The sequence below is a fragment of the Elaeis guineensis genome, chromosome 16 (assembly GCF_000442705.2).
Source record: "Elaeis guineensis isolate ETL-2024a chromosome 16, EG11, whole genome shotgun sequence".
Classification (NCBI taxonomy): domain Eukaryota; kingdom Viridiplantae; phylum Streptophyta; class Magnoliopsida; order Arecales; family Arecaceae; genus Elaeis; species Elaeis guineensis.
This window is the reverse complement of record NC_026008.2, coordinates 32938053-33082231: the sequence shown is the minus strand read 5'-3', so window position 1 is coordinate 33082231 and position 144179 is coordinate 32938053. Positions and strand designations below refer to the sequence as shown.

General features: G+C 37.2%; 6 protein-coding genes, 1 long non-coding RNA gene and 1 other non-coding gene across 22 annotated transcripts; 4 read left to right on the top strand and 4 right to left on the bottom strand.

Moving 5' to 3' along the window:
* The first annotated feature begins 29516 nt into the window (after positions 1 to 29516).
* LOC105059411 (protein IQ-DOMAIN 32) lies at positions 29517 to 36090 on the top strand. 5 transcript variants are annotated; one of them, XM_010942698.4, is made up of 7 exons: positions 29519 to 29790; positions 31102 to 31440; positions 31527 to 31745; positions 32365 to 32445; positions 32553 to 32856; positions 33148 to 34263; positions 35745 to 36090. In XM_010942698.4, exons 1-7 carry the CDS (start codon positions 29698 to 29700, stop codon positions 35762 to 35764), a joined length of 2172 nt encoding a protein of 723 aa, XP_010941000.1. In that variant the 5' UTR covers positions 29519 to 29697; the 3' UTR covers positions 35765 to 36090. The 5 variants fall into 5 exon arrangements, with proteins under 5 accessions (XP_010940994.1, XP_010941000.1, XP_010940999.1 ...); XM_010942697.4 differs by having other exon boundaries at positions 33145 to 34263; XM_010942696.4 differs by having other exon boundaries at positions 32553 to 33810; positions 33925 to 34263.
* Positions 36091 to 46967: 10877 nt separating this feature from the next.
* LOC105059412 (GDP-mannose 4,6 dehydratase 1) lies at positions 46968 to 48519 on the bottom strand. Its single transcript, XM_010942699.4, has one exon. It carries the CDS (start codon positions 48321 to 48323, stop codon positions 47193 to 47195), a length of 1131 nt encoding a protein of 376 aa, XP_010941001.1. The 5' UTR covers positions 48324 to 48519; the 3' UTR covers positions 46968 to 47192.
* Positions 48520 to 56423: 7904 nt separating this feature from the next.
* LOC105059413 (DNA-directed RNA polymerases II, IV and V subunit 6A) lies at positions 56424 to 64451 on the top strand. 3 transcript variants are annotated; one of them, XR_003798352.2, is made up of 7 exons: positions 56424 to 56579; positions 62082 to 62115; positions 62204 to 62382; positions 62478 to 62529; positions 63477 to 63637; positions 63773 to 63840; positions 63936 to 63995. XR_003798352.2 is itself a non-coding variant. In XM_010942700.4 (6 exons), exons 1-6 carry the CDS (start codon positions 56545 to 56547, stop codon positions 64003 to 64005), a joined length of 438 nt encoding a protein of 145 aa, XP_010941002.1. In that variant the 5' UTR covers positions 56424 to 56544; the 3' UTR covers positions 64006 to 64451. The 3 variants fall into 3 exon arrangements, 2 of the variants coding, with proteins under 2 accessions (XP_010941002.1, XP_010941003.1); XM_010942700.4 differs by lacking the exon at positions 63477 to 63637 and having other exon boundaries at positions 63936 to 64451; XM_010942701.4 differs by lacking the exon at positions 63477 to 63637 and having other exon boundaries at positions 56503 to 56731; positions 63936 to 64451.
* Positions 64452 to 67912: 3461 nt separating this feature from the next.
* Positions 67913 to 71769, top strand: LOC140854304 (uncharacterized). The gene is made up of 3 exons (XR_012137460.1): positions 67913 to 68126; positions 68207 to 68272; positions 71465 to 71769. It is a non-coding gene; the product is annotated as an uncharacterized lncRNA (long non-coding RNA).
* A 1805-nt stretch (positions 71770 to 73574) lies between these two features.
* On the bottom strand, positions 73575 to 82571 carry LOC105059414 (peptide methionine sulfoxide reductase A5). Of its 2 annotated transcripts, XM_073250033.1 has the most exons (6): positions 82045 to 82571; positions 78273 to 78385; positions 77624 to 77768; positions 74247 to 74297; positions 74127 to 74143; positions 73821 to 74015 (listed from the first exon to the last, which is right to left on the bottom strand). In XM_073250033.1, exons 1-6 carry the CDS (start codon positions 82330 to 82332, stop codon positions 74003 to 74005), a joined length of 627 nt encoding a protein of 208 aa, XP_073106134.1. In that variant the 5' UTR covers positions 82333 to 82571; the 3' UTR covers positions 73821 to 74002. The 2 variants fall into 2 exon arrangements, with proteins under 2 accessions (XP_010941004.1, XP_073106134.1); XM_010942702.4 differs by lacking the exons at positions 74127 to 74143; positions 74247 to 74297 and having other exon boundaries at positions 73575 to 74015; positions 82045 to 82563.
* A 4740-nt stretch (positions 82572 to 87311) lies between these two features.
* On the bottom strand, positions 87312 to 90651 carry LOC105059441 (COBRA-like protein 1). The gene is made up of 6 exons (XM_010942735.4): positions 90469 to 90651; positions 90288 to 90367; positions 89192 to 89645; positions 88907 to 89066; positions 88401 to 88654; positions 87312 to 87770 (listed from the first exon to the last, which is right to left on the bottom strand). Exons 1-6 carry the CDS (start codon positions 90566 to 90568, stop codon positions 87484 to 87486), a joined length of 1335 nt encoding a protein of 444 aa, XP_010941037.2. The 5' UTR covers positions 90569 to 90651; the 3' UTR covers positions 87312 to 87483.
* Positions 90652 to 96252: 5601 nt separating this feature from the next.
* Positions 96253 to 105648, top strand: LOC105059416 (WEB family protein At3g51220). Of its 8 annotated transcripts, none has more exons than XM_019855332.3 (5): positions 96253 to 96603; positions 99346 to 99710; positions 100132 to 100182; positions 103634 to 103803; positions 104913 to 105648. In XM_019855332.3, exons 2-5 carry the CDS (start codon positions 99683 to 99685, stop codon positions 105420 to 105422), a joined length of 759 nt encoding a protein of 252 aa, XP_019710891.1. In that variant the 5' UTR covers positions 96253 to 96603; positions 99346 to 99682; the 3' UTR covers positions 105423 to 105648. The 8 variants fall into 8 exon arrangements, with proteins under 8 accessions (XP_019710891.1, XP_073106363.1, XP_019710894.1 ...); XM_073250262.1 differs by having other exon boundaries at positions 99326 to 99710; XM_019855335.3 differs by having other exon boundaries at positions 96256 to 99671; positions 104913 to 105645.
* A 19835-nt stretch (positions 105649 to 125483) lies between these two features.
* On the bottom strand, positions 125484 to 125590 carry LOC140854421 (small nucleolar RNA R71). The gene has a single exon (XR_012137636.1). It is a non-coding gene; the product is annotated as a small nucleolar RNA R71 (small nucleolar RNA).
* Between the last annotated feature and the right edge of the window lie 18589 nt (positions 125591 to 144179).

Below are 144179 nucleotides of genomic sequence, written 5' to 3'. Positions count from 1 at the left end.
TCCACCGACCTTCCTCCCTCACCTTCTCCTCGATTTCGGCCGTTAAAGCTGTGGCCTCTCCGTAATCGTGCTCATTGGAAATTGAAACCGACGATGCTGCTGAAGCTTGAGATAAGTTCTTCTCCTTCTTCCTCTCTTCCTTTTCCTACTTTCCATGGCCTTGCACACCCTCGTCGACTGATAAGTGGTATATTTTTATATTTATTGTAGATATTTTTGATAATTTATGATGTTAACATCTTCTTAAAAACCTAATTTCATGAATTTATTAAATTTTTTTAAAAAATAAGTAATTTTTTAAAAAAATATGAAATTAGATATATTTATGAAAAATAATATATTAATTTAATTGAGTAATTTAAGCATTAAAATGAAGAAAGATTTTTAAAAAATTTAATACATATATTTTTTTAATTTTTCAGACAAAAATCGGAGCAAAAATGGAGTCAAATATCCTAAAAAATTTTAAAAATAGCCTCCGATGCATGGTGGACCGGTCGGTCGGTCCACAGAGTCAGGGTGTGGTCCACCAAAAATAATACGTGATCCACAGGCATGGTTTACAGGCAGTGGAAGCCTCTTTTACACGATCCAACGACTGACATCCATCTCGACCCAGATCCGACGGTCCACATTTGCTGTTGGTTTATAAGAGAAGATATATGGTGCGATTCGATGGCCCAGAATCAATCTGAACCTAGATTGGATGGTTGTGGTTGAATCTGACCCTAATAAAGATTAAAACATTGATTTTTGATCAAATCTGGGCGGTCCAAGCCTGATCCGACGGTCAAAAAAAATTTTAAAGATTTTTATATGATTTCTAAGTGTTTTAGGACTTCTTTTCCTACCAAAAAATTATGAAAAATTTATCTATAAATAGGCGGTCTGGGAATAAACTTTGAAAGGAGAAAAAAATTAGAGAAAAAGCAAAAAAAAATAAAAAAAAAATTCTAAGAGCTTTAGGGATCAATTATTGGGAGATTATGGAGCTAGAGAGCTTGATGCGTGGCTAAATCCCTTCAATCTAGGAATATGATGAAGCCTGTAAATAGATTTTTATTTTTTTTTTTATATTTAATTTTTATACAATAAAATTTTATTTTTATTTCATATCTTTTTATTTTTTTTTGAGAAATTGATCCAGCCTACACGGTCTATACCTTTTCTTGACGTGCCGTGATCTCTGGATACGGTACGTACTTAGAAAAGATAGATCATGGTATGCTAGATTAAATCTTATATCTTATAATTAAATTTAGATAGTTTATACTCCAACAAGACGAGCTGTGATCTACTGATACAGTCCGTACCCCTTAGAGATAAGCTCTGCTAATATCTTAATCACAAGAAATAATATTACAACATAAAAAAATAAATAAATAAATTTAATTTGCATAATGGATTTAAAATTTTTGGATTATTTTTCTGACTTATTTTCTTTCATTGATTACACTTTTAATTAAATTCTTGCTATTTTATTCCTTTTAATCCTTCTACAATCAATTCTCTTTTATTTTTTCTTAAAAAAAAAGAGGTAATCGTCCTAGATCTCCATGGAAACGATCCTTACTCACCCTATCTATATAGTTTAAGTTGGTTTTTATTTTTGACCGCCTACGACAGCAATCAAATTTTGACATCGTTGTCGGAGATCTAGGCATGATTTTTTTTTTTAATTTTTTTTAATTTTTTTTAGTTTCTTTCTAACTTGCTTAGTTCCTTAATCAAACTTATTTTCTTTAAAAAAAAACTCTACATTGACATCTCATAATCTACTTAAGAAATTAGATACTTAATCACAAAATCTAAAAAGTGAAACAAATTAATTTACTCTTGACTAACTACCAAATCTGATCACTTTTTCTTCTTGCATTGCATAATTTCATAAAACATCTTAAAGGCATAAATCCTAAACAAGATAAGGTGGAGATTTCATTACCCTTTCTTGGCCCACAAACCACCATCCTGCATATTGCATTGACCTAAACCTTAACTTAAAATCAATTAGACGTTGGCCCCTAAGGACTTTCGAGCTCAATAGGACAAAGGATCCTAAGAGTAAGATCAGGTTAGGGTTAGTCAGTTTGACTGATGTCTAGAAAAGTGGTTCAATGACTGCATCTTGAAGGAAGATGGTTATTTAATTAGTTCCGTTCGCTTACCTGACCAACTCAGTTGGTGTCTAAGAAAAGCAACAGGAGGACCCCCACCGACCTTACACTTACCTAGCCAGTTGAGTGGCTAGTCTTTTACCTGGAGTGCTCAAAGACAACCTTAAAAAATTAGGAGCTGTCTAGATCTAGGGTTACCCTTAGCTAGGATTTATTGTATAACGTGACTACTAACCTACAAATATTAACCCTAATTAAAATGCTCTTCTCTATCATCTCTAGATTTAGGACTCCTTAGGCCTCCATCTTTAGAATTCTTTTCTCATCTATTTCCTCTTCTTTTAAAAAAAATAAAAAAAATTACAAAAATAACTAAAAATTCTCAAATTTGTTCGTAGACAAAGTTATCTGGTCGATTAGTGAGAATAGATCCAAACTTTACATCGAGTCCAGTAGACCTTAAGCCCACTATGGGTGAACCCGAATATGAACCTAGGGTCTTGAAAGACCTTTGCTATCCAGTTGAGATAGCCCAACCCTCATGCATCCGACTGTCACAAACTGATGCCAATTTTGAAATCAAACCTCAGATCATAAACATGCTTCCCAAATTCATCGAAATTGAGGATGCATACATTTTTATGAGAGAATTTGAGGAAGTATGCACCACGATACGGCTTCAACAGCTCACTGAGGATGCTGTAAAACTTAGGTTGATCAACTTTGCCCTCAAAGATAGTGTCAAAAAGTGAGTATACAATCTTCCTAATCAATCCATCGCATCATGGGAGGGTTTTGTTAGAGTATTCCTGAAAAAAAAATTTCATACCATAAGACTGCCAAATTTAGGAATAAAATTAATCAATTTTATCAATTACTAGGTGAGTCTTTTTGAAAGTGATTTGATCGTTTTAAGAACCTTTTGAGTCAATGTCCACACCATGGAATAGAAACTTGGAGGCTGTGCCAAATCATTTATGAAGGACTAGACCCAAACTCAAGAACCATGTTAGAATCAATATGTCAGGGTCAATTCATGAATAAAGAACCCATAGAAGTCTGACAATTTCTAGAGAACCTAGCAGAAAAGAGCCTATAATGAAAGATTACTAGAGAACCTGACAGACAAACACCTTTAAGAGGGGGTGTATATCAAGTTCAACCTTTCCTAACTGAAGAGGCTAAATTCGCATCTTTGATCCGTAGGATAAAGGCTCTAGAACTCAAGAAACACACCCAAGTGAACCAAGTTGCAACAATAACTTGCAATGGGTGTAATGTCACAGACCACACGATGGAAGGATGTCCTTTCTTGATGGGTCCAATCGAGAACGAAGTAGCACAGATGAACGCAGCCTATTAAAGACCCATAAATGACCCCTACGCACCAACATACAATCCAGGATGGAAGAACCACCCCAATTTTTTTTGGTCACAAGGGTCCAACTCAATTAGACCTGCTTTTACTCAACCCAATCCCAGACCCACTCAATCATCAAATACCCCATCAGGTTTCAGCAATGATCAAAGGCTTAACTTGCTAGAAAAGAGTCTGAAAATCTTAGCAAAATCATCTGCTAGCTCCAACACTACATTGAACAACTTCATGCAGACCACAGGCCAGCTTTTAACTTCCAATACCCAGGCTATTGCCCGTTTAGAGATGCAATTAGGTCAATTAGCCACGACTGTAAGTGAAAGAGAAAAAGATAAACTACCGAGTCAATCCGAGGCTAATCCTAGGACCTAGAACAATCAAAGACCACAACAAGGAGTCCAGATCAACTAATTAAATGTAATTCATACTTTAAAATCTGAAAAATAAGTAGACAACTATGTCGGTACATCTGAAGATCAAGATAAACCATTATCTAAACTACCTCATGAGTAAGTGATCGATCAGATCGAGTTTGAGGATCCAAATAAGTCTAAGGAGTCAACAGAGATTAACAAACCACCCAAGCTACTTGAAAAATCCACATCAAGGATTAAGCAATTCGAGACATCACCCACCAATTCTGTAGCTCCTTTTTCAAATAAACTTAGGCCCAACAAATACTCAGCCCATATGGATCAAATCTTAGAGTTGTTTAAACAAGTGAAAGTGAATATCCCTCTATTAGATATGATCCAATAAGTTCTCACATATGTCAAATTTTTCAAAGACCTATGCACAAAGAAGAAGACCATCAATGTTCCCAAGAAAGCCTTCTTGGCTGCTAGTGTAAGCTCATATCTATCAAGCCACATGCCTGTCAAGTACAAAGATCCAGGATCTTCTACAATCTCTTGTGTTATTGGGGAAACCATCATTGACAGGGCCTTATTAGACTTAGGGGCTAGTGTGAATATCCTACCGTATTCAATCTATGAAAAATTAGGGATAGAAGAATTAAAGCCTATAGAAATTACATTGCAATTGGCAGATCGATCAGTGAGGATCTCCAAAAGAGTTATGAAAGATGGGTTAATCAAAGTAAGTAATTTCATTTATCCTGTGGATTTTGTGATCCTCAAGACTGAACCGGTGATTAATCCAAAAGGTCACATTCCAGTAATCTTAAGAAGATCATTCTTAGCGACCACCAACACCCTAATCAATTATCGCAAAAGACTCATGAAACTCTCATTTGGAAATATGACCATTGATCTTAATATTTTCAATCTTGAAAAAAAAAGGATCAATTCCTTGATGTAAATCTGATTCAGGATGAGATCTATGAGACTATTGATCTAAGGAAAGAAGATTTTGACTGTAATCTCTGGTCAGATCAAGAATTTGAAATAGCTTATGAAATATCTCTATCTAGTGATCAGAGAGTTCATCCACAATGACACCACCTGTCGAGCAACTTGTGAGGATAGATGAACCTATACACAAGCCATCGATTGAGAAAGCATCTAAACTAGAACTCAAAACACTCTCTCAGCATCTCAAATACGCATATCTAGGTCCATCAAAAATTCTATTCGTAATTATCGCATCAGACCTAGATCAAACCCAAGAGAAAAAACTTTTAGCTGTCCTCAAAGAGAATACGAAAGTCATAGACTGGACCATGGCTGACATCAAAGGGATCAGCCCTTCAATTATCCAACATCGAATTTATTTAGAGGAGGAAGCCAAGCCAATCGAGACTTTCAAAGAAGACTTAATCCAGCTATGAAAGAGGTAGTGAAGAAAGAGATTCTCAAGTTACTATACAATGAAATTATCTATCCTATTTCAGATAATTCATGGGTTAGCCCAATTCAAGTAGTGCCTAAAAAGTCTGAGGTAATAGTGATCCAAAATGAAGCAAATGAGTTAGTATCGACTAGAGTCCAAACTGGATGGAGAGTTTGTATTGATTATAGAAAATTAAATGCGGCCACGAGAAAGGATCATTTTTTCCTACCATTCATTGATCAAATGTTGGAAAGGCTAGCCGGACATGAGTTCTATTATTTTTTTGATAGATATTCCAGCTATAATCAAATTTCTATAGTATCAGAGGATCAAGAGAAGACCATATTTCTATAGTATCAGAGGTTCTACCTTCTCTGAGTGCCTACATCACTTAAGATTGGTCTTAGAAAGGTGTAAGAAGAAACACTTAGTGCTTAATTGGGAAAAATATCAATTTATGGTCAAAGAAGGTGTAGTACTTGGCCATGTTATCTCAAAGAAGAGAATTGAAGTAGATAAAGCCAAAGTAGATTTGATTGCAAATCTGTCACCACCCAAATCAGTCAAAGAAATTCTCTCATTCTTAGGACATGCTGGCTTTTATAGGAGGTTCATCAAAAATTTTACCAAAATAGCTCGACTACTGACCAATCTTCTTGCTAAAGACATCAAATTTAATTTCACTTCTGAGTGCCTCGAGTCTTTTGAGCATCTTAAAAAGGCACTGACATCTGCACCCATCATTCATCCACCTGATTGGACTCAATCCTTTGAACTCATGTGTGATGCATCTGATCATGCCATCAAGCTATTTTAGGACAAAGAATTGATAAACTGTCACGAGTTATTTATTATACTAGTAGAACCCTTAATGATGCACAGCTTAACTATTCAACCACTGAAAAAGAATTTTTGGCTATTATCTTTGTCCTAAAAAAGTTTAGATCTTATTTGGTTGGATCATATGTCATTGTATATACTAATCACTCAGCCATTAAATATCTCTTAACAAAAAAATATGCAAAAGCATGTTTGATCCAATGAATTTTACTTCTTCAAGAATTTGATCTAGAAATCAGGGATAAGAAAAGAACAAAAAATGTAGTGGCTGATTATCTGTCCCGATTGACTGATGCACCCTCTAACGAACTATCAATAGAAGAGTCTTTTCCTGATGAACAACTCATATCCGTGACTAAAGAACTATGGTACGCTGATATTGTCAATTACTTGGCCAGTGGTAGGATTCTTTCTTATTGAAATACTCAGGACAAACATAAATTCTTTGCCCAAGTAAAGTATTTTATTTGGGATAATCCATATATGTTTAAACAATATCCTGATCAAATCATTAGAAGATGTATCTCGGACCACGAGATCAACAGTATCTTATCATTTTGTCATGACCAAGCTTGTGGTGGCCACTTTGGAGCCAAAAAAACTGCTGTAAAAGTTCTTTAATGTGAATTTTAATGGCCTAATTTGTTTAAAGATGCACATGAGTACTGTAAAAGCTGCACTAGATGTCAACAGATAGGATGAATCACAAAAAAAGATATGATGCCATTAAATCCGATCTTAGTTGTTGAGATTTTTGATGTATGAAAAATCGATTTCATGGGACCACTTCCAAACTCTTTCAAAAATGAATATATCTTAGTGACTGTCGATTATATGTCCAAATGGATAGAAACTATGTCGTGTAGATTGAATGATAGTAAAATTATTATCAAATTTAAAAAAAAAAATATTCTCTCTCATTTTGAAATCCCTAGAGCCATTATAAGTGATCAGAAAATATATTTTTGTAATCGAACCTTTGCAACCCTGATGAAGAAATATAACATCACCCATAAATTAGCCACATCCTATCACCCCCAGACTAGTGGACAAGTTAAAGTTTCAAATCGTCAAATCAAACAAATCCTAGAGAAGACTGTAAGCACCAATAGAAAAGATTGATCATTGAAGCTAGTAGATGCTCTTTGGGCATATCGCACTGCCTTCAAAACTAACTTAGGAATGTCTCCTTACAGGCTTGTATTTGGTAAAGTATGTCACTTGCCAGTAGAGCTTGAATATAGGGCTATGTAGGCCATAAAAAAGTTAAACATGGATCTATATGAGGCTGGACAAAATAGAAAGTTACAAATTGATGAACTTGAGGAAATCAAGAATGAGGCATACGACAATGCTAAGATATACAAAGAACGAACTAAGGTGTTTCATGATCGAGCAATCTTTAAAAAATTATTTTCATCTGGTCAAAAAGTTCTTTTGTATAACTCTAGGCTACATTTATTTTCTGAAAAACTTAGATCTAGATGGACAAGGCCCTATATTGTAAAAGAGATTTTTTCTCATGGAGCTGTAGAAATCAAAAACCCAAGCAATGGTGCTACTTTTAAAGTAAATGGATAATGATTGAAACCATTCTTGGAATTGCCTACTAAAATTGAGGAGGAGGCCATAGTTCTCCATAAGCCTATTTATTCTAATTGATTCTGTATCTCATGTTCATTCTGACTGAAGACTTAAAACTTAGTACTTTCTAGAAGGCAACCCAATTTTCAATTTTTGCTTTTACTTTCTTTTGCATTATGTTCAGATTAATCAAGGTTTGTTTTGTATGGATTTGAAGGCAATATTGGCTAAGATAGAAAAAGCACTAATTTTGAAAAAAAATTTTGGATCTGGTGATGTCTCTCTTTTTTCTTTCTCTTTTTATGCATCCTTCATTTTTTCTACTTTATTGAGGACAATATCGATTAAGTTGGGAGCAAAGAATAAAAAAAAATTTAAAAGTCCTCAAGTAAGTTAGTATTTAGCATTTAAGCACCAGATTATATTTAAGAATTAAGTTAAACTAAATATTTTTTAAAAAAAATTGATGCACAGACTAGAGAGTTTGTGAGATATTGAAAGATCAAGTATTAAAAAAATTCAATAAGGAGTTAAATTTAGAATTTAAATAGTTTTTTTGAGTATTTATAAATTTTTCTACAGACATCAAAGAAGAGTTTACTTCTTATAGACTTGTGTAGGATAACTATACATTTCTTCATATATTCAAAAAAAAAATTTCAAGTACTTCATGCTGAGTAACCGAGCTTCTTTGCCTAAGCAAGTATTGAGTTTCGCATCAAAAGGTATGAAGGGCAAAGAAGCTTTGTTGTAAAGCTAGTTTTAACTCATAGCCTGTTTGATTCGAGCAAGTAGATCCGAATGGTATTCTACACCTAGTACCCTAAAGCCATCTGGTTTAGGAGTCATTGACTGAAAACTCACTATATGGATCAAACAGAAAGCTTAAGGGGTTAAGACACTCAATAACGGTACAACGTTAAAAAAAATAAAAAGAAAAAGAGTTCAATAAATGAAGGACGGAAGTAACAATATACTTGTCCATAAGATGGTTAATGATTTAGAGATAAAGGTAGAAATAATTTAGAAAAAGTTCAGAAAAAATTTAGTATTCTTAGTTTAACTCTTATATTGATTAGTATCAATACTCCAATGACATATCTCACTCATGCCCTACTGTATATCAGTGGCCTTTTCAAAACTGTTTAGTGAAATTTGAGACTTTAAGTTAAATGATACTTAATTCTATATTCTTTCTTTATTCGAGGACGAGCAAAGTTCAAGTTAAAGAATGTGATAAGTGGTATATTTTTATATTTATTGTAGATATTTTTGATAATTTATGGTGTTAACATCTTCTTAAAAACCTAATTTTATGAATTTATTAAATTTTTTTAAAAAATAAGTAATTTTAAAAAAATATGAAATTAGATATATTTATGAAAAATAAGATATTAATTTAATTGAGTAATTTAAGCACCAAAATGAAGAGAAATTTTTAAAAAATTTAATGCATATTTTTTTCAATTTTTCAGACAAAAATCAGAGCAAAAATGGAGCCAAAATACCTAAAAAATCTTTAAAATAACCTCCGATGCATGGTGGACCAGTCGGTCGATCTACAGAGCTAGGGTACGGTCCATATAAAATAATACATGGTCTACAGGCATGGTCTACAGGTGATGGAAGCCTCTTTTGCACGATCCAACGGCTGACATCCATCCTGATCTAGATCCGACGATCCATGTTTGCTGTGGATTTATAAAAGAAGATATATGGCACGATCTGATGGTCCAGAATCAATCCGAACCTAGATCGAATGGCTGTGGTTGAATTCGACCCTGATAAAGATTAAAATGTTGATTTTTGATCAAATCTGGGTGGTCCAAGCCTGATCCGACAGCCAGAAAAATTCTTAAAAATTTTTATACGATTTTTAAGGATTTTAGAACTCTTTTTTCTATCAAAAAATTTATTTATAAATAGAAGATCTGGGAATAAGCTTTGGGAGGAGAAAAAATTAGAGAAAAAGTAAGAAAAAATAGAAAAAAAAATTCAAAGAGCTTTAGGGATCAATTATTGGGAGATTATGGAGCTAGAGAGCTTGATGCGTGGCTAAATCTCTTCAATCCAAGAATATGATGAAGCCTGTAAATAAATTTTTATTTTTTTTTGTATTTAATTTTTATGTAATAAAATTTTATTTTTATTTTATATCTTTTTATTTTTTTTAAGATATTGATCCAGCCTACACGGTCTATACCTTCTCTTGACGTGTCGTAATCTTAAGATACGGTACGTACTTAGGAAAGATAGATCGTAGTATGCTAGATTAAATCTTATATCTTATAATTAAATTTAGATAGTTTATACTCCAACAGGACGAGCTGTGATCTACTGATATAGTCCGTACCCCTTAAAGATAAGCTATGCTAATATCTTAATCACAAGAAATAATATTATAATATAAAAAAATAAAATAAAATAAATCTAATTTGCATGGTGGATTCAAAATTTTTGAATTATTTTTTTAACTTATTTTCTTTCATTGATTACACTTTTAATTTAATTCTTGCTATTTTATTTTTTTTTAATCCTTCTACAATCAATTCTTTTTTATTTTTTCTTAAAAAAAATAGGTAATCACCCTAGATCTCTATGAAAATGATTTCTACTCATCCTATCTATATAGTTTGAGTTAATTTTTATTTTTGACTACCTACGACAGTGATCACCGACCATCGAGATCGATGAAAAACTTATGAAAATGGGTGGCCCTGTTCTTTCCTTGTTCGGTCAAGCCTTTCTTCCTCTTTTTTGGCCACCGACGCCACCGCCCGTGGTGCCACACAGATGTAGCATGACCACAATCTTCCTATCTTGCTTTTTCAAGAGGCCTTGGCTGCCGGCAATCGGCCAATGATCAGAAAACAAGAGGAAAAGGGGCGGGTCTCCTATTTTTCGTTTGCTTTCTGATCTCTGCCGATCAAACCTCATCACCGGCCATCTTTGGCTACACCACCACCTTCTCCTATCATCGGACCTTCGATCGTGCCGCCACCCTCCATCGGAGCTCGAGCCATCGAGCCCCCTCCCCTCGGTCCCTCCTCTGTTTGGCTGGGAAGAGAAAGAAGAAAAGAAAAGAAGGAAGAAGAAAAAAAAAGGAAAAGAAAAAGAAAAAAAGAAAGAAAAGAAAAAAAAGAGAGAGTGAATTTTCTCTCTCCTCTCTCCCCCTCTTTCTCCCTCATTCTCTCTCTAAAATTTCTCTCACTTTCTCTCTCCAAAATTCCTCTCTTCTACTCTCTCTAACTGTATCGTTGATCTTAGGACAAATTTGAGATGAAAATAAGATGATTTGGAATCGCTTCGAAAGTCATACAGTAGGTTGGATCTCAGTCTGGTCGTTATTCAAAATTTATAGCATCTGATCACAGTTAATGCATATTGAGTTACCTTGATATGATCTCTTCTGATGATCTCGATCATGATTGCCTCTTCTGAAGGATACGAAGATTCTCTCTCCACTTTTTCTCTCTACTTTCTCTCTCATGATCGACTTTCTCCCTCTAAGAAGATGTATGAATCCTGTACCGAGTCATGCCTTCATCTTCTAGAGACTCATGTTGATTCCAATAAGATGACCCGAAGCTGCTTTGATATCCGTGCTGTATATCAATCTTATTTGGCCATATCAAGTATCTTTCAAATCTATTATTAATAAATCTTATTGATTGATCTTGACTTTAATCTAATCTGTGCTCTACGATTTTTTGATCAAGTCACTTAAATCTGACCCTCAGATCAGAGACCCTGAATTATCCTGATATTTGGATGGTCCGACACATCTGGTCAACAGTCCTCTTTCTTTATAATTTAATCTTATTATATTTATCAAATAAAAATTGATGATGATTTGATATTTTAAATAGGATTAGCTGATTCTTCTAATGAAATCTGAAGATCTAAGATAAATGAGGTAAGTGGATCTTGCGCTCTTTATTTATTTTTAAATCTCCATGATTTTCATGTACATAACCTTTTATTGATGAAATCATATTTTTTATAAAATAAGGATCAGCATATATGAAGTCAAAAAGTATGTTTTATTATGAGCATTGAGTTCATGAATATGTTTTATAAAAATAGCATGATTATGAAGCATGAATTTTATTATTTTTTTATTTATATATATGTATATTTTAAGAAAAAAAATATAAAGATTTCAAAGGCTCGTAGATAGCAATGAACGAATCCTTTCGGAAAAGTCGACATCTGGAGCTAGCATCCACACGAAACATGATCCTGCCAGTGGATATAAAGTTGGCACATGAAATAAGAACTCTATCGATTAAGAAATATGGCCTTGTCACGGGTATAATAGTGATCTTAGCACAAATATCTGTGAGTAATGCTTTGAAACATGATATGAATACATGACAAGAGTGATTTACGAAGCATGTTTATGAAATATTCATGATTTATGCATGCATGATTGATTTATGACTTGTTTTATTATATATTCTATGAAATACTTTATTTTGTATTATCTGTTATTTTCTAAATAATGCATTATAATGAAAAATTTATGCTTGATCCGATAAGGAAGCGCAAGTTCTACTTACTGGGTTAGTGTAGCTCATATTCTTTTTATTTTTTTTTCTTATATAGAGATATAGGGCTAGGACTGATGAAAGAAATTCAGGCTTTGAAGATCTGCATAGCAAGCTTGAAAATTTAGTAGCGGAAGTTAGTTTATTTTATAATCACAAATTTATAGTAAATAATTATAAATTTTGAGATATAAATTTGTATTTACTTTCGAATTTAGATATTCTAAACCAATATTGGTTTAATTATCTGATGAATAAAGAAATTGAATCTTTTTATTTGATAGATTTTAGATGATTATGATAGATTGGCTTCGTGTTATCGTGGGCTCCATCCCTCAATAGCATGGCGTGTTATGTCCCAGATTTGGGACGTGACATTTAATGATATCAGAGCCTAGGTTATGATTATTTGAGACTGTAGATTAAGTGATTAGGGCATGATATAAGTAATATCGGAGCTTAGGTTATGATCAATAGGGACTATGACTTAAGTGGGATTTAAGTATAAAGGTTATGATCACAAGAAATATGATAGAAGTAGCAAAAAGAATTCAAAATCTGAATTTCAGATCAATAGGTATTATAATAAAATTTTTGCATAAAGTGGTATACAAAGTGTATTAAAGAATTGGATGAGTTATGCTTTGGATTTTAATAAATAAGGCTTGACTTATGTATGAGAGATGTTAACTCTAGAATAAAATAGGATATATTGATATGTTGTATTGAGTATACTTATTCAATTATTATTTAAATAATTTTAAGGTTTTAAACTTAAAATGGATGAAGATTATAATGGCTTTTCAAATTTTGATGTTAATTATTTGATCATTACAATTTTGGATTTATTAGAATAAATTTGTTTATGATATGGCTTAAGAAAGAATTACATCATACAAGAAATAAGTATTTTTCGAGCATTGAAACTATAAGAGAATTATGTATAAAATTTGTAGGTAAATAAAAAAATACATATATATTTAGTTTATTTGAGGATTGGATGATATGTACATATTAGTGAAATCTTTAACAATTTGTATTGCCATCTTTTATATTAGATTACTTGATCTTTCTGTTGAAGGTAATGGAGTACATTGATTATTTCAAGTCAAAGTTTAGGTTTGAGAGGTGATCTAAGGTATCTTGCTATAATCAAATTTTTGAAAGACTTATATGAATTTTTAATAAATAAATGATAAGATTTTATGTCGATTTATTTATTGATGTAAGAGTCATGATGAAAGAAACTGTCTATAAAAGATAACCAAATTAATTCTACTTACAATAGTATTGACTTGAGACCTTCTAATTTGTTGGAGGTTTGGGTTAATCATTTTATAAAGAAAGGTTAGTTTGAAATTGTCTCAATTATCAAGAAATCTAGAGTTAACTTATCCCAAATTAATTCTAGATATATTTAATTCTAGATGAGTGGTGAAAGCTTATGCAATGATTTCAAATATAAAAAGTAGATCCAGATTTAATTTTAATGTGGCATGCTCAAAAAATAGTAAAGATAAAAAACTTAAAATTTTATTCTAGTTTTATTAAAAAAAAAAAAGAAGATTAGATCTTTTGCTAGGATTCATTCGATAGTCTTAGAGAATTCGAGGGATTTATATCAAAGTGCATAATAAAAGTATAGTGGTTGAATTATACTAAAATTAGTTAGAAATACTAATGTAGTAATAGATATAAACAGAAATTTAATTTTTGTAAAAGAGACCATCATTAATAAATGAAAGGACAAAATTATTGATTCTTTGGCTTATTTAGATGTTGCAATATTGTCTTTGATAATTGATTCTTTTATTACAGCAATGGTTAGAAGAATTTTGAGCATCTAATGCTTTAGATTTTTCTATATTTATGAAGAATAGATAGGATCAATTATGATTCTCATATAAAATTAATCAAAAGCAAATAACTTCATAAAAACAAAATTATGAAATGTCAATCTAAGATTAAGAGATCAAAGAAATTCATTATCTTGCAACTAGAAATAATCTAGTTTCAAAATACTGTATAATTATTTATGGAACAAGTACTTTGAGATGTAAATAATTTGAAAACTTAAGGACAATACGAGGGTTATGTATTTTAATATTCGAAATATCAAGTATGCTAAGTTTCGAAGATGAAATTTTTTTTTAGGAGGGTAGAATGTGATACCCTGTTCCTAAAAAAATCAAGCCCACCTGATTGGCCCACTAAGCCCAAAACAAAACCAAAAAAAAAGGAAAAATGGGAATAAGACTCCCGATAGGAGTCTTCTTCTCTGGCGAATCTCGATTGGAATGAGAGTTCTAGGACCACCGGGGCCCTAAGGCTCTCTATAAATAGTTCTCCCCCCTCTCTAAGAACCTCTACTGGCCTTCCTCCCTCACCTTCTCCTCGATTTCGACCAGTTAAAGTTGTGGCCTCTCCGTAATCATGCTCGTCGGAAATTGAAGCTGACGACGCTGCTGAAGCTTGAGATAAGCTCTTCTCCTTCTTTCTCTCTTCTTTTCCCTTCTTTTCATGGCCTTGCATACCCTCACCAGCCGTCGGGATCGACAAAAAACTTATGAAAAGGGGTGGCCCTGTTCTTCCCCTGTTCGACCGAGCCTTTCTTCCTCTTTTTCGACCACCAGCGCCACTGCCTATGGTGCCACACCAATGTAGCATGACCACGATCTTTCTATCTTGCTTTCTCGAGAGGCCTTGGTCGCCGACGATCGGCCAATAATCGAAAAACAAGAGGAAAAGGGGTGGGTCCCCTATTTTTCGTTTGCTTTCTGATCTCTACCGATCGAACCTCATCACCGGCCATCTTTGGCTCCACCACCACCTTCTCCTGTCGTCGGACCTCCGGTCGTGCCACCACCCTCCGTCGGAGCTCGAGCCATCGAGCCCCCTCCCCTCGGTCCCTCCTCTGTTCGGCTGGGAAGAGAAAGAAGAAAAGAAAAGAAAGAAGAAGAAGCAGAGAAGAAAAGAAAAGAAAGAAGAAGAAGAAGAAAAGAAAAGGAAAAGGAAAAGAAAAAAAAAAAGAGAGAGAAAATTTTTTCTCTCCTCTCTCCCCCTCTTTCTCTCTCTTTCTCTCTCTCTTTCTCTCTCTAAAATTTCTCTCACTTTCTCTCTCCAGAATTCCTCTCTTTTACTCTCTCTAACTGCATCGCTGATCTTAGGACAAATTTGAGATGAAAATAAGATGATCTGGAATCGCTTCGAAAGTCATGCAGTAGGTTAGATCCCAGTCTGGTCTTTATTCGAAATTTATAGCATCTGATCACAGTTAATCCATATTGAGTTACCTTGATATGATCTCTTCTGATGATCTCGATTATGATTGCCTCTTCTAAAGGATATGAAGATTCTCTCTCCACTTTCTCTCTCTACTTTCTCTCTCATGACTGACTTTCTCTCTCTAAGAAGATTTATGAATCCTGTACTGAGTCATGCCTTCATCTTCCAGGGACTCATGTTGACTCCAATAAGATGATCCGAAGCTGATTTGATATCCGTGCTGTATGTTAATCTTATTTGGCCATATCAAGTATCTTTCAAATATATTATTAATGAATCCTATTGATTGATCTTGACTTTAATTTGATCTGTGCTCTACGATTTTTTGATCAAGTTACTTAAATCTGACCCTCAGGTTAGAGACCCTGAATTGCTCTGGTATCTGGATGGTCTGACATATCCGATCAACAGTCCTCTTTCTTTATGATTTAATCTTATTATATTCATCAATTAGAAATTGATGATGATTTGATATTTTAAATAGGATTAGCTGATTCTTCTAATGAAGTCTGAAGATCTAAGATGAACGAGGTAAGTGGATCTTGCGTTCTTTATTTATTTTTAAATCTCCATAATTTTCATGCACATAATCTTTTATTGATAAAATCATATTTTTTATAAAATAAGGATCAGCATATGTGAAGTCAAAAAGCATGTTTTATTATGAGTATTAATTTCATGAATATGTCTTATGAAAATAGCATGATTATGAAGCATAAATTTTATTATTTTTTCATCTATGTATATATATATTTTAAGAAAAAAAAATATAAGGATTTCAAAGACTCGCAGATAGCTATGAACGAATCTCTTCGGGAAGGTCGACATCTGGAGCTAGCATCCACATGAAACATATTCCTGCCAGTGGATATAAAGTTGGCACATGAAACAAGAACTCTGTCGATTAAGAAATATGACCTTATCACTGGTATAATAGTGACCTTGGCATGAATATCTGTGAGCAATACTTTGAAACATGATATGAATATATGAAAAGAGTGATTTACGAAACATGTTTATGAAATGTTCATGATTTATGCATGCATGATTGGTTTATGACTTGTTTTATTATATGTTCTATGAAATACTTTATTTTGTATTATCTGTTATTTTCTAAATAATGCATTATCATGAAAAACTTATGCTTAATCCGATAAGAAAGCGCAAGTTCTACTTACTAGACTAGTGTAGCTCATATTCTTTTTATTTTTATTTTTCTTATACAGAGATATAGGGCTAGGATCGATGAAGGAAATCCAGGCTTTGAAGATCTGCGTAACAAGCTTGAAAATTTGGTAGCGGAAGTTAGTTTATTTTATGATCACGAACTTATAGTAAATAATTATGAATTTTGATATATGAATTTGTATTTATTTTCAGATTTAGATGCTCTGAACCAATATTGGTTTAATTATCTGATGAATAAAGAAATTGAATCTTTTTATTTGATGGATTTTAGATGATTATGATAGATTGGCTTCGTGTTATCGTGGGCTCCATCCCTCAGTAGCATAGTCGTGTTATGTCTCGGATTTGGGGCGTGACATTCTCTGCCTCCTTATTTGGTTTTCTTTTTTCGATATGCACTAAGATCGGATAGTATAGTACCATATCATATCATACCACCAGCTACCAGCACAAGTGCCGGTTCCAGTACTATGAATCTTGATCTCAATTATAGCTCCTTGCATGTTAGCTCCAACGGTGGGTTGTCTAATTTTAATCAAGTTGTAAAGAAAATAAGAGCTTTAGGTGAAGAGGAACAATGCAGAATAAAATGCTTTGGATATTAGACTTACTCCACAGAGAGTGTTATGGATCAATCCAATCATGGTCATGAACTTCTAAACCTATCCTACCATCATTAGAGTGATGCATGTAGTCGTTTGTTGATCAATCCGCATATTTGTGCTCCGTAGAATGTAATTCAGAGTAAACTTGTTTTGTTTCAGCAACCTAGGCATTTATTTTTCATGGCAAGGTCTTGCTGATGCAGATTAAATCAAATGATACATTGTACACTTCAGTAGTATTGCATCTTTCATGATTTGATTTTAGCTGCTTTTGAAAATATAGTTTATAATATCATCTTCCCTCTTCATCCCCCCATTTTTTGTCCCCTTGGGTAGTTGAGCCTAGAAGTAAACTAGCAGCAATTTTGCACAATCAAATGGTAGTTAAGCCTTTTCTCCATAATAATATGTAAAATGATGTTCCAGGAGGTGATGGGATGGTGAAGCAAATTGCGGTCTTCTACTATGAGTCTCATCTTTTTTAAGAGAAGGACAAGAGCAAACAATCATTTTGCACATTTTATTTTCTGATTCTCACGGATGTATTTATACTCGATTGATTTAATTTAACTGATTTATATAATAAAAAAAAGTTACTTGTTTGTAGCGGAGCAACCACTGCCCAAAATTTTCTTAGCATGTCCATTTGAATCAAACAGTCAATGCCTCCATGATAAAAGGTCTTTTTCACTTAGATGGCTTCAGTTTTATCATAGATAAGATGACCCTCAAATCTGCCAGCTGAAGGATTTGTTGGTTTTCATCTGCCCATGTTTTCAATGGGTCCATTGATCATGAGTCTGTTGCTTCAGTTGTCTTCCTGACCCTGGTCTGGAAAGGGTGATCTCATCTTTGCAAAAGCTGGAGCTAACTTCATGATACAATGTGGCTGATATCCACCTACTATTTTCTCAATTTTTATTTGTATATACAATCAATATATATAGGAAAATAATTTTTTCTAAAAAAAAAAGAAACCTTTTTACTTCCAGGACAATTGATTTAGGTCATGAAGTATTTGGACTTGCTTATTTTTTTACTCTATACATAATGGATTTATCTAGACCAGTACATGACATTCTTGTAGTATCATTCTTGTAGTATTTCTAGGACTGCCTTTTATATTAGGCACCAGAAAAGTATTACTTAACAATCCCAATTTTTTTCTGTCCTTTGATTGTGATTGCTTCTTGTTTGTATATTTTGACTATATACTCCATCAAATTCTTGTTTCATAGAAGTCAACCTGCCGTCACAAACAAAATGTCTACATTCCTTTGATGGCAGTCCAAGGGTACAAATGATTACATTTTACATGGTTTGTGACTTCAGGATGCAATAGCCGTTCTCTGTCACCAAGCCCCTAAAAACAACCCAAGAGTCCGTGCAATCCAAAAATTTCTTACTGACCTCTTGAGAGCAAGATACCCTCCGATTTTCCTTTTTCTTCATTCACATTTTGTAAATAAAAACTGGATGATCATTCACCTTTTTTACTCATAAAACTTCTACCGTTAGATTGAGAGCTCTTTTATTCTTTGGTCTGATTCAATAATTGATTTTTTTTTTTTTTTTTTTGGAGGGGACAATAACTAATTCAGTTAAATGACCTGTGTCGCGGCCAATCGCCTCGTCGCCCGATCGCCGGGAAGCGTGCACCTGCAAAAGGAAGTCCGCACTGACCGGAGGCGGCTCCGGCGGGGACCCTCCGACGGTCAAGTCAGAGAGGTGACGGGCAACAGTGAAATGCAGACAGAGAGCTCTGAGAAAGAGAGGAGGAGAGAGAGAGGAGCGAGCCTGCGTATGTGGGAGAGACGGGCGGATCGATCCCTTGCACTGTTGCCTTCCCCGGTTTATATAGTGGAGCACGGTATGGCGCCGTCATTAATGGCGCGGACAAGTGAGGAACTGTCAACTCACTGTAGACTGTCAGAGCCGCCGTGAAAACGTCATGTCGCCGTGTAGCCGTCTAATCGCCAGGGTTGACCCGACCCCGGGCGGGACAATGCCCCTAGGTAACTGTGCCGCATGTCCGTGTCAGAGCTGACAACGTCTGACGGCTGTACGGCGATTGGAGGAGCCGACCGACCCAACGTCGGTAGCCAGCGAAGTGGTGTCGGGCCCCTCCATTGGTCGGCGAGCGTCATGTAAGTCGGCCATCGAACCTCGGGGTTCGGTCGGTCGGGATGGGTACGCCCGACATACCCCCAGTCGGCGATGGGCCGTTGGATGGACGGTTATTAGTCGCTGATGGTTCCCGTCAGTCGGTCGACCGACGATCGGTCGGCCTTTCGGCCAGTCAGAGTCGTCCAACGGGGGCGGTCGGACGGTCGGGCCGTCCAGTTGGTCGGGCCCTCCGGTCGGTCGGGCCCTCCGGCAGTCGGTCGGGCCCTCCGGCAGTCGGTCGGTCGGCCAGTCGGTCGGTCGGCCAGTCGGTCGGTCGGCCAGTCGGCCCCTTCGACCGTAAGTCGGTCGGTGGGGATTCCCCAACAGTTGCCCCCCTCCACTCCTGAGCCCGATGTCGTGTTGGCTCGCGTGAACACGTGGGCGACGGCTTCGGACGAAAGGAGTGGTGTTCCTTCTTTTCCTGCCCTGACTCTGGCGATCACATCAACGAACGATCCAATATCGGTCGTCCCGACTGTAGGTCGAGCATGCACGTCGGGTCGGAGGTCGGCCAACCTCCGAACGTTGCTCGTCGACACGATCATTCTGCAGAATCTGATAGTCGAGTAGCATCCGACGTATTCGGATAGGATGACGATGGAAAGTCGAATATCCATTGTCCAGCCCTTGGTCGGACGTATGCATCGGGATGTATGATAAACGGTGGCAAGCCGAATATCCTTCGATCGGTCGTGACCAGATCGGTATGTCGCGAATGCGACTGCGGTCGTCTTGGCATTTTGCCTTTCTTAGTCGAAGCTAAGTCGGCAAGTTAGCCAGCCGCATTAGTCGAAGCCCTTTGCCTTCAGAGGCCGAGGCCGTCGGTTCGGCGATCGGTGATCGAGCCGTTGAAACGGCGATCGACGATCGGCCATGTCGGTCGGAGCCTTTTGCCTTCAGAGACCGAGGCCGTCGGTTCGGCGATCGGTGATCGAGCCGTTGATTCGGCGATCGACGATCGGCCGTGTCGGTCGGAGCCTTTTGCCTTCAAAGGCCGAGGCCGTCGGTTCGACGATCGATGATCGAGCCGTTGATTCGGCGATCGACAATCGGCCGTGTTGGTCGGAGCCTTTTGCCTTCAGAGGCCGAGGCCGTCGATTTCGGCGATCGATGATCGAGCCGTTGATTCGGCGATCGACGATCGGCCATGTTGGTCGGAGCCTTTTGCCTTCAGAGGCCGAGGCCGTCGATTTCGGCGATCGATGATCGAGCCGTTGATTCGGCGATCGACGATCGGCCGTGTCGGTCGGAGCCTTTTGCCTTCAGAGGCCGAGGCCGTCGGTTCGGCGATCGGTGATCGAGCCGTTGATTCGGCGATCGACGATCGGCCGTGTTGGTCGGAGCCTTTTGCCTTCAGAGGCCGAGGCCGTCGGTTTCGGCGATCGATGATCGAACCGTTGATTCAGCGATCGACGATCGGCCATGTTGGTCGAAGCCTTTTGCCTTCAGAGGTCGAGGCCGTCGGTTTCGGCAATCGATGATCGAGCCGTTGATTCGGCGATCGACGATCGGCCATGTTGGTCTGAGCCTTTTGCCTTCAGAGGCCGAGGCCGTCGATTTTGGCGATCGATGATCGAGCCGTTGATTCGACGATCGACGATCGGCCATGTTGGTCGGAGCCTTTTGCCTTCAGAGGCCGAGGCCGTCGGTTCGGCGATCGGTGATCGAGCCGTTGATTCGGCGATCGACGATCGGCCGTGTTGGTCGGAGCCTTTTGCCTTCAGAGGTCGAGGCCGTCGGTTTCGGCGATCGATGATCGAACCGTTGATTCGGCGATCGACGATCGGCCATGTTGGTCGAAGCCTTTTGCCTTCAGAGGCCGAGGCCGTCGGTTTCGGCGATCGATGATCGAGCCGTTGATTCGGCGATCGACGATCGGCCATGTTGGTCGGAGCCTTTTGCCTTCAGAGGCCGAGGCCGTCGGTTCGGCGATCGATGATCGAGCCGTTGATTCGGCGATCGACGATCGGCCATGTTGGTCGGAGCCTTTTGCCTTCAGAGGCCGAGGCCGTCGATTTCGGCGATCGATGATCGAGCCGTTGATTCGACGATTGACGATCGGCCATGTTGGTCGGAGCCTTTTGCCTTCAGAGGCCGAGGCCGTCGTAGATTCTCCGCTCCTTCGATCTCTATCAGGATCTGCGCACGAGGAGCGGGGAGAGGGGTGTAGGAGTCATACCTGCGATGCGTCAGTCTCGGACTCCATCGTCAGGGTGACTTTTGGATTCGTCGGGGTGGCGAGACCCGACTATCTGTCGGGAGCCTGCTTGGTTCGGCGGGTTCCCGACCTTTCCTCTGCTTCTCCTTCGGGCCTCTGGGTTCGGCCAAACGTTGGTCGGATGCCCCTTCATCCGCGCGCATATACTTATATGCGCGCTCCAGCAGTTCGGCGTATGTTCGGGGGAGGGTTTTGTCCAGGGAGTAGGTGAATCGGGATGCCCTCAGCCCCCGCTTCGTGGCTGAGATTGCCATGTCTTCGTTGAGGTCCCGGACCTCGAGCGTGGCCGCATTGAATCGCGCCACGAAGTGTCGGAGCGTCTCGTTTTCCCCCTGCTTGAGGGAAAAAAGGCTGTCCGACGTTCGCGACGGCTTTCGGCTGGTGCTGAAATGGGCCACGAACGAGTGCTCGAGCTGTCCGAAGGAGTGGATACTTCCCGATCGGAGGCCGGAGTACCAGGCCCTGGCAGCCTTGCGGAGTGTGGCGGGGAAGCCGATGCAAAGGAGAGCGTCGGTTGCCCCTTGAATCGTCATGAGAGCTTTGTAGCTTTCCAGATGGTCGATTGGGTCGGTGGAGCCGTCGTAAGACTCCGCGTGCGGCATCTTGAACCGACTGGGGATCGGTTCGTCGAGGATGAGTCGGGAGAGAGGTTGGGCGGTTTGGAAGTCGACGTCGTTTGAAGACTTCTGGCCGTCCATCTGCAACTGAGCGAGTCGGCGGTCGATTTCCTCGAACCGGCGCTCGTAGTCATCCGCTCGTCGATGCTGGGAGACCCCAGGGGTGGAGCCTCCGGAAGATTCTGAGAGAGAGGCCGACGGCGTGCGCGGCCGTTTCTCCTTCCTTGCCCGTTCCAACGGGGAAGGGGAGGGCCGTTGAGACCGTCGGTCGTCGCGCCGTGGTCGCCCCTCCTCCTCTCCGTGGGAGCGCTGTTGGGAGCGCTCGCATGGAGGCGACAGGGGTCGGCGTGGCCGTCGGCGGCTGCTCCTGGAAGGCATAGGTCGGGCCGCCGGTTGCTGCTGGAGGCTTTTGACTGCGTCGGTCAGTACGGTCATCTGCCGTACGATGGCCGCAATCTGTGCCTCCGTGGTCACTGCAGGGCGCGGAGAGCTAGGCTCCGCCGCCGGTGGGGGCGGGGAGGCCTCTTCCCGACGGGAAGAGCGCCTGGCCGACCCAGTGACTCTCGATCGTTGAGCTCTTGTCTTTGTCATGCTGTACCCCTTCCTGGCGCGCCAATCTGTTGCGGCCAATCGCCTCGTCGCCCGATCGCCGGGAAGCGTGCACCTGCAAAAGAAAGTCCGCACTGACCGGAGGCGGCTCCGGCAGGGACCCTCCGACGGTCAAGTCAGAGAGGTGACTGGGCAACAGTGAAATGCAGACAGAGAGCTCTGAGAAAGAGAGGAGGAGAGAGAGAGGAGCGAGCCTGCGTATGTGGGAGAGACGGGCGGATCGATCCCTTGCACTGTTGCCTTCCCCGGTTTATATAGTGGAGCACGGTATGGCGCCGTCATTAATGGCACGGACAAGTGAAGAACTGTCAACTCACTGTAGACTGTCAGAGCCGCCGTGAAAACGTCATGTCGCCGTGTAGCCGTCTAATCGCCAGGGTTGACCCGGCCCCGGGCGGGACAATGCCCCTAGGTAACTGTGCCGCATGTCCGTGTCAGAGCTGACAACGTCTGACGGCTGTACGACGATTGGAGGAGCCGACCGACCCAACGTCGGTAGCCAGCGAAGTGGTGTCGGGCCCCTCCATTGGTCGGCGAGCGTCATGTAAGTCGGCCATCGAACCTCGGGGTTCGGTCGGTCGGGATGGGTACGCCCGACATACCCCCAGTCGGCGATGGGCCGTTGGATGGACGGTTATTAGTCGCTGATGGTTCCCGTCAGTCGGTCGACCGACGATCGGTCGGCCTTTCGGCCAGTCAGAGTCGTCCAACGGGGGCGGTCGGGCCGTACGGCGGTCGGACGGTCGGGCCGTCCAGTTGGTCGGGCCCTCCGGTCGGTCGGGCCCTCCGGCAGTCGGTCGGTCGGCCAGTCGGTCGGTCGGCCAGTCGGCCCCTTCGACCGTAAGTCGGTCGGTGGGGATTCCCCAACAACCTGCATCATCTCCAAGCACTTGGGCCAATGAGGACATAGGTATAAAAACTGTTTCAAAGTTACATTGGTTAAATAAGTAACTGAGAAACTCCATATCTTCAGCATTGCTCATTTGGTAGAAAGGCATTGCAAGTCCACTTGTTTGTGGCATTTTCCTGCAGATTTGAGTTCTGATAATTGCATCAGATGTAATTTGTAGGAATCCAGATCAAGTTGGTAAAAAGAAAGAAGAAAGACAACTCTATTCATTTCTAATGAACCAACCAATAGTTGATAAGTTGATGCCTTTAGCTATGACTGCGCCATGCCATGCCATCTTCACTTTTGAGAGCTTCCTGATAAAATGATCAGTCCTTACAGGGAGATCCAGGTGGACTATCAAGAAATAATTTGCTGGATCACTACCTATACTAGTGTTGGGCAATCTGATGATGATAGACATAGAGGCAAGCAGGGAGAAAAGTGGTGCTCTTAGAAATGACAGCGGCAATTAGCGTGCTTGTGCTCTCGGAGATGGCTTCTCATGTCATTCATCTTTATTCATCTTCTCCACTGTCGTGACAAACTGTGGAGACATAAAACATGAAGGCATCAAATTAATGAATCTAAACATTAGTTCATGATCAACCAGAGGTTTTTAACCTCATAACATTAAGACCATGGCTAGTGCCAAAGAATATAGACAGAGGAAACACAGTTAAATGTGTTAAAGAGCTAGCATCTAGGATTAGCTCGAGTCGCATCTGATGACACTGCTTTCCACGTTTCAACTAATGGCTGAGATAGAATGAGAAACTCAGCCTTTTAATCGTACATAGATTCTAAATCAAAGTGTTTTACTTCAATTTGATTTATATTTGGTTGAACATTTACTTTTCTGAAAAAATTGTATAAAATATCCATTTCATCCTTTATATGAGGAAAAAGCTTATCCTATTCTATATATTATTATGGTTTGTAAATAAAAAAATTATGATGGTTAAAGATATTGTTGGTGGTAGATTGTTGTGGAGGAGGGTTTGAAGTGTTGTGATGGAAAAAATACTCATATCAACGGTAGATTTTTGTTGACGATATTTTTAAATAAAAGGATGCCTCAAATTTTCATCCTATAGAAATTCTAAAAATTCATATCCTATATGAATTTTTTTTCATAAAATATAAAAATTATATTTTTATATAAATATTTTATTTTAATTTCTCTTCTTTAAATATTGTAATTAAACAAGAAGAAATTTTTTTTCATTTTTTCATTGATCATATTTTTTAATTTTTTTTAGTAAAAAAAATAGAAGGAGAGGAGCTTTCAGCGTAACAATCCCTTCTGGGCGTGACCATGAGGGTCCTCTTCCATTGAGGAATGTTCGATGCAGATAAATTTTTATCGGGGATTAGATCCATCCGAGTCACAAAAAATCCCACCACAGAGCAGTCAAAGTGATCCGATCTTTCCCACCAGATCAGAGAGATTTTTATTCTTCATATGAGTACGTCATCTCGGTGCCAATCGGGTTGCCAATTGGATCAGATGGCGATTCACACATGTCCGATCGAGGCATAGGGCATCGGCTCCCGACCATATTTTCCACCGTTCACTTCATGCAAACCAAACGAGTCCTGAGTCTTGAACTGGGACCGTTTCCAAAAGAAAAGATTATTTGACACTCTGGATTATTTCCAGGTAGGAAAATCAGGGTCGATGAACCAATGCTATATAGTACAAATTTCCAATGATCTTGCCGGCCGACATGGTACTATGAGGGGTCAAAGCTGTACCTTGACTTTCAGATCAGCACATGTCCCTTAAAAATAAATAAATAAATAAATCACAAGGACACCCAGATCAGCGCATGGATCACCACTGCAGCTTCCAGTGCCTGCAAGAATAAGAGACCTCTTTGTGAAAACTGCATTGTGGTGTCATGTACTAACCTATACCTCACATTACTGTACATATTGAATGTAAACAGCTCAGAGTTTTATTAGAAAAAGAGGAATTAGTGGGCATGCTGTGACTTGATCATGCATGGAGACCTAACTCGCATCTAAAAGTGGGTCAGTTATGCTCCCCAAACTGAGACAAGAACTTCAGATGGGTAGTGGATATACATATATGTGGTAGTGGCAGAGTTGACTGCCAGGTTAGGCTCAGATAGATTTGCATAGAGCTGACAAAATAATTAAAAGATCTAGGTACTGAACACTAATAGTTATTTGATAGAGCTGGATATGCATCTTAACTTGCAATAACATATCGATCATAATTGAGGTTGAGTTGAGCTAAAACTAATTGATCAGCTTGTATCCATGCATTGCCTGCAAAAATTTTGCAAGGGTAGAGGTTTAGCACATCAGTAGGTCCTTAAACTACCATATCCCTGTAAACTTTTGTTTCTTGCTTGATACTTTTGGCTAGATGTTTAATAGCTCAAGATTTCATGTTCATCTCACTCCTGCATCCTATAATATTGTGTATTCTTGTTAAACTTCCTCATTTTAATGTCACTCTTTAGTTTTGATAATCTGAGTTACAGTTTATATGATCTCTCTTTTATGCATCAAATTCTTGCAGTGTGTGCAAACTTCATGTAATGTAATCAACAGTTTGTTAGACTTGGGAGACAGTGGCCCTTTTTCCAGCCACACATACATGATCTTTAGGAATTTTCCAGCGAAGGCAATAAGTCATCGCTTGTTGGAAAAGAAAAAAAGTTTAATAATGTTCATATGACATAATATAGCAACCAAACTTCCTTCGCCTTAGGGGAACCTCCTGTACTCAAAGTTCTACATGCTGAGACTTTGGAGTTATTTTTTCATTTCATTTCATTTCATTTTTCACCTTTATTTTTTATTTTTGGTAAGATGGCATGATCATCTGGCCTTAGAATAGCCATAGAATAAATACAGCCCCTAACATCTGCATGGAACATCTCTCAGTTGAGTAAGTACTTCTTGGCTCAAATCCCAAATGATTGAACCTAAGTGCCTCGCAATATAAAAAACCATCGAATCTTTTGCATTATTTGCCTTTTTGTAAATATAAATAATCTTGAAAGATTGTAGGTGCTAATTATCATCTTCATGTCCCCTGCGATAGGGTGGAAATCCTCCGCATAAGTGTACTGATTTAATAACTAATTAATAAACACCGTCGAGTCCCCCTCGAGAATTATATTAGGAGTCTTTAAGACCATGACTGTATAAACCAAGCCTTCCTAAACTCCTTTCATATATGCAAGAGGGATAGTAAATCAGTAACTTCATATAGACAGCATTCTTCTATTCAATTTCTAGTTTCAAATTATAAATTCTATATCACCATCAAAGTTGATCTTAAGAAACTTAGAAGTGCTCTCGCCCCTACACACACATTGCGATCCTCTAAGTAGAGAGATTTTTATATCCTGCATTCTAGGTCTCTTTTTTCCATCATAAGCAACATGGGGTTGGCTGCCATTGCCCCCCATCTTCGTGACAAAGGCTCTCCCAAACATCTTACCAATTATAATCTTCTCATGAAAGACAACCCATCCAAGCTTCCAAATCTCAATCCATATCTCAAGCCTTCATTAAGAAAAAACCGGTGAAATAGCCTCTGTCCCCAAACTGTCTTAACAAGATTATAATGTTTAATTTTGTATTCCCGTTTCACATCCAACGGTCACAGTATCATGGGATGCGATCACAGGCTCCCACATCGTTGGGACAATTAACAACGGCAGGCGCGGTCTCCACACACGCTTTCCTTGCACGTGCCGCAAGCACGCGTCACGGATCATAGCCGATGGCATGCTGACACGTGGCGTGAATCCCTAACGGCCGCTGCCCCATCGACCTTCTGACAGCCCTCGTTGCTCGCGGCCCACACCGTGCATGCCCATCATGAGCTCGTTTCAGCTGTTCCGCGGGAACCGTTGCATTTAGTGAACATTGGAGCTTTGGGCGCAATCCCTGCCTCCATGATTGTGAAATTGAGGGACTGCTTGTCGTAACAACGTTGTTCCGGAAGAGTATGTGCGGCGACATCTGAGGTTGGTCCCCTTCTCGCCTGCGTCACAGCTCACATGAAAGGTGGGGTCTCTTATCCCGTACTCTTAATAACGCCGTTTATCCTCCCACGACGATCCTCATCGACCGTTAATCACCGATATGTAGCAAATAACGGCAGCCATTAACTGTATCTTTTGTCCTAGAAATTTTGACCGTTTTAAGCTGAGAAGGCATAATTAATTTCGTTGCTGCAAAAGAATAATAAAAAGCAAACAAAAGCAGTGAAACGACAGCCATAATTATTTTAGTTCACTGTTTTAATTTTCTATTTTTTATCATAATAACAATTATCCTATAACAAAACTATTCTTTTTATCTCTTGACGCTAAAAATTATTTTGATTGCGTGCTTTACATGGCCTTGATCTTTAACCAAGATCATTTTGAAAAAATTCTTCATCTATTTTATATTATTTACATTATAAATATATTAAAATAAATATATATATATATATAATAATAAAATAAAAAAAATATTTTCAATATGAAGATAATGAAAATAAACTATATACAATATAAATTATTTTCATAAATTTTAGTCTAAGAGTTATGATTTTGTAACAAAAAAGAACTATTCAATCTTTTCCAATTGATGTGATCCAATCTTCGTAGATGAAGAACTATTGTCATTTTAAAATTGTTTAAAAATAATGAGCAAATTGGAGCAATCAAATCAAGAAAAAAATGATAAAATAAGGAGAAAAAAATTAAGATACAAAAAAGAATTAAGACTTATATTGAATAGAAAAAGATGTCTCAATGAAAAGTTACATTATCCCTTTATGTTTTAGTCAAAAATAACTTTTAGCGCCAACAAAGATAAAAAAGATAATTTTATCATAAAAAAATTATTAATTATCTCTTTATTATTCAAATAAAACCCATCTAGTTTGGTGGATTGTTAATGCCCCTTATCATGTACCCTTTGGGCATAGGTTAGAAAAATTTTAAATATAAATTATAACTTTAACTGTATTTCTATTTTAATTAATTTATATATTAGAATAAGCACTAGGCTCTAAAGTTTTGTATGGAGTATAGGATGAATTGATAGTTCATTAATGATTTTAATATCTGTTTTATCTATATGATTTGTCACAGAACTGATCTACTATATATCCATCATGATACACAAAATATCTTTCTAGGATTATCAACATATATATTATTACAACCTTATTACTCAAATTATAATTTTTTTGAATTTATTAGAATATTTGAATTTATATTATTATATATGAATATCTTGAGAAATATTTCACGTGGTTATAAAGGGGCTGTTACTTATTCTCCACCAGGCTGTGCATGGTAACCGCTCATTTTTAAATTTGGCCATGCCTCTAAGGTAGAGTCTACTACGTACGTACCAACCCGAAACGCAACGAAATAATATACGGCCGGCTGCCTGTATCTAGGGGCGGTTTCTTCCGAATCTCATGACGGTAGCCGTTGGGATCGCCTCATCCACACGAAATATGAAAATTGGATCTCAGCACCGCAGTAAGCTTACCATATCCATCCCCGTACCACATTGGCGACCGACCGAATCGTAATGGAAACGGACCTTTCTTTCCTTTGTTGGCAAGTTTTGTTGGGAAGAGACCGCGCGAATGAATAGTGGACGCCAGTCCCCGAATTAAATCCGATTTAAAACCCAGTCCTTTTTTCCCCAAAAAATCTGACAATTTCGAGCTCCCCCCAAAAATAAATAATGTAGAGCGGCATGGCCGGCAGCGGAACGCTACTGCGAAACCGAGGAGAAGACCTTCCCTCTCCAAAAACCTAGAGAAAAAGGGGAAGAATTCCTGAAAAAATCGTCGGAGGGGGCGATGGGGAGATCGAAGAGATCCTGCTTGAAGATGATTGCTTGCAATGGCGGCGGGGATGTGAATGATGACGACGACGATATTTCGATGGCCGAGGTATTTGCTTCTCTTTGTCTCGGTCTCTTCTTTTCTTTGTTGTGTTGTGCATTCCCGCTTGATTGGGGGGTTAAAGCTTGTTTCTTGTTCTTTTAGTTGTGAATGTGGTGGAGGTTTAGATGAGGTTATGAGTGTAGGGTGGTAGGTTTGGTTGCGGTTGAGTTGGAACTGTGGTGGAGTTTGGGTAAAGTTTGATCTTTTTACTGGCTTGGGTTTGTTTTGGATAGTTACCAGATCCACGGATGCTGGTGCTCAAAAAAGGTGAAGAGGTCTCGGAAAAATGCCATTTTTGTCCTTTTTTTTCCTCCCTCCTTTAACTTGCGATGGTTTGGTTCTATTGGGAGTTGCTACTGAGATGCATTGGGAACCACACTGTTCGTTTCGAAGTGTTGATTTTGCTCTCTGCTGGGAGTAATGCCCTTTGGGTGGAGGACTGGGAATTGATTGGGGCGCTGGAATGCATTGATTTGGGAAATGGGTTACTTGGGCATGTTTTCCATGATTAAATGTTGGTGCTGCTTAAGTGGATATTCTGTTCGTTTGGATCTGAAAGAGAGAAAACCAGGGGTCTGTGGAAATGGCCAAAATTAGGTGTGTGATTATTTTTAAAAAAAAATAAAATGGGAGAAAAGAATTGATTTTGATGTTAGGATTTTAACTTGATCCAAAACTTTAATATAGCAAACAACTGTGTTTTGTAATCTTCGATGGATCGGCCAATTTAAGAGATGCTCCTTAAACCTGATGGATCAGATGTAGGGGCTTGTTGGCAGCTGCAGGCACAGGTGGGCAATAATGTGTTGATTGAGCAGGACTGTGACAGTTGATCTTAATTATTTACTAAGAAAAATGAGAGAGAGAGAGAGAGAGAGAGAGAGAGAGAGAGAGAGAGAGAGAGATGATTAAGTTGTCCAGCATCATGGATCTGAGTTTCGGTGCTTGGATTTTGCATGAATCGGAAAATAGTGGGAGATAACCGGCACAACACTGAACTGGTTTGGTCATTGTTTTAGCTTATACAAGTTTATATGAATATCTTGCAAGCTTTTCATAAATTGAAGACTTTGTTAATACTTGCCTAAGTGGTGAATAATTTGTCCTCATCAGAGACAGAAGAGTCATGACAACCCAATACAAAAATAATGTGACTTGATAATTGCACGTGGATTTCTTCCTATATCATTGTTTTAATAAAAGTTGGCAGCACGTGAAGCTTCAGATAGGCCGATTCCTTCATTGCTTGTCCCATATTATCTTATTACTAATATTTACTGATTAGAAGCTTTCTGACTTTAATCCATTCTTTCTCAGAGCAAAACTTCATCAGATAAACGCCGGTGGAGTTTCCGAAAGAGATCAGCCAGGCACAGAGTGCTAAGCAACAGTGTGGTCTCAGAACCTGTGTCTGTCAGCTATAACAAGGAAAGCATAGAAGTCCCGACGAATAACTTTGATTCTCCAATATATTCTTCTATCCCAGGAAAAAAACCCATAGACCAAAAAATAAATGAAACCTTTCCCTTACCATCTGCTGTTGTGAATTCTGAAGTAGCTAATCCGCTGGCAACTAATGAAAATTCCACTGCCAATGACATCAACCTTGATGAATCTGTTGTTATTGTCATTCAGGCTGCCACTCGGGGATACTTGGTATATTCTTTTCTCATTTGCAATTGCCTTGCATATTTTCCAAGGGTTTGTATTATATTTCTCTGATTTCCTGTGAACATGTTTAGGCTAGGAGAGGATTACAAAAACTTAAAAGTGTTGTCAAGTTGCAAGCTGCTGTACGTGGACATCTGGTTAGAAGACAGGCCATTGGAACATTGCGTTGTGTCCAATCCATTGTAAAATTGCAAGCATTTGTGCGAACTCGTCGTAAATGTCAATTAGTTGAGATGTTAGCCGCACAAGAGAATAAGCTCCAGGTACATGCCAAGAGATCAAGACTATTGGTAACGGCCTTTTTCTTCACTAATCATTGATTCACATCGTATAGCAAAATGACCTTGGGGGATGCATAAAATACTTTATTTCACCATTTTTAAATAATTATGTTCTAAATAACAACAAAGATTCCATTATTCTATCATAAGAATTTATGAGCAGCCTCTTTCTAGCCTTAGATGACAATCAAAAATCTTAGCCGATGCAACTCTTGATCTGGGCAGGACTCACCCTGTAAGTCAGGTGACTCTGTTCTGACTCTACCATTACATTATTAGCAAATGTGTTATGGCTGACTGTGATTGGGATTTGGATAATTTTGTTACTTTTATATCTTTTGTTGCTATGTTGCCTTTTGAAGCTGCCATATATATTCATCTCTCTTGCAATTGGTCATAAATAACTCTGGCCTATTCAACTTTCATTGGAGGATCAATTTGTGATTGCATTTTCAGAAGAGGGTGGAGGGGGGGCTTAAAGTAGTATTTGTATTTATCAAGAAACTGAGTTATTGCCTAAACATTGTCCAGTATTTGTCATCGTATGCTATAAAAATGCTTTTTTCTTCTTGTAAAGCATTATATCTGTTGTTTTATGTCTTACCATATTGATATTTTCTGGGTTCAGGAGAAGGAAAATTCTTGCATAAAACCAAACAAAACATATTCCTCAACTAAGATACTCCTTTCAAATGGATTTGCTCGTCAGGTATGAGCAATCTATCTTTTTTACGAGTTCACTATGCTGTAAACAGTGGTTTGTAATCTTAATCTGTTTTTCTTTAAAGTTAATTTACATGTTTCCATTTTATCAAGCTTTTGGAGGCTACACCAAAGAAAAAACCCATTTGCATAAAATGTGATACTTCAAAATCTGATGATTCAACATGGAAATGGTTGGAGAGGTGGATGGCCGTAACTTCATCAGATATAGGGCAGCAACTTGAGAAAAAGTTGAATCAGGGTTGTCAAGGACAAGAAGAAAACACGGAGTTGGTTGATTATGAAGCAAGAAAAGAGGTCCCAACTGCAGTCTTTATGTCATCTGATGCAGAGTTTGCTTCAGAGGAAATAAGGGTGCTAGCTAATGGCAAAGGGGTTGTAACAGCTAAAAATTCTGGTACGTTGAAGTTTGAGGCTCCAGTATCTGTTCTAAATAATTTCTCAATTTCATTAGTTAATGATGACCAGGAAAACCCTCAGTTCAGAAATGAGGCTTGGGATATTACACAAGAGAATCATATGAAGGTTGAAAATGTTAATGAAACAATTACAGATTCTCTCTCAAGTCAAAAGCATTTGAAATCAAATTCAGCTGAAAAAATAGTACTTGATGATGTTTCTGAGAAGCTTGATTTTGACTGCAATAGCCTGAAGAATTCTTCTAAAAGTGCATTTTTTGAACCAGTAGGAACTGAAGGAAAGAAGCTTGTACAGGGGCTGAGAAAACCATTCAATCCAGCATTTACTGCTGCACAGTCAACATTTGAAGCGCTGACCTCGTGCTCTTCTATCAGCAATTGTAGTAATTCTTCTTATCAAGATGCCACAGCCAAGTCAAACTTAAATAGCTATTGTTTTCAGGTAGATGCTTCAAAAGAGAGTAAGGACATAAGCTTTACAGAGAACAGTGTATCTTGCAATCGAAGAGTTCAAATTGCTGCATCAGAATGCAGCACTGAAATTTCTATCTCCTCCATACTTGACTCACCCGACAGATCTGAAACTGAGGGTGGGGAAATTGTCCTAGAAATTGGAGCTTTGGAGAAAGGGCACTATGATGTCAGTGGTGATGCTGATACTGATCTTAATCTTATTAAAATGAAGTCTGAAGGAAAGAAGTCCTTTGATTCGGTGGTCCTTCAGCCACAACAACTAGAGGAAAGTGCTGGAAATCTACTCAACTCAGCTGCTGCTGATGATGTAGTCCAGGTGGGACAACGGCCAGCTGAGCCAACCACATCAGATATGCTGACTCAACTGGGAAATTCTGTAGATTCACATATTCGGTTATCACTGGAAGGAACCTCCAAAAGCCGTACAACAGTCACCGAGTCACACGGAACACCATCAAGTAAGATATCTGTAAATGTTAAAAAGAGCAAAAACAATGATAATATGCCTATTCAAAAGCAAAGGTCTCAATTGGCAGGCAAGAGTTCACCATCTAATCCAAACAATGATTCAGGTGGAAGGACTGAACATTTGACAAGGGATTCAAAGAATGCAAAGAGGCGGAACTCATTGGGGATGGCTAAACCAGATCATGTTGATCATGAACACAGGATCAGCAGTAGCAATTCCCTTCCAAGTTACATGCAAGCCACCGAGTCAGCAAGGGCCAAGGCCTATGCGAGTATTTCTCCAAAATTAAGCCCTGATGTGCATGATAATCACATGAAGAAAAGACATTCCTTACCTATCGAAAATGGCAAAGAAGGTTCCTCCCCACGCATGCAGAGGTCAACATCACAAGCACAACAGAATTCAAAGGGCAATGCCACTCATTCTCCTCACAATTCTGCGGGTAAGTTGTCAATATTCCATACACTTCTATCATGCACTGCAGATACTTGATTTCTTTAGGTTGCTAATCCAACTAAGTTATGTTTATCTGGTGCTTAATGCCAATCTAGTCTAATGCCTTGTCATGAATTGTTTGATGGGATCATTCTAATTGGTAAACATCCATTAACCATTATGGATGCTGATTAACCTAACTCTTTTAACATGTACAATCTTAATCTTATGTTTTTTGTTTGGCATTACGTTCTGCTAGTGGTACTATGATCTTATAGCTGAAATAGATCTTATCTCATGTGTCATCTCTTGTAGTCCAATCACAGCTGGATAGACTTTCATTAAACTTGTTTGTAAAATCGCTGAATAGGCAAAGCTTCAGATGTTAATTTGCAAAATATGTCGCTTTGGACTTTAAAATTCATAATCATAAAACAACAATATTGATTTTTTATTTATAACATTTGTGGTCACTCACACCAGATTAGGAGCACCGGATTTAAGTGAAATCAAATAGTTGTCCTATAATACTTCTGTGGTTCAGTTTGCTGACAGTTGAAATGGCATTGTCGATGCCAACTTTAACACATAAGGTGAGGAAATTGCAAGTTACAGAACTTGTTTTCAGCTTTTGGCGCTACCATGGCAGCTGAAAGTGCAGTGCATTAAGGAGTAAATCCAAACATTCTGCATCATCCAAAGTTGTAGTTGCATAAACAATCCTAATGTTCAAATTCATCCTACGTGAATCAAGCATCCTGCTATTATAAGATTATGATATAAGAATTTTCTAAATATTAATCAGGTTTGGACAAACATGCGCTTTCTATGGACTAGCAAATAGCCATGGTTGAGAAAACAAACAATAAATGACATATGAATATTAATTATTACTTCTTAAATTTAGTTATCCATTTATTCCTGATGGAAAAAGAAGAGCTGTATACGCTAGACCTGAATGTTCCAATAAAACAAAATAAATAAAATAAAAAATAAATAAGATAATGCCCACCATTAGGCTGGAACCCATGACCACAAGGTTAAGAGCCTTGCGCTCTACCAACCAAGCTAGATGGGCGACCATGAAATATGAGCAATATAAAAAACTGAAATTTTAGGAGGATTGATAAGATTGGGAAAGGGGGAAAAACAAAGAATACATGTGGTGAATGTTAGAAAGATGAAAGCATATATAAAATATGGTGTGCTGTTTTCAGTGTTCACTTAGTTGTACCTTTCTGTGATAATAATAAAAGCTAAATTACATGTTATATATAAAAATAACAAATTGACACCTTTTTTGAAATTCCAAAACCTCTTTTTGATATGGTACATAAGTTCAAATTCGTCGATTTTGTTCATCATGATTTTGGGCATTCCTTGAGTGAACATGTTCTTAAGCTGTAATTTTGCTATTAACCTGTAATAATAACTACCCTCTTTGCTTGTCCTTATCATTGTCTCATACCTTGAAATTTCTGTTTTCAGAGAGGAGATGGCAAAGGTGACCAAGCCTTCTGAGCAACATATGATCTGAACTCATCCTAAAAATATTATGGATTCAGTCATGTATTCGATACATCTTGTGCTTTTGTTATTGGCATATTGTGTGAATGGTGTGAGAAATGGGCAAGGAGCAGATCAAGATTACATGATGTACATTATTGTTTAACATAAGCTTCTGCCCATTGTTTACTATGTTGGCACGTGTCTTTTGTGATATCTGGCTGGGTTCCGGGGAGTAGTTTGTGCTTCTATAGGACCAGCCTGATGTGTTTATTTGCATGCAAAGCTTTGGGTTTTGATTGTAATAAATCGAAACCGCCTTTTGTCATTAATATTGTCAGATCAGGCAGGATCAAGGCAGGGATCAAACCATCTTCAAGACAATGTCTTAAGGTGCCAATCTACCAGAAGAATGTTGTTTATTTATGTTTCTCTTTTCTGAAACCCATCAATGTGGATGGTTGATGTTGGAGTAGTTTAATATCTTTTTCCGATCCAGATTAGGATTGTAATAATGGAAGTCTGAGTAATGTTTTGGTAGTTATTCTCAGCTTTAGACATCGTGTTGAGAATTTTTCTCTTGTTAAATAGGAATGAAGCCAATATGTGGGGCGAGAAGTGGACTTGTTGAATTGATCCTTTCCTCGGCCTCTCACCACATACCATTTCTCTTTGAGGGGTCAGAGAAGCAGTGATTCAGGACTCAGTGGAGTACCTCAGTGATAAGGACTTCTCAAAGTTTTTGCAAGATCTGAAGGGCTTGATCCAGTGCAGGCAATTTGGATAGGCAAAGTGGCATCAAGAAATATTTCTAACCAATAAACATTGTAAAGTGCCCGTTAATGTGTCAGTATTTTCTGTATGGATTAGTGGCAAAATGATCGGTGCATTCCCGTTTCCAGAAGGCCATGTTAACACAAATTAGCAGTAGGGAATAGAGCGATGATGTTTAGGAATGGAGCAATTAGTAGGTGAAATCGAGGGAATCTTCCCTCTAATATTTTCTCCTCGCTCCGAAAAAGACAAAAATCAAATAGTTATGTTACTAATTAACTAAAGTTGGATATGCAACATATATGGTATTACGAGTTTGCCTCCTACTTAACTTGTAAAAAAGATATTACTTATATTTCTTTTTCTTATTGTAAATATAGGTTTTACAATATAATTAGCACAAGATAGCCTTTAGGGATAGTTTCATGTGCATGAACAACAAATTTGCAATTTTTTTTACACTTGTATTTATCAACTTTAGATTATTAGATTAAAATAAACATCATAATTATCAAAATCAGACAATCAAAAGTCAAAACCTTTATAACCATAATAAAAATGAAAATCTCTATAATTTTAACATGTTTACTCCATAATTTTCTATTTTAGATATTTTATTTTTCTTTCTTCTGCAACATCTCAATTTTACTTTCCATAAACCAATTGCAACTTTTTCACTCGGCATTCAGATTTTAGTATTCTCCTATCTTCACTTATATATATATTTTTTTTCTTTTGATGAAACTATCTTCACTTATGTCACTTGAAGGTGAATCTATCTTCACTTGTATCTTTTCATTTGATGTTTAACATCATTTGGAGATAACCTCTCTTTTATTTAGAGGTCCTTAGTAGCGTTGACAAAGAAGAACAGCCGGTTAAAAGACAGCTAATATTTTGATAATATATAGGCCAGCTTGACAAGCTACCTTTCCTCTTGATCTGAGGTGAGAAGAGAAACATCTCTTTTTTATGACTTCAACGAACACACTGATTTTCGATTAGATCTCATGGAGTCCCAACCCATTGGACTTTTTGTCGAGGGTAGGATCTGAGGAATTCTCTCCGTCTATTTATACTTAACTTGGGCTGGGACAGACTAATCATTGACGAACCTTCGCCCACGTCTGCCTCCGATGTCAAACCTCTGTTTTTTTATCGCATCCTTGTATTGAATATGTGAGATATATCCTGAATCAATTCAAAGATAGATTACATGAATATATTAATTCTAAGTAATTATAAAATAGTTGATTTAATAAGAAAATAGTTAAAAGAAAATAATATTGAAACTGCTCTAATAAAGTTTCAAGTATGGTATCCTGAATTTTTAAATCAAAAGTTATTAATACTGTGCAACTTATATCTAATTGAGTATCTTTATATTATAAAATCTCGCATTCAAATAAATAAAATATTAATAGGTAAAAAAGAAAATAGAATAATATCTTGATTTTTTTTTTTGATTTTTAATATACTAATGCTAATACGACGTATTTGCGGGAGCAACATATCTTACAAGATAGTTTGAAAGGAACTTTAATCCTTACAAACTTTGAGATAAGAAATTTTATTGCTAATATTTTTGAATTTTTTTTTTATTTTACTCCAATATCCCGCAAGCCATATCATTTGATGTTATGATGTTTCACACAATTTTGAAAATACTTTGCCTACATTATAGCTTTTAAGCACCCCTCAAAAAAATAGTAAATAGAGCATGAAGAAAAACTATGCAAGACTGTAAGTCTTGTAATAGAGAGATTAAAATCATAAATCATGCATGTTATGCTTCCATAATAAGCAAAGTAAACATGAGCGATTTCCATGTTGCTAGTCATGTGGATGCCAACACTATGAGTAGAGAAATAGATCAAAATGTAAGCTGGATGATCTTTCATGGGGTAGTGGATATGGTTTAACTTAGGAAAAATTATTGAACCAGGGCAAATCCCAAAGTATATGCACAGTGGATAGCGCACAATCGAAAATTGGTGAAATACAAGGGATAGCATGGTGTATTATACATTGTGGGATTTGACGTGGTCCGATTGCACCTGGTGCATGCAATATGGAAGCTTAACCTAGACTCTTTTTTTGGTAGATAGTTTTTTTTTTGTACAAACGGGCGATCACACCATTTTAGTATGAGTATGGTCCAAAAAGTTAAAGTGCAAAATACCACGAAGTGCCTATGGACACACATCTCCATGGCTCTAGGATCAGTCTCTGGTATGATCGGCAACGAACGAAACTATCCAATCTCCGACTTTATTCACCTTTCGATAGACATATCGAACAGCTATTATAGAAAAATGATAGAGGGACTTCTAGATATCATGGAGCAGCAGGTGAGCTTCCAATCGCTTCATGTCATCCCTGACTCAGCCAATAACTATAGCAGAGTCATCCTCCATGAAGATGCTCTCCATATGCAGGTCCTATCGTATGCAGGTGATGTCCGCCCAGGCTGCTTGGAGCTCTGCTCCTGAGACCGACGGCTCAAATAGATGTGAAACCCCAGCAGTCAGAAATCTATCATTTAGACCCCGGATAACATAGCCCACACTATCTCTATCATCTTTAATACTGCCATCAAAATTGATCTTGATAAACCCCGAGGGAGGCTCCCAAGCGATGAAAAGAACCCTCCGAATCGCTGCATGCGCAGCAGGGGAGACCCAGAGACTTGGAGTGGGAAGGGACTATCTAGCAGCATCAAACCGATAGTACTCCTCAGCAAGGAAATAAGCTCTCTCCAACATCCGATGCACAAGCACAATCTCTACGTCGAAGACTAAAGTATTTCTAGACAGCCAAGCGATTTATGCCATCCTATCACCAATAGCCTGGCCCTTCGTCGTGCATTGATGGATCATTTCCAAAAATGGGGAAAGCCAGGAGTTGCTCAAAGCTCCCAAGGCTGCCCTCCTACCATTTCTCAGATCAAGCATGCTCGCAGACATCAAAACAAGGCATGCTCAATCATCTCATCCTTCAATCCACACATCGGGTAAGCAAGCAGTAGGTCCATGCCTTTGTCTCTAAGAAGTGCCTGAGTCGGAAGCTGATCCCAAGCAACCTTTCAAAAGAAGAGTCTAACCCTGGAATGGGCCGCCACTCGCCAGATCCAAGCAGTCTCAATCCTCCACTCAGGAGTAGGTCTGCACATCGCAACAAGTCTTTGATAAGGGCCTTGGAGCAGCATGATCGGCCCCACACTCTTAAATCTCGACTCTGATGTATGGGAATAGAAATAGCAAGGATCAAATTAGCAACCTGACCACCAAAGAGACGGATGACGTCCTGAGCCCTCCAGCCCTTACCGTCGACAGTGATCAACTCACGAACCCGCAAGTCATCACCCACCTCTGTGCTGACATAGGTTGGCTTGTGAGATAGGGGGAGGCTAGAGATCCAAGCATCTTGGCTCATATCAATCGAAATCTTATCACCAATCAGCCATCTAAGTAACGTGGGTCATCACTGCAGGGGCGTGGATACATATCTCCCTCTAGATAGAGGAGCAGCTACTCTCAATCCAAATCTAGGATCCCTGCCTCCAGACACCATATCAAATCCTCATCACTCTGCTCCACAAGCAGTTGGGCTGGATGAGAAATCTGGTAGCATGTCTGGCAATCATAGCTTTCCTCCTAACCAGCAGAGACTAAATATCCAGCCCCCCATCTCATATCGGCTGGCAAACAATCTTCCGGACCAGGAGGTGAAGCCCATGACCATTATGTCTGGAACCCCAGAGAAAGTTTCGAAATTGCTGCTCGAGGTCTATGAGGCAAGAGCATCGAACAAGAGTGTTTGCCATAAGATACACTAGAATAGAACTCAGGATAGATCTCACGAGAGTAATCCTCCTCCCATCATAGAAAAGGTATGAGCTTGCCAGCCCTCTAGTCGCTCTCAGATCCGTTGCTCCATGGGCTTACAGTCAGCCCTCCGAAGTCTCTGCCCCATATAGGGAACCCAAGGTAGGTCAGAGTCCCAGTATGCTCAGGAATCCCCAACCTATCTTGAATTGCTCGCTTCATCTGAAACTTCATCCTGGGGCTAAAGATGATAGTAGATTTCTGCAAATTCATGTGCTGGCCAAATATCCGATAGTAGATCTCAAGCATTTTGTACTGATGTACGATCAATAAGTAAACAATCATCTGTAAAGAGAAGATGCGAGAGCGACTGCATCCCTAGGGCAGGCCAGTAGGGCTTCAGCTCTGCCTTCTAAACTGCCACTCGAGGAGCACGAAATAAAGCATCAACACATAAAATAAACAAATAGAAGAAGAGAGATTACTCTTGACGAAAATCATCCGTCGAGTGGAAGAACTTCATTGGATAGCCATTGATCAGAATGGATAGCCATTGATCAGAATGGCAAAACTCAGGATCTCCACACAGTCTCTATACAGCCCATGATCCAATCGATCTATCTATCTGGAATCCGAACTAAAGGAATGTATGGCACAAAAATTACTAGCTCATCCGATCATGCATCTGCTCCATATCCGGTCATATACAAATAGACAGTTTTCAAAAAATAGCAGAAGCTAATGTTATGATCCAAACTTTTGTAGAATGCGATATGTGGAAAAAAAAAATATTGCTTTTTCCCGAAAGGATACATCTTTCTGACAGATTGATACCAGCAAGTACCTGATGATTCCAAAATATAAACTGCATTCAAAATGTTTCAGATATGAAGAGGATGAATCAAAAAATGCGCACGGATGATTCCAACAAGAAACTTGGGGGCCACCTTTTAGAACAAGTGCAAAAAGATCACGTATGTTCCCAAAATCCAAACACCATTTCTCTGTGCAGCAGACTGTTTTTCGGTCAACCTGCAGCAGACTGTTCAAAACCCAGATAAAATTTCAACCATCATCAGACTACTTGGTAGGTGAAACTTGAAGGTAAGAGGAAAGTGAACCTGTTAATCTGACAGCCAGATCAGCAGATCCCAGATGAAGTTAGGTGTATTAAATTGGTATGCTTCACATTGAAGCATCATTACTCCAATCTCTAAGAGCGCTACAGAGAGGCTTCACCAAGCAAAATGAAATGCAAGTAGCCTCAGAAATACTTTAAGCTCCATCACTTGATTGTCAATGTTCAATGCTCAGCAATAGGAACGACCTAGAAAAATCCAGGAGGTTCCCTAACTAATAAGATGAAAGTTTAACTTGATATCGAAATTATGAAAAGAGCGTGGATTGACATTCCTAGATGAAATACATTTCCATGGTATTGTACCAGATGGAAAGAGCCTAAACAACAAATAAATTGATCTGAGAAATATCGCCCTTGTGCTTCCCCGCCTAAAAGAAAAGAAGGAACAGAACTACCTCTACCGTTCAACAGGGATTAGTGTTCATTAAAGTTTCTTCAACGGCAGTAGATTCATGGATGGAGATCCTGAATACAGAAAGGCGAGCCCAAATAACATTTCTGGTGGAAAGTCAGAAAGCGAAATCACAATTCAACCAAGTCAAATCTGTTGCAAATAGCTTTAATCAGGTTGTCCTTCAAAAACCACAAGACCCCAGATCAATGGAAAAATTTGCTTACAGTATCTCAAGACAGCATTATCAATTCTTGGGATGAAATTGGACATTTAAGAAACTCATGTCTCACAGCAGACTTAGAGGAAATCCAACAGCCAAGTTGTACGTCATATGCTATAAAAATTTCAACAGACCCCAGTAAATTTTAGCAGATCTTTTCTTCTTTTTTTTTTTTTTTTTCTATAGTAGATACTGCGACAAAGGATCACTAAAGTTGTGTCTAACATTTCTGCACCATGCCTCGAAACTTGTTCTCAGTTAACTTCCTAAGCAACATAAAATTCCCCCGCTGACTACATTCTCCAACTTATTTTCTCATTTAAAGATTCTATGGTAAAGAAAATGTAATCTTGCTTACTTCCTTTGTTTTGAGTTTCACCTAAAATCAATTGGTTTTCAGACAATATTGATCAGTTTTGGCCAAGATCAAGCTGAAACTAACCTGCAGCTTGGTCATATTCTTCCAGTTTCGTTGGTCTCAGACAGTTTGGCTGAAGCAAGTCTGGAAAAGATTTTTATTCATTATTTGTATTTAGTATCGTTTTAGTATAAATTTCTTCATTTCTTTAAGTACATTTAGGAAATTATTGTTGATTCTAAGTTCTTGTTCAACTTTTCTGAGTTCAAAAGAGAGATTTGACTCACATAGTAGAATTCCTCATCCGTGAGCAAGTACTCACTAGCAATTCCATCTTTACTTTCAAACTAATAAAATTTACTATGTCACTTCTCACCAACTGGAAATTTTCATGAAATCATTATTGCTGCTCAAACAAATTCATCCTCCAAAATTTGATGTACCATTCACATTGTGAGAGTTTCTTCCTCTTCAAATTTATTTTGATGGGTTACTTTTAAGTCACAGAAAGCGAATCCACAGCAACCACTTCCAAGAAGAAGAAGAAGATCTCAGGTGATTACCTTGCTTCCTTAAGCCAGGATGCCTAACAAATTTTGCTTGGAAAGGCCAAAGAATTCAAACAACATGGGGGAATAGAAGTCCAAACTCTAAATTTTCTTAGAATCTAATGTGACAGAAATCATCATTATCAAGTCCATGTTAATGTCTGGTGTTATCTTTTCTTTTTTTACATTTTATTTTTTTAAAAATATTCACATTATTATGCATAATAATTAAGATTTTATCACACAACTGAATCATATATTAAACTTTGAAATGATGTTCACATGGATCTTTTTAGCATTTTTGTTGGTTTTTAACATGGTTTTAGTTATTATAATATCAATCTTTCAGCTCAAAACATTGCAAGCATGCATCTAGTGATTATAAGCATTACAGAATACCCCAGAATTTTGTATGTTTTTATGGCTTGCTTTATTTTTTTATAATTTTCTTATACATTCCTGACTTTTTTTTTGACCAAAACTCCAGAACTCAGACTGATACTCCAAATCACAGAAGAAATCAAAATTAAACTCAATGGGTCCAGTTGAAACTGAAACTAAACCAACTTTCTGAACATTGCTTTCTCCACTTTCCTCTCCATGATACTTGCAGCTGCTCTTATGCTTGTTCCTTTTAAACCCTTTTCTTTTTATATTTGTCCTGCTGCAGATCTCACAACAGCAAACGTCTAAATGTCTATGATTATATCATTCAGCCTGCATTTGCTTATCTAAATAAAAAGGATCACATCAAATAAGCACCTCCTACTACTGTCAAATAATGCATACTAAACAAGCCGAGTACACATACATCTCTGAAAGGGAATAATCCTCCTAGACAATGACAAAAAGGTAGCAGTATAACCTCCACATCAGATTCTCATCAGATCCATGATGTCCAAGAACAAAATAGGATAATAAGCCAAGTGAAATGAAGAAAAATAATAGCTGAAAAGTGGTATTAAATATGGCAGCATCCACAACTTACAAGACTAATGTCAATCAAGAAGATTCACTACCCTACATATGAAAACAAACCAAATCAACAAGGAGTTTCCTTGTGGTAGAGCCTTTAGAATTGCATTGACTACCAGACTTTTATACCAGAACAACATGGAACTTGGGGTTGGAAGCAATTAATTGGATCAAATCCAAATCTTTTAATAGAAATAGATTGGACTAGCACCTGCGGTTAAGCCTAAGCATGATTGTACAAGAACATGAATGTAGACAAAGCCAAGCTCATGGAGATTTCTACGATACAAAAACCCAAGAGAGGCCACAAACCCTGCAAGAGGTGGTCTTATCAAAAAGCATTTGGAACTGCAGATGGAACAGATCTACAATTAGCCGTAGGAACAAAGAACATGAGATCAGATCCAAACCTTTACAAGATATACAATTAGCCTTATAGTAGGGAGCAAAACTTCTAACAGATGATACCATATCCGATCCAATCTCTCGGCTACCACCATCAGATGAACAATGCACATTGTAACATAACGAGACCCAGAGTAACAGATCCAGCAATTATGCATCGATAAATAAATTAATCAATAAATTAATAAATAATAGCAGAACATGATTCACATTAATAACAACGACTTTTAGTATTGATAACTGTTGCGGCCAATCGCCTCGTCGCCCGATCGCCGGGAAGCGTGCACCTGCAAAAGGAAGTCCGCACTGACCGGAGGCGGCTCCGACGGGGACCCTCCGACGGTCAAGTCAGAGAGGTGACTGGGCAATAGTGAAATGCAGACAGAGAGCTCTGAGAAGGAGAGAGGGAGAGGAAGAGAGAGGAGCGAGCCTGCGTATGTGGAAGAGGCGGGCGGATCGATCCCTTGCACTGTTGCCTTCCCCGGTATATATAGTGGAGCACGGTATGGCGCCATCATTAATGGCGCGGAGGACAAGTGAGGAACTGTCAACTCACTGTAGGCTGTCAGAGCCGCCGTGAAAATGTCATGTCGCCGTGTAGCCGTCTAATCACCAGGGTTGACCCGGCTCTCGGCGGGACAATGCCCTTAGGTAACTGTGCCGCATGTCCGTGTCAGAGCTGACAACGTCTGGCGGCCGTACGGCGGTTGGTGGAGTCGGCCGACCCAGGGTCGGTGGCCAGCAGAGTGGCGTCGGACTCCTCCGTCGGTCGGCGAGCTTCATGTGGGTCGGCTACCGGACCTCTGGGTTTAGTCGGTCGGGAATGGACCGTGGAATGGCCGCAGTTAGCCGCTGATGGCGTCCGTCGGCCTGTCGCCCGACTTACGATCGGCCAGTCAGAGTCGTCCGTCGGGCCGTTGGTTAGTCGGTCGGACTGCCAGCCGGTCGGGCCCTCCGATAGTCGGTCGGGTGGTCGGGCCGCCAGCCGGTCGGGCCCTCCGATAGTCGGTCGGTCGGTCGGGCCGCCAGCCGGTCGGGCCCTCCGATAGTCGGTCGGTCGGTGGGTATCCCCCAACAGTTGCCTCCCTCCACTCCTAAGTCGGGTGGAGAGCTGGCCGATGCCTTCATTCGGGTAGCAAGGCCGGACGACTGGGAGTGGATTTGTCGCATGTGCAGATCCGACCGTACTGACCGACGCTGGTGGATGCGACGTCCGGATTTCGGCTGCTTAGCTTCATGGACGCCTTCGTCGGGTACAATCAGATCCGGATGGCGCCTGAAGACGAGGAGCACACCGCGTTCGTGACCCCCAAGGGCCTCTACTGTTATCGGGTGATGCCCTTTGGGTTGAAGAATGCCGGTGCCACCTACCAGCGACTCGTCAATAAGGTCTTCAAAGACCAGATTGGGCGTAACATGGAGGTGTACGTGGACGACATGCTGGTAAAGAGCACGCAGATCCCGGACCATGTTCAGGATCTCGAGGAGACCTTCCGCACCCTTCGACGACACCGAATGAAGCTCAACCCGACCAAATGCGCTTTCGGGGTGACCTCGGGGAAGTTCCTCGGATTCCTCGTTTTTCAGAGAGGGATCGAGGCCAACCCTGAGAAGATAAAGGCGATCCTCGACATGCGTCATCCGAACACCAAGAAGGAGGTCCAGCAGCTGAACGGGAGAATCGTCGCTCTTAGCCGATTCATTTCCCGATCAGCTGAAAGGTGCCTCCCGTTCTTCAAGATCCTGCGCCAGGCAAACGGTTTCTCTTGGTCGGATGAGTGCGAACAGGCCTTTGAAGACCTGAAAAGGTACTTAGCTTCCCCGCCGCTGCTCGTAAAGCCGCAGGTCGGGGAGACCTTGTATCTCTACTTGGCCACATCTTCTGAGGCGATCAGTTCGGTGCTCGTTCGGGAAAACGAGTGCCGAACCCATCAGCTCATCTACTACACCAGCAAAGTGCTCCACGGCGCCGAAGCAAGATACTCGGAGACGGAAAAGATGGTTTTCGCCCTGACCGTCTCCGCGCAACGGCTCCGACCATACTTCCAGGCCCACGCCATCGTGGTACTCACCAACCAGCCCCTGAGGGCCGTACTGCGCCGACCCGACACATCCGGACGACTCGCTAAGTGGGCAATGAAGCTTAGCGAGTTCGACATTCAGTACCGACCGAGGCCTGCCTTGAAGGCTCAGGTCTTGGCCGACTTCATCGCTGAATGCCCGACGACCGACCGAAGGTCGGGAGCTGAAGGCCCGGCACGAGATTCGGTCTCTGAGCCAGACCCGATCTCCACCTGGGTACTTCACATCGACGGGGCCTCCAACGCTCAGGGAAGCGGGGCCGGGCTCCTGCTCACGAACTCGGATGGGGTAGTCACCGAATACGCCCTCCGGTTCGACTTCAAGGCCTCCAACAATCAAGCCGAATACGAGGCACTCCTCGCGGGCTTGAGGATGGCGAAGGAACTGGGCGTCGACAGCCTCCGGGCATTCTCCGACTCTCAGCTGATCGTGGGGCGGAGCGTGCGGTCTCCGACGACCTGCTTGACACGTGCGCACAACAATAACAAAAAGAAATTACCAGAACAAAACAAAGACCGAGAGAACATCTAGTTAATCGATCAAAGATAGAAATATCACAGCAGCATTCGAAACACTAACCACATTTCCCCAGAAGAACACAGATATTATTATTTTCGAAAAATTATAACTTTCTTATCTAGATGAATCAAACCGAAATTTAAAGGGAAGGAAGAAGATGATTTGCAACTGGATGAGACACATTTCTCTAGGGTTGCTGCTGGGAATCGATGTATCCGGCGTCAACCAGAACCTTCTCCCTCTTGGCGAGCTCAATGTCCTGGTCCACCATCATCTTGACCAGCTCCTGGAACCCGACTTTGGGTTTCCACCCAAGCACCTTCCTCGCCTTGGACGAATCCCCCTTCAAGCTATCGACCTCCGCCGGGCGGAAGTACCGCTTGTCGATCACAACATGGTCCTTCCAGTCGAGCCCGACATACCCGAAGGCCGCCTCGAGGAACTCCTGCACAGTGTGAGACTCCTCGGTGGCAACGACGTAGTCGCCGGGCTCGTCCTGCTGCAGCATGAGCCACATAGCCTCGACGTAGTCCCCGGCGAACCCCCAGTCCCTCGCGGCCGAGAGATTGCCGAGGAAAAGCTTGGTCTGGAGGCCGACGCGGATCCGGCCGACGGCGCGGGTGATCTTGCGGGTGACGAAGTTCTCCCCGCGGCGGGGGCTCTCGTGGTTGAAGAGGATGCCGTTACAGGCGAAGAGACCGTAGGCCTCGCGGTAGTTGACGGTGTACCAGTGGGCGGCGACCTTGGCGGCGGCGTAAGGGGAGCGAGGGTGGAAGGGGGACGATTCTGACTGGGGCGGGGGGGTGGAGCCGAACATCTCGGAGGATCCGGCCTGGTAGTAGCGGATGGGCTTGCCGGAGGAGGAGGTGGAGCGGACGGCTTCGAGGAGGCGGAGGGCGCCGGTGGCGACGACGTCGGCGGTGTAGTCGGGGATCTCGAAGGAGACGGCGACATGGGATTGGGCGGCGAGGTTGTAGACCTCATCGGGGAGGAGGACGTCGACCCAGCGGCGGAGGGAGGAGGCGTCGGAGAGGTCGGCGTAGTGGAGCTTCATGCGGGCCTTGGAGGAGTTGTGGGGGTCCACGTAGAGGTGGTCCAGCCGGGCGGTGTTGAAGTTGGACGACCGCCGGATCAGGCCGTGGACTTCGTAGCCTTTGCCGAGGAGGAATTCGGTCAGGTAGGAGCCGTCCTGCCCGGTGATGCCGGTGATCAGCGCCACCTTCCGCCGCTCCGGCACCGCCGCCGGGATCGAGGAGGGGGCCAATGGGCCGTTGTTGGATTCGGATCCGGCGGCGCTCGCGGAGTCGGAGGACGCCATTGGGATATTTTCTTTTTGCTTCCCCTAATCCAGATCTGGAGGAGGGTGGTGGGGATGGGGTTTAGATCTGGGAGGGATGGGGTTTAGATCTGGGAGGGATGGGGGGTTTTATGGAAACGCGGCGTGTGGGGAGACGTGGAGGGATGGACTTTCCCTCTGTAAAATTTACGAGGGGGAGATGGGAATGCAAGGGAGCAGAGAGAGGGGGTCAACCCGGGGAACCACCAAGCGTATTTCCGCCATAAGTGAAGGTGGGGCGGGGGGCGCATAGGGGATACACGTGGCGGCTCGGTATACGGTGATGCTTTTCGTGCGAATATGTTGAGGGATGGGAGGAAATTTTATTTTTCTTTTTAGGAAAGCAGACTTCGGTTACATACAGTAGCATATGTGCAATCAAACATGGTACGTTAATTAATGTTAGATACAAGCAGGGAGATAATAGGTGACGCAAAAGAGGTGACGCTAGGTAGGTGAGTATAAATACAATATAACAGAAGTTGCAGCAGACTTGCGACATCAGACATACAAAGTTCAGAACACAACGAGATCCATGATTGATATGATCATAGGGCACCCGGAGTAATAGAGATATCAGGGACCAAAAATAATGGAGGAAACCTATGGGCAATGGGGATGTGAGGAAATTGTTTGGGATTCCCAATGCGCAAAACCGTGTAAGCATGAGTCTCTAAATCTCTACTATTTTAACAACAATGCAAAGATTCGGATTGCATTAACATCAATTATTGTTTCAAGAATTATGTAGGTAGATGGAATGAAGCAGTTGGAGTTTGGGGTGTAAATAGGTCGAGTCAGACCCTATCATGAGTGACTTCGATCCGATCCATTTCTTGATCAGATTTTAATATTGGATTCGGATCCAGATCCAATTTAATAGAAGATCAGATCGGATCCATGATCAAAAATTTTGCTATACTAGATCATTTGAATTGGATTGGATCCATGTATAATCAGTTTTCAATCAAAAAAATTCAAATCCAGTTCGAATAAAATTCGTATGATCGACCAACATATAAGAAATTACGATAAAAGAAAACAAACATTATTTTACTTTGATTATTAATTTATAAGCAATCTATAATTTTTAATCACTAGATTTCAATCATTATTTAAGAAAATTTTAACACTAAATTTCACAAATGAATGGATGCTATCAAATATTATAATGACTTTGATACATTGCTATCAAAAACTAACTAAAATATAACTATAATCTAGAAAAAAAATGAATATAAAAAACCAACATGAAGATCGTATCCAGTTTTTCGCAAAATCTCTATCTTTTCTTGACAACTGAAATATTCTTTCCACTTTTGGTACAGTATTTATTTCATAATCCAAGTAAATAAATCATAACAAATAAATATATTGATAATCTTCCTCTTGATAGCATGTACAAGATAAATATAATATATACTATCAGTTGGTAGAGACCAATAATCTAAACATAAATATAATTCTCAGATTCTCATAGTCAAATTGAGCAAAATTATATAACAAATAACAATGTTACAAAAGCATTTAGAATTTTAATCCTATTCTATTTGCTCTATAGTTTAGATGTTGAATTCAATATTGAATTCGGATTGGGTCGAGTTGGATCCGAATTTAATAAATCTGACCCAACATGAAAACTTGAATTGGTTTAATTTTAAAATCTGATACGACTCTGTGAATCTTTTAAAATGGATAGAATCGAATTAGATCGGACCATGGATCAATCCAATCCATTTACAACTTTAGTTGGAGTGCTTTGTGAACTATGAAAAAGATGGGAGAAAGTAGTTGAAGTGCTCTGAGATTCATAGGAGATGCAATCCGATGGTTGGTCTCATGAAAAAAGAATAATAGTTCCTTTGCGCGAAATATACAACCTGATCCCGAGTTTCAAAACTTCTGATTCGCCCACAGATTAGAGAAGATCTTGATTTTTGTGAATAGAAATTTGTTCTCTTCTGTCCTAATTTCTATGGTCTTTTTTTTTTATTTATTTAATGTGCAGACTTTCATGATAAAGCTACAGGGCTCAATCATGATTTTTTTGAAAAAAAATATAATGTTGTACAGCATGAGGGGGTTCGCGCAATTCACGGAGTAAATGAGAAACGGGATTGTGATACGAAGGCCCAATTCATTTATGCACCATGGAAGTGGAGCATTTTCGGCGTCCACTTTTGGCCTTATATCATTTTTTTCTAAATGCAATAGTTTTATTATTCCAAGGAGCTAAGTCTATGCCATTGAATTTTGTTTGTGACTCAATTGTCTTTATGTAGCTGGACCTTTAAAATCAACTCCATACCTTTCTATTTTCTTAATCACGTGCATCACATGTGCCAAGTTCTAGTATGTGGATCATCAAAAGATTTTATGAATCTTATGTATTGCCCAATCTTGATAGAAGATTGTACCATCATAGTGCATGTATAGTCATGAACTATATTACATTGAACAAGCATTGATACTCACTCCATTAATTAAGAAAATAATACCATGTCTTACTTTTTTGCAGTTATTCACAAGAAAACATAAAAAAAAAAAAATACAATAGAAGGTCCTGATATTGGAAGCATAAATGAGACCCTGTTATGGTCCATCTAAAAAATATTTTTCCTAGAAGATGGCTGATTTTTTATCAAAAGAAAGAAAAGAAGTTTCAGCCTCGGCTCATGAATACTAATTTTTACTCCTATTGTCATTAATTCACTTTTATTATGCATCATAATCCACTTATATTATGAATCATTCTGAGTCAAAAGGTAGCAAGTTGTCCTTTGAGATTTGAGTCACTCAATTGGTGAGAGAGTTCAGTCCCCATGGGGTGAGCTTGACCCTTCAGCATTGAGTATCGTTAGTTCGCGAAATCAATCAATCACCCTTTTTTTTTTTGTTCAAACGAAGAGGTTTAGCAATCACTCATATGAAGTACAAATAAACACATCAACATCCTTGATTTTTTTTTTAAAAAAAAATATTTTTTTATCTTTTTATTAATTATCTTAATTTGTATTGCTGCCAGGTGCTGAGGAGGAGAAATCCGCTTATCTTGCTTCATGGATATCAGAAATCCTTGTGCACGCCATAGCAATGCACCTTAGAGATATCTTTCTAATTCACATGCTTGTACCCAGTTTGGTCCTTCTGCCAAGGTGGTTCCCTTCCTTAACTCTAGAGTTAAGACCACACTGGTCCCATGTAGTCGCACTCATTCCAGCTATCAGCAGTTGTCTTCAGCTGGAAGTTAGGTTAATAGCAACTGATGCAAGCGAGAATGAAAGCACATTCTAGTTAGAAGTCGCTGAAATGACTCCATCATGCCACATAAAATCTCTAGATGCACGCACCGTTCAACCTCTTCCATGGACGCGTAGAAAGGTATAGGTTGCTACTGTGAAAAACATACTGGCGTATATTTAGTCTTGCACCGGTTAAATATTAGATAAATCTTAGATGCTTATAAACAAAAAAAGGAAAACACAAATGATACCTTATTGCTAGTGTTTTTAAATAAGGTCTTAGGCATAAGAGAAAATTTGACTCATGACAAACCTAAATTAGAAGATACTGTAGCATAAGCCTATTGAGACTGATTATGATATTTATGATTAAATTTGAATGAATTTACATCCTTCTGATGAAAACATCAAGGCCTAAGCAAAAGGAGTGTGTGATATAGAGTCAAGGAACCAAACAATACCTATGATATTAATGAATCATGCTAATATAAGAAGCTAGTCCTATATCTGCACCCTTTTAGGGTGTTATAGTGAGCACAAGGCTTTCAAACATTGGACATTTTGCTGCACAATCATGTCTGGCTGCATTCAAACTGATAAGCGTAATAGAGGAAGAGAGGAAATTTGTGTCTTTGAATTGCATATGAATTTTGTGTATGCACAGGTACAAGGTTATATATATATATATATATATATATATATATACCGTAACCATAACAAATTTTGGTTATCATAACAACTCTTGGTTATGATAATATTTTGTTAGCATGACATTAATCAACTCAATTAGTATAATGTTAACCAACTTTGCTATATTAACACCTCCCCCTTCTCAAACTCTAGAGACTTGTCTGGTGGACAGAAAGTGGAGGGGAAAGGCATTTCCTGGGAAGTAGATAAGGGCTTTCTTATTTGGTTGAAGTTTTAAGAGAAGAGAAAGTAGAAAAAAATTTTATATAGAAAGTCACTTCTCACATTTCATGAGAAGTGAAAATTCATAAGGGAGGTGGATTTTAGCACTTCTCATAAGATAGGAAGTGGTGCTATTTTGTTCTTTTCCAAAATATCCTTTTAGATCAACGCCTAAGATTTTGTAAAATATCAATAGATGATTATAATAAAATATTAAATAATAATATTATATTATATTAATATTATCTTAATATTTATATGAATATAATATTAATATTATAATATTTATTATATTTTAATATTATTTTAATATTTCTATTAATATAATATTTCTATTAATATTAATATTATATTAATATATATTAGTATTATATTAACACAATAAATTGTTATGGTCTAATATTATATTATAATATATTATACTTATATTAATATAAATATTATATTAATATTTATATAAAGTTTAGAAGGAAAAAGATATGATCTTATATTTACTAAAGATATAATAGATATTTTACATAGTTTTTTTTAAGAAAGGTACTCAACTAAATATAAGCTACTCTGCAATAAATCACTTTTTTCTGATCAACCAAATATGCCTAAATTCTATTCCTAAAAAATAACTTCTCAGAAAGTCACTTCCTGGAAGTTACTTCATGGGAAGAAAAATTTTTTTCATGAACCAAACAAATCCTAGATAGTATGTAGAAGCCAACTTGAATTTGAAAACTTAATCTCAAAAATGCCTGGGTGGATAAGACTTGATGAAGATACTTACAATTTGGATAGGGAAGCAATATAGCAAATTCTATACAATACCATAGTAATTATGTCAGCAAATAAAATGACAATCTATGTAAATATATCTAATATGCTCATAAAAAATACTATTATAAGCAATCTGAATGGTACTATAATTATGATAATAAAGAGTGGTAGTATATGATAAGTGACTCCTATATCCTCTAGCAATCATATGAACCAGAGAAGTTTATCTATAGTATCAGCAATCGCTAGGGCTGGAAGTAGGCTCGAGTCGGTCCGAGGCTTATCAAGCTGAGCTGGCTTCGGGCCGGATTACGGACTCAGTTCGAAACTATTCAGGCTGGGCTTGGATCAAAAAATAGGGTCTATTTTACTTTCAAACCAGGCTCGGGCCTACCTTTGGCCCGACCCAGACCCAGCTCAGGCCCGAGCCCGAATTTTAGCTTGATTATGGTCTGAATTTTAAGGCTTCTATCCGGTATAATTCCATCGTTCAATCTTCCTTCCGAGTCTCAATTTTTTTCCATCAATGTCTCGTCTCGAAGAGCCCTAGCCCTGTTCGTCGATCATTACCGTCCTCACTCCCGATCCTCCCTGCTCTTCCGTCGACCGTCGATCTCCATCGTCCTCTCCTCTCGATCTTCAGCAGCATCGAGCTCCCCCCTCAAATCTCCTGCAGGTGCTCTCCTTTCCATAGATCCACCTTCATTGTGCCTATTCTCCTCTGAATCGTCGCTCTCTCGAATCTCGACTGTCACTCCCAAGCCTCCCGTCTCCCTCCGATCGTCACTCCCAAGCCCCGTTTCCCTCCGACCGCCGCTCCCAAGCCCCACCGCCCAGTGTCCCTCCATCGCCTCGACCTCTCCTAGAGAGTCCGACAAGCTTTTCGACGGTGTCGGCGAGGCTTGCGGCCGGTCTCGTCACCCACGCCAGTCTCGACCACAGTCACCGCCGTCTGACTCCTCACCGCTCATGCTCACACGCTTGAGATGGGCATCATCTTCATCGAAATCGATGACGCCACCCAGGCCAAGCTCGAGCTCCAGGAGCCAAGAGGTCGTCGTCGGAGACCTAACAGGCATCGTCGTCGTCGACTCGTCGTGGCTAGCCACCAGAATGGGTTAGGGCTTATAGGGTTTTAGATTTTTTTTAAAATTTTTTTAACAGGAAATCGAGAGTGATGTTGGCGGTGGGCCAGCCCAATCTGTTCGGGCCAGGCTCGGGCCTGGGTCTTTTAAAAATTTTTGGATCTAAATCCGGTCCGAAGCTCGATAAAAAATTTTGGACTGGGCTCGAGCTGGGGTCTGGCACGGTCCAGTCTGGCCCACTTCCAATCCTAGCAATCGCCCTTTAATTAGTCTTAGTATCAAACCTAGAGAGAATAGTTGGCTTCTTACTATGCTAAAAGATGGGAGGTCATCCAAAGGAAAATAATAGCCTATTGAAGAACAATTTTTAGGAGGATCACTAGCCCAAACTAGCATCAGAGTAAGCATGTAGGGGTAAGAAAGAATTGACAATAAAATACAACCATGAAACAAAGTACTTTTGGCATAGCATAGAATGTGCAGAGTAGCTGCATAACGAGTCAATCGAGGAGCTATTATAAACTTACTGGTGATATGAGTAGCATAAGCTATACTAGGATGAGTAATTGTGAGATATACAAGACTACCAACTAACTACCATGAATAGTATTAGAAAGAGAAGTTCCATAGATGAGTGTTAATTTGGCATAGTCAAGAAGTATAGAGGCAATGTTATTATATATTAATCCAGCTCTAAAAATAAGATTTGATGCATACTTGACTTGTGATAAATAATACCTATCAAAGGATTAATATAATCTTAAAATCTAAAACGTAACTTAGGGTGCGTTTGATTATATTTTTTGATTTTTAATTTTTAAAAAATATTTTTTATTTTTTTTTTAATTTTTGTTATTGATTAAAAATAAAAAAATAAAAAGTATGTTTGATAACTATGTTGCTATAAAGCAAAAAGCAACATTTGGGGACGGCAGGTGAAGAGCTCGATAAGAGAGAAGGATTCGGAAAGAGAGAGAAGGAGGTGGGGAGATGAAGAGCTCGACGAAAGAGAAGAGTTCGAGCTCTTTACTTTTTTGGTTTGGTGTTTTAGATGTGGGAAAATAAAAAAAGTAGAAAAGCAAGTTTTGGAAAGTAAAATTTTTTTGCTTTGCATATAAAGTAATTATTTTTATTTTTTTTTATTTTTTACTTTTTATTTTTCAGAATGTTACCAAATATTACTTTTTAATTTTTATTTTTTAAAAATTAAAAAGTAAAAAAAATATTCTTTTAATGGCTAACTAAATGCATCCTTAGTGATTTCAAGTCTTTAATTTTAAATCTTGACTAAGATAATATTTGAAGTGAACTTTCCCCCTACTCACTAACATTTAATTCATCCTGCCCCTTTTTTTCTTGGATTGGATATCCAATTGTTAACAAAATCTAAATATCATGCGCATTGGAATAATAGGTTGCTGTTATGGTTTTGGGTCTAAATTTTATTCTCTACTTAGCCAGGATTTGGTCATGTTCGGGTTGGGTTATAAAAAATATTATAACATCCATCAAGTCTTTGGGTCATGTTTGAGTATAAATTATGATTCTATTAGAGATCAAACATGTATCTTGAACGATTAATCAAGTTAAAACATTCATACTTTGAGAAATTAATCTATAATATATCCAAAAATTAAATCATGACCAACAAGCACTTAATAGTTAACCATATAATGATACTTAACCAAAAAAATAAAAAGATATTACTTAATTTTAAAGTTAATTGCAAATACTCGAACATATTCTCGCATGTGATAATTTTTACTCTTCTCATCCCATTAAGTTTTAAAATAAGAATCTCATGTACTAAGAGATTGGCACTTGGAGGATATATAATTCAAACTAATGCTGTTCACATATAAATAACCTGTTAATTAATTGGGATCGGGTTTGGGTCCATCTAAAAGCCCTAACGGGTCTAGGTTATGACGGGTCTGTGGATCGGAGTGAGATTGGATCTCACTTAGAACCGTTGGTTAGATAGATTTGTTTGGGTCCAACTTGAGCTCGACCCGTTTATAGGCCTCGGAATTTTCCTTTATTAACCAGCACTCGAGAAACTTCTAATCTTGAAAGTGGGGGTAATTTGGTCTTGTCGCCAGACCGTGGTGATCAGGTTCTTCAAAGCAGCGCGCGGCCGGTGGAGCTTCGGTCGGTGGAGAGAGCGAGAGCGAGTGCGAGGTCTCCAAATTCCCAATGGCGGACGACGATTACAACGACATGGACATGGGGTTCGTCGCCTGCCCTTTCCCTCTATCTCTCTTCTACTTCCAGTAGTCTGAGGGTTTGGTTTTACTTTCGGGGATTCGTCGAGGTTTTTAGTATGGTTTTTAAAAGATTTCCTGACTCTCTGCACGCGACTTCCTTCCTCGATCTATTCGATGTAAGATATTTCTTCTTAATTTGTTGTTTTGGTAGATGGAGTATTAGAAAAGGGGATTACAGCTTTAGCATTAGGAGTGGCATATATTTGGGGTACAGGATTTAGTTAAGTGCATGCATGGAAAACTTGAAACTCTTGATTTATACATGATTTTTGCAGAAGGAAAAGCGAGTTATGAGGCCCGATATCTAATTAGGAATATTCATCTTGTTATTTCTCTTTCTTTCATTTTATGATCTTCAGTTCAGACTTTAGCAAATTGAGTGTTGGTTTAAATATTTCAGCTTGAAGTTTCGAAACTTCCATGTCAAGTCGACACATTTTCATCATGATTTGGCTCGAGAATAACTTAGTTTTAATGTAATTTGGTTCAGTGGTGAAATAGGGTTCTTGGGGATGGAAAGATCGTTTGAAGATCTCCATTAAGAGGGCGAATGTTGATGAGGTCATTCGGAAGGAACACAACTTTGACTTATTAGTGATGCAGAGCAATGTAGGAACATTATTTGCATGTAGCCCAGTGGAACATTAATAGCGCCATTTGGTTTGGTTTTTTTTACCAAGTAACCACAAATCAGTAGGAAAGTTTTCTATTGAGTTCTGTTGTTTTCGAGGTCAAGTCTTAAAGAAGATTTAAGCGAAGATCCTGCAAGCTGGGCGAATAATTGGCATGCTTGGTTGGGGAGAGCTGGACTCTGGAATGGAAAAGGAAATGCGTGACTCCCCTTCCAGCCATTTAGTTGGGGGAGTTCCATTTTCATTCCGATTGTAGGGGGGAATGGGAATGCCCCAATCCCCTAAAATCTAGTCTCTTCTCTCCTCTAGTATTCCAATTCGATTTTGATTCTAGTCATGAACCAAACATGTTGGGGGATATGGCACTTCTAATTCCTATTCCAATCCATTCCGATTCCAATTCTGGTCATGAACCAAACGCACAATAAGTTTTAATATATTCAGGAGTGGATGATTATCGTTAAAGATGAGCAACAACTGTTGCCTCATAATAAGTACTGAAATTCTGTGTGGAATCATGAATATAGTAAGACTCCAAAAAAAAAAAAAAAGATGAATTCTTGCTGCTGCATGAAGAAATGAGAGTGTGTCACTTCTCATAACCTTTGTGAGGGAAGTTGGTCAAGCATGATCAGTAACTGGTGAATGACATTGAATGAAAAAAAAAATGAAATATTGTGCAATGTGATGCAAGGACCATTGTTGAAGTTTTGGTGTTCAGAATTGTTCAATTAGTAAAAGGTTAAAAAAAAAAAAGAGAATAAAGGGATATCCTCTTTTCCTGATATTTTTATGGTGATATTTTGATGACTTTGATATCTCATGGTCCTCATGACATATTCACTATTACTCAGTAAGAACAATTTAATTGATGGCATGCTTGTGTAGTTAATGTTTGACATATCGCTCAATAGAAAAAAAATCCTAAACATATCAGTGCTGTTTGACCACTTAGTAGTCACCTGTTCTTTCTCTAAAATCCTAAGGGAAGTCTATTGTTCTTTCTGTATCTTTTACTTACTTTGCCTACATTTCTTCCTCTTTTTTTCGTTCTTTTATCGCTTTTCTTTTCTCTTGACCTCATTTCTTCACCTTTCTTTCGCAACTTGTTCTTCTTAATATTTTTGTTCCTAAAAAAGAGTTTTCACATTCGAGAAATTGGTTGTAACTTCCCCCCTTCTGTTCTTGTTGTCCTTAAAAAGTTAAGACATCCCATATAACACAAAACAGCCTCTCATGATACATAATACGTAATTGCCAGTACTTTTTTTTTACTGAAACTTAAAAAAAAAAAAAAAAAAGAAACTGAGTGCATTCACCATGAGGGCAATTCAGCTACAATAGTCCACTGGATTTGCAATGAACAGCAGGTGGTTTGGCATGTTCTGTTATGGCCCTTCGCAAAGGATCTGGTTATGGGATGAGACCGAATGGATTCAGAGGAAGAAGAAGATGGTGTGGGTGAAGATGAAGGCTTGGACGAATGGTTGCCCCAATTCCGCTCTATTTTTGCAATGTTTAGAGCTCGTTAAAGGAGAGAGCTCCCAATCTTATGTTAAACACAAAGTGTTTATTTTAATGGACATTCAACAACTTCCATTGCAATTGATACGGTCCTATATATACAATGAGATAGCTACTGGTTTGCCCCCTTTAACTAACAACGCGGGAAGCATTACCTCCACAACTAAGAAGGAAACTGAACACAAAAGTAGTGGCTGCTAACATGTTTGCCACTATGCTAGTGGGCCTAAAGACATGAAAAACTGAACAAAGAGTAACTTCTAATTGCCAGCTGTTTGTAACTGCTAATTGCCAATTGTTCTTCCTCCCAGAGTTGAACTCCTTTGCTTCTGGGTGTATACAACCCCTTTAAACCTGCCTGAATTGTTGCCTGTATCATGTTCATCCTTGTTTGAGGGATAAGCAACTCCTTTCACACTGTGCATGTTTACTATCTCTCCTACCTATCATGAGGCCAATCAGGTTGGCTGGTTGGCTAGTGGGTTTTGCTTCATTGTTGACATCGTCTTACATGGGCTGGGAAACTTCCACCCAATCTTTTGAAATTTGTATTATTCAGGGATGCATCTGCCATCGAAACCACAGAACACTCTTAATTTAATAGGACTCTTACAAGCACTTTATTTTTTTAAGGAAGTGCTTATTTTACTTTAAAGTTGCAAAAGAACTTGTTTTAAGCATATTTGGCACCCTTAATGCAAGTGAAAGGATATGTTACTGGCTATTTTATTATTTATCTGCATTTATTTTTGTTTTCTTTTTTGTTTGTGGGGGGGGTGTCCTTTCTCTTTTATAAAGAAAGGGAACATTATCTGAACCAAGAGTATTTACTAAAAAAAGCATGCATTGATGGGACATGGCAGCAAAGGTGGAGTTCAGCATGTGAGTGATCCAACACATGCAACTAATCTAAAAGGCAGGAATATTAGATGTTAGATTGCTTCTATCGATATGTGAGATGGATAATTGTTATATGATTTGGATTTGTTTATTGCTTATATGCCAATTGTCAATGCGTTCCACTTTTTGTGATGTAGTTCTTTCTTTCTAATACAAGAGTAGAGCGATATAAAGATAAAAACATGAGATGTGGACTTCCTAAAGTGGGATATGTATAAAAAAGAGAGAAAAAGATCGACACAGATCTAGAAGATATAGTTTCTTATCTTGAGAGAAGTAATGATTTCATTTCCTGACCTATAATCCATTTTAATTTCTTATTTGTTACATGGACATCTACCTCCAACTTTGAAATCTATTGAAGTCGGATGTCTATCATGCACTTGAATGCAAAGTTCACTATCTCGATACCGGATCTCGTATCGGTGAAATGCCACTATAGTGTTGGTACGCAATACGCCACGGTTGTATCAGTAGAGGATGGTTCGGCATACCAGTATAGTACGGTATGGTCCGTATTGTCGATATGGGGCAGTATGGCAAACTATGCTTGGATGCTTGTCAAACTCTTTAGTTGCACATCTAAAGACTAGTGGAGAGTCAAACATCCAACAATGAGTTTGACCACCATAATGATTTTAGAAGTGAGCTTTGGTTTCTAGAGATTGGCCAAAAATGTAGGCATAAAGTAACTTTTGCAATGTCACTTTTCAATCCCTTGGCTGATTGGGAGCATTTGTTGTGGAACATGTATATTGGAAGACCTTAATAAATGTCTCTTAATATATGCTTTTATACAATATCTAAAGAAATAAAAATCATGTATAATTTAGTTAAACATTTTTTATGTGGCCGCATATCTCCTTTCTTTTATCGTGCCAAGTTAGACTATTGGACGTCAAAATCTGATTCTTGTGTCTGTTTACATGAAAGTTTCTTCCTCCTGGATTCTTAACTATTGGATGTTACATGAATGGTTAGATAAGAGTGGAGCAGCAAAGAGCATGGAGTTGCTTGGTCATAAGGTTTAAATCTTAGACCAGATATTGGCCTATGGCTGCCTGTATCATCACTTAGAGATATGATTTATTTGATATCTTGGTATATTACATAGGCTAATACGAACTGTTATGCTTCAAAATATTGGTCGATACAGTATCAAAATATAGGTTGATATCTCCTAATCACACGATTGCATTTCTAAATCTGTTTTTAGTTTTTAGTTACTAACAAATGGCTTAATATAGCAATTATTCTCTGATTTACTATAGTTGCTGAGATGTTAGCATCTCAAAAGTTCCTAGAACTCTGGCTGAGAGCCCAGAATGTCTACTTTCAATTTTTGTCTAGAGTTTCCATAATAGCTGCGGGAAAGTGAGATGTCAGTCTATCTTGGTCTTGTCCACATACCAAGATGGCCAAATTCTCAGAGCTTATAACTTGCTTGGGCAATTGAGACATTGCTTAAGAGTTTGCATTATATATGTAGAGACTCTTTCAAGTTATTTTGGTTCTCACCAGCATCATGATTGAGAGCTAAAATCATTCTGGCCGAGGTGCTTGAAGCAGTTGTCCTCATCATACAAGTTTTCATTTGTATCTCGGGTTTTTCTTCTAATGTTTGGTGCCATCTGGATTTCATATGCTCGAAAACCTTATTTCTTTGCTTGTTGATTCCTGAATTTCTTCAAGGCTTTGATCAATGAATGGGAAAAGCAGCATCAAGTTGTCTTTTGGATAATTTTACAATCTCTCTTTGAAACCCCATTTTGATTAAATAGCTCAGTTTAGCATCTTTCATGAAAAATGAAAGGTCATGAAAGTGTGGCAAAGCTCATAGTGGCGTCGATCTCAATGATGAACCTAAGTTAATTTGTACGAATGCAGTCATCTTAAAATCTGCCCATTCTTTTCTTCACTATAATCTCAAGCTGGAAATTCAGATGTGGTTGTTTTTCCTACAAGATGCACTTTCTTCACCTTATGTAGAATTCAGAATGCATGCACTTTTTTACAGAACTGAATACATAAACTCAAACAAAGAGAATATGGTATTTGGAGCATCAAATGCTTTATAGTTGTGGTTTCTTCACATCTATTAGAAAGAAGATTTGGGTATGACTATTAACCCATTAGAGTACCTCTGGTTGAGTAGTTCACTATGATGTTGAAGTTAAATATTCCTTGCTTCACATCATTGACCTAAAATGATATCTTCAATTCATCAGTTCTATTTTATTAATATTCATTGTTATTTTACTCCCAACAGTGTATATGGATTTTATCAGTAAACCATTTAGGTGTCTTCTGTTGCAAGTAAATTTAGCAATCATCACAGCTAAGTCATGCTTCTATTATGTGATGTTTGAGAGCATTCAATCCCACTTATTTAGTAAGGTGGTTTCTGCAGGTATGAGGATGAGCCACCAGAGCCTGAGATTGAGGTATGGATATATTGGAAAAAGCACTAAATACAGATTCTCACTTATGTTGAGTTCAAATAAGTGAAGATATTGACTGGTAATTGTACAGGAAGGGGCAGAGAAGGAGGATGCAGATAATAACAATGAAGAAATTCCTGATACCTTTATAGGCACAGAAGCTGAGGAAAAGGAGGAGCAAGCACCAGTGGAACGACCTCGGAGAACTTCGAAGTACATGACCAAGTATGAGCGTGCAAGAATCTTGGGTACACGTGCTCTTCAGATTAGGTTTGCCACCAACACTTGTGTTATAACATTTAAATCTGTGTCCATTGAATATCGGGATATTAAATTTGTTGTGGCATTTGAACTTGATTGAACAGCATGAATGCTCCTGTGATGGTTGAGCTGGAGGGGGAGACTGATCCACTTGAGGTAAGCCCCTTGGTTGAGCAGCAGCACACATACATAGATGTATTACAATGTAATTATTATTTTTTTGCATGATAACATATTTACAAATTCATGATGTACATGCTTTTTGTACCTATTGTTATCATAATCAAACTTTTATACTCACACCAGCTTCCTGATCTTTTGGGCCATGGCAACACCGGCTGGGCCTTATTTGCAAACCCAGTGCATTAGGGGTGGTTGCCAATTGGTGCATGGTACATGACATGCGAAACTATGGTGAGTGAGGTTTCAGGAAATGAAATAGGTGGCAAAAAACACATGTTAAACACATTGGAGGGCACTTGCAAATTGGTTGCAAGTAGTTCCAGCGTTTTTGCCCTTCTTTTATTTCTCTGGTGGTTTCTGAGTATCTTCAGGTGTTAATTTTGTTACTCATGCATTTCTTTGTTTTAAGAAAGAGCGAATTGGATTATTTGGTCAAAACTTTTCCTCAGGAATAGTGGTTTGCACGACGAACTTTCCCCAGAGATTATGAATATGATTGGTTGTTATGTTTAAGGCGACATGAGTATCGAGTTGTGTGGCGCCATATCATGGATAATATTCCTGAATGGCAATTATCACTAATTGCTTTATGAATCTCTTATCAATGTATCGAGAATTAGTGAAGTTCTATGGGGCAACCATTTATGGATAATTGGTTTTAGGTCTGATGATATCGTATCACCTAATCATTGCACCTATGTACCAAAAAGGGGGAAAAAAAAGAAAACAATTATTGCACCTATTATGTGAACTGTTAGAGAAAAGTAAATTACTTCTTGGCTGGAATATCTTTCCTGCCAGTCCTTTTAGATTCCAAATGTCTAAAAAATATTATGCAGATGATTTTTTTTGGACTACTATATATCTGTTAAAAGTTTTTAATTTGTTCACCTGACTCCTGACTTATAATGCCCCAATAGGAGATTACTTTCATGTTCTATATTGACATGCAACCAGCCATACCTCAGTGATCGCAAGCTGACAACCCAGCCTCAGAAGTAGAATGATCCCCGTTTATGGAATAGTATAGTGCAATTTAACATGGTGTTTGCTTGGTTAGTGAATGCTCTCTTCTGACCGGGTAACGGACCTTTTTCTTTTTTTGGTTTTATTTTATTTTTTAGTTGCCATGGTAAGTAGGAATGTTCTCTTATATTGATGGTAGTTGTACACTTTTGTGGTTGCCCATCCATTTTATTCTACATTTGTTTTTCAGATTGCAATGAAGGAACTTAGGGAACGAAAGATTCCTTTCACTATTCGCCGGTACTTACCTGATGGAAGGTACAAATGCTTTTTACTTATTTTTCTGCCTGTGAAATCAAGAGACAGATTATCATAATGAATAATAATATCAAACCATTATGTGACACTTGCAGCTATGAAGACTGGGGAGTTGATGAGCTGATTGTGGAGGACTCTTGGAAAAGGCAAGTGGGTGGCGACTGATGGCAAATACATAGATTGTAGTTACTCTATACAACTTTTGTGGTCTTCATGCGAGAAACTGCTAGCTTCCTCTAGTTTCCAGTGATGGTTTCAGTTCTTTGGATAGATTGATGGCAGATATATTGAAGTAGAAGGCTTTATAGCTAGAAATATACTTGCAATGGTATAACTATGGTGGTTTCAGTTCTATGGATAGGTTGTCAGCTTGCTCTGGTTTCTAGTCTTGGTATGGTACTAAAGTTTGGAGGTTTTGCTCATGGGATCTATTCAAGGACCTTTATGACGTATTTGTAGTCCACTGTTTATCTTTATTTGAAAATTAACACTGCATGTGATCCAACTGGGAACCTCTCCTGAGCTCAGTTGCTACTGGGAGAGGTGCCAACCAGCAATTGAACTAGGTGGATTGAAATGCACTGTATGCTTGTTTTCTCTGATTGCAGTTATTACGGTGTCTCTCCAAATTCGTGTATGGGCTCATGGAGATTAGCACGGTTTACTTAAATAATCTGTTTATGTCAATGAAATTGTGAACATTAAGGATCTGTTTGGATGTTTGGGTCTAAAATTTTATGTGATTCATGGGTTGGATCAAGACAACCAGTTAAATTAGAGCATATTTGGATTATTTTTATAAGAATCAAAAGGATCATTAGAGCTGGCTGGTCTAAATTCCATGTGGAGTAGGGAAATGATGTACTGATTTTTTTTCCCCCCTCCTTATAGGATTGGTGCTGGTCCGCTTTAATAGTTTTCTGGCTTGTTGTAAATATATGTCATATTTAGTCCGATTTAACTGATTGCCTAGGACCAATCAACGAATTTTATAGGATTTTGGATATAGACATCCAAACAGGCTCTAACGAATCTACGTAAGGAATGGGATCTTCTAACGTATGTCCAAATGCCGTTGGACAAATGCGGCTATGGATGATGGTGGGATTAACAGCGTTTGGAAAAGCCCGGGCTCGAATTGCATAGAGATCTTAGATCAATCGTGGTCCCTTGAGCATTCCAATCCTTAAACCTTGCTGTTTGAGAGGGCTGTTCTATTGTGAAATCCATCGGATAGCCTCCCAACCTGTTCCTTGCATATTGTTTACCAATATTTTAAAGTGCGGTCCATTCAATTCTTTGAACAAGTTATGTTCTAGATCCAAAGAGTCTTAGTTTTTCATCGATGAATATTATAACTTTATAATGGTAAATATTCTAGGTTTCAACATAAACGGAGGCTTGGATGGTGCATCTCTTAGAACTAATTATCAACAATTTTTTTATTAATTTACAATTTTCTGAATTATTCAACAGATAAATTATATAAAAATCACTAAAAAGATCCTTTTAACTAATCAATCATTTTTCAAGTTCTATTTAAATTTTGCTTTAAGCACAAATAAAAAGATTAATTATGATTTTAGATTAAGGATGGCAACCGGGTTGGATATAAATAGGTCGGTTTAGATATGGATCAAGTCAAAAAATTGTGAATCCGAACTCGATCTATTTATTAAATGGATCAAGTTTTAAAATTCGAATCCGATCTGTTTAATGAACAGACTATCTTACTTGATCTGTTTATAACTGAGTTTAAAAAAAAATACCCGGCTCATTTAAAAAAAAAACAAAGAGAAAATTAAAAATCTGCAAAAAAATCTATCGCCTCTTCGATCTCTATCCTCACCGCATCTCCATTTGATCTGTCTTTTCACTCTCGTCGTGCTCTCGGCCACTTTTTTACTAACCGGTGCTCTCGTCACCTCCGACTTCATCCGATCGGAGCTCTCAATCACTCCCGGCTCTGTCTTTAATTGAGCTCTTAGAAGAAGAGTTTAAGCTTTGAGAGCGGCAACGGAAGAGAGAGGACTCCCACCTCCGTCTCTGGGCTTTGGACCCTTTGGTCGACACCTTATTGCCTCCATCACCTCCGAACTATGAGGCTTGGACGGTCTCCATTGCCTCCAACCTCCGGTCAACGCTTGATGGCATTGGAATAGAAGGCTCCAACAGGAGGAGATGTTCTCAGATCCGGCAGAAGATGTTCTCTCTCGGTCTTTAAGAACACAAAGGTAAGAGTGAACCAATGAAATAGAGAACGGAGTAATAGTTTGAACAGACATGGTGTTAGATAGCATGCATGAGATTGGTGTATTGGGGTTTCAACGTTACCATAATACCTCTGATTTTCTGTCGAACATCTTGCAAACCAGAATCCCAAATGGCCATGCAATTTCAATTTCAATTGGGAGGGCTCAAAACTTAAACCATCGTGTCGGACCATGTGATGATTGACAAATCACAAATAATGATATGACCTTGCAGGAAGTGGGCAACGAATCGGGTTTTATATTTAAATTTTAAACAATACACTCCTTTTTTTTTAACCGAAAATCCAACGACGTGACCTGATCCAACTTAATCTGTATAATAAATAAATTAAATAAATTAAATAAATTAAAAAATTAAAATATAAATTCAATCTAAATATTTAAATGGATTAAATAGATTGATTCGTTTATGGTATGAATCTATTTAATTCAAATTTATTTAAGATAGATCGGATTATATTTTGTCACCCCTACTTCAAATTCATATGATATCAATTTTTCAAAGATTGGAAGGAGCCAATATTACCCTCAAAAGTGATTAATATAGTACTCATGGGCTATGTTTGGATATTGAATAACTAACCATCTCTTGAATAACTTTAACCATTAGTTTTGTTCGCCACCGGTATCATATCTTTTTATTCTCTTCTTAAATGTTTGGTCAAAAATATTTTTTTTAAGTAATTTTAATCGTATCATTTTACCTATTAATGAATAAAGAGGTGTTTGGTTTGTGACTGGAATCGAAATGAGAATCATAATGGATTGAAATCGGAATAGTTAAATTCTCCAAAATATTTGGCTCGTGATCCAAATCGGAATCAGAATTGGAATGAAAATTTGAATCGAGAAGAGTGGCAATTGAATTCTAGACATATTGAACCATTCTCATTCCACTCCAAATTTAGAATCCACATAGGACTCTTTCCAATCAAACACTTGGAAAAGAAGTCATCCATTTTCATTTCGATTCCAGATCCTGCCTCCTCCCAAGTCCCAACCAAACATCATTTATTCACTTCCATGCTGTTTGGATGGTTAGCTAAATAACTTTATATTATCCGGTCATTAATCAACATCCAAACTATTTATACTAATCTAAATTCAAAATATCTCTATATTTTTTTAATAAAAATTAGATCTAATCTCTATTATTTTATCTAAATAATGTTAATTTAAAAAAATTATGAAAAAAATATACTTTTCAAAATATTTATCAAAATACTGTCCAAAATAAAATTACGCTATGATAGGACGACTTTATATGCTGACTTACTATAATTCATGTCACGTAAAAGATAGAGTAAATAAGTAATATGTCATCCTAAAATATGAGCGATCCTATAAGTCACCCTATCATAGAGCGATTTTGTATTTTTTTCAACCACAAACCCCCGTGATTCAACCATCCCTATCGCTTTCTCCACTCCTTTGCTCCCCCTCCTCACAAAATTGCTCTATTATAGAGCGACTCGATAAGTTGCTCTACGATTGAGAACTTATAGAATCAATATATTTTAGAATGATTTATTAGTTGCTGACTTCATGTTTCACATGATATGAATGATGATGAGTTAACACATAAAATCGTCCTATTATATATTTTTTTTATTTTAAATTATATTTTGATAAATATTTTTAAAAAATATATTATTTTTTTAATTTTTTTAAAATCAATATAGATGAAATTGCCATCGAATCTCCATCCAAATCAGGTTGAATCGAGAGAATATTGAAAATGTAAAGTACCTTATCTCGTGCGAGTGACGTCTTTGGAGAATCAATATGTAATGTTTTCAAAACCAAGAAAAATAAAAGGGAAAACAACGGTAGTGAGGAGAGGGGAAAAAAAGAGTCCCAACGTCGACCACTAGGGTTTTGACGTCTCCCCACATAATCACCCGGTCTCTCTAGATTCAACTCTCTCCAACCGCTGGAGCTTCTGCTGCCCTTTCTCTTCCCTCATCCATGGCGATTCCCGGTCCTTACTCCGGCGTCAGCACCATCGCCTTCGTCAGTCTATCTCTCTCTCCTCCCTCCCATTCTTTGTTCGGGTTTCCTTTCTGAATCCATCTCTTTATGAACTTTGATAGGTAGCTCGCGCATCGGCGTTCACCTTCGGCGTCGTCTACGGGAGCATGAAGCTGTCCTATCTCCAGGTATCAGATTGGACCCTTTCCTTTCATCCTGTATCCATTTGCCAATCATTATCCATTTTTTTATAGCATGAGATTGGGAGTGAAATATACTGTTATCCGCTGGATCTCGGATTGGAATGATGTGATTCACTTGTTTGGATTCATATTTTTGTATTATATTAAATCCAAGCCAGCATCTTCGATCTAATGCTTTTAAGATTCTGTTATGTCATTTATTGGTATACTTATAATTATGGTTGCTCCTCTTGCTGTTATATGCTTCATGATTTCTCAGCCAAGATTGTGTTGTCATTGCATTTTTTGGGAAATTCAGTAAGTTGTTTGAAACGTATGTCATATGGGAACGGCTTGATGTTTATAATTTCCCATTTGAAGGCGTACTCGTTGAGTGATGGTATATTGATGACCATGAATTACTCACGAATTCTATGTAGGATAAATCAGATAGCAACTACAAAACAGATTTCATTACTTAAAATAGTTCATTTATTGTTTTTTATTTTAATTTTAATTTTTTTATGTTTTGGCCGGGGGGGGGGGGGTGGTGTGTGGGGTGGGGAGGGATGCTGGAAGCAATGATGAATTAGCATTTCACACACAAAATCAGTTAAACCTAGTAATAGTACATTATTTTGAGGAACTCTCTCCATCTTGCTTATAGAATCATAGGACTGTTGCTTGCATCCTTTTTTTAAAAAAAAAAAAAATCCCGCATTTTTGGACTCATTGATATGCATGGTCATGGGAAGCATGAGGGAAAAATATACTTTGACCCTCTCAAGTTTCAGCGAGAAACATTTAGCCATCAGAACTTTTTAAAAGTGTCAATTAGCCATTTTATGTATCAATGTTGTACAGTCCATTATTTGCCCCACAATGCTGTAACCAAGCAGTTTAGAAGACTAAACTACCCTTCTATCCAATGGCTATTTACAAAAACCTTTAATCTCTCTTTGATCCCCATCGCACTCGATGCACTCTTCTCATCTCCCATCACTCTTTTGTCCTCCCTCAATGCCCAGTCCTCCTCCTCTATCCACTTTCATCTGCTCCTAATTGTCCTTATTGGGCATGGCATTCTTGTTGCAACACACCCTCTCGTTCCAGAAGGCGTGGTCCATCTTGGAGATGGCGTCATGGGTGATGATGGCCATTGGTTTGGGATGATAGGAAGGAGAGGGGGTTGGGGAGTGTCAATGGCATGACCAAATCGGCAATGGGTCTGCCCAACTTCATAGGCTTAAAACTAAGATTGATCTCACCATTTCTACAACACCCATTTCTACATAACCGTTCTTTTCTTGCAATATCCATTGAATTCTCTCTCATGTATAAAGGGGAACCTTCTATTCCTAGGGCAATGACATGGAGAGAGACCAATTGAACTTAAGAATGTGGAGGGAGAACCCAAATATCAAGGAAGAGAGAGAGAGAGAGAGAGGCAACTCAACTGTCTCTCAATGGGGCTCTCCTCCACACGACCCTCTTGCTCATCCCCATCCTGTTTAAGGCCAGTATCATTGCGTTGGCATTGTTCAGCTTGCTTGGAAACCCATTCCAACAGCCAAAACAAAATCTCCTAACCTTTTCTGCCCACCGACTATTGATAATCTCTAATTGATCCTGAGTGAGGTCCTAAATCTCTTGAAGAGGCCTGATGTAGTACCCTGGCCAATGGAAGCTCGTCAAGGAGAATGCAATTTGGTATTGGTGATGACATTCTCATTGTGAAGAAGGGCATCATGTTCAATTCCACCATGTTATCCAAGAACTCATAAATTTGTGGATACCTAATGGCATCTGACAAGGTTGTGACTGCCCTACTCTTTCCCATCTTGAATGGCTTGATTTGTTAGACTTTTTAACCTATCTCAGTACTAATGATTTTATTGGAACTTGTAATTGGTAGGAACCATGTTTTATCTTTCTTCTTCTTCTTTTTTTTTGTTGGTAATAGTGAATTTAAATTTGTTTGCTAACCTTCAATGTTTATATATTCATGGGTTGGACAATGAGACCATGGAAGAATACTCCAGTAGCATTTGACATGTGCATTTTTTTAGTAAAATTTTTATCTGAAAGAAGTCAGTAATGTAGATGTAGACTTTATATGTATAATATCAAGTTCTTTACTAACCAATTATTTCATGAGACTAGATTGCACATGACTTATTGCCAATATTCATAATTCCATATAGGTTATCACAAGAAAGAAACTCAATTTACTGCTTAACAACAGTAACTCTGTTTCCATTTTTTTTTATTTTGAATATTTATGTTTATAGCACTTTGATGCTCTTCGTGATGATTTTGGATTTATTTTTTAGTTAAACTAGTCTGACAGGTTGAGTTTGTATTCAGAATATGGTAGTCATTTCTCATAGACACCATTTCAAAAATGATATTCATAATTCCATATAGGTTATCACTAGAAAGAAAACTCAATTTACTGCTTAACAACAGTAACTCTGTTTCCATTTTTTTTTTAAATTTTGACTATTTATGTTTATAGCACTTTGATGCTCTTCGTGGTGATTTTGGATTTATTTTTTAGTTAAACTAGTCTAACAGGTTCAGTTTGTATTCATAATATGGTAGTCATTTCTCATAGATGCTGTTTCAAGAAGGTTCCCTTTTTTTTTTTTTTGTTGAGTTACCATGGATCTGCAACTTCGATTTCTTCTTTCCCTCCTTTGAAAGTGTTACAGCATGAATCGTTGACCGGTATGGCATGCCATGCAATCTACCACAGGTCAGGGAACATTGAAGGCCATTCACTTTGGTAGTGTGGTGGGTTGGAGACACTGCACTACTTTGTCAAATCTTGACCTTACTATTGGTGTTTGGTGATCTTATAATTGGTGTATGGCTGCTTGATATTAGGAAGGCTTGAATGTTTCACAAAACTTTGTCACCTTGTAACCATTTTACTTCACAAAGGCATATTAAAATAGTCATTCTTTCATTTTTTTTTTTTCATAGCTCTAATTGTTAGTATTCCACCCTAAGGTAATTAGCCTTGGGGTGTAACATTAGACCTGTTTACCTTCATGGCATTCTTTGTGAAAGTATGGCATTTTCACTGAGGTAACCTGTTCATATTAGACTGTTAAAATATTTATATTATAAGTACATGATCTCACTTGTATAAACACCTGTTTTTAGCAATAACTTGTTTCTTTCTTTTTCCAGGCAAAGGCAAAATCTCATAAAAAAGCTGAGGCAAAAGGACACCATTGAATGGGAAATGCATATCTTTGTTTCTTGATTTACAAGAGCATGATTTGAGTGTTTATTTTGATTTGTTGCAGCATCATGCTTAAGGTTCCTCCTATCTTTCCCAAGAAAACTGCAAGGAGGATGGTTGACATTTATCTTATTCTGATAAAAGAGGACTTCATCCCCTCATATTTTGGATTTTTTTTTAAAAAAAAGTAAAGATGACAATTTTAAGTATCTCCATTGTGAAAACAATATTTGTAGTTCCTTTGTTCCTACTTCCAGTGCACATTCTCCCCTTATTTTGACATATTTTCATGAGCTTTACATATTTATGATTCTGGAAATTTCATAAGCTCTGGGAGAAATGGGCCCCAGTAAGACTTGGTGGGCTAAATCTGGATTAACTTATGGCGCTACAGCCAGTGGCTTTTGCTAGAGGCTGGTTCAAATGGCATATCGGTTCCATCAAGTTCTTTCCATAATTGAAACTCAAAGCAGGCTTGAATGATGGCGCTGCATCGAAGTTTTTTGGTTCTTGAATGCCCAAAATTTCATCAATAAAATCCTGACAGAGGTCACACACAGCAAAACTTCACTTTAGTGAATAACTATGCCAAGATACATCAGGTTGACCTGCTGAGTGGTCATGAATTCTAGTGTTGCATTGACTTCTTTTGTTGGGATGAATTAAATTAGTATTTTTTAATGCAGATTTAGATATTATCTATGTTATAAACATCATAGATCATTAATGTGCTCAGTTTCTCCCTATGGGATTCCATTAGAGTTAAGATTCATTATTGAATTCTACTTGATTCTTTATTCCCGAAAATTGCAAAACTTTGTGTTGATTATAGAATAAATTAATCTAATCACACAGGTTATCAAAGCTTTAACTTATGTATTGGTTACAGCACAAATTAATCTTACAACACAAGATATCAAAGACAAAGTGATGGTAGCTGTTTGTGATCTTTACCCTTTTCTCCTAGTATTTTGATTAGTTCTCTTCTCAATTGTCAACATATTCTTTTGTCTGTTGGTTTGGCTTGTGGCCTGGATACATTTTGAAAACGTATTGTGCTATCTCAATACTTGCTGTCGAAGAATGTTTTAACAGTTGTCAGACACTATTGTTTATCCTCGAATTATCTGGCAGGTTATAAATTTATCCAGGATTGGTATGACCATGCTCAAAATTGAGCTGATAAAAGCTTGCATTTTGTCTGCAACCAAACTTGCTTATTTTCTGATGTCTGTGTTAATTATCAAGTTACAGGGACTGTCCGCAGCCTTTAACTTCAAAAATATAGAGTTTGGGTGCGTTAGGGCACCCTTTGTTTCTCATTACCAGGAAACCTATGTGACTGAAGGGACATGTAACTACATCACCTTTTACCTGTTGTATAATGCTTATATGATGCTTGAATTAATGCCACTAATTGTTTCTCAACCTGCAAGTGGACTTGTATTGGACACTAGCACACAGCGAGTCGCAGACTCACATGTAATGGAAATGGTCCCGTGCCTGTGCCTTTCAAGGAACCCTCTTCTAGTTTTTCTGATTGGAACCCTCTTCTAATCACATAATCTTTCCCTTTCAAGGAGAGAGGCTAGACTCGGAAGTTGAACTTTTATGCCTGTTCTTTATCTCATGGGACATCTAACTGTATATTAACTTTGTTTTTCTGAATTTGCAACGTTGGTGACACCATAAATCCCTTCTGTCAAGTGGATGGTATAATCTTCTTTTACTAGATGCAATCACTAGACACCACTCAGCCTATTCGTGACATATTTACGGTCAATCTCCTTTCGTTAGAAACCTCTGCAGGTTTCCAAAGTCTTACGCTTTCACAAGTGATCCTGACATTGGTTAACAAAAGAAATAAGAAACCTACCATCATATTTCCATTTAGCTAGCTTAGATGATAAGGTTTTGTCACAGATGAAGCTTCGACAAGGGATCCCATGGATACAAACGGATTGGAAGCAAAGCAGAGAATTTTGCAGAGAAGCATAACAGGGCTCTAGTCCTCTTTTGAGGTTGTTGATGTTGTGTGGTTGTTGCCCAATTCACTCAGCCAACAACAAATCTGACGCACTTCATTACATTCAACAGAGAGAATGTTACAAATAAACAATAGATACAAAAGAAAGGGTGGAGATGTCAGCATCACCAGCACCCAAAACCCTCTAAACATGCACCATGCAACACCAATTCCCACCCTCACCTGCTGCAAGATATTGGCCGTTTGGTACAAGAACTTAGACTGTAATGCAAGAAGATTCATCACACCAAAGCTTCCTTGCCCCAACGCAGCTAGACGTCCCTTAGTATAGGCCAACCATTTTTTAGTATCTCATCAATCTTGGCATCGATCTTCTTTTGGATCCGTGGAGGGCAAAGCTCAGCAGCATAGCCATTCAACTTTGCAGCTAGGCTTGATGTCATAAGTTCCTCTTCTGGCATGTTTCCAATCAATTGCAGGAGAAAATGGTTACGCTTCAGCTCAAATTTCTACAAAACATACAAATTACAGTCATCATAAAGAGGTTTTAGGAGGATTCATGTGTCAATGCAAACCGAAGGAAGCATTTTGGTTGAAGCACAAAGTTAGAAGCAAGGTACATCTTGAGCATCTGAACCTGTTACATTTTGACAAGATTTGACAAGATTCATTGTCAATAAAGTCAACAAACTTGCAACAGTCATGACTGTAAATTAGATGCCTATCACACAACAGTGAACCTTTCTTCTGGCCCTGAGGTTTGCAGGTGCAAAATATGGTAGCACCTGAATCTGAAAGCCAAATATATCTCATTGTCAAGGCTTAGCAAAAGCCATTCGCATGACCAATGAGAAACCTATTGAAACAGTGTGAAACTTTCACATAAACGGGATGAATGCACGATGATGCATGCATTACAAATCATCTTATGGCATAAGCAGGACATGCCTGATCATAAATTGAACTGTTTATGCACGGAAAGCCATTCAATCAAGGATCGAAACAGCTGCATAATAGGTTTGTACAACAGAGTAGAGATAATCTAAATGTTTATATCAATTTTAACCATCTCCAATAATGGCCGGCAGTTCATGCATGATCAATATTCAACACATTATGTCATTCAAGTTGTCAAAAGCTTATAATCACCTGATCCTTACCCAGTTTGATTCAGAACTAATATGTAGTTCATTATATGGTCTGTATCAGGGTGATTAAGCAACAAAAGTGGTGGAATGTTACCCAGGAGAAAACATGTTAGGTGGGTGATCAGCTCAGTTATTTTGTAAGTCATGACCTCTACAAACCAATTGTCTCAGTTGAGTTTATTAATCCTTATCGATATGCACTCCCATTAGGTACAAGGTCCTTTTTCAGAGCTAGATCTCAAATCTTTCCTTGCAACTTATATCCATGTTATTTTAAGCCTCCTCTCATTTCTGACTCTCTAAGCTGCCCTAGGTGTTGGTGTCTCCCTAGGTCTTTGCTGCACATTAGCATATAAAAATAGTCACATTTTAGAATACATATGATGGTTTAGATGAGCTTTTATGGTTATTGTGAAGACTAAATAGAAAACTTATAGTGCAGTGTTAATGTTGAAGGGCTAAAGACTTACTGCTTTCAAGTGGACATCAACTTGCTCCTAAAGTTATCGTCCAAATTCCTTCTTTCTACTCCTCAGTGCTTATATACTTCTCAAACCATAAAACAGATATCAGATTATCTTAAGATTTATACTATTTCTTTGCATGTTCCAAATAACCAATCCAATCTTCTTGGCATTGAATTTTTCTTTCAAAAGCCTGATCTATACTTCCAAGTATTTGGCAAGCTGGATTGCTTTTCATGCTCAGATTTGACATCAAGCCTAGTCTCCTATGATCTTTCCTAATTCCAACAAAATGATAACTTCTCAAAAATTTTAGGTCTGAAAGACATCTCTAGATTAAGCATGAGAACTGACCTCGACCAATGAAAAAAAACAAGATCGAAGATAAATTAAACTTAGGTGCTTTTTCCATAGCCCACACTGAACACAACCACTTTGACTCCAACTCTGCAACCCCAAATTATTAAATTCTCAGTGTCACTCGATTTACTTCCTTCTACTTGATTTAGTACCATCAGTTCAAATATCATGTTTTTACCAGATAGAAGTTTGCGAAAAAGGAAATATAATTACCTTCATCAACTCAGACCATATAAGATCTACAGAAATTCCAATCTTTCCCTCCTAATCGATTTCTTGTAATATAGCTAATGTTCAAAATTTTCTCAATAATCCTGATCACCATCCTTGGATCAATATCTTTAATATTTTGCCAGTTAGAAAGACAGATTCTCTTACATACCTAAACACCTCCATCAATTTCATATTTGTTCATGAGTTTCAATTAGCAGGAGAATTTAATCACCATAATATTTTCTCTCTTGTCTCTTGTTGCTTACATGTTCCAACCACATTCTTTCAAACAAGGTCTAGAAACCACTGAGCAATCCTTTTATAGTTATTCACTAGTGAAAAAGAAAGAGATTGAGGCTATCCTTTTGGCTCAATAGAAAATATAAACTGCTCACTTTCTTGTCACAAAATATATTCTGGGCTTTTTGCATTGACCCTTTCCTTTGTAAATTAACTGCATACAGAGACCCCTCTTTTACATATTAGCAAATCAAGACATCTCTTGTCCCAAAAATCCTCTGATAGAACCTCAAGTTGATTTTCCACGATCCAAACTAAAATACATGTTGTGTTTCTTCCCATGCCTCAGCTCATTCAGCATTTTATAGCTTCTAGCTGATCAGCTTCTTGTGCTTCTCAATATTGCTATTGTCATATTTCAGCTCCACACCACCATCATTTCCAGAATTGACATTGTCACTCTATCTCGAATTCGGAAAAGTCTACCTATTCAAAAATGAAAGCAAAGGAATACCTCAAAATTCCTGCAGCTACAATTGGAGGTAAGAAAGGACAACAATGTAGCCGTTTGAACCAGTAAGAACTAAAAAGAAGCAATGCCACATAAATAAAGGGTCCAATAACAATTCCCATGTTTGTTTTGTCAATATTGCTGGAATCTCAAAGCAGATCACAACTCAATATCCCTAAATCTATCTTCTCAAGGAAAAAGAAGAAAGTCTCTAAATCTTTGACACTTTTCTAAATGTTGGATAGAGGTTCTATGATTATTATCTGAACAGGCTTGCTACCTGAATGGTCCTTTATGACAACATTGGATAGAGGTTCTAAAATTATCCATCGAACAGCCTTCCATGAACTCTTTTAAGGATGCCTTTTCTGAGCTAGTTATCTCCACTATGACTTCCACTCAGCTATCAGAAATGGATGGTTGCAGATAATCTCTTTGGGGGGGGAACCAGTGATAAAGGAACCCTCAATAGCAGGAAAAATAATGAAAACTCTGTAGAAGAGAATGTCAGTACCCACTACTTTCATTTTATTCTTACTAACTTGGCTAGTGCCAAGACCATCCTGGTTCTGTCATCAATATCTTGGGCATGGAGAAATACCAAAGTCATGTGACATTTAAAAAAATCATGAATGTTTGAGTTAATCTAGTTTAGGCACAAATATAACTCCCAAGCATGGCCCTTTTGCCACACAAAACAAGCAAAAACTACAAACAAAGACGTAAAAAAAGCTTACCCTCATTCCTTGTTAGTTCAAACTTCAAATATGTTCTTTTAGACAAGGAAAAAGTTAAGGCAACCGAACCAAATGCATGATGAGTTGTTCCTGGCAGGATACCTGAATCATTTAAATCCAAAACTTATCTGGCAATTTCCAAGTTGCTTCTAACTTATATGGATATGTAACAAATTGTATTAAAAACTTAGCAACTTCACTCTCTTGGTCTATTAAAAAAAAAAAAAAGGAATGACATTTATCAATTAATTCTTGTTTGCAACTGAACTTTCTGTCTTCCACAAAACTGACACGAGGCTAACAATCAATTATTCACCAACCACAGCACGAGGTGATGAATACAGTGAGTTCAAAACAAATTAGTGAAAACAAAATGCACTATCATTTTGAGTGATAAATATGAATGCATATCATATCCAAAAACTAAAGCTAAAGGGCAAATACCTGGTGTTCAAATTCAGCAGGATAGAAGGTTCCAATTTGTTGGATTTGTGTAGTCACAATACTGCTCCGACTCTTGGTTTGTTCCCTTTCTTTGCTTGCAGCAGCTAACCTAGCCTCTAGGGTTCCATTTGTGAATATAATTGATCTGCAGAGTCAGCAAAGCCCTTGTTTAAAAGGGATGCAAATTTTTAAAAAGTTCAATCACAAGATTCTCAAACACCAAGGATATATCAGATGTTATATAACATCAAACTTTACATCCCTCCGATGTATGGATACCTGCAGACACCCCTGTATGCTTAAGCCTAGAACTGAACAATACGGAATATGCAGGTTTAACATTACAAGAAATGACTTCATCTTCTAATTGATTAAAATTTTCCAACTTCTGCCATGTTTTTTGATCAACCTTTGAAAAGTTTGCTCAATCAAATAGATAATCCAGATTATTCACTTGCTCCTTTCATATGTAGTGCTATAGATTTGGTCAACACTCCTCAAGGAGTATCAGCTATGAGCATTGTTTTAGTGGCTGCTATAGGTTCAAATTAATATTTCACTACTTGAAAAGCTCTATTATTTTTTTCCTGTTTAAAATGCAGACACTATCAGTAGTTTGAGATTTCTTTTTCTTTAAGAGTTCAATTACCTATATTGGTTACCTACATCTGGTCCTTGGCCAAAGACCTGCCTAGGATCATGATTCGCCCAGAAGACATCCAAAAGCTGCTTGAATTGAATCACTTTGGGATCATATTCAACCTGCATAATTTTACCAAAAGAGGATAAGAAATAAGTACTATTTCAAACATGCACGACAAAGGAAATTGAAAGCTTGATGGGCATGTGTACACATATATATCATAAGGAACTTGGGAATCATTTTGCTTCAAAAGGTAAAATGAATCCCATATCATTGCATAAACTATGATGGAATGCCAAATTAAGAGCTCCACCTGGACCATGGAAATTAGATAAGTGAACAAATGAATTCAAGTATGGGAACATAATTTTAACATCTAGCAAAAGAAATTGAGCACCTGACAATACAATAAAGCATAAAAGAGTGCCAGGTTTCACCATTTGCAATATTCTCATGGTTTGGGATGTGAATAAAAAATAAACAAAGCAATAGCTGGAAGGTGCTCGTTTTTAATTCATCCCAGTAAAAAAAGGGGTAAACTAAAGCTTCATTATGTGCATCACCACCACGACTACTGCTGAATGTTGTTAATAAAGAATTAGCATAAGTTGTCAATGGCTTGTAGGTATCCAAGTCAATCCAATCATTCTCATAGTGCTCAACCCAATCTGACATGTTAGAAAGAAGAAATTATAATGATATTAATATGGAAAATAGCCTAAATGGTAAGACACTGAAATTTCATTTAAAACATGAATAACTGGTTTTTGAGTTGTGCACATTATTCCTTTATTTTTTACTTAAATTTGATGTCATATAAGTTACCCTTAACATGGAATAACAATAGTCAACAATGGAGTACCTGCTAGGAATTTGCACTGATACACTACCATCTATGTGTACACAAGCTAGGATCTACTGCATGATAACGTTTATGGATACTCTTGAACATGTGTTTTAACAGAATGGATATCCTAACCTTCTTGCAATTTTGACTTCCAGATTAGATTTAACCCATACTGGTAGAGTGGCAGAGGCTAACTTGCATGGAAAAAAAATACTGATATGTGAGTAAGAAGTAGCAGTAAATTTTGAAGCAATAGCAAATCCCAGTCGCAATCATTGTTTCTTTGGTGTAGCCAGATTATTTGAGGATTACTTTATTAAAAATTGCAATGAAGACCATGTATTTTATCAATAATAGACAAGTTTTAGCTTTTTGAAATTGAGAATATATATAAATGAATCTCATTGCAGATTAAATATTAAGATATTTTCGTGATGAAACTAAAAGTACTTGATAGAATAACTGCAATAAACTTAGCCTTTAAGGCTATGAAGAAGCAAATTAGGATTATTCATTTTCCAAATTATACATTACTTTAGTGAAAAACAAAAAGCTTACATGCGACAATTAGATTAGCAATATGATTCTATTACTGTCAGTGTATAGATATTTGAGAATGCTGCAGATCTGGAGAAATGCATACTGTTAATCAGGATGGCATGTTCCTGCACAGATATTTTCTTGGAGCAAGGAATGGCTCTACATTTGCTTTCATTGGACTAATGGTAAAGATGATCTAAGTTAGGTGTAGTTATCACCATGGTACTTATTGTTAAAAAAGATATAAAAGTAGCATCTTGCTTTAAAATCTTAAAACTTGAATTTAAGTATTTAATGAAGAAATTGGCCTTTCCTAAGCACCTCATAAGTTAATCATATTAAGAGTTATTCCTTCCAAACAGGTTGGGAAGACAAATATGAATTTATATTTTACAAAATAAAATGTACATAACAGAAATGCAAGTAAATCCTTTAATTGGTTGATAAATATAAATGTCAATACTTCCTCTATACATATTCCTTGTTAATTGATAGTGTGGTAGGAAAGCCACAGAAGTATTGGTAAGACATTTAATGTGTATCAACTAAAAGACAACTTCTTTTGGAAGAAATTAAAATTTAAAAAAAAAAAAGGAGCTCAGGGCTACTAAAGAGCAAGGGGCAAACAAGCTGAGCTGAGCCGAGTAGCAGGTTGTTTGCATTTGCTAGCTATATAAAAGAGGTGATCGAGATCAGATTAAGCTTGAAAGGAGCTTAAGAAGAAGTGTTCAAGCTCTGCTCTTATGACATCTCTTTGAGTTTGGCTTGTTTCCCAGCGGAACTGAGCCCAAACAAGCTGATCTTGCTCATTAATAGAATGGATTGTTTGCAGCCCTACTAAAAAAGGAAACATGTGTGGTGATCATTGAAACCTTTTCTTTTCTACTTCTTCTTCTTGTTTTTTTCTTTTTTGGACTCTTCAACTTATAACTTGTCCTTTGGAGATACATGTAGTTTTTTAATATTGATCCTTCTCATTTTACCTTTTTTTCCCCTAAATTATTTGCAATTCTAGGGTGATTTCAAAAAGTTGCTTCCTAGTTTCATGAGTTTATGTTGCAGCTTATAGGATATATCTTCTTGTTTTGCCAATTGGTCTCGCAGAGCCATGACAAACTCTTTTCCTAAGGTTAGGCTCAGGACCAATTCTTAAGACAATAAGCAGTAGGTTGAAAATCGCTCGTTAAGATCTGCAAATCCTTTCTTAAAACCTTCTCAACCTGGAGTCATGACGCACAATTGACCACATTAGATATGAAAAAGCTTGAATGATGATGGCTGTGACAGCCACATGATTATCAAGATTAACCATATGCACCTTTTTCTGCTCTCATAGGTGACATAACCTTAACTTGTGACAGTCAGGACTTGACACTGTTCCTAGAGCATCCATGTCCGCTTCATTATCGGTAACAAAACATTGCAAATTTTGAAGATGTTTTACTCCTTAAATCTAACCCATGCTAAAATGAGGTAATCCTTGCTGTCTAAAGCTAAAGAAAGGTAACTCATCAGGGGGAGAAATCTATTTCTGATACTAGGAAATACCAAAAGAATAATTATAGATCACTAGTGTCACTATAAGCATAAACTCCTGCACTATGTTTATTCCCCAATGAGGGTCATCCAATTATGCACAAACTGGAAAGAAATCCAAGTCACTGCTTTACCAAACATTAACCTTTATTAATAGATTTTCAATCCAAAATTTACGAATTCTCAGGCCACCAACACCCAAGTGATGAATTAATTGTAAGAAAGCAAGTTAAAAGAAACTTCACACGCTCAAATAAAAGATTATGTGCATCTGATGAGCACAGCAAACGCTGTCAATAGATAGTCTTCTAATTGACAAATAACAAGTCTTGTCATGTCAAAAGACACTCAGATCGTCTGGACAAATTCACAGAACTGAAATGAAAGTACTCAGTCAAGTTGCACAAGGTAAAATGAAGGATTATGTCAAATAGCGTTTAAATTCTTATTTGTTAAAGCAAACAGTAGTAGAGAAGCAAAAGAAAAGACTACAGTTACATCTCAACTTAAACTGGAGAAATCATTCTTACTGGAAGAAATAAAAAGAACACCAATCAGTACATAGAAATGATCCCTACACCAGCATAACAAGCAAAATTTAAATTACAGATCCACAAAAAGGGCAATGAGAATCACAATCAAGGCTTTTTCTTTTTTATTCATTGAAGGTTCCGGTACTGCTTTCTCAAATAAAGATAACATTTTTCATGAAAGTTTCCAATTCCTTACTAGAATCGACATCTAAACTAGCATTATTTTCTAAATTAGCAGATTTAATACCATCGATACTGAAAAAAGAACCCGTTGAAAGAATTTTCATCAAATGCATGCAACTGAGAATGGAATCAATCCAACCTTGACGCATTCGGCGTGGTCCCCCAGATTCGGATACTTTGGATTGGTCTTCGTCCCACCGGCATACCCAACGGAGGTCTGGACGACGCCGGGGAGGCATCCGAAGGCGGCTTCCGACCGCCAGAAGCTCCCGAGGGCGAAGAAGGCGACCCTGAGGGGCTGGGTCGGCTGCTGGCGTCCAGATTCCGGGATCCGCTCGGGGAACCGGATGGCCGCCACCGGATCCACCAAGACGCCGAAAAAAAGGAGAAGCCCTAGGAGGAAGAAGCCCCTGTTGGGGAGCTCCATTCGATTTCGGCGTCGAGGCGAGACTGGAGGAGATCGAGATCGGCGTCCGGGTGTTTGGTTTTTGGTCGTAGGGAAGAAGAAGGCAATGGCCTAAGAAATGGAGACTTGGGGAGAGAGGGTGCGGTCCGCCACGCTGATGGTATGTCGTCCGGCAGAGTCAAGTACGCAAGGAAACAAATTTGATCGTCAGTTAGTGTCAGACTTCGAAAAAACGGGGTTAGATTGCGGAGAGGATTCTACGCTCGTTTGGGTTGCTAAGAACCCTTTTCTATTAATTTTTTTATTATATACTCCTACAAATATTTTTTAATTATATATTTATTCTCAAAAATTACGTCTCTCAATTTTTTTTTTTCAATAATTTTTCTCTCTCTCTCTCTCTCTTTATTATTATTATTAATATTTTTTGCTAAAATAATTATCTATACTATAGTACAAATACGTTCAAAAAAATTAAAGAACAAAACATCCATTAATGTCATCAAGCTTGGCAGCCAATCCATCCATGAAGCTTCAATAAGAATGCTCATCAATAAAAGATAACCCAACCTGCCACCCCATTCGTCTTTTGATAAACATGTCTAGCCACAAAGATGATGCCTCCAGTAGCTAACTTCCAAATATTTACAGCAAAGGAGAAGCAAGATTTTCTGGATCTGACTTGGGATCCAACCAGCCACAAAGATGATGCCTTCAGTAGCTAACTGAATCCTCCTTTAGCAGAATAAATTCCACCTCGAGCACCTATCGGGCATATCTGATGCCCTCCCATATTGCCTTCAATTCTACCCTAATATTGAGATGTTAGATAATAGGGTACCGCTAGACGTAATAAATTTGTAGTTAGGGCCTCTAATCATAAAGACCGCCCTGCTAGCATGCCATCATCCAAAATACTACTGTCAAAGCTAACTTTAAAGAAATTTGAAAATGGAGGCTCCCGATAGATAAAGATCATTCTCACCATTGCAAAAACTGATGGAAAATCCCAAATATCCCAAGCAGTCAAAGACTTGTCATTGGTGTGTGATCCAATAATCTCCTTAGCTTGAGTTCAAGCTCTTTCCAAAATAAATTTTAGCGGGTGCTTGCAATCTTCGAAGACCTAGATATTTCTTATCAACCAAATGTGACAAACAATATACGCCCCCATATAATAATCTCCCTCAAATGTAGTCTGTTAGAGCCGCACAAAAGTTGAGTCACGAACGTATCAACCAAAGTGTTCGGTTGCTCCAAGTCCTAGTAAGTCTTTAAAATCATCGAGCTCACACTCAAACCAAGCGCATTTCATGAACTCCTCCAAAGCACAAAAAAGACAAGTCGGGGGAATATTCATCTCTATTGATTTAAAACCCTCATGATAGGGAGCGGACCTTAGGCCACTATCCAGATGAAAAGTGCAACTTTTGGATGTACACCAGCATCCAAATCCACACCTTCCTTTGAACCGACTCACACCCTAAAAGCATATAGAGATCTCTTGCCCTTACTTTTGCATTGCATGTAGTTCTCTACATTCTCACATCAGGAATGTCGTGTCTTGAGATCATGAGTGCCTCTCTCACAGCCAGCTGCTTCTCGAAGAGCTGGGTCTATGACATCAATAACCATACTATTTCATTGATTCCTACAAAGCTTAATCAATTTGCATTGTATAGAAAACTGAGGGTAGGGATTAGCATAATGATAAGGTTATTTCATTATGATCTAAGTATCATAAATTTGAAATATGAAAGCAGTATTATCATAGACAAAAAATCATTGCATCAGTACACCTTTATTGTAAAGAAAGGTAAAGGATAATAAAAAATATTTTAGACTTAAATAGATTATTCATCTACATTGCAGTCTAAAATCTAATGGAAAAGGGTCATTAAAAAAAAATGATGATTTTCAAAGAGTACGTAGTAAGTCATATTTGCAGGTGTATATACGAAGAAAATCTCTTTCTTTCCCTCAACTGCTGTGATTTGACAAGTGAATTTTGTATAGAAACTCCACTTAATTACTGATTCTGCAAAAAAAGGACAAATTCTTTATTTTTCAGGATAATACTTATTTAGGGGTTCTTAGTCAATTTTGTCTTGGATCAAGTATGAGATGGGCATTACTATGTGTCTATATATATATATATATATATATATATATATCGAGTATTTTAAATCTGTGATATTTCTCATCTTGTACTTGGACTTAGAGATAAAATTGTTCTGAAAAAAATCAGATTCTTATTGAAAAATCAATAATTGTGGTGTTTTCATCAAAATTCATAAATAAAAGAAGATCAAAAAAGGTTTGGAGGATGGAGAGGAGGATGGTTAAAGGTATTATATCCTAAATTCGAGAATCTGTTCCAAACCAACGAAAAAGTAGGTGTAAGTTTTTGGTAATGTTCTTGTAATAATAAGTGCAAAGTTTATGATTTATCTATGACTACTAATGAATGTCATCTTTAAATCCAACCAGGCATGGATAGTTATCAAAATTCAAAATAATAATGATATCAAATAGCATTAAAAAGTAATAGCTCAATCATGAATATTTATGAATATTTTAACTGTACAAACCCAATTTATTGACACTATCAATGATCCGAATATCTATTTAAACTATACATCTTCCATTTAATATATATATCATTAATAATGATTATCTATACAAAAATAGAATTGAGTGTGTTTCATTTATGTCAAATATTACATTCTAAACTTATTAGTTGTTGGAAGCTGATTCGATACCGTATTAGGTTCTACTCTATCAACAGGAATGATACACACTATGTAGTTGCGAGCAATGTAGTAGAATTGGAATGGTTAATTCTCAATATTTTTTTCTTTCTACATATTAGTATATGTCGAATTGTTAATATTTGAATCCTCTCTTTATCCTCTCTAATAGAAATTTTTATTGATTTTCAGCACTTAATAGAAGTTTTGTCACTAATTTTCTTTTTCCTCTTAGTTTGGTCTTTCTCCTACAAAGATAAATCTTACTTTAAAACCCACACTAAGAACATGGATGTTACTTTAAAACACATTTTCTAAAGCCAGCATCTCATCTAGGAACTTTAATATTTTTTTGGATGAGATCTAGGAACTTTAATATTGTAGCCATATTCTCCTATTAACTTATTTGACAACTTTTCAAGATTAATTAGAGTGACATAAATTTTGTCTTATAATCAACTTGTTCAAATTTTGTCCGCTAAGTAAATAATAATCGATTATATAGCTTATATTCCTACTCCAAATCTAGATACGGTGTTCAGTTTCCATCTAATCTCTCAAAATCTTTATAATTAATTTCCATCATATATCTAGCAGACACCTTATTTTCTTGATTCCATGTACCACATAGCTTCAACATCTATACTCTCTAGGTAAAAACTCCTCAGCCACACCTTTCCTATGTCATGTAATTGGAGTTCATTAGAATGTATATTGCTATCTTTTTCCTTTTTTTCTAGAATTGGTTCCAAGATAAAGTCAGGCAACATGAATGGAGTATCTTCAAGCAACATGGCTCTCATGCTTTTACCATGATAAGATAGAGTAATCAAAGCTCTATGGTTTTGTATTTACTTAGCAAACCAGTTGTCAGCCCCGAGCCTAGTTACAATATTTTAAGCTAGCCTAGCACTGAAAATATTGGACCGGACATGTGCTAGCTTGAGCCAAGATCTAGAATTTATCTATTTTGCCTGAGGTTGGACTTCCACTGCTGGCCAAAGTGGTGTTTTTTTTGTATTATTTACGGAACTAAGGTCTATGGAAAGCCTTATCCCTCAAGACCTTATTCTTGAACTCAAAACCTATATTACCCAACTCAAAACCTGCATTACCTTGATAGCTTTCAGACTCTCAAAAACTTGCATTTCTAGATCAGGTCCATGATCATCACATTCCATCAGAGAAGATCTGTGTATCATTCATAACCAACAAGATGCAAGTACATTGCTCTAGCAAAGGCATGCAATGCCTATTTCCATCCTTTAGCCTGTTTAGGCCCTGCTTAATCATGATGATGTATGTCTTGACTCAGATTCATCTCATCTAAAGCTATTTGCGCTTGCCTCATGAGCCATGCAAATTAACCAACTTGAGAGTGGAGTCTTAAGCATATCGAGTCTCACTTATTTCTTTGAGCTGACTAATGTTGAAGTTTAATTAGATCAGTAACAAGCCAGGACTAAAAGTGAAGCATGACTTGCCATCTTTGTGGAGTGCCTGGTTCATAATTTCTTAACAAAGATCATGATCAAGCCAGATCCAGCTTCGATGAATGTGGCGCCGCCCATATGAACATGACAACAGTCTACCATTTCCTCCTCATCTCCCACTGGTTCCACCGAATCAATTAACACTACTAACTAAGTGCCCAAGATCCAATGTAGAAGTAGTCTATACCTACTGCACCTAGTTCCTAGATCCATTTTCAGCTTCATCTCCATTGCCTCTTACTTAGGTTACATTAAAAATTAAATTTTAAAACAGCTAGTCAAAATGTGATAGGGGGCCTACTTAAGGAAAAGTGTAGAAAATGAAGGATTCTTGGACCTGAAAACTTGACATTTTTTTATTTTATATTTCTCAACTAACTGTGTCACTATATTAGGCAACTGAATGTTTAATGGAATGTTAAGAAAGGGATCACCGAAGGATTTCCCGTATCTAAGTTTCAAACTATTGCCGCCCAATTTTGTAATTCCAAATATATTGGTACAGATATTAAGGCTTTTTCTTAGTGCCTTTGTTTGCAGAATCATTTGGCAATAGATTATAAGTATTATCATTTTTTTTTTCCTTCTCTAGGCATCAAACATGAAGATACTGAAATTTGAAGCTAATTTTTACCTGTTTCAATGAAAACTCAGAAAGATCCCTACCTGGAAAATTTTTATTTCATTTTTCCCAAAAACAAGAACAGCACAAATGTTCGAGTCACCATATAGATGAACGGTGAAACTTAAGTGGCTGAAAAAATTTAACTTCTTATTCAAATTGATAAAAGGTTAGCAGTACAAAGATGAGATATTATTGCATGCATGCATGCATGCATGTAGAGATACATTTTTTATTGTAGGTTAACAACGTTTAAGACATCTAAACATGCAGTTCTTTTATTAATACAAAGCCAGCTTTAAAATTTCTAATGGAAGAGAAGAATCAAGAAGGATAGAATGAAGATAAGATAGCAAGCATTTGAGGGACGGGAACTAGTGTTTGGCAGTCTTGGAAAGTCATCTGGCATTGGCATTTCACAGATTTCTGCATTAAAGTAGACTCTTCGAGGGAAAGCCCAGCCATTCCTCAATGTGAATGACTCAGGATCCTTATGCATCACCATCTCTGTCATGACCGAGCCAGGTTCCTTGTCGCCAGCCTGCAGAAGCTCCTTGTTGTAGTACTCTAGACCCCAAAAAATGGCTGCCTCATCTGCATTATTTAAGCTCATGTTATTTATTTATTTTTTTTTGGTAGGAATCAGTTCTTTCCTAAAAAACTTGATGATCATAGCCAAAGAGCTTTTCTCTTGAAGGCTGAAACCAAAAAGGCACTGCACTTGACAGAAATTAAATTTCCATAAACTTGGGAAAGATCTTCAGAGGTTGAAACAAAGAATCTCCTCCAAATGGAGGAGGGGTGCAACCAAGGGCTGGAACTTAGATTGTGCTACAGAATGGCAATGCCAGGTGACAGTAATTGCCAAAATCAGAAGCAGGAAAAGATAGAAGAGAAGATATTACAAAATTATGGAGCCAAAAAGAATTTGCTAAGGTATCACTGCAATTTTGTTTTTAAAAAAAAAATCCAAAATTCCTAGGTATTTTGTGACTGTTAAAATGTACTGCAAATTTGGAATCAATACTAAGTGGAGTTCTATTTGTTAGTGCTTTATTTGTTCTATTTATTCTGTTTATATTGTACTCTCTCTTTCAGCATTAAGAGAGCACTCAATCTGGTCCTGAGAGTCAGGCACCAACAAAATCAGCAAATATTTTGCAGCCTTTAGTTCCCCTCTTAGATGTCTAGTTGCAAAGAAAGAGCTAAATAGACAAGGAGTACCCATGTTCCCCACGGTAGCAAGTCCGGTAGAGTTGAAGCTGTGAGACAGAGTACGCTGGCCGAAAGCGGGGTGCTGAATTACCAAGTTCCAGTTAGAGAACTTGGAAGCAAAGTTGTAGTTCGACACCGTCACCTTCACTTTCCAGTAATCTATATAATTAGATTTCACATGCCAATGAACTCGGACTGGACACATGTGATCACTGCAGCCCACCGAGTTATCGTCTCCTGGCAATCGTTTCATCTCGCTGTCTCTGCATCAGAGATTGAAGTAAGAAGTGCATCAGCTAGCAGGAATCAAAGTTAATTAGTGCCATGATCGATAAAGATGGAGCACCATGCATCTTAGCAAATTTTTCTAAGGAACAGTGTTGCATGCTCAAAGGATACTGGTGCTAACATTTTCTTCATTCTTTGCCTGTCATGATTAAATCGATCCATCGCAACAATGGTATCGAGATCAGCAAATTAAACGATGAACTACCACTGGAAACAAATAAACACACCCGACACATGTTGGTCTTTCGTTGCCTGAAGCCTGGCAGCCACAGCTGCAGACTGAGCAGGGCGTGATTTTGGGGTTGTAGAATGTCGACAGTGAGACGCAACAAGCCGGTGCGTTGTTCGCCACGAATGAAGAGTAGGTGCATGCCGATTTCCATGTCTCTGCAACCAGTTAGAGTTTCTCCATTAGTCCTCCAAGAGGGTTGTTCACAACAAGCTAACTAGATGAAAGGCAATCAGAAAAAATTCTATGTTTGAATTATGGATCTTCTGTCTAGAAGTCTCACTGAAAGCCTGCTCTTCTCTTCTCCCTTCGACAACTGAGAACACTGTAGGAGTATGCACCTCAAATGGACCACAAGTGTAGCCTGAGCCTGGTGCTAGGAATGTGAGGTTCTGGGGCTTCTGGGGTGCTGCCTTTGGATCGAGGCCTCCTACAACCATGATAAAAGATGAGAAGGAAGTAGACTGGTCGATGGCCCAAGCCGAGAGAATGCCGCTGTGGCAACAATTAGCTGTCCGGTTTTCAGGCGCCGCATCCGGCGTGAGATCGATGATGACTGGATCTCTCTTGCAGCAATGAAGTGTACGGTATTTATATCTGGAGCAGTCGCCTTGCTGGGTGGCAAGAGCACCAGCCATGGACTCGATGACCTCTTGCTCAGCCCATGTCCATCCTAGACTCCAGCCAGGAATCTCAACATGCCGGTATTGGTAGTAGTTTTGGATAGTTACTCTTGCCTGTAAAGTAGATCACCAAGGCATTGTTACAAGAGATGTTCTTTATCTGTAGCTATTAACATTTGCATCCCTGCAGGTGTTACCACGATTTTAAATCCCATCAGATGGAGGGATCCTGGTTTCTCTCTCTCTCTCTCTCTCTCTCTCTCTCTATAGAAAGAGATGTTCTGCTATCCTGTCTCAATCAGTTCTTATCATTTATCTCGATAGATATTCTCCATCTCTCATACTTTTTTTTTCATTCTTTTCTTTTTTTTTCTATCTTCTTTTTTTTTTTTCTTTCCTTATCCCTTCCTCCTTTTTTTTTTTTCCCCCTTTTTCTTCTTATTTATTGTTTCTTTCTTTTTCTTTTCCCTTAATTTCTCTCTCTCTTACATTTATTTTTTTTTTATTTTTGTTTCCTTTCATTTTTTTTTTTCATGTTTCTTTCTCTTCTTTTTTTCTTCTTCCTGAGTGGATGGATTTTGGAGTTCTGATTACGTCCTAATCCCATTTTCTCATTGAAACGGGACAGGATCGCCATGATGCCCCTTATCCCACCGAGATATAAAACTTTGTTGTTACTAAGAAATCCAATAATTGAGAAAATTCTTATGTAATATCAGTTTGTTGTGGGAATCTAATGGGTTGGATGATCATTACCATATATCCCTCCTGTGTCCACTGAAAGATGTCAAATGTAACTGTGATGTTTCCATTGGGATCCAAAGGGTCATAACAATCTGGAAAAGAGGTTTCCACCGAGAGAATAAGTGGGATGGCAAAAGAATTGTTCGACAAGCCAAGAGAAGGCAAACAGAAAGATAGAAATAAGATGCATTACCTGCTAGATTCCATGATTCCACCAACAATAATATCAGCACAAGAGCCTCTTTGTGTGGAATGAGAAGCTCCATAATTCTGGGTCTAGCTTGTTCCTCCATCTCGAGGTAGAATATTTGGATAAGTAGCAGATGATAAAATGGAAGACTGGAGACTGGACTGGCCGGTTCAAACAAATAAGAGCTACCACAGCTGACAAAAAGATGGAGGGATTAGCAAAGGCATGCATGTCTGGAAACCTTAGAAAGGAAACAAAGGAGCAGCTTTGGGGGTGTCAAATGGACAGAAGCAGACGAAATCCCCAGGGCCTTGGTATATGGAGGTTCTAGCCAAGCATAATACCTTTCTACTAACAGGATCAGGATGTTGGCATGCAAACAAAGAATTTAATGCTACAAAAAATATGAGTGTTTAAGTATTATCAGAAATATAAGAACCATTATGAAATAAATATTATTTAAAGAAACATCTGGCCAAGTGTAATTAAATAAGTGTAGATTAAGCAAAAATAAACAGTGCAAGTCTATCTGAATCCAAAAGCTCTGACAAACAAACAAATACTAAAAAGGTACATAAAATAGAGCATACATGTTAGCCCACCATAAAGTATTGGTTTCAATATTGAGACTTGGTCGCATGCTCGATATGCTAGCCAACTAAGCTATAGTCTCAAAGATTAATTTGAGCGGTTATCGTCAAATTAGAATTAGGCCAGAAGACGAATAGAAGATGATATCCAGGACAAAAGATATAAGTGGCAAGTGATGCATTTTAGTCTGATCAAAGCACCAAACACATTTGTGCATATCATGAAACAAGTTCTAGAGCCATTCATAGGCAAGTTTATCATTGTTTACTTTGACAACATCCTTGTATATAGCAAAACATCGAAGGAGCACCTAGACCGCCATCGGCTAGTCATGAGGACATTGAGGTGAGAGAAGCTATATGAACCTAAAGAAGTGCATCTAGATGCAGCCTAAAGTTATCTTCTAAGGGTTTGTTATCTCCGTTAATGACATCAAAGTTGATTTGCCTAAAAGTGCCAACTTCTACTAATATTCATGAACTCAGAAGCTTCCATGGGTTGGCTATCTTCTTCCATCATTGCATCTACAACTGAAATAGCATGATGGCTTCAATCATCGAGCGAATGAAGAAAGGATCATTCAAAACTGGACCAAGGGCATTGGTTGAGCATTTGAAGACATCAAGCAGAGCATGACAGAAGTAACTAATCCTACACCTACCTGATTTTAAGATGTTCGAGATATCTAGTGATGCCTCTCATGTAGGGATTGTGGAGTCTTTAGCCGGGAAGGACATTTGGCAGCTTATTTTAGTGAGAAGATCAACAATGCCAAATGACACCACTCCATTTATGAAATTGAATTCCAAGTTGTGGTCTAAACTCTAAAACACTAGATGTACTATCTCATCCATTGAGAATTTGTTCTATATTCTGTTCACGAAGCTCTTAGATACCTGAACTCCCAGCTAAAGCTCAACTCTAGATATGCTGAAATGGAGCAATTTTTTTCCAAGGATACACCTTCAGTTTGATCCACACAGCATGAATTGAAAATAAGATTGTTGATGCCCTCGGTCAACGAGCTTGTCTATTAGTGCAGATGATAGCCTAAGTCACAGGATTTGACCAACTCAAGTAATTGAACCAAGGCGATCCTAACTTTAATTGCAAAGTACTTAAAGATGGTGAAGGCCGAAAGATACCCACTACGAGAAGGGTACTTGTTTGAAGGTAACCAGCCATGTATACCTAAACTTCGATGTGTGATCAAATCATCCAGTAGCTGCAAACAGGAGACTTAGTTGGGCACTTCGACGGAGACAAACACACACATTTGCAGAAGAGTGGTTCTACCGGCCAAGTATGAAGAATGACGTGGAAAAGCATCCAATGGTGTCTCATCTACCAGATTACCAAGTCCCATATGTCATTGTCAGCACTGGACCTTCCGCTTCTTTCCTAGTCCTCTAATGTTCTTGGGGAGACCTAAGCATAAGTTTTGTCCTAATGTTATTCAAAACAGGAGGATCTAATTCCATATCCTGAATGTTCCTGGGGAGACCTAAGCATAAGTTTTGTCCTAATGTTACTCAAGACAGGAGGATCTAATTCCATATCCTGAATGTTCTTGGGGAGACCTGAGCATAAGTTTTGTCCTAATGCTACTCAAGAGAGGAGGATCTAATCCCATATACATGGTGGTGGATATATTTTTCAAGATGAGCCACTCCTCTTATAAGCAAACTACTGATGCTTCATGTTGTAGTATAGGTGAGAGAACATCATTAATCGCATATTGGTTGTGAGTCAAGAAGAATTCTGACTTATATGGGATGGAATCTTCTTTCTCCCGTAAGATATTTTTTAAAGGATAAAATCATGAAGCCCATTGGTCAGAGTGGACAATACCTCATGTATCGAGCCATGAGCTCTTAACCACAATAATGGCACCCCAAGTAAGGGACCATCCCTATAACTATGAGGCTTCTCTCATCTATACATCTGTGATTGAGGGACTATTCTCACGTGAGATGCCTTTTAAATGATAAAATTGTGAGGCTCCGTGTATGCAGGAGCGGAGACCGACCCATCTTGTCCGAGCCACGAGCCCTTGATCGCAATACTTCATATATTATTACAGTTTTTGAAATAAGTAACTCGCCTGCATCAAATCCCAAAGGCTATACTATCAAATGGATGTCAAGTTCACCAACCACTTTTGGAAGATACCATGAGCCAAGTTAGGCACTGAGCTCTAATGCTCAAATGCCTTTCGACCTCAAATTGATGGACAAATTAAAGTAGTCGATCGTAGTCTATTTGGTATTCAATTCTACCTTAGCCCAAATTTGCATACAATGGTAACATTAATGGCTCGATAGGACAATCACCATATGAGACTGGTAGAACCAACACTTGATAGACATTTGACCTGGAATCTCTACAATATCAGCTAGATTTCTATCAAAGAGAATCTTTCTTAGCCAACGGTATGATTAAGTCACAAAAAAGATTGTTGAAAGCAATAAAACTTACGAGGGCAATGCGAATCAAAGGTGTAAGAGCATTTACTTCCAGCCAAAAACAAGGCTCTCATCTGTCATTAGCTAGAATTACATTCGCCCAGATCCATTAGCAAGTTGTAGCCAAAATACCTCAGACCGTATCAAATTATTAAGCATGTGGGAGAGAATTCATGTGCTTGATCTGGTAGAAAATATTTGCTTCAATGTTGTCTTCAACTTTTTACAAACCTCATGCCATATTTTGAAGGCCAAGAAATAGTTAATGTGGTGTATTATCTGCAAGTATCATTGTTGTAAGATTATCTATTAATCAGTATAAAATCCGAAATAACAATAAGCAATCACATAAGAAAATAAAATATAATGATTTACATGGTTCAGCTTTTGGCTTACGTCCATGGGTGAAGATGGAGAGAGATTCCATTATATCAAAAGATGAAGTATAAAAAATATATGACGGCTCAACTAACAAAAGATTTAATTATAATATATAGCTACCAAATACTAAAACAACAAAAAAAAGATCAAAATATCTAAACGAGCCAACTAAAGCCCAAAAATAATAGTCAGAGATAAATTGGATTATACCAAAATTCAAGCCACACTCAACAATCACCCCTTCAGAAAAAAAAGAAGAAACAAGAAATAATTAATGCGGTGTATAATCTGCAAGTATCATTATTGCAAGATTACCTATTAATCAATATGAAATCCGAAATAACAATAAGCAAGCACATATAGAAAATAAAATACAATGATTTATGTGGTTCAGTTTTGGCTTACGTCCATAGATGAAGATGGAGAGAGATTCTATTATATCAAAAGATAAAGTACAAAGAGTGTACGAGGACTCAACTAACCAAAGACTTAATTATAATATAAAATTATTAAATCTTAAAATAGCGAGAAAAGATCAAAAATACCTAAACGGGCCAACTAAAGTCCAAAAACGGTAGGCCCCACACTATTGCTACTTTGCTAGGACCAACAGTAGGCTCTGAGCTTGGGACTGGAGGCCCAAGTTCTCCACTATAACTACAGACCTCATAAAAAATTCATTGGTCATCTCTTCAAAATAGTCGGATATAAACTAGATCATACCAAAATTCAATCTACACTCAACAATCACCACTTCAGAAGAAGAAGAAGAAACAAGAAATGAAGATCATCCTTGATGATGGAATTGTGTGGGCTTGAAGTAAATCCTATCAAAAGTTTTTAGTCAAACTTGACAAAATCCTTCTGATGATCATTAGGATCCATTTGATCGTTATCGTCAGCAAGAACTCCAGAAGGATCTGACGGCAGTGGCTTCTGGATATCCTTCCAGAAGCCGGATTAAGTATCCTAATCCAAGACCAACTCAACTTGATTTGATGGCAGGCCGTGCACTTTTTCAAGACCAAGCATTCGAGTTGGAGCCAGGGAACCAGGGAAATCTGATGGCATCTGAATCATTTTTAAAAGTCAACTGAGGAGCTATCCTAACAAATCCAATGACAGGCCTCCTGCCATCAGAATGTGATTTCTTCTAGATTCTCCCTTTTGGTTGGAATCTTTTGTTTTAGTTGGTTGAGAATTTTAGTTTTTGAATTTTGAGCTCTGAGGATACTCACTCATCCATATCATTAATTGTAAGGGATTCTAGGACTAGATGTACCCCCATGTACCCTAGTTTCAGCACAAAATCAATCTTCTTGTGTGCATGCTGATTCATGGTTGCTCCTATCTTGTCTCTGTAGGACACTGGACTACACAGCTCTAATAGATTCTTGGGCACCCAGTATATTCTAGGCATCGGGGGCACCAAGTTTGGTGGATTCTGGTTGAGCCATCCATGATAAGCTAGCTCGACCAAGATCACTTAAGATTTAAATGTGGGAGGGAATGGTTGAAAGTAAGGAAGAAACTACCGGATAATTTCTCCTTCTCCTTCTTTTATTGCTTGAGTTTTTCTTAACTTATTCACATCTAAAATCTCTCTTTAGAAAAATTGAAGTGCTCTAAAGCGAGAAACAACAAATAGTTAACTCTCTTTCATTTTATTCTTGCATCAAAAATATTTGCAATGCAAAATTTTACGTGTTTTCCATTATGATTACACATCCGATCTAGAGTGCATTTCAGAAATAAAAAAACACATGATTCAACTCCTCAAATGATTAGAAAGAATTCTTCTTTGAAACATATATGAGATATGATATGATATGCATAGAAGAAATCACAACAAATTTTTTCTTATAAAAGATACAACAATGTGCGCTTTATAGAGGATAAAGTTTTATTGGCAGAAAGATCTTAGTGAAAGTAGCATGAAAGATAATTAAACTGATATTAATATTTTAATGGTTAACAACTTATACATATGAAAAGTAGAGTAAGAAATATACCTTCGTATGTGTCTCTTCGAGATATTCTTTGGGAGATGATCGGTAGATTAAGTCATTTTTTATGTTGCTGAGCATACTATGATCAATGCGATAGCTTGGGTCACTTTTTATATTACTGAATATATCAGAGACTGATCTGATGATAAGGTAAGATATTCCAACAGATTTTATAAAAATTTTTATTTTTTGATTTTATGAATTGTATTCATGAGAATCGGATGATCATGTGCCGATACCAATATATATATTAACAAGAATAATCTTATATAGAGGTCTTACGGAGCTCTACGAAATATTATAATCAAAACCAAATTATGATAATGCCCTTTGGGCTAGGAAACGAGTTTTGAAACGGAAGGGAATCGTCCCCGGACTCGAAGGAAAGCGTTTTCAGATGAGGAGAAAGGCTTCCAGTCTACTTCCTCTGCTTCTCCTACTGAGATCTCTGTCGAACACTTCTAACGGTGGTGGCTTCTTCCTCTTATTCTTCTTCACCGGCGTTATCCGTATCACCATGGAGGATGGCATCGCACCGATCGCCCCTCCCTTCGGTGTCATCGCCTCGCGTACGTTCTCTTCGCTTTCCGGCCCGTTCGTCGTTCTCTTCGTCGTCGGCCTCGAAGAAGCCAAGTGCTTGCGATCTTTCTCGGGGCTTGCTCCCCTGACTCCTCTTCTCTCCATTGGCTTCGGTAACTGTTTCCATTGTCCTTGCTTCTTCATCTTCTGCTGCGACTAGTTAATAGTGGTGGAAATTTTAGCTAAGCTGGTATTGGTTGTGGAGGTATGTTTGTGTTTGTTGGAATGCCTGACAGATGTTGAATTGGAAGACTTTTTTGGATTCTTGGTGATGAAATTTCTGTTGCATCCTTTCGCAAATATGCATTTTTTGCAACACGAAAGTGCAAAATGAGCTCTTTACTTCCTGTGCTCATTGTGTGCCATAATTGATCACAATTGCCGCTGCTACATTGAAGATGAGCATTCTCTTCCAGTGTTAGATACAAGCTTGTTAACGATAACAGTTAAGGAGTCATTTTAGGTTGCATATATTGTACTTAGGGGGTGTTTGGTAGCATGTAATCCTGACAGAATTACATATAATTTTGCAACAGATAATCAAATTACACTGTTTGTTTTGTTACTTTCACAGGTAATGCAGCATTACCTCAAAAAAAAGTAATCTGATTGTCTAGGAGGTGGTGGCTGTGTGATTATATATAATCTTACAATCCTACAATCTTGCGATAAGATAACTTCAGGACTAAAATATTTTCATCAAAATAAATCAAAATAAATTATGAGTAGTCCCAGTTGGTGAAAATAGAAAAAAAAACATAATGGGTGATGTCACGAAAAATAGTTGGTCTCAAAATTAAGTTGTTCCTTTAGAAAATAGACAATAATCAATAAGTAAGGATGGGGATACTTTAAAAAAATTAGCTTATATTCCATGTAATCTAAATTATATATCAAATACTGCAATGTAGGATTCCCAGTAATTTTACAATAACATTACTGTACATACCAAATGCTGCAAAATAAGATTCTCTGTATATCAGATAATCACATTCCCTCTGCAATCACATTACCATAGCAACATTATCTATGTAATGCACCAAACGCCACCTTATGGTTAAGTTGCCATTTACCTCAGTGAACCACTTTACCAGTTGTAAATCCACATATTGGAAAATGTGTCCATGTCTTTTATGTTTTGCAATAGGGCTGAAATGTTCAAAGCAAAATATAAGTTACTGAATTCTAAATTTGAAAGTGAAAGTGATGAAACAATTATTGAGTCTTTAAAATGATTAAGGAAATAAATGTTCTAGTTTAGTATTAACAAATCATCTCCAATTTGCAAGATGGGCTGATAATCCATAGTTTTACAAAACAGGCTTCATGGAAGTCTTATGGATTCAGGATACGTGAATGATAACAAATGCATCTATTTTGGTACAAATATCGTGTATGTAGTTTAACAAAATGGGTTGTTGTTCGTTTACATGAGATGAAAGCTGTTTTGCTTCTCCATATGATATCTTTGGAGTTTCTGTCTTGACCGAAGGCTGCCGATTAAGGTAACTGTTTGTTGGATCTTAAATGAGTAGCGCATATCCATTATGTGAACCTTAGAATTACGTATGAGTAAAATCTTGTCTTATAAGATGGATCACAATGCATCATCCTTATGGAGTAAAATTTTTTTTGGGGGGATGGTAAGCTTGGCGAGAATCATCTGAAGGATAGTTAGGCTGCTATTATTATTCCTCTGGTTAACTCTTTCTGTAGAGGTGGAAATCATGTCGCTCATAAGTTTTAGTTGAAATGGATTCTTACAGAGGTCATATCATGTGCTGCCTATCTAACAGAACTCGCCAGCTTCTAGATGTAGATAAGTATAGAAAGCCATTTGTCCTGGCAAGTAATGGAGTACTCTGGAGTGGTCGACCCAAGCTAGATTAATCTTAGGGCTTGCTTTTGGAGTCTAGTAGCCCAATAAAATGACAAAATCCATTTATTATACTTCATTTGCAAAGAAAAATAATATACGATTGGCTAAATAAGTGTAGCTGATTATTGACAAGATGTGAAAGGATGCCCTTTTCTACTAGCCAGCATTAATCTAGAAAAAAAAAATACTCTAGTCCATATTCCATCACATTGAACACCACCTATAGGTACTAAAATAGTTTTTGGTCCTCTTAAATATTTCTAGTTGCCACTATGCAGTTGACATAAACTGTGAGAATCATGATTGTTTACCTTTCTTGACCACTGTGATATGATTTGGGTAGCATTTACTGACCCTATTATCTTTCATGGCGTAAACATCTCAAAGCGAGGGCCTTGAAATTATCATTAGTTCTTTCTTTCTATAATTCTGCTAGCCTTTTCCTTTGTCAATCATCTGGTTACAAAAATTTCCTGGTTCTAGACACAGTCTGGATCCAATTTTTTTTGGTAACATCAGTGAATAATCAATGGGTCTCAGCTTCAATTATCTGAACTATGTTTCTCTGCACTAATGAAGCAGGGCAAACCTCAGAACTCAAAGATATGCATTCTTATTACCCAGAAATGTTGAGGATTTGATGACCATCTTGTTTTCTGATGACATTATTTAATAGCTTCTCTACTGCACGTGGATTATTCCTCTATTTCCATTGTTCAAAATGTCATTTGTTTCAAAAAGATGCGAAAACTATTTGAGAATAGTGGAACAATTACTTTTTCATTTATACATACACAGACACACACATATATGTACATACATACATGCTAATACTACCTCGATGTGATGTGAGGAAGCAAAGGATTGGGCCATGGAAAAATGTGTCAAAGTAGTAGTTGTTTGACATTCTTTGCTGAGCATTAGAGTAAATGCTTATATTTCTTTTGATTCTGCAGAAAGTGACATTTTTTTGCAGAAATGCATCTACAGTGGGGGCGAATTCTATGCAACGGGACATGGAAAGCATGTTCCGAAACTGAACAGGCCTCCAGCTCGGTGGAAAGCACTACTACATGGCCTTACAACCCAACCATTATGGCAGGATAAAAACCATAAGAGCATGGGCACGTGCGACGAGGAAATATGTAGATAAGATGTTAACAGTGGCGAAGGATGGATCCCTCCATAAGAGGAGACAAGCATATATGAGAAGCAAATAGTCCATGTGTTACTTGCAGAAGATCAAGACCGTCATGATGATAGAAATGGAGGGTACACAAGAATTGTCAGAATTCTAACTAGGTGAGGAGACAATGCACCAATGGCTTAAAGCTTTTTTAGGTAATTACCACTCTTTAGTCTTGAAATTCTTAAAAGCAACTCAATGATGGACAGATCTTGCTATGCTTTCATGCTCGTCATTAAAAAGTGTAATTATTGCTTGTACATTTCATCTACTGCTGTCTAGGAACTGTGTTTTATACAATAAAGTCATCAATATTATGTTGGTACCTTTTATGACCACAATTATGTACTTCACTCATTATTTCTCATCTGCCTCGACTTTTATGTGGAATGGATAAATGTTACTGGAGGTCAAAATGTTATTTGGCATGGATAAACCAAAGTTTAGCTTTAACAATTGCAATTCACACCATGTGCATTACTTGTATAATTGCGTACATTAATGCATATTCATGGACAAGTACTTGCCTTGTGGAACCATAAAATTTAATGTTATGCATTCTATTTGGTGCATCAGGTACATGTTTACATCGTCATACGCAAAATTCACAGTTTGAGGACCATCCAGGTGTTCAATTGATTTTTTTTTTTAATATATATTTATGTTGTAGATGCCATTGTTTCACATATATATTAGCTTGCCTAATTAGGTGGAATGCATTTGTCAATGTTTTAGTGTAAACTTGGGATGACAACCTCTGTTTTCTTTCATCAGTCTTTTTTCCAGCTCCTCGTCTGCCCATCTACATTTTGTCAGTGCTCATGCTGTAAGCTTGCGGTGACGACCAATACCCATAATTCTTTCTCTAGACCAATTTTTATCCTACGCTACTTGCCAGTATATGATGTGCTAGTACCTGGAATGCCAAGAGTGAACTTATACTAGGAAATTACTTCAACTAGACATTTTTTAGAACTCATCTGATATATGCTTTACAGACCCTTGAAAGATGCCAGAAGTGCTTGTGTCAATATAATATATCTTGGGTATAGTTATGACACTTGGATAGACATCAAGAACAAGAAACTTCAGGAGATTAACGAAATGCAGAACCTAACATTCACAACCTAATATTTGTACCTGTGTCCATGCTGCACAGTGCCTTGGCTCTGTAGATGGCCAGCAACAAACTCCTTCACAATAATTACAAGATCTCCTAGCTCAAGTAACTAAATTGAAATTATTCTAATTTCTTCATTAATTACACTCAAATAGTTCAAATGATGACAAAATATCTTCTTGTAGGGACGTGATAATTTTGTGGTCAGCTTTGATTCAGAGATTGCTTAGTACACGAGTTTTAAGGAGTTAGACAACTTTTCATATCTTCGTGACTTCCTTGTATGGGATATGATCCATCATGAGATCAGCATATTTAGCTGCAAAAAATTATCTATATGTGCTTGAGCGGTAAAGCGATCTCCTACTTGTAGTGATTGTTGACTCCCGTGTGAATCTAACCTTACACCATCTATCACAAGAAAATCTGATCTAAAAGGGAATATAAGATATGTAGAGTAGATTGAAAAAAGATTACTACACTTCAACTAGTTCCAAGATCTACGAGGGCTTCATTGAAGGATTAAACAGATATATAGGACCAGCTATCAACCTAGCATCAACTCTACAAGCATAGATGTTGAATTCATGTGAAAGAATACTACAGGCAAATGGCTAGCCGATTGTGAAATTTAGGAGGCTGAGTGACAAGTAGAGGGGTGTACATTATTGGTCACCATTTGAGGTCATGCAACCATGGAGGAACATTCTGCAGGTCCCTAAACTTGATCAGGGTCAAGAAAGAAAGGAAGATAACAAGTTTCGTATATTACAGAGATAACAAATTATAGTTCACATGAATGTTGGGAATGCATATAAGTTCTAGTTCATCAAATTAGTAACTTTAGTTAGATGTTTGTATGGTTCTTTGCATGAGGAAACAATGTAATAACAAGCTATTGTTCACATGAATATTGGGAATGCATATAGGTTCTCATTCAGCAAATAATTAAATCAAGTGTTTTTATGGTTCTTTGTATGAGGAGAAAATGCAGTAAAACCAGTCTAAATTGCACAGACTTACTGAAGACAAAATTGCAGCCATTGTTCAGGTCTCTTGAATCCGTATAAATTATTGGCTCTGCATATTTTAATTTTCCATATCATTTATGCAACAATATGGCAACTCTTCATGTGCGGCAGCATCGCCAGTTAAACATGCATGTTTAGGTGAATGGCATTGGTCACATAAATATCATTTTCTTTGGTGGAAATCTAGTTGGTTAGCCATGATGGGTTCTCATGAAGGTGCCATCAAATTTCCATTATAAGATTTATCAGATTACACGGTGTATGCAATAACCGGAATAACCTCCATGACCTCTCCTAGCTCAGGCCTTCTTTACCTTTGCAGGTTCCTTTAATACCATGCCCTCAATCTTCATGACCAACAGCAATATTAGGATAAACCTCTCTACTATTAACTACATCCAAGGTTATATAGCATGCGTGAGTTGGTTATCTAAATGATACAACTATAAGTTCATCTATGTTCAGTGAGACTTGAACTCTAACAACCTTCTTTTCATAACAGGGACCGAGCCCTATCTGAAGCATCGGGGTCCATGTGATGTAACCTCCAATTGAATCTAGGGATTCCATGAATATCAGGCAGCAAATTCAGTTCGAAGCAGATTTCAGATCCGAATTCTGAATATTAAAGGTGGATAACTGATATGAGAGCAGTTGAAAGAGGAGATGAAATAGCAAAGTTTTGTGAAGAATAGAGTGCAGAGAAGATAGAGGATTAGAGGAGGAAATAGGGATCTTTAGCTAGGTTTTTCGTGCGCAATTTCTGCTCTCCAAAACTGTCTACTGATTCTCCTTTTTAATCTATTTTAATCAGCAGTGATCCTCCTAACAAAAAGACTCATCTGCAAATGGAAACAAACTCCACCTGAACAACCATCCCCTACTTCTACAAATTACTTGTGATCTGAAGGTTCAGAGGACCTGGCGTACCTGAATAAATTTGAAGAGGGCATTGTATCTAGGGCAAATATCATTACACATCCACATATTCTTATCATTATCACTGCAGTTTTCATCTTATTCAGCCAGTTCCAACTTCTAACAACTCAAGAATGACACTAAGAATCAGTGGATGGATAAACAGAAGCTAAAGAAGACATTCCACGTCTCTTGTATTTGCAGCATCATGACAGGCGACTATTTTAGTTGCCATAGAGAAAACTTTTCCAGATGAAACGCTTAGATTAAAACTCAAAAGTTAATCAAACATAATTGATGATGATATTAACAAGTTTTGGAGTTTGGAATCTTATTGAAAACTCTGATACACAAAAACTCCCGACAACATCTATATGGTTGATCAAAGAAACTAGAGCCTTTTCCCAAACAGAGAATGAACACGAACACACACAAATAAAAAGGGTCCTTGGGGAATCCCCTTTTCTTTCACTCCCTTCCCAGTTCATTCCCAAGCAGTGCAAAAGTATATAAATACCAGAAAGCACCATTATGTTAATCCATTGAAGGGAACCAAAGGACATGCATCAACTTTCATTTACGTGTTATTTCTCATTAAAAAAATGTTCCTTTGATTTACGTACAGGGATGTCCACGAGACAAATTGTGGATAACATCATTAGGTGAACCATCTCCCTCTCTGTCTAGCCTTTTCCATCCGTTGGACATGGGCCCTGTGATGACTCCAATCGGGACCCTTCACCCAACTGAAATCTTCTCCGTCAATTTAACCCAATACCAGTGAAGTGGACGCGAAGAAACGTAGCACTACCATTTTACTAGCATGCCCCTCAGCAAATGAAACTCCCCTACCTGTCAACCTGAAATCATCAAAACAAAACCAAACCAGCCCCACTCCCTCTCCCTTCCACCACCTTAACACCTCCACCATTCCCATCTCTCTCTCTCTCTCTCTCTCACACACACACACACACAAACACACTTACAAACACTTGCATTCATGTGGCAGTCTTAGTTGTTAAAGAGGAAGAACAGAACATGGAGACAGAAGAAGGTGGAGTCATGGTGACAAGAGGCGAGATCGACACAAGAGCACCATTCCGATCGGTGAAGGAAGCTGTTATCCTTTTTGGTGAGAGGGTCTTATCTGGAGAAGACTATACCAACAAGCTTAATGAGGTAGCCTCGTTCCATCTTTATCTCCCTTGTTTTGCTCAGAGAAAAAAAAAAAAAAAAAGTTCAAATCTGTCTCTACTGTGTGCATATCATATATATATATATATATATAGGTAAGTTGTGATTAGAAGAATTGATCCAATTGCCAGATGCCAAAGCAATTTGGTGTGAATAATCATGGCAGGATATTGATCACCCCATGGGAAGTGTTTGTTAAGTTTATGGAGGTCTTAGTGTTAAAGCTATTGGTCAACACAAAAGAAGTTCATCAAGTTGACTTCAAGGATAAGTTATTCCTAGCGTGCACTTTGGTGCATGGACAGGAATGGTGATGGGCAATCAGGCAATGTGTTACTAAAGGTTGATTCCCAATTATTGGTTGTGCCTTGGCCTCATATAGCATTGGCAATGTAATGAAAAAAACATGATTGACGTTAGTTTTTGCATGGATTACCTCTATGAACTCGCTAATTTTACATTAATCTGTTATTGTTAATTGGAAGGGTGACAAGAGCCCATCATATAATTATCATTTTTTTCGCTTATGTAAATAATGTACATATGAATATGTAGATGGTTCTGATCCGATCACATTCCGATTTAATGAAAGCATCAGCATCCAGTACACGAAATAGTCGACTTAAATTATTATACAATTAGATATAATTGTTATTTTCTCCTATGGAAGAGAGGTTTAGAGAAGAGGATACAATTGGGAGAAGGAAAGACGCCCAAATTGGAATCAGGGAGACCAAATTGCTATAATGCCATTCTGTTTTGTATTACAGTATAGATGAATCTACTAAAGAGAAAAAGGAATGAAAGAAAAAAAGAAAGAAAAAGAGAAAAGTAGTGATGGAGTCCCTTTCACTATTAAAGAGTAATCCACTTTCTCAAAAAAAGAGTGTCTCAAACAAGGAAAAAGAGTAGTTCCTCGATCAGGTCTCTTTATAGGTCATAATGAAAGAAGTAATATTAATTGGTTCACTATATGGTTTAAAAACAAAGACCTAGAGCATAACACAATGAAGAAATTTGTCATATTAGCCCCATTTGATTGTTTACTTATCTTGAGTTTTGCTTCATTAAATTATAATCTTTTTGGTTAATAGATGAGATTTGTGGCAAGCACAAGCAAACATAGACCCTCTCACATCGGGTCCATGAAGGCTGAGTTAGAAGAAACAAAGAAAAACCTTGAGAAGGCTCGTGAAGAAAGCTTAGAAATGGCAAACTGCCTCAGTTCTCTCAGGGCAGAGCTTGAGGTGACAAAGAACGAGCTCAAACACATGAAAGAAAGGGAATCAGAGAAACGAGTTATAGAATTGGAGATTGAAGACCTCAAGTTTGTAGAGAGTACAACCAAAATTCAGGTCGAGAAACCGGTGATTAAAGAGGGAATGGAATTGCAAAAGAACAGGAGTGTTAAGTTTGCTGACCCACCAACCCTGGCTCAAGTTTTAGAAGAACAAGTTTTTGAAAGACAACTGTCTGTGGACAGTGCAACAGATCCAATGAAGAAGAGGAAGAAGAAAAAGGCATTCATTCCTTTCATAGGTGTGATTTTCTCTAAGAAGAAAGGTTATCAAGAAGGTGCATCACCTAAAGCTCATAGATCATAAATGTGAGGCAATGGGCTTGAAGCTTCATGCTTGTGCTGAAACAATCGAGGCAATTTTTCACATTGCTTTTTCTTCCCTTCTATATTCTATATATATATATATATATATATATATATATATATATATGGATAGATAGATATTTCAGTTTGCTCCTTTCAATGCCATATTTGGTTGTCTTACTATGTGGTTGGAGGTGGTATTGTCATTCACCCGTGACTTTAATATCATGATGTCATATGTAACAAAGATCCATTTCCCATTTATCCTTTCCTTCCGTTCGTCTATTACTAGTCATAAAAGTGCTCTGGCTAAAAATGTTTCAGATGTACAACTTTAAGCTGCAAAGATTCTTCTAATTCAAGAGGTATATATTTTACGGTAATATATGCAACTTGCGATCGAGAGTCTCCGATCTGTGGCTAAGCTCAATCTCCTATCAAGGAAGAGATCGGTCTCCTACTGACATAGAGATGACTTTCAATGAAATAAAGATGCTCCTTCCTTAGGGACATCTATAAAAAAATTCACTCACGAGATATTTTTCGATGGAAGATCCTCCGACACTTAAGTCAATTGGAATTTCAACAAGTGGTAGAGTGGAGACTGAGAGAAATGATAGAGTTCTGGGCTTTGTTTCGTAAAAAAGTTACTTATCTGAGGATTCCTTTTGTCCATGAGTAGCTATATGTTACCACCAAGCTCAGTAATGGTTCTAGAAAATCTATGTCCATTCAAGATAGTAGGATATCTGTTACACACGTCGGGCATGTGCAAGGGTTATATATATTATCTGCAAAGATTACGTGCGATGGTTAAGCCCATGTGCACATAATTAGGGGAAGCATCCCTGAGATCTATATATAGGTAATTGGCTTCGATTATTCACCAAGTTGATTAGTCATCGCCATCTTCCGAGGACAATCAATCATATACTGTTGATCGAGCCTGCTCTTTGATGCGGTATTGTACTCTATCCAAGTAGATCGAAGTCTCCATGCAAAGGAAGTGAAAGGCTATTAGCGATGTCATCGGTGCTTATAGAAATCTTAGTAGGATTTCAACTTGAGATTCGCCCTCTATGACCCATCCTTGAGGATCTAGATCTTACTGTCAAAAGGATGAGGGGTCAATTGGTGACTTGGTCGGTACATAGTCAAAGTGGGATCTCAGCTTAATTTGAAGTCAGTCGATCCTTCTAGTTAGTTGGCATCCAATCTGGAGGTTGGTCATTGTCCAAGGTCGTATCTCCCTTTAAGTCAAGGTTATTCTAGGATTGTTCGATCTTTGTGCTTTTCTTTCTCAGAGGCAATTGGCGACTAATGGTGAATTGCCTCCATCATGTGATTGAGCTGTTTTGGTAAAGAAAAATGGCTTACTCCTCCAATACTTGCCTCCCACTCTCAAGTCCAAGGTGGCTTGTCGATCTCAGATGAAAGGAGTAGTCAGATAGAGGAGCCATTTTCTGACGTTAGAAGCTATTGAAGTGGAATACCTTTGGGTCGAGGCCATGCTTCCATACTTCTGCTGCTATGTGGAAGGTTTTGGATTCAAAAATTATGGTGACTCTTTGATTGAGACATTGTGATCATGATGATGCGGAAATCAATATAATGCACCAGAATAATTCAAAATAATTTGATCTAAGAATCCTTTGGATATTGCTGCAACTTATGATTAGTCAACATATGGTGTAGCACATGCCTCTATAATTACTGTAGATTACTGCACCGATTCTATGGCCGATATGTGTTAAGATCTCAAGTTGGTACATCAAACCATAGCTCTATTATGAGCCATTGGTGATAGTATAAATAGGAGTTCTTCTCTCTTCTTTCTTCTATTTTCAGTCCAGATGTCATTAGGGAAAAATTGCTGCTATTGAAAGAAGCTCTCGCCGTCTGTTCGTGCTATCGTCAATGATCAAGTTTAGGCTCTTGCAAGGCTGTTGATTAGTTTATTCTTTCTTCTTCTTTCATTTTCTTACATATTCTCTTTGTTTTTGAGTTTCCTTCTCTTGATTTTTCTATATTCCTTCTCTTGGCTATCAGTTCATCTTTTTCTTGTATTTTTCTTTAATCTTCTACCATCTTTTGAACTTTCATGGCTTCTGATGGTAGTGAGACTTGGTGTGAAAGTCCTTGGGCTGGCTAAAATCCTTAGTCAGCATCCTTGAGTCAAGCCTGAAGTGTCGACTTAGGATGAAAGTCATCGGACTAGCCAAGGTCCTCAGTCAGCATCCTTGAGTCGAGCTTGAAGTGTCGACTTAGGATAAAAGTGGCACTTCGGGCTGCTACCACCATGGGCTCCCCAGCTCGGTGCAAGTCTCCCGGATGTAGCTGCTCGGATAGTCTTGAGTATGGACCAGCCCATGAAAGGTCTATCTTCACTGAGTTCGATCTGAAAAAGCTTCAGACTTAGTTCCGCATCTCAAATCAGTTTCAGCTAGAATTTTCTGGTTGGTCTAGTTGGGTTACAAATCCTCTCGAGGGTTACTTCAGGATTTATGAGGAGTCCCTCTAAGACGGACTTCATTTTCCCCTTCATCCTTTCTTTGCTAGCATTTTTGACTTCTACCATATCGTTCCAGCTCTGGTTAGTCCAAATGATGCTCAGATGATTGTAGCCTTTATTCTACTGTGCAATCTTTTTCTGATTTAACTAAGGTGCTCTCTCTTCTGAGCTCCTTTTTATCTTGAAAAAAAATCCTTGCAATAAGAACTGGTGGTACTTCTCTTCCTAAGGAGGCTATCGGTTTGTCAAGGGGTTGTCTTTTTTGATCCATGACTGAAAAAGTTATTTCTTTTTTATTTCCTCCGATCTCCCATGGAGCTTTAGTTGTATCTGAAGTCATCCTCGAGTTTCTCTAAATAAAAAAGCCAAACTACTCTTCGAGGATAAGGAGCATTATCACATGGTGTGCAATGTCAAGGAGGCGCCATTGAAGGAGCTCCTAACTGAGCAAACTTTTTATGATGTTGATAGAAGCTTGGTGTATCCTCGAGGTATGGCAGATATCTGTGAATTGTATTTTTGTATTTTTGCTTTTGAGTCTTCATAGTGTACTGACTTCTTATGTTTAGTGTTACAATGATAAGGCCCACTCTAGAGTCCCTACAGTTTGCCTTGAAGAAGAGATCGGGCTCCTCTGATGAAGGAGCTTCCTCCTTGAAGAAGAAGTAAAAGGTGATGGCTCCACCACCTATATAGACTCCAACTTCAGGATCCTCCAGTGTCTAACTAGTTGATGCCGATGACGAACCGGAGGCCATCGTTGTGGTCCCTCAGAGGTTGGCTCCACCAACCTCGTCAAATCTAAGCAGGGTTCAAAGTCCAATGGCACACCGAGACTGCTCTCCTCTGCTAGTGGCAGTTCTATCAATGAGGGTCATGTCGTCCTCCACCGCTCTAAGCTCTTCGAGAGCTCAAGCTAAGCCCTCTTTGTCTGGGATTGAGAAGAAGTTCATTATTTTGATAAAGACCGTCTGGAGGTCTGCCTTTAGATTTCAAGATGATCAACTCACCTGGGAGCTGATACATCTCGTTCCTCAACCAGTCGATTGGTTGGCAAGCAAAGCTTGCCACATCGACGAGATGGTGGGCTCAAGCTACATGGGACTCCTCTCAATAAGTTCCTTTCTTTGTAGCATTTTTGATTTATTTTGATGTTCTTGACCTAACATCTCTATTTTTTTTTTCAACCACTCATTCATGACTTTGCTATGCTCAACGAAGGAGTCCTCGACTTCTACAAATGGAGGTGGGAGTTGGAAAGAGAGACCCATATTACGGAGATGTGGATAAAGGCTACTGAGGAGAAGGCAAAGAGGGCAGTTGATGAAGCTTCTCGGGCCCGATCCGAGCTCCAGCAGACCCTGAACAAAGTGGGTGCACTTGAGAGGAAGGTTGTTGTAGCTAGGGTTGCTACCGATATCCAGTGGGAGAAAGCCACCGAGCTGGAGAAGAAGTTGGTGGTCAATAGCATGGCTCAAAAAGAGGCCAAGAAGAGGATCGAGGTGATCGAGGTGAGGGCCATTGTCAAGAAGTCGACAGCCATCTACGAGCCCAAACTTCACACTGTGGAGGTATACAAGGCCTCCAAAATCTTTGAGGTGGAGATCGTCGAGGGCTCGACTTCAACCTTTGCTATGGGCTTCGACCTATGTAAAGCACATGTAGCCCAACTCTTCCTCGGGGTTGATGTAAGTTGCCTGAACCACAAGGAGAGCAAAGATGAAGCTGAGAAAGATGGGGCAAATGTTGGCCCCTCTTTCAAGGCTAAGGAAGATGGTGCAAATATTGGTATCACTTTCGAGGCCACATCCTAGATGCCTCTTGTTGAAGAAGAGACTGAGAAAGATGATCCAAATGTTAACACTTTTTCCTAAGTCATGATTGAGGGGCCTCCCACCAAGCTCTAGCCCATTGCTAATGTCATCATCGAACCCATCCCCAAAGTCGAAGTCAAGGTGCTGTCTTCCACCGAGGAAGCCTCGTAGGGTTCTGTCTCTTTTTTTATAGCCTTTTGCTTTCGTTTTATTATCAGACTTCTTCTTTTCGTTTTCAAAGTACTTTATAACTGAAGTCCCACACTTGATGAAATGAATTTTCTTTTCATTCCACTGTTGTATGTGTGTCTTGTTTCTACTGCTTTGAAGTCATAATAGATTTTTCACATCATGACCGAAGTAGACTCGACTTTAGATCAAAATCGATGTTCATCTTGACTTAGGATCTTTGTTAAGTTGAAGTAGCTCTCATCAAGATCTTTCTAAGTATAGATTTTCTTGTTGGGCCTAGGACCTTTTCATAGTTGTAAGTTATTTTGTGGTCGACTTTGAACATTCGAAGTCAATTTTCAGTTAGGGCCAAATCTTGCAAGCTTGGGAGTTTCTAATCTTGACTTTCGAAGGTCCCATCTTAGGTCGTGGTGTCTCCAGGTGTCCGACTTTGGTTGAGCACATATTTGGAGGTCCTAACTGGAGCCAAGATATCTCCAAAAGGTTAATCCATTGACCAAGTTGAGGATGTTCACGCTGACTTTTGGGTGTCTCTATATAATTTTTTGAAGGTCCTAGTTAGAGTTGGGATATATCCAAGAGGTCGACCCATCGATCTAGTCGAGGAGGTTTATGCCGAAGCTCGGGTGTCTCCATATGCTAAATGGTCTTCTGTTCATTCATTTTGTTGCCCGAAAAGATAGCAACCCAAGAGGAAGGATGAATTAAATTGTTCAAAAATTTTAACTAAATTAATAGTTTAAGCAAATATATACTTCAAATTAAACTTATTTAAGTATTTATGAAGAGTAAACGTGTAGTAGTGGAATAAGTAAAATTATGCAAGAATAAAAATTATACAAGATATGCAAAGTAAGAGAATACAACACAAACACATAAATTTTATAGTGATTCGGTGTAATCTCGTACTTACATTCACTCTCCAAACTCTCTTTAAGAATTCTACTATAATCAATCCGATTACAGTATATTTATTTCATCTGAGATCACAAACAAACTCAATTAATTTTCTGCGATCACCAACCACATCCTATACATCGATTATTTTTCGAGCTCATAATTAATCCAATTGATTTTACAAGCTCACCAACCAAAATTTATATACCGATTATTCTTCAGGCTCACAATCAACCCAGTTGATTTTATGGGCTCACCAATCAAAATCTACAATATCCAATTTTAGACTTGAACAGGCTTAAATCTCAAATTTTTTTCTCCCAAAGAAACTTGTAAAGAAATAAATATAAAATATAATTTTCAGCATAATGTAAAAATAAAAAATATAAACTCTTTAATGTGCAAAGAAGTGGCTCTGAAATTACTCTTTTGAAGCTTTACTTCTCTTCAATTGATATTTGAGAGGATGAAGGAGATGTTGTGAAAGATAGCTCTTGAATATCTTCTGAATTTAGTACTTGATTCCTCTCTTTTTCTCTTTTCTCATGATGTACAATAGAGCTCTCACAAAATCTAAAAATTTTTCTTTCTAATCCACTTTCATGTCTTTTTCAATGATTCTTTAGCTCTTAATAGGCTTGAAAGTGATTAGAGAATGAGTTTTGATCATTGAAAAGCTTGAAATAATCATTGGAATGAAAACTAGCCATTAAAAATAATTTTATATATTTCTAAAAATTTTACAAAACTAGTCATTGGACTTCAAGTCGACTCAAATAGGATTTGAGTCAACTCAAGCTGTCTGTAAGTCCACTCGAGCCTTTGTTTCAAAAATCTGACTTTCCATCCTTTTTTGAGAACTTCAGTTCAGATATTCGAGTCGACTCGAAGGTCCACTCGAATTTTTGTAAGTCTACTCGAATTTCTATGAGTCTATTCAAATTTTTTATCTTTTTTTTGAGTCGACTCAGATGATACTTGAGTCAATTCGAGTGTATGCCGACTAAAATTTTAACGTACCAAATTTTTTTCTTCTTCTATTTTTCAACTTGAGTCGACTCGGATAAAATTTGAGTCGACGTGAATGACAGCGAATTGAAAAATTCTGAATAAATTTCTGCATTAGTGACTTTTTGACTTTAACTTTTGAGGGCTTCTTCCATTTTGATTTTTATGATCTTTCTTAATCATGAAGGCTTCCTAAAACTTCTAATTTGAGATTTATTTGATCATTTAAAATCATTCTTTTTCTTGACTTAGCTTCTTTTGAGGAGATTTCTTCTATGAATAATTTCTTCATTTTCAGTACTTGAAAAATTCTACATTTACTCGTGAACACATGATTTGTAACATAATCATTCAAAATTTTGAAATTATCAAAATTAATTATAGGGTTAACAATCTCCTTCTTTTTGATGATGATAAAATTTTGAGTATATGCATAATAAAAATATAATATGTTTCTATTAATTTATCAATATAATCTTAAAGTGATAAACTAAGTACATGCAAGCATATACTTCATGAATGCTTCAATAGATTTATCATAAATTTAAATGAATACATGCATATGCACATCAAGTACTCATTTCATGTGATTGTTTTAAGCAAGCTTATTATAAATTTAAATGAATAAACACATATGCTCATCAAGTGCTCATTTTATGTGATTGTTTCAAGCAAGCACATAAGCATCTCAAGCACAATGAATCAATTGAATGACCATCTCAGGCATAATGAATTATATAAATTATGTGATTAATCCAAGCATTTCGAAAGCATATACTCAACACAATATACTCTCCCCCTTTTTGGCAACATCAAAAAGTGTGAGGAGGGATTAAAAAGTATCCTCAAAATCAATTAATTTGAAATATATACACATTCAATGTTCAAATTTAGATTTCTAGCTTGAGATACTATCTCCTCCTTTTTAATTTAAAATATATTAAATTTAGATTTTATAGCATATTTTTCATTTCAAAATAACATGAATTCATATTTCTTTTGGTCAAAATAGCTCTCTCCTTTTTTGAATGAATTAAAAATATATATCAAATTTAATTCAAGCTTGGCTAGTTTTAGAAAAGATATATCAGTTAAATTTTTGAGCAATATAAGCTTGATGGTACTTCATTCTCAAAAGCATGGGTGCAAAAATATTTTCTCAAGTTCAGTTAAACCTATATTTTGAGCCTAAAGATCCAAAAAATAGAATGTTTCAATGCTAAAGATTTTGAATAAATTATTCAAAGTAAAATATATTTAGTTTTTCAAAAACTCATCTCTTCCTTTCAAATTCAAGTGAATCGATTAAATTTAGATCAAATCAATTTTTGAGCTTGAAAGTTAAAGAATTAAAAGAAAATAAGTAACATCAATTATTAAAAAATGAATCAATGAAATTCAAATAAAAATGATAAATTAGTTGAAATTTGCACCAATAGATTATTCAAGACGAATCATTTTGAGTTGATATCAATAGATCATGTAAAATACACCATAGAGAGATTTTCTGTTTAAATCCAAATCATCCTCGTCTTAGGAGGTGTCGCTTAATTAAGTTCAAAGAGATATGAAACTTTTGATTTTGTCTCAAAATAGCTTAAGAATATAGCAACACAATGCTAGATTTGAGACTCAATATTCAGTTTTTTTGTCAAAAAAAAAAGAGGCAATAAGATGCAAGGCAAAAATGATCTCATTGATACCAAATTTGAATATTTTCTTAGGAAGAAATGCCTTAATACCAGTTAAGAAATAATCAAATTTATATTGATCGTTTAGAAAATAGACCAAATAGTCATTTCTTTGAAAGATTTTCTTGATACAAAAAAAAATCTATCAAATTCATTTCAAATTTAGCTTGATAACAATTTAAGAAGAGTATTTTTTAAATTTCACTCTTAATACCAATTGATTGTCAAAAATAATGATAAGATCAAAATATGTAATAGTATGAATAAATTTCTCAAAGTGAATCAAATGAAAAAAAACCACATGAATGCTCAAATATATCAAGATAACCAAATTACACAAGTTCATCTAGAATTTCTCATTTTAAGTTCAAAAATGATTTTTCCAAAATGAGTCAAACAATATGAATATTCAAATATATAAAATAATTTATGTTGAAAGATTCCAGCTTGAAGATCTAAGAAGAGCAATTTTCAAATTCATTTTCAAAAATAAATCAATAAAATAAAATATTTTTTAAATTTTAGCTTGAAACTCGATGCATGAAAGATATGAATCAGCTTAAATAAGCAGAACCATTGAAATGTTCAAATAAATCCATAAGATTAAATCAAGATAAGCATGATGCAAATATTCATCAATAGTTTTTCTTTTTAAGATTAATAATGATTTTCTTTATTAAGTTCTAAAATTATTTCTTCTCCTATTTTACAAAACTGATGCTAGAAAACTTAATTTTCTTAATTAATCTTCTTCTATTTTTAATAGTTAATGTAGAAAAATCTATATTTCTTGATTCTCTTTCTTTTTCTTTAAAATTATGTATATTGATTTAATTTAACTAATATTTATATCTTCCCCTTTGTTTTGTAAACAAAATAATTATTTAATTAAGCAATAATTTCGCCCCCTTAGTTTCATAAACAAAACACATTTTCAATCAAATTTATATTTGTAAGCATCAAACTTGTTGAATTTACATAAAAAAGATCAAGTTTTCATTGATTAACAAAATATGATGAAAGAATATGATGAAAACAAAAAAAATATACAAAATATATGAGAGCTAATTTCTACACTGATGTCAAGAATAGATTGCTAGGATCACTAATACTCTATAAAAAAAATTATTGCATCCTAATCAAGTATAGATCAGGATAATCCTAAGATGATGGTCTAAACTAAGTAGAAGGAGAAGCTAGTTTGATGTCTCCAGATGACTGATCTTGATCATGAACATCCTCCCTCACTGAAGTAAGTATCTAAATTAATCTTTTTGACTCTTTTCTGACCAAAGATGGTGCTTCATCAGATCTCATCTCATCTGTTGTGCTTTCGAAGTATATCTCTGATGTTCTGCAGTAACCGAAGTGATGATCCTAGTAAAAATTTTCTCAACAAATAAATCCTCATCTAATTTATCGAGTAGATGATTTGAACTATCTAGACCACTGGTCTATGAAGGAGGAGCCTTTATCCGCTCATACTGGCTCTGCTAGTCTGATAATAAAAATTGACATTGTCGTAAGAGCCTCATCATCATCTCTCAATACTACACCTCTATGCAACCATCAACTGTTTGCTCTCCAAAAGCCCATCCTCTAAGTGATCAATCACCATAGGTGTCAATATATATCACGACTCTTCATAGAACTATTTTTCTTCAAGAAGCCATGAGTTGACTCCTTGATTTTAAGAGTCGACTCCTTAATACAAAAAATAGTTCAAAAAGTTTCAAATCAAGAAAAGTTTGTTCAAATTAAATAGAGACAAACGGGCAATCAAATCAAAGATCCAGGATGATTTAGGAGGCTATAAAATTAATCAATTGGGAGGTTTATAATCAATCAAATCAAATAGGATCAAATCAAGGACAATATAGATGAAAGTTCTAAGGGTGAGGTTCACTAGGAGATTTTTAAATCCTTAAAGGTTATACTATAATGCACTGCAAATCCATAGCATCAAGCATGTAATCTTTCATAATTTGATAACTTATGTTGATGTTCTCTGAATCATGCAATTTTTTTTAGATATTTCAATTATTGGATAACTTATAAGAATGACAAAGTTTACTTTGTATGTTTGACATCTAAATAAGATCTTATACAATCAAACATGTTCTAATTAGGTTTTTTTTTCAATATATGAGCATGCTGAATCTGAAGTAAAACTTATGTTCACAATAGTTAGAATGATACAAACAATTAAGAGATTATAAATATCAATACATTCAAGTAATAAAAAATATCACATAGATGTATGAAGCATCAAAATCAATCATTCAAATAAAATAATATCAAAACTAGTGATGGTATGATGTGATAAAGGTTCAGTTTTTACCAAATATCATCATCCATCCTTTCAAATTCTAAGCATACATCCTTTATAAATTTACTCCTTTCATTTCATTGGATGCTAAGCATACCCGCAATATTATTTTTTAATTTTTGATATTCGAGCTATCTTGGATCCATTTGAGTTAGAGCACATAGTTCTTTTTGAAACCCATATTTATTTCATCAAAGTATGATCATTTTTTAATATTGCATTCAAAAATTTTATGGCCTATTTTGTTACATTTAAAACATACTATAGAACGATTTTTATGTGTAGCTTTATCAAATATATTTTTGATAAATTTTTATTTTCTTGAAGGATTGAAACCAATTCCAGTTTTGTTGAAAATAGCCTTTTGATTATTTAAAGTTATTTGAAGCTTTTAAGAATTCAATGTAAATTTATCTGCAAAAGACTTTAATCTTTCAATTTCTTTTATTTGTTCACCATTTTCAATAATAAGATCTTTTTTTCCAACATTCATTTTTTTCAAACAATTCTTTTTTTCCTCCATTAAAACTTTTAATTTTTCATATTTTTCTTTTAATTTAGCATTTTCTTCTATCCAGGATTTTTCAGATTTCAAAAACTTTTATTTTTCTTCAACTAAAACTTTTTTTTTCTTTAAAAATTCTTCTTTTTTCATTAAAATTTTATTCTTTTCTTTAGCTAAAGATATATTTGAACTTTTAAGCTCCTTATTTTTCAGTCCTATCTTTCTGTATTCATCCATTAACTCATTAAAGGTTTCAAATAATTTTTTAAATGTAAAGTCGAAAGACGTTTTAATATTTACCTCATCATTTTAAGCCATGAGGTAAAGACTTACAACACATTCTTTCTCTTTCTCAATTTTTTTTCTGTCTTACTCCCCTTAATTAATACTTTCTTTCTCCTTTGTTTTTTTTTCTTCTTCTTTTTTTTTATCTTTTTGAGTCATAAGGCATAAGTTGGGGGTGTATCCTTATCCTCTTTGGAGCATGATTTTTCTTCTTGATTTGATTTTTTGTAGGTTGCTTTCAATTTATCCCACACTTGCTTTGCTAAAATACAAAAAGAAATCAAATTAAATTTATTTATATCTAATGAATAATATAGTATATTCATGGCTTTAGCATTTAGTTGTGCCATTTCTTTATTATGCTCAATTAGTGGATTGGGGGTGTGTAATCTTTCATAAATTATAATCATATGCTTGTATAAAAATTTTCATCCTAGCTTTCCAATAAGTGTAATTTGATCCATTAAATAGTGAATGATGATTTATAGAATATCCTTCATTAAACAAGAATTTTATTTGGATTATCATAATCTTTGGCTCTAGACTGCTAGATCAACAACTAATATTAGAGCACCTACTTTGATACCACTTATTGTCTCGAAAGATAGCAACCTAAGAGGGGAGTGAATTGAATTGTTTAAAAATTTTAACTAAATTAATAGTCTAAGCAAGTATGTGATTCAAATTAAACTTATTTGAGTGTTTGTGAAGAGTAAATAATGTGTAGTACTGGTATAAGTAAAATTATACAATAATAAAAATGATACAAGATATGCAAAGCAAGAGAGCATAGCACAAGCACATAAATTTCATAGTAGTTTGGTGTAATCTTGCACCTACATCTATTTCTCAAGCTTTCCTTAAAAATTTTACTATAATCAATCTGATTACAGTGCGTTTGTTTTATCTGAGATCACAAATAAATTTAATTAATTTTTTGAAATCACCAACCATAATCTATGAACCAATTATCTTTCAGGCTCACAATCAATCCAGTTGATTTTACGGGCTTACTAATCAAAACTTATACACCGATTATTTTTCAAACTCATAATCAATCCAGTTAGTTTTACAGGCTCACCAATCAAAATCTATAATATCCGGTTTCAAATTTAGATGGGTCTAAACCCCAAATTTTTTTCTTTCAAAAAAATTTGTAAAGAAATAAAATATAAAATATAATTTTTAGCATAACATAAAAATAGAAAATATAAACTCTTTAATGCACAAAGAAGTGGCTCTAAAATTATTCTTTTGAAGCTTCACTTCTCTTCAATTGATGCTTGAGAGGATGAAGGAGATGTTGTAGAAGATATGTAATGGCCCGGCCCGAGTAACGAATCCCAGCCCACAAAGTCCAAACAAAAAAAAAAGGGGAGAAGAACCCTCCTCTCATCAGCTCCCAATCGGAGTTGGAAAAAGCCCCCCTCTAGCTCTATTTAAGGAGGAGAACCCTCCTCTCTCCCTCTCACCGAAGATCCTAAGCCCAGTCGGCGGCAATCACCGAAAAACCACCATGGAGACTCGACCTGTACCCATCCAATTTCTCATCGGAAAGCCTCACCGGCGTCGAAGGTGAGCCTCCTCCTCCTTCCTCTCTTTTTTTCTTTCCTTCTCATGCCGGTGTGCACACTCATCGACAACCGGAGTCGTCAGATTTTGTTGCAGAAGAAACATCTATTTTGCCCATTTTTTTTGATTTTTTGATGCCGATGGTCACCGCCGACCATCAGTTTGGATCCCTCCAAGCCGCCCGTCGTCGCCCTTTTATCGCCAGCCAGCCTCGTGCCGATCGACCACCGGCTGGCTGACTAAATCGAGGGGACTGTAAGGTCCCCTATTTCGATCAAAGCAAGCTCGGGAAGAAGAAAAGAAAAAGAAGAAGAAGAAGGAAAAGAAAAGAAAAAGAAAAAAAAAGAGAAAAAAAAAGAAAAAAAGAAAAAAAAAAGAGAGAAAAAAAAGAAAAAAATAATATAATAATAATATAATAAGAATAAATAGAATTTTCTCTCCTCTCTCTTTCGTGAAGAAAAAGAAAAAAAAAAGAAAGAAAGAAAAGAAGAAAGAAAATATAAAATAAATTAATTAATAAATAATGATATAAATAATAAAATATGAGAAAGAGAGTTTCTCTCTCTTTCCTCTCTCCCTTCAGTCTGAACTAGTATTTTCTCTCTTTAGAATTGGACTTTCTCTCTCTACTTTCTCTCTCTAAGTTATTTCTCTCTCTTAAGATTTTTTAGAATTTTGAGAAGAATGATGATGAATTTAAATGATCTTAGTGATGGATTTTTTTGATCTGCGATCGTCGGACGGTACACCGACATCCACTTTGATCAAATTAGATATTTTTAGATTTTAATTTTTATAGTTTTATTAAATTATTTACATGATAATTTTAGCATAATTTGATCTGATCGATCAGATTTATTGAATCATATCGTCCGAAAAATCTAAGATAAATTTTCTCTCTCTAAAATTTTCTCTCTCTAGAATTTTCTCTCTCTAAAGCCATTTCTCTCTCGATCGATTTTTCTTTCTTGATTGATTTATCAATGAGAGTTTTTTTTAATATTTCTGATCTAATAAAGAATCCTGATCCATGATTGTCAGACAGTGTACTGGCACCCATCTTGATCAGACCATGAATCTTTAGATTTGATCATCCATAATTCCGATCTAGTCATGACTTGATTTGATCATATTGATTTCACCAATCGAGATATTGGATTAATCGTAATGTTGGATTGTGTCACCTGATCAATTCAAATTGTACCTCATGAATCTCTCTCCTCTAATTGTCTCTCTCTACTTGATTTTATGAAATCGATGAAGAAATCTCGATCCTATCACTTCGAATCTGATTTGATCTGATAGTCAAACTTTAGATCGTTTAGGTCCTAATTAGATTTTGATTAGATGAAATTAGATGATCGGATCCAATCTAAACCATTGAAATATGGTATTCATATTCTTTCTCATTATTGAAATTGATTCTGAATAGGATTATGGATGTTTGATTATGGGATATCGTGATATGATCTACGAACAAAATTTTTGAAAAAAAATTTATAGAATTATGTGGATTTATTGGAATACGTTCGAGGTAAGTAATATTTCATTTTTTTCTAGATTTATCGATAAATTATAATATATTTTTCTGACATGATTTGTGAAACGATATATGAATTGGATGAATGATATTTTATTTTGAAAATATCTTATTTGAAATGTTATGATGAAGCATGATTGAACATATTGATTTCATGATGTATTATATTGATTGATTTCAATACTACATGATTATATATTTTCTTATTGAAATTAGAATATAAAACATGATTTATGAAGAATTCTGATATAAGAACAATATGAATTGACAACCTGACTATGTAAAGAACCTCGTCAATGAGGGCATATATGTTGGCAATTGATTTATCCTGAGGGTTTATGCCGTCAAAGAGACCAGCGACAAACCGTCAGAGAGACCAGCGGTTCCGAAGGACTTTGCTGCCAGATGATTCGCAGCTCATCGTAAGAAGATACACGGTGTTATGACCCTGCCACAGAAAAAATATGGTCATAGTTCATGGTTGACGAAAAAAATTTAAGAATGAAAGAAATTAAAATCTTGAAAGAAACTTGAATTTTGAAAAAGAAATAAATTTGGTACGAACTATACTGCATAATCGAAATTGATTTCAAATTGATGAACTCTATATGCTTATTTTTTATAAATGATTATTTACTTAAATACCTGATGAAATCTGTTGAAAAGTGATCATTGCTTACTGGGCTATCTAGCTCATTACCTCCTATTTTACTGTTTTTACAGATATTAAAAAATTAAGATGATACAAGATATGAATGGAAGAGTGATCAGAAGCAGAATCTCCATATTTTTAATTTAGGTTGAAAATCTTATTGAATTTGATGTAAGGCCTATGAATTATTGTTGAATTTATTAAGATATTAAAGAAAAAATTTAGATCATTATATTTTAGATTTAAATTATTGACTAATTATTTCACTATTATTTTAGGATAGCATGATAAGATGCCTTACATGCTTATGGAAAGAGTTTTCTATGAGTATGCGGCAGTTGCCATGATCCTCGATTCACAATCTCGGATCGGGGGCATGACAATTAATATGGTATCAGAGTATAAGTGGATAAATTATGAAACATAGAATCAGATATAGAATGGATGTAAGTGGATAAACACTAAGGACATTATGGTGTAGATCTTTGATGATTGTAGTGGGAAAAATATTTATGAACTTTTGATTAAATATTGAGATTATGTATGAAAGGATCATAAGAGATTATGACATATAGAATTTGAAATATGATGGATGATCTATTGATCATTATATGATTAGTTAGATTTTGATTGAAAGTAATTACAAAAGAATTGACATAAAATTTTATTGTGCATTGTGGTTATTAATTTGATCATTGGTTATTCAAGTGAATCGTAAGTTCAAATTCGATATGAGAATAATACTATGATGTTACTTCTAGTTAAGAAGTTGACTATTATTGACAAGATAAAGATTTGATAATAAAATATTATTCCAGAATGGGCTAAAAAATTTTTTTTTATGATGCTTGATTGGAATATTTATCGAAAATAAATTTGGTATATGGAACATATATAAAGTGGCATATTAGAATGAATGCATATTTGGAGTATTGCAAAGAAGCCTATTTCTTATTGATGAAATTGATTTTGAGATTGTAGGATATTCATCGTATTGGAACCTTTAATCATCATCCTTAGATCTAAATAATGGATCTTATTATGTCTCTTGGAGACTACATGATGTTTATGAAATTTCAATTTAAAGATTTTGTATCTAAGTTGATCAAGAGATTTTCTGATATTATTGTTGAGGTTGTTAATGAAAAATTGATATCTTTAGATTAAGATAAAAGATCTGATTATATTTATTTTAGATTATGGGACCCATGTGAAATTTGTCATTTAAAATTTTTAGATTTAGAAATTGATATGGAGTTCCTTTGCTTTTGTTAATGAGGTCTTTGATTGAATCTACTATTAAATGAAGATTTGATTTTTGAGGCTTATATGATTATTGTGAAAAGATACGTAATAGATATTAAAAATCTTGATTATAAAAATTTTAAAAAAAAATAATGATTTGAAGTTCTTATATATTCAGATTATGTCTAAATTTGATGGAGCATCGAAGGATTTTCTCGTTGATTTGATTTATAAAGATTTTGATTTGAAAATTATCGAATTGAATTGATATGAGAATTAAAATTTGATTCACATTGATTATAGTAAATCTATATAGTTTTAAATATGATATTGGACTCAAGAGTTAATCATGATTATTGTACACCAGTAAAGGTATGAATGAGAATCGAAAGTTAATCTTTGACTTCAATTGAAATTTAAAATTTTAGGTCTTTTCTATTGATAAGATAAAGAAATAATTTGATCAAATTTTTTTTTTTGATGAACCTAATTAATTTTGATTGTTAGAACAGAGTGCGCAGCGGAAGCATGGTAATCTGGATTACTTTGAGTAAGTCAGGAATGTTGATTTTTTGAGTCAGGTCAATCAGTATTGAGCCAACTAAATCAAAAGATTAGGTCGACTCAATTCGAAATTGAGTCAGCTCAATTGGCATGTGATTTATGTCACAAATTGACATAAAAAATATCAATTAATATCTAAATTATCTAACTTTATTAGAAAATTGATACTTGTTATTATATTTTGCAGAAGAAGAGGTCATCAATAGAAAGAACAAGGAAAGAGGATTCCAATGGCATAAATTTTACGCAAAACGGAGTTAAATTGATCCAGGAATTGAAGAATGAAGAAAGAAGACTCAATTGGATCAAACCCGAGTCAAATCAGGTCAAAATTGATCAAAAATCAACTGATTTGATGATCTGGTTAGCCGCCTGGTCCACAGCAACAGGCGCCTGGACCATGGACCCATCGACGTACCATAAACCAACCAATCAGCGAGTCTCGGCTCACCGCAACGCATCTCTCATGAGGAGAGAGAAGAAGGTCCGAAGGGCAACCTGGTAACTTCACATCACTCGATGGTCCGATCTTCTCTGATCAAGATCCAACGCTCCGCATTTTTTACGCCATCGGACGGCCACCATCGCAGATGGTCAAGATCCAACCGTAATCAAGGTAATTGCAAGAATCAATAAACACTAGGATAACACGGGATCTTTCTGCAGCGCGATCCAACGGACGAAATCTTCCAGCGCCTTGATCGGACGATCCGCGACGCATCCGACCTGATCCCATCTCTGCAGCGCGATCCAACGGCAGCGCTTCACCCAGATCGTGATCCGACGGCCCAGAATCGCTCCCGGCTTGATTTATTAGATGAATTGGGTCCTTTAGATGAAGATCGGACGGCTGAAATAATTTCTAGGGTTTCTTGATGGATTTAAGTACTTTTTGAGCGAGATTTGATCCCCTAAACCCCTCTAACAGCCCTCTAAAATCTCTTAGTCCCACATCTAAAGTTTTGAAAATCTGATAACCCCCAAATGCCTATAAAAAGCCCCCAAAGGCCCTTGTTTTAATGATTCTTTCCTTCCGATCAAGCTGGTAACCCTAGATAATGGGATTTTTAGCTTTCTTCTTAAGCCTCGAGCTTTGAGATTTTTGTAATAAATTTTTTTTTTATATAAAATCTTATTTTTATGTAATTTTATCTCTTTACATTATGCAATTTATTTTTTTTGCAATTAGGATAGTTTAATTTATGCAATTTAATTTTATGCAATTAGGTTAGTTTAAATTATGCAGTTTAAATTTATGCAATTAGGATAGTTTAATTTATGAAATTAGGGTAGTTTATTTTTCTGCATTTAAATTTTGCAAGTAGATTTAGATCATGTCTGGCTAAGCATCCCTTCTAGGGTTTGCGATGAAGCTAGATCATGAGTAGAGATTTTACATAGGGTTCTTTCTTTTTCTTAGGATTTCTTTTTCTTCCTCTTTTGCCAAGAATTTTTGATGAACTACAGTTGGGTCAGAGTCCCTTCATAGTTCATGCTTGATTCAGTGCATAGGAGGAGAAAATCCTAAGGGATCCTAGTTACTACTCTCCTGTAAAGAATCTTGATGGGTTATCGTTGGGCCTTAGTCCCTTCATAATCTATGCTTGGGAAAGACAAGAGGAGTAGTCGTTAGGATCAATAAGAAAAATTCTAGGTAAAATTTTCTAATCTAGATCTAGTGGATTCAAAAACCCTAGATCCTTAGTCTTATTGTCTTTAGCAAACAACTTTCGATTTTCGTGAAAGCTCGCTTGAGCATAGATTTGAAAATCATTTTTAAACCAAGTTTCTGTGGGATCGACCCGTACTCGCTGGTCGTGCTACTCTGCACACTGTGTGCTTGCGGTTTTATTTACAAATTTTAAGATTTGCACATCAAGTTTTTGGCGCCGTTGCCGGGGATTTGGTGTTTTAAATTGTTTTCAAATATTTATTCTTCATGCTTTATAACTCTCTTTCTTTTTCCTTTAGGTTTCTAGATTTAGTTGGTGATTGCTGAAAAACTCAGGTACGCTTCTAATTTTTTTTTTATTATTTTTAGTTAATTACTTTTCCTTTTAGACCTAATCATTTGAATTTACTTAATCACAAAAAAAAAATAAAACAAAACAAAAGTTATTTCATAATCGTGAAGTAAAATATCAAAATAAAAAAAAAATTCTAAATTAAAATCTTTTACATTCTTGGTCATCTTGTTTATTTGCATTTGCATATTCATAATTAATCTAAGGGCATCAACCCATTAACAAGATAAGGTGGGGATTTCATTATCCTTCCTTATCCCAAAAATCATCTCCATCATATTGCATTACCTAGACCTTTAATCTTAAAATCAATTAGACGTCAACCTTAAGGAATTCGAGCTCAATAGGACAAGGAACCCTAAGAGTTCTATCAAGTTTGAGTTGTTTGATTAGTTGGTGTCTAGGCAAGTCCCTGAGAGTGGTTTGTTAAATTGGTTCAGTTGCTGGCCTGGCCAACTCGTTTGGTATCTAGAAAGGCAACGATGAGTGAACCTCCCACCTCTTATACTTACCTGGCTAACTAGTTGATCAATCTCCACTTGGAAGGCTTGAAGGGTCATCTTGGAATAGTTAGGAGCTGTCTAGATTTAGGTTAACCCTAGGATAGATTGAGTTTAATTTATTGTTTCACTTGTTTGAAAAATAAAAAAAAAATTATTAAAATTTAAATTAATTTGGTTACTTTTCTTTAGATTTAGGACTCTTTAGGATCTTTTCTTTAGAACTTTTTCTCTTTTCTTTCTTTTTCTTATACATAAAAATTTTATAAAAAAAATTATATAAACATCGAGAACCGTACACCTCGTGTGTGGAGAAGAGTGTCGGGTCGTCTAGTTAGAATTGAGTCAATTCCTGTTGTTCCAATAGCTGAACCAATCCAACCCATGACCCTTAAAGATTTGTGTTATCCAGTTGGCTCCATCCAACCATCTTGTATCAGGTTGCCACAACCCACAGCTAACAATTTTGAAATCAAACCTCAAATCATAAATATGCTTCCAAAATTCACAGGATTAGAGGATGCTTATATATTTATTAGAGAATTTGAGGAGGTATGTGCAACCATGAAACTGCAATTAACAGAGGATGAGGTCAAACTTAGATTAATCAACTTTGCCCTTAAGGATAATGCTAAGAAGTGGCTTTATAGTCAGCCAAACCATTCTGTCACTACCTGGGAGGGCTTTGTGAGAACATTTTTGAAAAAGTATTTTCTCCATCATAAAATAGCTAGGATTAGGAATGAAATAAATCAATTTTACCAACTAGCTGGTGAATCATTTTGGAAGTACTTTGATCGTTTCAAGAATCTTTTGACCCAATGCCCACACCATGGAATAGAAACTTGGAGACTATGCCAGATCATCTATGAGGGGTTAGATTCAAACTCAAGAACCATGCTAGAGTCCATGTGCCAAGGCCAATTTATGGACAAAGAAACTACTGAAGCTTGGCAATTCTTAGAAGACCTAGCCGAGAAAAATTTACAGTGAGAAACAACTAGGGAACCTGATAAAGCTACACCTTCAAGAGGAGGAATGCATCAAATTCAACCAACCCTAGCATCAGAGGCCAAGATTGCAACCTTAACACGTAGATTGGAAGCCTTAGAATTACAGAGACCAGCCAATGTAAATCAAATATCTGCACCCATGTGTAAAGGGTGCAATGCACCAGACCATGTCTTAGAAGAATGTTCCTACTCGAATGAGTGTGCACAGGTGAATGCCACCTATCAAGGATCATTGAACAATCCTTATGCACCCACATATAACCCAGGTTGGAGGAATCACCCGAATTTCTCATGGTCTCAGAATCCTAATGTAGGCAATCCAAATTTCAATCAGCAAAATCTAAGGTCCAACCCAGTGATGAACAACCCGCCAGGCTTCCATGATAATGACAAGAAAATTACCTCTTTAGAGAAAAGCCTAGAAGCCATGATGAAGACACATACCATCTTTATGCAAACCACGGGTCAACTCATAAATAATAACACCCAAGCTATAGCCCGTCTGAAAATGCAAGTAAGTCAGCTGGCTTCGATCATTAGTGAACGAGAACATGGTAGGTTACCTAGCCAACCTGAGCCAAATCCTAGGAACCAAAATGGTCCACGACCATAACAAGGAAACCAAGTTAATGGTGTAAATGCCATTCATACCTTAAGATCGGGAAAACAAATAGATAATAAGGTAGTTGCACTTGATGATATAGAGGACTCATCTGCCGAGTCACCTTCTAAAATTACTACCTTTCAACCTCAAGCACCAGAAACTGAAAATTCACCTAGTCCAGTACTTAAAAGTCCTAGAGCTCCTTTTCCAAACAGACTGAAATCCAATAAATCTGAACATTTAGACAAAATTTTAGAGGTATTTAAACAAGTCCAAGTTAATATTCCTCTTTTAGATATAATCCATCAGGTTCCAACTTATGCCAAATTTTTAAAAGATCTTTGCACTAGAAAAAGGACCACTAATGTACCAAAGAAAGCATTTTTGGCTGCAAGTGTCAGTTCATACCTATCTAGCCATATGCCAATTAAATATAAGGACCCTGGAGCTCCAACAATTTCTTGTGTTATTGGAGAAACCAATATAAAAAAGGTCTTGCTAGATCTAGGAGCTAGTGTGAATATCCTTCCATATTCGGTGTATGAGCAACTAGGATTAGAAAAACTTCAACCTACTGGGATCACATTACAGTTAGCCGATAGATCTCTCAGGATCCCTAAGGGAATGGTCGAGGATGTTCTGATAAAGGTTGAAAATTTTATTTTTCCTGTAGATTTTATTGTTTTAGAGACTGAGCCAGTTGCGAATCCTAAAGGACATATACCTATCATTTTAGGAAGACCATTCTTAGCTACAGCCAATGCTGAAATCAATTGTCGAAATGGTCTAATGAAGTTATCCTTTGGGAATATGACCATTGAGCCTAATGTTTTTAACTTAGAACAGGAATCCTCTTCTCATGCTGATGTCAATGTAGTCCAAGATGGTATTTATGAATCCATTGACATTAGTGATGATGAAGTCGACCTAGAGTCTAACCCCTGGTTAATCCATGAGTCTGAGGATGCCAATGAAATACTTAAAGAAAATCAGATTAATCAGGAATTGACACTTCCTACTGAACCAATCATTGAGATGGTGAAATCATCACCTAAACTATCGATAGAGGAAGCACCCATTTTAGAACTGAAATCCCTCCCAGAACATCTCAAGTATGCATATCTAGGACCCAAAGAAACTTTGCCTGTAATTATTGCATCAGACCTAGATCCCAAGCAAGAGGAGTTAGTGTCAGTTCTAAAAGCAAATCAAGAAGCAATAGGTTGGACCATAGCAGATATCAAAGGAATAAGCCCTTCTATAGTTCAACATAGAATATACTTAGAGGAAGAGGCTAAACCAACAAGAGAAGCTCAAAGAAGGCTTAATCCAGCTATGAAGGATGTAGTTAAAAAGGAGATTCTGAAACTCCTAGATAGTGGAATAATTTATCCTATTTCTGATAGCTCTTGGGTAAGCCCAGTTCAAGTAGTACCCAAGAAATTTGGGATAACAGTGGTCCAAAATGATGCAAACGAACTTATCCCAACTAGGACCCAAACGGGATGGAGGGTCTGTATAGACTATAGAAAGTTGAATGCTGCGACAAGAAAAGATCACTTTCCTTTGCCATTTATTGATCAAATGTTGGAAAGACTAGCCGGACAAGAGTTTTACTGTTTTCTTGATGGATACTCTGGTTACAACCAGATCCCCATAGCCGCTGAAGATCAAAAAAAGACTACATTCACCTGTCCATTTGGTACTTTTGCCTATAGACGAATGCCCTTTGGATTATGTAATGCACCGGCAACCTTCCAGAGATGCATGATCAGCATGTTTTCAGATATGATAGAACGATTTCTAGAAATTTTTATGGATGACTTTTCTATTTTTGGCCTAACCTTCTCCGAGTGTTTGAATCACCTGCAATTAGTTCTAGAACGATGTAAGGAGAAGCACTTAGTTCTCAACTGGAAAAAATATCAGTTTATGATCAAACAGGGAATAGTTCTTGGCCATGTCATTTCTAAAAAGGGGATTGAAGTGGACAAGGCCAAAATAGATCTAATTGCAAGTCTTCCACCACCTAAATCTGTGAAAGAAATACGTTCATTTTTAGATCATGTTGGATTCTATAGAAGGTTTATTGCCAACTTTAGCAAAGTAGCACGTCCACTGACTAATCTTTTGGCAAAGGATATCAAATTTGAATTTACTCATGAGTGCTTGAAATCTTTTGAATTTCTAAAAAAAGCACTTGTATCAGCTCCAATCATTCATCCTCCTGTCTGGTCTGAACCATTTGAATTAATGTGTGATGCATCCGATCATGTTGTGGGCACAATCTTAGGTCAACGAATAAATAAGCTGCCTAGAGTGATATATTATGCAAGTAAAACCTTAAATGATGCGCAGCTTAACTACACCATAACTGAGAAGGAGTTTCTTGCCGTTATCTTTGCTTTAGAGAAATTTAGATCTTATTTGGTTGGGACCCACACCATTGTTTACACCGATCACTCAGCCATTAGACATCTCCTAGCAAAGAAGGATGTCAAAGTACGCTTAATCAGATGGATTTTGCTCCTTCAAGAATTTGACCTAGAAATTAGGGACAAGAAAGGCACTGAGAACGTTGTAGCAGATCATTTATCCCGAATTTCAGTCGCACCATCTAGTGAACCACCCATCAATGAATCTTTCCCAGATGAGCAACTCATGTCTGTGTCTACTGAACCTTGGTTTGCTGATATTGTAAATTATTTAGCCATAGGTAAGATACCTTCTCATTGGACTAAGCAGGATAAATATAAATTCTTTGCCCAAGTGAAGTATTTCATTTGGGATGATCCTTATCTTTTTAAACAATGTCTTGATCAAATTATTAGAAGGTGTATCCCAGATAATGAAGTCATGAATATTTTATCTTTTTGTCATGATCAAGCATGTGGGGGTCACTTCGCGTCTAAGAAAACTGCTGCTAAGGTTCTCCAATGTGATTTTTATTGGCCCAATTTGTTTAAGGATGCTCATGAATATTGTAAAAGTTGTGCTCAATATCAGAAAATGGGTCGAATCACCAAGCGACACATGATGCCACTCAACCCAATCTTGGTAGTTGAAGTTTTTGATGTTTGGAGGATCGATTTCATGGGACCATTTCTAAATTTCTTTGGAAATGAATATATTCTAGTATCAGTTGATTATGTTTCAAAATGGGTAGAAGCAATTGCATGTAGAACACCCGATAGTAAAATGGTCATTAAGTTTCTTAAAGAAAATATTCTCTCCCATTTCGGTATTCCTAGGGCAATCATTAGTGATCGGAGAACCCATTTTTGTAACCGACCTTTTGCAACATTGATGAAAAAGTATAATGTCACCCACAAATTGGCCACACCATATCATCCTCAAACTAGTGGGCAAGTTGAAGTGTCAAACCGATAAATCAAACAGATCCTGAAAAAAATTGTTAGTGCCAATAGAAAGGATTGGTCTTTGAAATTAATTGATGCACTTTGGGTATACCGAACCGCTTTCAAGATCAATCTAGGAATGTCTTCTTATAGGATTGTGTTTGGTAAACCATGTCACTTGCCTATTGAGATAGAACACAAAGCCATGTGGGCCATCAAACAACTAAATACAAATTTGAACGACGCTGGAAACCATAGGAAGCTTCAGTTGAATGAATTAGAAGAACTTAGAAATGAAGCCTATGAAAATGCAAGGATATACAAGGAACGAACCAAAGCATTTCATGATCAATCAATTATGAGAAAAACTTTCAATATCGGACAAAAGGTGCTCTTATATAACTCTAGATTACATCTGTTTTCAGGAAAGCTTAGGTCTAGATGGACATGACCATTTTTAGTAAAGGAAGTCTTTTCACACGGAGCTGTTGAGATAGAAAACCCAAGTAATGGTGTTATTTTTAAAGTTAATGGTCAACGATTAAAACCATTCTTGGAATTACCTGTCGAGACTGTTGAAGATGTCATGGTTCTTTATGAACCAACTTATTCTGATTAAATTGCTTCGAGATTTGGTCTGGCTGAAGACATAAAACTTAGCGCTTCTGGAAGGCAACCCAGCTTATTTAATTTCTAATACTTTCTTTGTTTTCAGTTTGCTTAGGACAAATAAATTAGATAAACTCCATTGGGGACAATGTCGGTCAAGTTGGGGGGAGAGCTTGAACAAAATCAGGTGTTATCATTTTCTTTTCCTTCCACTATGAGTTATTTCTTGCATTTAATATATTAAAAAAATAATAATAATAATAAAATTTGAAATAAATTAATCTAGAAAAGAAATAAGAGTAAGTTAGAAAGTATTTGCTAATAAATGTAGTGAGTCACGGAGAAGATTAGCTGGTTAGACTCTTGGTGGCCTAGGTCATTTAAAGACTATTAGCACTTTCAATTGCACATGCACACTAACAAGGTAAAGTAGGTGTTAATTGTAAGGCCAATTAAGGATTTGAGTATTATTTAAATTAGATAATTTTTTCTACACCCCAATTGAAGAAATTTGAATTTAAGGAAAGAGCTACCTGCCTGAAATAAAATACAAAACACAGAGTAAATGTGGATTGCTCTAAGCCTAGTAACCGGGTCTCTTCACCTAAGTCAAGTGTTGAGATTCGCATCAAACGGTGGTGGGAAGGCCAGGATGCTCAGCAAAAAAAAAAAAAAAAAAACAGTGTGAAAGCTACCTTAGTTCTTTGTTTAATCTAGGGTGTATAGAAAATTAATCGAACTAAGTTATGAAAAATGATACAATTGGCCTGTACAAGTTAATACTGAAATACTAAGTTAGTTATCACTCACACAAGTGCTATAAAACTTTAAGTATACTCTAAGAAAACTCCTAAGTAGACTGACTACCGATTCTAATTCGAAGCTCATTACTTAGTAATACTAGAAAACTTCTTGAATTTCGATCTTAAATTAATTTGCAAAGGAAGAATCTTTTTGGAATATGATCTTATTTTGGTACATTGCTAAGGGACTAGCAATGATTAAGTTGGGGGGTGTGATTTATGTCACAAATTGACATAAAAAGTATCAATTAATATCTAAATTATCTAGCTTTATTAGGAAATTAATATTTGTTATTATATTTTGCAGAAGAAGAGGTCATCAATAGAAAGAACATGGAAAGAGAATTCTAACGGCATAAATTTTACGCAAAACGGAGTTAAATTGATCCAGAAATTGAAGAATGAAGAAAGAAGACTCAATTGGATCAAATCCGAGTCAAATCAGATCAAAATTGATCAAAAATCAACTGATTTGGTGATCTGGTTAGCCGCCTGGTCCACAGCAACAGGCGCCTGGACCATGGACCCATCGGTGCACCATAAACCAGCCAATCAGCGAGTCTCGGCTCACCACAACGCATTGCGAGCCCGATCCACGCACGCGGTCCAGGACTCATGAGGAGAGAGAAGAAGGTCCGAAGGGCAACCTGGTAACTTCACATCACTCGATGGTCCGATCTTCTCTGATCAAGATCCAACGCTCCATATTTTTTACGCCATCGGACGGCCACCATCACAGCCGATCAAGATCCAACCGTAATCAAGGCAATTGCAAGAATCAATAAACACTAGGACAACACGGGATCTTTCTGCAGCACAATCCAATGGACGAAATCTTCTAGCACCTTGATCGGATGGTCCGCGACGCATCCGACCTGATCTCATCTCTGCAGCGCGATCCAACGGCAGCACTTCACCCAGATCGTGATCCGACGGCCCAGAATCGCTCCCGGCTTGATTTATTAGATGAATTGGGTCCTTTAGATGAAGATCGGACGGCTGAAACAATTTCTAGAGTTTCTTGATGGATTTAAGTACTTTTTGAGCGAGATTTGAGCCCCTAAACCCCTCTAACAGCCCTCTAAAATCTCTTAGTCCCACATCTAAAGTTTTGAAAACCTGATAACCCCCAAATGCCTATAAAAAGCCCCCAAAGGCCCTTGTTTTAATGATTCTTTCCTTCCGATCAAGCTTGTAATCCTAGATAATGGGGTTTTTAGCTTTCTTCTCAAGTCTCGAGCTTTGAAGTTTTTGTAATAATTTTTTTTTTTATAAAATCTTATTTTTATGTAATTTTATTTCTTTACATTATGCAATTTATTTTTCTTGCAATTAGGATAGTTTAATTTATGCAATTTAATTTTATGCAATTAGGTTAGTTTAAATTATGCAGTTTAAATTTATGCAATTAGGATAGTTTAATTTATGAAATTAGGGTAGTTCATTTTTCTGCATTTAAATTTTGCAAGTAGATTTAGATCATGTCTAGCTAAGCATCCCTTCTAGGGTTTGCGATGAAGCTAGATCATGAGTAGGGGTTTTACATAGGGTTCTTTCTTTTTCTTAGGGTTTCTTTTTCTTCCTCTTTTGCTAAAAATTTTTGATGAACTACAGTTGGGTCAGAGTCCCTTCATAGTTCATGCTTGATTCAGTGCATAGGAGGAGAAAATCCTAAGGGATCCTAGTTACTACTCCCCTGTAAAGAATCTTGATGGGTTATCGTTGGACCTTAGTCCCTTCATAATCTATGCTTGAAAAAGACAAGAGGAGTAGTCGTTAGGATCAATAAGAAAAATTCTAGATAGAATTCTCTAATCTAGATCTAGTGGATTCAAAAACCCTAGATCCTTAGTCTTATTGTCTTTAGCAAACAACTTTCAATTTTCGATTTTCGTGAAAGCTCGCTTGAGCATAGATTTGAAAATTATTTTTAAACCAAGTCTCTGTGGGATCGACCCGTACTCGCTGGTCGTACTACTCTGCACACTGTGCGCTTGCAGTTTTATTTACAAATTTTAAAATTTGCACATCAGCATGCCAACAGATATCATATAGTTTCAGATCTGAAAATTTTCGCATAAACTGAAATAAAATCAATCATAACGAACTTTTAGATCATATCTAAATATTTTATGATTTTAAATTTTATTTTTTATGATTAAAATAATTTTAATTATATAGATTAGATATTTTATTTTTCATATAACTCAAGCTTTGTATCACACACAACAAATCCTAAGGTTTTAACATCTAAGATTTTGCAGAAAAATAAGTTCTTCTTTTTATGCTCTTTTTTATAGGATTAAATAATATGGCACCCCTATATGTCATAAAAATATTCTATCGAATAGGAAGAGAAGATCTCTAAATCTTTCTTATTCTTACAACCGGATGGCCTGATGATTAACCCAATCCAAATACTTCCTAATCGGATCATCTAATCTACTTCACATATCATATATGCAAAAAATTTAGATCTAATTTAAATTATATTAAATCTAATTTTTATATTAAATCATATATAAAATTAGATCATAACACATCCCATGCATTACTAAATCAAGATTTTAACTCTACATACATATATGTTCATGTCATAACGAACCTTCGCTCTGATACTATTTGCTGGAAAGCATGGCAGTTTTGTGTATGTATTTTTAAAATTTTACAGTAAAATATATATAGATTAAATAATTTAATCTATAATATATGCATAGATCAAATCTATAACTACCATATATGATCTATGACATAAACTAATATGTATGTATGTAGATCTGAAATCTAAAATTCAGCAAACATAGATCTTATCTATATTGTATTTAGATCATATCTAAATATGAATTGAGTTCAAAACTCGATACCTGAGTACGGATAGCATATCATTACATCCAAAATTTATGATAGTTGGTTCTTCATGATACTCAACAGTCGCACACGCGTCCGGCCTCTACGGGTATCCACACGAAGCTCTTGTGCTGATCGGTATCTCCGAGAGTGCTAGCTCACGAAGATATCTTTTGTTGGCTGATCTAAGAGGAACATAAAGAAGATGAAGAATAAGAAGATCCTCTCTTTTTTTTTTAGATCCATGCATCAGATCTTTACAATAGAGATCAAGAAAAAAATTCTTTCTTCCTAATTTTTCCATGCACAAGAGAGAACCTTTCTCTCTTCCTTTCATGCCTTCAAGAAGAACTTTTCTTCTCTGATTTTTTATCATAAAAATTAGATCTAATCTGATTTTTTATGCAAATAATATTATAGAATTCTAAGCTCTAGAAGAATCCAAAAGAGAGATCCAAGAGAAGAATCGTTCTTCTCTTTTTTTTTTTCTTTTTTCTCCTTGATCTAGAGCCCTAAGAAGCCCCAAATATCTAACCAAATTTTTTTAGTATTACTTCTTTAAATTATCATATTAAAATTCAAATTTAATTTAATTTTTATACTAAAAAATAATAAAAAAAATAGAAAGAAGAACTTCTCTAAGGCTGCGCATTAGAAAGAACACCTTTCTTCTTTCTTCTCTTCCTGATCTTGAGCCCTAGAAAGCCCCAAATGTCCAACCATATTTTTTTGATATTTTTTCTCTAAATTTTTATATTAAAAATTAGTTTTAATCTAATTTTTATATTAAAAAAAATAAAAAAAATAAGAGAAGAATTCTTTCTTCTCCAAGGACTGTACACAAGAAAAAAGATCTTTCTTATTCCTTCTCTTTCTCTCGTTGGAAAAAATATTTCTTCTCTAATTTTCTACTATAAAATTAGCAAGAGAGACCCTCTTGATGCCTTGAAATCAGTAGCAAACTCTCATAAAAAAATTTTTCAAAAGGGGTTGGAGAAGAGGCTTGATGTGGAAGAGTATGGGGCGTCCAACCCTTGGATGCCCCATCCTAGAAAGCGGGCGACAAGGGAGAGAAGGGGGCACCTCTTTTTTTCATGAAAGAGAAGGGAGGAAGCATGAGCTCTACTTTGGACATGGATTCCTCATGTTAAAAAGATGGGAGGTGTGGGGAACTAATAGGCACATGGGTGGTTATGAGCTTGTTAAGTCCTATTCCAAATAGGACTCATGATTCTTGGTCAAATTCTAACTAATTCTTGGATCCAATTCTAACAACTTAAAAATTAGTTATAACAAATTAACTAATTAAATCCTAGCTCAATTAAAAAATCAATTAGGTCCTAATCTAATTAAAAAATTAGTTAAATTAAACCCCATCAATCAAGAAATTGATTCTTCTTAAAATTTTTAGGAAAGTATTTAATAATAGGACTTGATCCAATCAAGCTTATTATCTAATTAAGATTTGATCCAATCAAATCTAAATCAAATTAAATTAATTTTTTTTTAATTAAATCTGATTTACATTCCTAAAATCAATTAGAACAAATTTTGATATCAATTAGGGTTTGATTCAATCAATCCAAAGCAAACCTAATTGAATCCAATTCAATTAGATTTGATCTAATTTCCATTGCTCAATCAAATTAAGCCAATTAACAATCAATTATTAATTAATTATTCTTCTAATTTATCAATCTTTAGTAAATAAATTATGGCAATCTTTGCATAGGATTAATCATTAATTACATTGATAATTAAATCTTTTAATAATTTATAATCATCGATTAGCCTTTTGATCAAACAGGTACTTCTATGTGTATAACCCCATAGGTTCGAACTTAAGTTGGTAGTATAAGAATAATTTTATACTAATCGATATAACCATCTGGTAATGAGATTCAACATCCGGATAGGCCGAATGTATGCTCAGCAACACTCAGAAACCTACGTGGATATAGTTACCATATAATTCATCCCTTTGACTCTCGATGCTCAAAGATGACTTAGAATAAAACTATCAACCTTAGATGAGTGGTCCGCATTGTGTCTCAACCTCAAAAATTCTATGACTCTTTACTAAGACTATTCTGGTCAGAGTTTTGCTGAATTGAAATACAGTGATGCATTATCTTCAATTTTACTTGGAACGGTCAATCCCATCTTGACTCGCATTCAGACTTCACAAGTACTTGACTATACCCAAAAATTTTCTATCAATGAAATAAAAAATTAGATTGTCTGACATCAAAGCACAGTGAGTTGCTTATAAGTCATCGAGACAGCCTCAGATCAGAGGGATACTTATGCCCATATCCCATCAGAGCAACCTTTGACAGCAGAGTACTCCAGAGTTGGTCATGCTCAATAAAATATACTCCTATATTTCACCCATATGTCATATCCGTGTCACCACATACCTTGGTTAAGAGGACAACCAACTAATATGATACACAATGATCTACACTCAGTATAATTATCGTCCTTGTAATAATTGTATCATTTGATCGTGTGCAAGATTTAAGAACTATATGATAAATCTTTTTTTATTATTTTGGAAATAGTTCTAAGGACTTCATCATAGCACATAAGTTTTATTTAGGAAGATGTATTCCTTATGATGAATCTGCTATATAATATTTATCAATTTATAATTCATATGTATGCATGAAGTACAATCATCTACAACCTAGATGATTGACTTTAGGATATATTTTCTAACTCACACAATAAAGAGATTAGATCTAGAATAAGCAATTAGGTTTATGAAGTTTCAATTGGATTTAAAGAAATTCTATTGGATTCAGGATAATCTTGATAGCATATGGTTGAATTCAATTTTCTCTTTGTACTTGAATCTCTTATTGATAAGTTTAATTCAAGTTAATTACCTGTTAATAATCTAAATGAATTAGATTCACTGGGTTCTAATTGTTGGGTGCCTAAAATTTTGGATCATATGAATTAAGGGTCAAACCCTTAATCAATTTTCTTGATTATTTGCATAGGGTGCCACTTGATTTGATCAAGTTTGACATGCCCACCTAAAAGAGGGTGTATGGGACCAGTATGGGGTGTTCCCTAGGCCCCATATGGCTTGTAAAAAAGTGGGTGCAAAGGCTCCAATAGTTGGCACCTAATAGATCTCCTAAAGGGGGTCAAATATCTAAGGCAATAAGGATTCCTAATGCAAGTAGGATTTGTATTAAGGGGCTATTTGATTTTAAATAGAATTCAAACCTTTTATCTATTTAAAAGGACCTTCTTTAAGGCTCTTAATATTAGAATTCTAGCGGCCTCCACACCTCCCAAGAGTCCCCATGCCTCTCCTTCTCTTCTCCCTTCTAGTTCCAATACCCAAAGGTTGGGCATCCTCCATCTCTATGCCCAAGAAGAGCTTGGACATTTTTTCTTTCTTACTGATTTTTAGATCTTGATTGCTTTATAACTAAGGAAAGAAGAGCAAGGGAAGAAGAGAAGAAAAAGATCAAAAAAAGGATCAAAGAGTTGATCGTCGGCTTCGTTCAGATTTACAGGATGATTGTTCTTAGAGAAGAAAGATCAACATCAAAGAGGACTGTTCTAGATTAATCTTGAGTAGATACTTATAGAGGTCAGATACTTACGTAGTTAAGAGAGAATCTGCTCTCTTCCAGATCTAGATTTGAAGAAAAAAATTATAAAATAGGTATGTGATTCGATCACATATTTACTTTCAGCATAAAATTCAGGATGTATTCAATTTCAGCATATGATGTAGATCCAAGTGTTCTTTATTTTACGCATGTATGATTTAGATTAAAAAATATTTTAATCTTCTATTCTACTGTATTGTTTAAAAAAAAAATTTGAAATATACATGTATGTCCCGACATAAAATTCCAATATTGATCTTCCATTTTGTGAAGGGCCAAGGTGCGAAGATCAACATGAGCTGTGTTATGGGCTGGTGCTAGATATTGGCTTATCTTTGATGTGGATTAGACTTTTTAATAAGTTTGATGGCATCTTGTTATATAGTTGGCCAATAGCATCCTTATCTGAGTACTTTGTACGTCGCTGACCTACCCCTTAGGTGATTTCTATAAATGCCCTTATGTACCTCCTGAAGTGTATAATCGACTTCAGATAGCCAAAAATATTTAAGCAAAGGCAATGAGTACGGCCTCTTGTGGAGCTTTCCTTCAAGAGGATGTATAAAGGGCTCACCACTTGATCCTTTGAGCTTCAATTAGATTGGTAAGATAGTCACTGTTAAGGAAGTAATTTACGAGCTAGTCCATTTAGCTCAGCTCATGATTAACCTATAAGAATGTAGGTTGCTCCTCTATGCTTAGCTTTTCTAGATGCTCGAGGAAGACCCTTCTATTGAGTTTGTTGCAGCCCATGGTAGCTAAATGAGATAATATGTCTGTTCGGATATTTTTTGTTCTCGGTATCTCCCAAACTTGAAAAGCTTTGAAGGCCGAGAAGATATTTCTGACAACTAATTGTGAGTTAGTGAAGGCTTAGAGCTTGTCTACTCTAAGCTCTTTAGCGATGTTGAGGCTAGCAATTAATGCCTTACACTCAACCTCATTGTTGGAGGCCTGAAGCTAAACTAGAGTGCATATTCAGTGACGACTCCTTCTAAACTTATGAGGATGAGGTCGACTCTGTTGTCTTGTGAGTTGGAGGCTCCATCGACATGCAAAACCCACTGTGGCCCAACCTCCAGCATCTAGGACTACTCTGAAGTTGATTATTCCTTGAGAATAGCACACTCGATAAGGAAGTCCACCAGGACCTAAGCCTTCATAATAGGTCGAGGTTAGTGGTTGATGTCAAGCTCACTGAGTTTGATTGCTCATTTTGCCATCCTTCTTGAAGTGTCGAGTATTTGCAAGATTGACTTCAATGGTTGGTCAATCAAGACAACCACTATATGAGCCTAGAAATATGCTTAGAGTCATCGTGCCAAAGTCACAAAAGTAAGGACCATCTTTTCGACTTTGGAGTATATTGTAGCACATGTTGGCATAGTAAATTGGATTCTGGACCCTTCCCTCTTCTCAAACTAGAATAGAGCTCACTACAAGAGATGAGATTGCCAGATATAGGTATAAGATTTCACCTATGCTTGGCTTAGACAGCAATGGAGGAGTTATCAAGATATTTTTTGAGATCCTTGAATATAGTTCAACATCTGTCTATCCAATTGAAACCCTTCATTTGTTGCAGAACTTTGAAAAAGAGAAGGCATCTTTTAGTTGATTTTAAGATGAATCGACTGAGGATGGCTATCCTCCCTGCAAAATATTGTACATCCTTCTTTGAGCTCGGATGCTTCATATCTAGGATGGTATGGATTTTCTGCTGGTTCGCTTTGATCCTACGTCGTGTCACCATGAATCTCAAAAAATTTTTTAAAGTGACTCCAAAGGCACACTTCATTGGATTAAGCTTCATCCAATGACATCTCAACTCTCCAAAAGCTTCTTTGAGGTTGGCAATGTGCCAATTAGCTTTAGTGCTTTTGACCAACATGTCATCGACATGGACCTCCATATTGCGATCAATTTGATTTTTAAATATCTCATTAACGAGGTGCTGGTAGGTTGCACCTACACTTTTCAAACCAAATGGTATGACTTTTTTAGCAATACAAACTTTTGTCAGTGATGCATACATCTTCTTCACGTCATTAGGTGCCATTTGGATCTACTTATATTTTGAGAAGGCATCCATAAAGCTCAGACGCTTGTGTCTTGAGGTGGCATTTATGAGCTGATTAATTTTTTATTAATGAAAAATTATCTTTTGGATAAGTTTTATTGAGATTAGTATAGTCAATACAAATCTTTCACTTATCGTTAGTTTTCTTCACCATTACAATATTGACCGGCCACTCAAGATAATGAGCTTCTTGATTGAAGCCCAAAACTAGGAGTTTGTCCATCTCCTCGTCAATTGCCCATCATCGATCTAGACCAAAGCTCCTCTTCTTTTGCCAAATTGGGTGATGCTCTGGATTAATGTTCAACCTATGGATAGTAACATCAGGAAGTATACCTAGCATGTGGGATGCTGACCAAGCAAAGATCTTGATAGGGCTTGTAAGAATTTCAATAATCGATCTCGTAGGTCAGATATCAACATCGCCTCGATCTGAATGACTTTAGATCTTCCCCCTTTAGTGATACCGACACTAGTTGTTCTGCTGGCTCGTCGTGGACTTCTTTAGGCTCTTCTTGGTGGTCGGACTTCTTTAAGCTCTTCTTGGTGGTCAAGCCTTTCAATTAGGAGGGACTCCATTGGCTTCTTCCCCTTCACTAAGGCCACAAAATACTGTCGGGCCAACACAGTCTCCTTGAATTTCTCTAATCTCATGTTTTGTCAAAAATCTCACCAAAAGGTGGTATGTAGACACTATCATCTAGAATGCTTTGAGTCCAGATTGGCCTAGAATGGCGTTGTATGTGCATGAGACCCAAACTATCAAGAAGTTCAATTGCACTATCGCTTGCCAATGTTCTTGCCCCACAGTGACTGGTAGAGTAATTTCTTCTTCAATTGCAACTAAGTCTTTAGAGAATCCGATCGAGGATGTATTGATTTTTTTCAACTGATTGGCTAGTAACTTCATTTTTGAAAAAATATCATAAAATAAGATGTCGATCAAGCTTTCATTATCAATAAAAAAAATTTTTTAACATTATATTTGCTATCATCATAGAGACAATGGCAACATCATCATAAGGAGTTTGAACTCCTCAGACATTTTTATTAAAAAAAATTATTACATCACCAGTCTGTTGCCTCTTCAGTAATGGGCCTTCAACTCGACTGTTCTGTCTCTAGCAAATCCCAAAATCATATTGATAAGGCTCGCTATAGGTTGGTTGTTATTGTTTTCCTCCTTACTAGGGAGGCTATACAATAGCCTTATTTTTTCAGTTGCAGACATACTTCCTGAGGTACCCTCTTTTGGATCAGAGCCTCAATTTCATCCTACAACTAGAGGCAATTCTCGATATCGTAGCCGTAGTCTTGATAGAATCGATAATACTTCTGTCGATTGCGCCTTATTGCTAGAGCCTTCATCGACTCAGGTTGGCAAAGGTACCTTTTACCCTTGATCTCCATAAGTATCTAGGTTCGAGAAGCAATCAGGGAGGTATAGGTATTGAACAACTGAAGTAGACACCTTGGCCTCGAGTTCTTCTATGAAGTGTATGACTCGTGCCCCTGTCCAGCTTCTTAGGGCTCCTCCCAAGACCTCTTCTTCTTCTTAGAGGGATTCTATCCCTCTTCATGGTGTTTGTCCTCCACCTCATCCTCTGCTTGCACATATTTCTGAGCTCATGCAAGCATCTCGATATAATTTCGGAAAAAAATTTTATTTCGAAAGAATATTAATCGATTGCTTCTTAGGCCCCTCTTAAGAGCCGACATTGTGACTGACTCATTGAGGTCGTGAACATCCAGCATAGCCATATTGAATCAGACTACATAGTCACGCAAACTCTCACCCTCCCTCTGCTGGATAGAGAAGAAGCTATCAGAGTTCGGCTGTTGTCTTCAGCTACTATCGAAGTATGTGACGAATATCATTTCCGACTATTTAAAAGAATGGATGGTCCTCGAATTGAAGTCCAGAGTACCATACTTGGGCTGACTTCTTGAGAGTAGCTTGGAAGGCGATGTAGAGAAGTGCATCCGATGCCTTCTCGAGCAGCATGAGAGATTTGTGGTCTACTGGGTCAGTGGAGCCATCATAGGGCTCTAGCTATGGCATTTTGAACTGAGCAAGGATCAATTCCTCTATAATGTGGTGAGAAATAGTGGCCTCAAATTGAAGTTGAGGCCATCCTTTTGTGCTTGGCCTTCTTTCTACATGGCTTCGAGTCAATGATTAATCTCGCGGACCTGCCGCTCCAGCTTGGCTTCTCATTCTCATCAGGATAATTCTGACATTAGAGAATACCTGGAAGTAGAATCTCTTCTTGTAGTTTCCAGAAAGCATCAGCATCACTCCTTGCACCTTAGGCTTTAGTGATAAGGAGATTGAGGTCGATGGACTACAAGTTTTGAACAGATCCATCATGAAGGATACACTCACCCAGGGCTTTTGGAGCAAGAGCATCGATTTTGTTGTGAAGAAGCTGGTGGTGTAGTAGGCTCCCATTGCTGCTATTGTTCCACAGTCTTTTGAAGTTTTTAAATAACGACAATCAAGTTGTGAACCTACACTGATTATTGAATTGCACGGGTCCCCCTTTACTATAAGTGAGATGGCCCTAGTTCCAATGATGGAATGGCATGCTGGCTGCATCGAGAGGACTAGCATCGTAAAGTGTTGGATGAGCCCTGATCTGGCCATTTTTCTCTCTCTATTTTTATTTTTGTGCTTTTTTAGAGGAAAGCAGGTCTTTTTTTTAGCACCAATCTATGGCCGAGAATCTCCAATCTATGGTTGGGCTTGATTTCCTATCAACATGGAGGTCGGTCTCCTACCAACATGGAGATGGTTTCCAATGGAGTAAAGATGTTCCTTCTTCAGGGATACTTGCAAAAAATCTATTCACTTGAGATTTTTTGGTAGAAGATCCTCCGATGCTCAAGTTAATCAAAGCTTCAGCAAATAGTAGAGTAAAAAGTGAGAGAAATGATAGACATCTGGACTCTATTTCATGGAAAAGTTATTTACCTAAGGGTTCCTTTTGCCCTCCTTTATACAGGGGGGGAGTAGCTATCTATAACCACCGAGCTTTATAACTATTTCAGAAAATCTACACCCATTCAAGATAGTGGGGCATTCATTACACATGTCAGGCACAAGCAAGGGTTATACATATTATCTGCAAGGATTATATTTGGCAATTAAGCCCATATGTATATAATTGGGGGAAACATCCCCAAGATCTGCAGATAGGTAATTGGCTTTGGTTGTTTACTGAGCTAATTAGTCGCCACCACTTTTCGATGACAGTCAATCGTGTACTGTTGATCGAGCCAACTCTTTGATGCGGTATTGTACTCTATCCAAATAGACCTGGGCCTTCATGTGGAAGAAGTGAGAGGCTGTTAAAAATATCATCGGTGCTCATGGAAGCTTTAGTAGGATTCCAACTCGAGATTCATCCTCCACGATCCATTTTTGAGGATATAGATCTTATCATCGAAAAGATGGGGGATTTTAGTGACTTGGTTGGTACACAGTCGAAATGGGACCTCAGCTTAATCTGGAGTCGGTCAATCCTCCTAATCGGTTGATTTTCGATTGGAAGATCGGTTGACATCCAAGGTCATATCTCCCCTTAAATCGAGGTCTTTTGGGATTGTCCGGTCTTCATGCTCTTCCTATGCCGAGGTGGTTGATGAATAATAATGAGTTACCTCATTATTGTATGGCTGAGCTGTTCTAATTAAGAAAATGACTTACTCCCCGGCCATGTATTTAACCCAAACACACTCAAGCACATAATTTTTTTTAATCTCAGATGTAATTCAGAACTATAGATTCATAATGATGATAAACTAAATCTTCAATATTATGACCATTAAACCTTGTCTCTTGTCATGATCTGTTAAAGAGCCCGATGCAATCCAATGTGGCCTTGTTGCGGGGTGAATCAGGGGGATAATGATCTGAACTGCCTGAAATTTATTAATCAGTGACAATATGCAGAAGAAATGAATTATTTACTAATCAGTGGCTGCAGAAGAAATGGATTATTTAAGCTCTTCACTTAGAAGGAAGAATAAGATATATGTGACCGATGTGCCCAAATAATTGGTGGTTACTGTCCTTGTCATTCTAAGTGATTAGTTTACTAGATGTCTTTTTGCTGAGCTAGTTGGTTATTGCCCCCAAACTGCCAAGTGCTCCCATATAAATCCATCAAAGTGCCTTCTGCCATTAATTAGACAAGTCTAGCAATATTATGCAAGAGAAACATAGGAAAGTGGGAATCTTTTCCTCTGTTGGACAAGTGAATTGCGGCTTTGCTGATTAATTAATGTGAAGACTGGATGATGTGGTCCTAGGTTTTAACAAAAGCCTAACTAGTGCAAAAGGCTTTTCTACTGGCTGGAATACAAGTGCTTGACATTTAGATAAAGCACCTTGGTGCTCACAATGAGGGAAGGGAAGCTGGTCGGTTCTTAAAACAAATGTACTCGCACAGATGGATGGGTATCGTGATCTTCAT

Coding starts and splice junctions, on each gene's coding strand:
- LOC105059411 (XM_010942692.4), top strand. CDS start 29,698: ATGGGGAGATCGAAGAGATCCTGCTTGAAGATGATTGCTTGCAATGGC. Junction 31,441..31,526: donor CTGCCACTCGGGGATACTTG/GTATATTCTTTT, acceptor GAACATGTTTAG/GCTAGGAGAGGATTACAAAA. Junction 34,264..35,744: donor TTCTCCTCACAATTCTGCGG/GTAAGTTGTCAA, acceptor TTCTGTTTTCAG/AGAGGAGATGGCAAAGGTGA.
- LOC105059412 (XM_010942699.4), bottom strand. CDS start 48,323: ATGGCGTCCTCCGACTCCGCGAGCGCCGCCGGATCCGAATCCAACAAC.
- LOC105059413 (XM_010942700.4), top strand. CDS start 56,545: ATGGCGGACGACGATTACAACGACATGGACATGGG. Junction 56,580..62,081: donor TACAACGACATGGACATGGG/GTTCGTCGCCTG, acceptor TGGTTTCTGCAG/GTATGAGGATGAGCCACCAG. Junction 62,383..62,477: donor ACACGTGCTCTTCAGATTAG/GTTTGCCACCAA, acceptor TTGATTGAACAG/CATGAATGCTCCTGTGATGG.
- LOC105059414 (XM_010942702.4), bottom strand. CDS start 82,332: ATGGAGCTCCCCAACAGGGGCTTCTTCCTCCTAGGGCTTCTCCTTTTT. Junction 78,386..82,044: donor ACCACGCCGAATGCGTCAAG/GTTGGATTGATT, acceptor AAAATTATGCAG/GTTGAATATGATCCCAAAGT. Junction 74,016..77,623: donor CTGCTGAATTTGAACACCAG/GTATTTGCCCTT, acceptor TATGTTTTGTAG/AAATTTGAGCTGAAGCGTAA.
- LOC105059441 (XM_010942735.4), bottom strand. CDS start 90,568: ATGGAGGAACAAGCTAGACCCAGAATTATGGAGCTTCTCATTCCACAC. Junction 90,368..90,468: donor GGAATCATGGAATCTAGCAG/GTAATGCATCTT, acceptor CCTCTTTTCCAG/ATTGTTATGACCCTTTGGAT. Junction 88,655..88,906: donor GAAAGACCAACATGTGTCGG/GTGTGTTTATTT, acceptor TCTCTGATGCAG/AGACAGCGAGATGAAACGAT.
- LOC105059416 (XM_019855332.3), top strand. CDS start 99,683: ATGCACCAATGGCTTAAAGCTTTTTTAG. Junction 99,711..100,131: donor ATGGCTTAAAGCTTTTTTAG/GTAATTACCACT, acceptor TTGGTGCATCAG/GTACATGTTTACATCGTCAT. Junction 103,804..104,912: donor ATACCAACAAGCTTAATGAG/GTAGCCTCGTTC, acceptor TTTGGTTAATAG/ATGAGATTTGTGGCAAGCAC.